General features: G+C 41.1%; 3 protein-coding genes across 12 annotated transcripts; all 3 read left to right on the top strand.

Moving 5' to 3' along the window:
* The first annotated feature begins 13,360 nt into the window (after nt 1–13,360).
* Nucleotides 13,361–76,657, top strand: PHLDB2 (pleckstrin homology like domain family B member 2). 7 transcript variants are annotated; one of them, XM_032181267.1, is made up of 20 exons: nt 13,361–13,406; nt 20,970–21,076; nt 24,359–25,707; nt 33,586–33,969; nt 36,241–36,384; nt 37,248–37,385; nt 47,774–47,902; nt 50,556–50,711; nt 51,529–51,639; nt 52,546–52,635; nt 55,074–55,217; nt 56,026–56,199; nt 56,874–57,014; nt 57,617–57,716; nt 63,559–63,766; nt 67,149–67,239; nt 67,685–67,831; nt 70,380–70,599; nt 73,919–74,004; nt 74,725–76,657. In XM_032181267.1, exons 2-20 carry the CDS (start codon nt 21,031–21,033, stop codon nt 74,863–74,865), a joined length of 3,999 nt encoding a protein of 1,332 aa, XP_032037158.1. In that variant the 5' UTR covers nt 13,361–13,406; nt 20,970–21,030; the 3' UTR covers nt 74,866–76,657. The 7 variants fall into 7 exon arrangements, with proteins under 7 accessions (XP_032037158.1, XP_032037195.1, XP_032037185.1 ...); XM_032181277.1 differs by lacking the exon at nt 13,361–13,406 and adding an exon at nt 13,941–13,998; XM_032181285.1 differs by lacking the exon at nt 13,361–13,406 and adding an exon at nt 14,126–14,178.
* Nucleotides 76,658–77,285: 628 nt separating this feature from the next.
* On the top strand, nt 77,286–84,466 carry ABHD10 (abhydrolase domain containing 10, depalmitoylase). Its single transcript, XM_032194197.1, has 5 exons — nt 77,286–77,367; nt 80,274–80,457; nt 81,074–81,185; nt 82,110–82,247; nt 82,713–84,466. Exons 1-5 carry the CDS (start codon nt 77,286–77,288, stop codon nt 83,052–83,054), a joined length of 858 nt encoding a protein of 285 aa, XP_032050088.1. The 3' UTR covers nt 83,055–84,466.
* Nucleotides 84,467–91,467: 7,001 nt separating this feature from the next.
* TAGLN3 (transgelin 3) lies at nt 91,468–103,697 on the top strand. Of its 4 annotated transcripts, XM_032192616.1 has the most exons (6): nt 91,468–91,510; nt 92,224–92,339; nt 92,765–92,946; nt 93,837–94,011; nt 98,868–98,970; nt 103,124–103,697. In XM_032192616.1, the coding sequence occupies exons 3-6, from the start codon at nt 92,767–92,769 to the stop codon at nt 103,263–103,265; spliced, it is 600 nt and encodes a 199-aa protein (XP_032048507.1). In that variant the 5' UTR covers nt 91,468–91,510; nt 92,224–92,339; nt 92,765–92,766; the 3' UTR covers nt 103,266–103,697. The 4 variants fall into 4 exon arrangements, with proteins under 4 accessions (XP_032048507.1, XP_032048497.1, XP_032048515.1 ...); XM_032192606.1 differs by lacking the exon at nt 91,468–91,510 and having other exon boundaries at nt 92,128–92,339; XM_032192624.1 differs by lacking the exons at nt 91,468–91,510; nt 92,224–92,339 and adding an exon at nt 92,360–92,415.
* Nucleotides 103,698–120,452: the final 16,755 nt, after the last annotated feature.

The following is a 120,452-nucleotide window of genomic DNA, read 5'->3' on the forward strand; positions in this document are numbered from 1 at the left end:
GTGGCATGGGTGGAGGGTTTGATAACAGGCTGTGTTAAGGTGCAGGTGGCTGAATATTGTTCATGTGGAAGAGAAACCAGAAAAAACATCAGAGCAGCACACATCAAGAAAGTCCTGACAAAAGAAATACTTGCTGCCTGACTGAATAAAAGCTTAGAGACTTTACAGGAGTCAGGCACATGGAGCTCAAAGCAAGCAAGCAAAGTGCTAGCTGCTCCAGGTACAATGGATCAAGTGTTATGGAGTTGCTCTGAAATCAAAAGGTTTTGTTTCAGAAAAATAATGGTGCCAGGCTCCATCACCTGTCCATCTGCCAGAGAGCAGTGATGCCAAGGTATTGGGCATTGCCCAGCTCAGGATGTGGCAACGCTCAGATGGATCTCCCCAGTACTGCAGTGGCAAAGAAACAGGGATCTCTTTTACTAGCTGTAGCTAGGCAAGTGAATCTGTTCTAGGGAATGTCACTGCAGATTTCAGTGCAGAAATTACAAATAAACAAACAGCAAGTTGAAGGGAAAGGCTAGGTCAGAATAAAATGAGAACCAGGCCCAGCTAGCCCACTCTAAGGAGTGGGCAAAAAGGAGTATTTACTTGCTCCAGAGCTGAATTTGGCAAAGTGAGACTTGCAGTTAGGTTTGGAGGTTTGCATTTTCACTTGATTGTGCAGTCAGTTTGACCATTGTTCAACTTTACACATCTTTCTGATTACTACAGTGTCTCACATGCTCTCTCTTGAATGAGACCTATCTTGTCACCTAAAAGAGCCCAGATTTTATGCATAGTGTATGCTTTGTTAACTAGATTTACCATGTGAATATGTTACCTGTCTGTGACAGAAAGGTTGTCCCTTACTAGCTTTATTCAAAAAAGACTTCTGGCAATCTATTTATAAACATAATATTAAGAAATTTCTAATGTTATAGGTTTGGGTTCTAACAGAGACAAAGTTAAAGAACACCTAAAACAGCACCTGTCATAGATAGTTCCTTGGGCTTTAAAGTGCCTACAGGCGCCACATAATTTCCTGTACAACCAAGTCTGACTTCTATTAAAGCGCTGTCTGAGTCTGACTTGCATTAGTCCCATGAGTGATTGCTAAGTGTTGATTTAGATTCTTCTTACACTTAGGTTGCAGAAAATGAAAAGCAAATGGGCTTAAGGCAAAACTGAAGCTATGCTGTACATCGTTTTATTGCATTCCTCTGAACCTCAGCTAGCTCTCCAGCGATGCACCAGCCAAGGTACTGGCTTTTCAGAGCTTTTTAGCATGCATTACCCAGAGTTAAACCTCTAGATTTTCTTTCAACATTTTTCAAAACGTTCTTATATGTAAGAAAGAAGTTTTTAGCTTTCAAAGTGAGAATACAATAAAAGCAATTATTTTCTTTTCCACAAAAAAAAAACAAACAGTGAACAGCATAAGATAACACAGATCATACATGAAACGAGCCTCCTGGCTCATCCAATGCAGTGCCTCACAAGCACAGAGGTAATAGCTGGTTAGACCCAAAAGGTCTACAAATCACCCATTCTGCATATACCACAAGCCACAAAATACTCCCCAATGCTCCATAAGGGCTTGCACACACATAGTACAACCCATTCAAAGCCACGAACTGGTGTGTGCCACAGTTGCGCTGCTGCAGTCACAGCAGCCAGCATCTACCATCTCCTATAATGTTCCACAAGAGGCTAGCAAAGACATCTGAGACTTTTTTTCAGCATCCTAAGTACTAAACACACTGAAGAGCTCTCAAATAAAATGCAAGCAATATATTCTGTCACACAAGGAGTAAGCAATACATCCTATCACATTCTTCGGTTAGACTTTTGCACTCTGCTTCTCTGACGTAGGTTCAAGGAAGAGGTTTCAACATTATGTGCATACCTTGCACCTGAGCATGTACACACACAAACACCTTTCCCTGTGATGTTTTGGAAATGACTTTTGGATCTTTACGGCACAATGGTGGTGTGTCTTCTGGACTCTGGAAAGCCAGAGGTAGCACCTCTGTCTTTCCTGTGCATTTTAAAACCCTGCCAGCAAGCAGCCAGGGGGCTTGGCTGCCCTCACAAGGGTCCATCCTGGAGGCTGAGTTTACTGGTCTTTTCAGTTGCTGGTGAAAGACAAAACTTCTCATCTGTGCTTGAGATTAAGCAAGTTTGGGGTTCCAACCATCTGAGCAGACACGTCTCCTGGGACTTTCAGTGCTCAGATGCACATTTTAAATCCTTACATCTATGAGCTCATTTTCCTCCCATGTTCCACTGACAGCCTTCATTTCCATTAATAATTACATGTGAATTGCCAAGAAGATTGCCCCTCGTGAAAAAAACACCTTCTGAAATTTCAGAAGCAGCTGTGTATGTTCAGTATTACTGTATCTGTGTGCTGCTGGCTGAGTCACCGTGCCCTGTTCCCTGTGCACATGCATAGACATGGAGGATTCATACTTGATTTTCTTATCCTATCAGACTAAAGCATCACATACAGTAACCTAAAAGACACATGCTACGGAGGACCCTACAGAAAGTAGGGATGCTCTCAAAATGTTTAATATTTGGTTTTAATTTTTAGTTCAGCTTAGGTCTTCAATTTATCTGAAACAGCTGCATCCTTTTTAGTTTAATACATAGAAATAGCAGCTCCGCTAGAGACCAGAAAGTTAATTCTCTAAAGCTCTTACCAAATAAAGTGGCTAAGGATAAAAAATCTTAGTACTCTTCTGGTAACAGGTAGATGAGAACTTGCTTCCCATGAAGGATAGACTTAGTCTGTTGATGTCCAAACAGATCAGCAGTGTGACATTTGTTTCTCACAGGAAAGTCCTTTCCCTGGAGTGCAGGCAGGAAATCCAAAATAAGAGGAGGTGAATACCAAATGACCACTGAGGGAAGGGGAGGATCAGAAAGAACAGTGTTCGCTTGTTGTGTAGGCTAGGGAAAGAAAAAAGTGTGTGAGAAATCAGTGTTTATTCCTACATTTTACGAAGTGCTCTGACTGCAGAATGAATCACTTCTTTGCTGTGAAGCTATAGTACAATCACCGTGCCACCTGGTGAATCCCTGATTTTCTCAAAAAGAAAATGAATTACTGCATTACTTTCCAGGGGAAATATTACACAATTCATCTTATCCAACCAATAAATGAGAGGCCCTTACGTTCACAGCACCTGTTTTTCTGACTACCGACCACTGAGAACCAGCAACTTCTGCAAAATACTTGATTTCTCTGTCAGAAATTTTGGTACAAACTCAGTGACCCAGTAGTGGGCTAGCATTAATAGCAGCACCCAAGTATTTAACACAGGGATCTTTTGCTGGATATACTTTGTCCAGGCTAACACAGCCCTGTGAAGCTGCTGTGCTCTGAATATGTGATGGCACATTACAGGTCTAACATGAGGTGGGAAAGACAGGAGCCAAGCGAGCTTTGTTGTCACCCCTCAAATCCACTGATAGCAGCTTCGATTTGGACTGTTGCCACCCCATCAGCTTCCCCCAGAGCTCAGGACTCAAATGCTGGGCAGCTGTGCCAGCAGTGGGTAAGGAGAGCTAATTGCTTCAGCACGAGGAGCAGAGGAAGAGTGATTCACCTTGTAACAAAGGGCCCTGCAAGGCTCTGCTGTGTGGAGCTACTGAGATGTTCTGTGGCAGTGAGGCTGTGAAGCGGGGGCTCTGAAAGGGACATTCCTCCCATTGCATTTGCTGACTTGAAGTTTTTGTCAGCTGGGTCTTTGGGCTTCGTGCCAGCCCAGAAAAACGAACAAAGGCCATTTCTTCAGTTGCATATGGTCAGGAAAAGAAGGAAAAGGGGAGGAAGAATAAGGGACTGTAATACTTTTAAAAGAGGAACTTTTTTTTTTTTTTTTTCAGAGAAGTAAAAATATCTCATTTATATAGCTGCTGGCTATTGTAAGCCCCAGCGTAATTCTTAAATCTATGTGAGGTAGCACAGATCACATGGCTTTAACATAGTACAAAGGCCATGGGAAGTGAGGATAGTTTTGAAACCGAACCTAAAATCCTACTGTGGTCAAAAAGGGAAAGAAAAAAAAAAAAAAAAAAAAAAAAAAAAAAAGGAAAAAGAAAAAAGAAAGGAAAGATGCAACATTAAGCCCAAGAGAGAATTGCTTGGACTGGATTTGTCCAGCAAAGGTTATTTCCACTCATTTAACATTTTTTTTTCCCTCAGTCTCCTAGGTTCTTCAGAGAGATTGTGCTCTTAAGAAAATGTTATCGGGGCTGGGTGATTTCTATGCCTTCTGATAAATAAATAAGATGCTGATGTATCCGTAGTTTTCAAAACTCACATTTCAGTTTCTCAGTCATTTCAAAGCTGTCTAACTGAGCTGCTCAGGGATTTCATGGTGCTGCTGTCCCCTGGCCACGGCACATTTGACAAAAGTTGAGCTGTTAGATACCCTTCCCTGACCAAATTCCAATACAGCTGCATCTTTGCGCTCTCTTCCTGAGCTGCTGCTGGGTGCGAGTGGCACCAGTTTAAGCATTGCCAAATTCTATTAGAGTTCTCTTAAAAAAAAAAAAGGTGAGAACAAAATTTTAATAGTGAAGTATAACTGGCTATTGTTGCTATTGTTGTCCTTTCTTTGTATAAGCTCTTATCAAGGTTTTGAAGTTCTGCCAGCTTGTTTCCATTACAAGTAAAACTTGATACCAGCTGGAATTTTTGGAGTACAGAGGGAGTGATGGCAGTGGTCCTGTTGACTTACACAAATGTACACAAAATCCTGTGGTGTTTTTTTTTGTTTGTTTGTTTTGTTTTGTTTTTTATGAATGCAGAATAAGGAAACTGGAAACAATTTTCTGCTGAGACATCTCTGCCTTTTCAGCAGCACTAGCCCCTAGGAAGCTCTGTCTTTTTAAACTTCTTTCTAATGTGGTATCCACTGCAACTTTTCTCATTCTCTCACTTCTCTTCAAGGCTTTTTTTTTTCACTCTCTCCTGCCCATCAGTACTTTGAGCTATACCTATCAAGTGTTCCAGCCCTGTGCTTATCTGCCCCGAGAGAAGCCTCCCTGCTCATATTGCGTAGCTTCTACTCAGTATTTTGGGTGTCAGATTCTTTTTTTTTTTTTTTCTTTTTTTTCTTTTTCCTGCCATCACTACCCCTGAGAGTCTTTTGAGTCTTGCAGTTTGCTTAATCCAAGCCTCAGAGGAATGAAAATGGTTATTAACACTTTCAGTGTAACGGCTGGCTGCAGCTAGTGACATAAAAACCAGCTGTCATGTTCACTCTGTTGATCTCATGCACCAATGGGCAGATAAAGCATTAGAATCAAGATAATTTGCTAAAATGGAGGAATCAGACCCTGCAGTATGGGCCCTACCTAGTAGATGTAGCACGCATGAACATGCTACAGCCCTGTTTCATCTACAAAATAGGGTTCCTTTTCAGCATGCGTACCATATTAAGCCTTCTTTGCATTAGCATCAAAAAATCTTGACTTCTGCAATATGCCATGATTCAAACCATATGGTGCGTGAGAAACAGGTGGAGCAAAGCCTGCGCAAAAAGAATGAGAGGAGGAAAAAAAACATTTCAATATAATCAGGATAAAGAACTACACTTGTGACCATTACCCTCCCAGCAATTATTATCAGAATAAATAGGTGAGCCCTTCCCAATAAAGAAATTAACAGCGAATGTGGGCTGAATACAAGGAGTTACCAACTGGCATGCTGTGCCCTTTAGGAAGGTGTTGCTAACAATTATTTGGGGGGTATTTTATATATAGCCTTGAGTTGCTACAGGATGGTTCTCTCTGACTTTCGGGGCAATTATTTCTGGTATGCTATTTTTGCTATGATTTTTCATCTCTGTTGCAGAGTTTTATTTCAATGTCCTGATGGTGTGATTCTTTAACCCCTCTTTTTAAAGGGGTTGCTGGAGCACTTCCCGTGCAAATGTTTTCTGAGGTGTTTATCAGCAAGATGGCTTCCCGCTATAGTTTCTGTGAACGCTCTTTTTAGAGATGTTAATAAAAATAAAAGGTGATTTGCAGAAGGTGTTAATGCTTTTAGCCTGACTATTGGAAGAGGGCAGTTTAATTGGGGTATTTACAACTGCAAATCCTCTTTTTATTTTTCCTTGTGCTTGATGTCTGTCTTCTTTTTATAACAAAAACAGTATGTAGTTGCATGTTCTTATGGCAGGGAAAAGCCAACGCAGCCATCCAGCTGTTAAAATCAGTGTTAGATGTGAATTTTGTATGGATTTCCCACTGCATGGCAGGAAACCAGCTTTCAGTGCTCCTTCCCCCTCCTCCCCATCTAGCCTTCTATTAGATTAATACCAGAAGCATGAAGTAACGTTGCACAGAAAGTTGTTGCTTTTAGCTCTCAGAAAACTTGGCAGCCTCTCCAGAAATGAAGGGGGGAGGGGGAACCTGAAACTTCACTCGCCAAAGAAGAGATCTGAAGCATTCAGCAAAAAAAAACATTTTTCTCTCATTAAATCTCTGAAGTTTTACAAGCCAGCTAATGACAAACTATTTAGAAGCCTAATGAGGATCAAGCATCAACCCTTTCCTCTCTGTGTTTGTTGGCTGGCTCCTTTAGCATCCCTTTTTCGTGTTACCTGATTTATGTCCTGTTAGTGAAGTGTATAGTTAAGATAGCGTGTTTCTCTTCTTGGTTGTGAAAGGTTTCTCAGATAAGTTTACAGGACAGACCTGGGAGCTTGCAACCCAAATGGCTGTTGTTCATGAGTGCTGGGATGTTGCTGCAAATGCTTCAAGGTTTTGGTAGTACAAAGAAGAATGGGAAAAACATGCAATGTGCAAACAAGGCGTTATGAAACAGAGGAGAGACCACCCCCAGCGTCCTATCTCAAATATCGCAGTGGTCGTGAAGCTACAGCACGAAATTATAATTTATTAAAACAACGTGTTAAAGATTGTCATATGTTAATTTCCTGTGATATTCTGAGATCATCAAGCGTATTTTATTGCTTCCTGTGGGCCTAATCCTACATCAGGCGGTGTGAACTTCATTGGGAGCGTGTGGGGTCATGGTTGCAGGAGCAGCACAGACCCAGGCAGAGAAGCGGGCACAGGACGGCTCCGCAAACAGGCAGCCCAGGCTGCTGGTGAGAGGTGCTGTGGGACAGGGACTTGTGCTCAGAGGTGAGGTGAGCAGTGGTAGGCAAGGATACATGCCTAAAGCAGCAGCCTTTGCACAGTGTAACTCCTGTAAAATGGCCTTTCCAAGCTTGTCAGAGTTTCCAAGTAACTGAGTGTATTTATTTTTTTGGTTTACCATCATGCCGCTGGCTGTGGTGTTGCCTCATAAAGCCTCTGGTTATAACAAGATGCTTGGTTATAGCTGTCCTGGCTGTAGGAGCTGGATTTCTACAGCAGAGATCAGTTTTAAAGATAAGTGCCGCATCAGACCCCCCAAAAATCATTGGTCCATCTTCCCCTTTCTGCCACATGAATGCATTTTCTGAATGCATTTGGCTCTGCAATGCTCTCCCCCGCTATGTTGCTAGCATTTTGTTTAAGAGGGACATGTACTGCCAGGAGATTAGATGCCTGGTTGTTGCTGGACTACTCTTCTGGTTTAGGCTGAGTTTGCATTGGGTATTACTGATTTTCCAGGATGCTTAGCTTTGGGTTTTGCATATTTTGTTTGTCTAAGCACATAAGCTTCTTTGAGTAACAGATACACGGGGAGAAAAGTTATATATTTTTTTCCACAGTGCTTTTAATTCTATCCCTATTTGGAGAAAAATCATGGAAAATTAAGGCTGAAATGTGTTTGTGTTTTATTCTGCCCCTATTAGTGCAAGAAAGCAGTAGTGATATTGTGTCATCCTTTGTGTTGCTAATGGGAGTTAATTTCACATTTGGAGGCCATCTGCCAAGAAAAACCCTCTCTACAGCCCTACTCAATGTACATATACAACTTCTCAGCAAAGACAGCTCCATGAATCAGTTGTGAGGATGTATTTTATCTAAACTTTATTAGGTGTAGCTTTTTCCTTAATGAAAGCCACTACATGAATTCTGGCCCCAATTACTCTGAAGAGAATGAAGTAAATTTTTGGCACTGGTCTTCCCTTCTAGTAGCAATGCATTCTTCTACCTCTTCTGTCTCTGTACTAATTAACTCAATTTCACCTGAAGGGGAAGAATGCTTTTGTAGAAGGAATGACCCAAATCAGTATTTATTTCAACACAGAGTTTTGTCTCTGCACAGATTAACTGTAAAATTGAAGTAGTATTTTGGGTTTTCCACTCCTTGTTTTGTTCTAGCTGAGGTTTTGTGTGTAGCCTTGGTCAACTGGCTTAAATGCTTTTAGATTTCTATTTCCCTACTAAAGAAAGTACTACCTTGCTCACATGATCCACTGTGTTAGACAAATAGATAAAAGCTTTGTGCATCCAGATTTGATAACGACAGATAAAGACCAAGCAGGAACAGCAAATTTCCCCGGCTTAGTATCACGGACAAGTCACGCAGCCCCAGACTAAGGTGTGTATAGGAGTTTATACATCAGTTTATTGTTTGCTGAAAGGGCAACCACAGGATGTAGATAGCCTTATATCCAACCACGGAGTACAAAATCAGTTGTTGCTTTATCTGTGATTGTAATCGCAAAACACTAACTATTGTATTTGCACCACACCATCTTCTGTCCATCATTTGCCTACTGATTTAATATCTCTAAGGAGCATTGAGAAGGTGCTGCCTTTAGACCATGCGTGTGAAGTGCAGTGTGTTTGCTCACAGAACTAACTGCCTACTGTGTATCAAAAATGTATTTGTGTATAGAAAAACTTCTAAAACTTAGCTGCGGTATCAGAGTTGAATAATTAAGTTATAAGTTACCCTCATTCACAGATGTGTGCTGATTCTAGCAAAGGGAAGCAATTAATCAGCTCCAAAGACAGCCATGCACAAGCTTAGGGCTGCACTCTTGCGATTTAGAGAGTCATGTCTGGCCTGTGTTAGCAAAAATCCTTTGGATTATTAAAACATGCTACTTTAAAAAGAAATAGCATGATCTTTTATTACACTAAAGGGTATAGTTTCTTAACTAAAAGCGCTTACCTTTCCAACAAATGTTTTGTCTATATCTTTAGGTCATTATGACTACTACTTGTGTGAGTAATTATGAGTTGTCACCATAAAATGTCTCTACCAGTAAATTGCACAACTCATTAACAGAGAACTAACTGCCTGAATTTCCGAGATCCTCACTTCAATGGTAGTTCTGAAACAGCCCTACTCTGAGCTGCAAAGTTAGCATGACAAGAAGAACAAACCCCACAACTGCACGGCAAATCCCAGCAATGCCTCAGCAAAGTGCGATGAAGAACAAGCCTTGCCAGCCTGGTCCTTTAAGCTCTGAATTTGGCTGCAAAAGCAGCCAGCACTTGATGATTCAGAGGAATGCAAAGCCTAACCACTTTCTTGCCTTGCAATTACAACCTAGTTAATTGTGTACAACTGTGCAAAGGAAGAGAGTGAGGAAATTCCTTTCCTGACCCTTCCAGCAATTGACTTGTGCCCTGAAGCATGAAATTTGATTACTCATGTAACTTATTTTCCTGAGGCAGTTTTTGTTGATAGCTCTTGTGTGACAATTCAAGAAAGGTTCAGGCCAAGTCACAAGAACACCACTGGCTGAACATCAGATTGCTTTATTTTTCTTATTGTTTGATATACCTCTGCATTGTGTGGTGGATTAAGAGATTTTTAGATTTCGATCTTGGATGGCAAGTGTAACTATTGGGCGTGTTCTTTTTTTCCCACTGGAATGGTACTGATAAATGCAGTCATGCTCCAGGTTGCCTTTTAATTTAGCAGAGATTCCCCATGAGCCTTAAAAATTAAGTTTCCTTCAGTACCTAGGATCCAGCCTGCTACACGATCTGAAAATGTTTTTGATAGAGTTACAGAAGAAGAATCACCACTTGATTTGAAGCTTCACCAGAAGTTCTGGTTGTGACAATCCTTATTATTTTTTGAGCTACAAGCAACTGTGTTAATACTATTCTGCAATGGCAAACAACAGCTGGGTTTCTTTACTGAGGCAGTGGTACAAAATGCTCTTGTTACATGCTGCAAAGCACTGAGTCATTACAACCTCATTTGTTGCCACATACTTGCTCAAAAAGGCTGCAATTCAATAATCCATTGGTGTATTGGTCATGCTGGTTCAAGAAATGTAGGCTTGGTCTCCAGCAGAGCAGCTCAGATTTGTGTTGGGCTGTGGTTCCTCCACTTCTTAGACATTCAGTGCAACTAAGTGTTGGATCATTTTCAGAAGGACGGGGCAGGGAAGGAAGTTGTCACCAGGATCATTTTCTTGATTGGGTTTTCACCAATAATTGCATCAGCCCACCCAAGAAGGCCACAGACTACAGATTGGGAACCTAAATGAATAGTTAAGGCAGGAAAGGGAAGAAACCAGATCAGTTTTGCCACCAAAGGGGGGAGGGAAAAAAAAAAGTGTAACTATGCCAAAAGTCATCAATGGACAGTTTAATCTCAACTGACTTTGTCAGGTTGGGTATTGTCTCTTCCTGCAGGTAACATAAAGCCTGAACCAACTCCCAGCTGTGGGCTCTGGCTCATTTGACAGAAATGCAGTCATGGCCACACCTGACGCGGATAAAATTGGTAATGCAGTGAGACCAGGTAATGGAGAGATGGTGATTGTGGATGCCTGCTCACAGGTGACTTCAGTTCTGATCCAGCTGAATAGATTTCTCCTTCCCTGTTACAGAAGCATGCCAGTGAGGTATTTTTATTACTGTTTTCAACACTCCTGATTAAAATATACTTTGTGCAAGCTTTCCAACATTTGATTTTTTACTTATACGAATTACCATGGAAACTACTAATTGGGCATGCTTGCATACTCAGGGGTGGGGGATTTTGAATGCCTCTATGATAAGCAATACAGGTGGTGTAGCAATGCAGCTGCCACAAGGATGGTTCAAGCTAGCTAGGTGGACTGTTGAACCCATCAGAGCTTCTCAGCTCACATGTAAGTTTCCATTTCTTTTTTCCTGACTTTCCTTAAGAGGTCTGTTTTTGCCTTTGTTCCAATGAGAACAGACAGTATTCAGCTCTTTAGTTTTTGGAGTTTTACTACTTTGACCATTTTTGACAGTTTCCTAAACATAAAAGGACTGAATGAATATATTTTTTTTTTTTTTTTTTTGTAAGTTGCCAGACTCTTGCTAGTTAGACATTCAAACCTATCTTATGGCTGAACCTATGGCTATTTTTTAGTTCCTCTTGTTGATTTGGAAATAAACTTTTATTCCTTCTCTTTCTCTCCTTTGATGCCAAGAAGCAGATGACATTGACTCAGGTAATGTTTTTCCATACATATATGAGGGGAAATGCATGCTTGGCCTCATCCAGCTTTGCTGACAACTCACCTAATGGATAGGAGCTAAGCACAGGAACAATTCACCTGGCATTTTTAATTTCTTTCAGAGGCATGATTTGTCTGCAAGTGCCAAGTTAGTCCTTTCTGTACTGTTAAGCTTCATTTTCCCTAGGGAGATTTCTGCAGAGTATTACTTACAGTTTTCCCACTCAAAATAACAAAAGGAAAATCCTGTGAGAGAAGGGGAGGCTGGCTGCTTTTGGCTCTGAATGCAAGCAGGGTTAAAAGTCATTCTCACTTCTTCCAGCTGTGAGCACATCCTAAACTTTGCATTCCTTACATGTACGTGGCTTGATTTGTTTAAGTGCATGGACCTCTTGTTTGTTTGGTGAGCAAAGCCCATGAGCCAACTTCGATACTAGCGATAAATGAAACTCTCGGACATCCCAGAAGAGCTCAGCCAGGTTTTGGCCTATCAGAATAACTCAGCTCAAATGCTTGTCATTTTGTATGTAAACTATGGTAGATACCAGGAGGGCCAAGTCCATTTCTTCTTTCATGTCCTCTGGGCCTGTGGGTGTTACTACATAGATTCCAGATTTTAAGGAGTGATTGCGAAGTTTATACTGTGGTAAACTAATGGTGTTAGCCAAGTAAAATATCCCCTGGAAATTGCAAGGCACAAACTGGATCCGAACTGCCCCCGAACACAAATGGTTAGCGGTTTCTGCAGTGTTTCACGTCTGTGGGGCACTGTGTGAGCTATGCTAGCTGCCCAAGCCCCTTGTACAGTAGGTGTGTGCTGCAGTCTCCACTTGCTTACTGGGAAGAAAAGGGATAAAGATAGGGGGGCAAGGTCACACTGCACGTGAACAAAATGGTTATCTGGGGTGCTCTGGCTGGCCTTTCCCACACTGTCCATCACATAGGCTTGCGTCTCCCATTGCTGGGGCTTTCCCCATGAAGCTGAGGGTGCTACATGTGCCCAGGGAGCAATGCTTGGTTGTATAGTTGACTCCCACTGGTCTCCTGAAGGATGGGTCCTCTCTCTGGGGCCCCTTTGTCTTTTTGTTTGCCCTGCTGACAGCTGCAACCCAGCGGTCAGCCTTGCAGCTTCTGTCACTTAGCAGCCTCCAGCACCTCTGCAGCCACCTGGGCCGGTGTCCCCAGCCTGTGTGACAAACACAGCAGGGGCCAGGCACGCTGCTTGGGCAAACACACCCTGCTGGGTCTGTAAGGCCACCGGCTCCTGGCAGCGCCCCTGGGCCTGGCCGTGCTCCCCAGCTGTGTCTCCCTGCTCGGGGACAGCCAGCGGGGCCAAGCACCCACGGTGATGGCCACTGCCAGCCTATGTCCTTTGCTGGGGCCCGGATGGGGGCTGCGTATATACATGCACACGCGTTTTTGGTATGTTATGCTCTTTTTTGGTGTATTTATTTTTTCAGGTAGGGGCTGGCCGCACGAAGGCAGGCTGCACTGAGCAGCCCCGGGGGGCAGCCTGACTCCGGCGCTGGGGCTGCGGGAGCCGCCTGGGCTCCCAGGTGAGCGCAGCCCCAGCCCCAGGCGAAGGAAAGCAGGGCCCTCGCCCTGCCGGCAGCCGCCCTGTTTGCTCAGCTATCTGCGGGGCAGGAAATCGCCTCGCGGCTCGCAGCTACGGCTCGCGGGGCCGGCAGCTGCCCCTCGCTGCCTCCCCGGGCGCGGGGACCAAGCAGCAGGGGACCACCCCGCTGTCCGTCTGTCCATCCCTCGCCCTCTGTCCCCCCTCGCTGCTTCCCCCTTTCTCTCCCCCACCGCCTTCCCCCCCCCCCCCCCCCCCCCCCCCATCCAGGGTCCTCTCGTCCCGCCCCGCTCCCGCGCCCCCAGCCTGCGGGGAGCGAACCATTCCTCCCGCGGGGGTGCCCCGCGGCCGAGCCCCGCCGGGGGGCGGCGCTGGCTCCGGCGCAGGGGGGGCGGCTCCGGGAGGCGGCGGCGGGGCCGGGGCTGGGGCCGGGCCGGGGCTCGCAGCGGCGGGGATGCTGGGGGGCAGCGGCGGTGAGTGCGGGACGGGGACGGGGAGAAGAGGGTTTGTGCCCCCTCGCCGGGCTGCCCTCGGAGGGAGGGGAGCCCCGCGGCCGCCGTGGGGTGCGGGGGGCTCGGCGCTTTGTCCCGCTGTCCCCCGGCGGCGAACAAAGCGGCTGCGGGGCAGCGGGACGGGGTGTGTGGGGGGGGCTCCCTTTGATCCCGTTCTCCCGGGGGGTGAGGTACCTGGCGGAGGGGATGCAGGGAGGAGGAGGAGGACGGGGTCTTTGTCCGTGCCGCTTTGTTGGCAGCAGCCGCCGTGCCCGGCCCTGCCCGCGGTCCCTCGGCTTCTCCCCACGCCTCGGAGCTGCCCTGGGTTTTATTTTTCCCGTGGCGGTGCTCGCACAGTGCCCTAAGGGATGGTCCCCCGGCACCGAGTGCTCCGCTGGTTCCCGTGCTACCCGCACCGCGCCTGCCCGGACCCCCCTCGGCATCCCCGGGCACCAGGGAGCACCTTTGGGGTGAACCCTTGGGGGTGCGCGGTCCCTCTCTCCCAGCTTTGCCGGCTCTCGCCTTTGCTGATGTGGGCTTGTTTCCTTCCCTAAATCCCGGCGGGTCCCCAGAGGTAAGGCACTAACACGGGAGAGGCGTGGTGGAGCCGGGATGGCAAACAAGGAGCACGGGCTTGCTCGCCCACAGCGGGAGGAAGCGATGCGGGAGGAACAGAAGTTATCAGAAGGTGTAGGAGCGCTTACCTGCCCTGTCAAAGGCAGGGAGAGGCCGAGCTGGGAGAGTGACAGAGGAGGTATTAACTTTTGGAGTGTTCAAACAGCAACACCTTACCCTTTGCAGAGCCGCTAATACCTTTTTACGGTTGCTTTAAGTGGTTTCTTTTCCGCGCCGGGAGTTTCTTCCCCTTCCCTTCTGCCGAGTGCCAAATGAACCCTGTTGTGTGCCCGTGTTCGCACTGAGGGAATGGAAATCTCCGACAGCAACCGGGACGGAAAGGGCAGTCACTTTTTCCAAATCAGTTTTTATCTGTGCCTATCAGATACCATTAGGGACTGGTTCTGTGAAAGTATGCAGAGATACCAGTTGTGCATTACTGGGAAGGAATAAAGAAAAGATGTGGAGTGTTTTTCTCAGCAAGAAGCAGGGGAAGGGTCAGATGGAGATTGCAGATCCCCTGCAAGGTTGGAGTTGAATGCAGAGGACAGAAAATTTTGGACGGGTCTGTCTTTTCCACTTGAAGATCCCAAGAAAAGTTGTGATAATGAAAGTGGGGGGGGAGGGGGAAGGGTGCTGATTGCTTATGAAGGAGTTAATGCCGTGTTCACCATGCTTGCGGCATGTTCTCTCCGTCTCCATTTGTTAAAACAAACCGCTAATTCTGATGTGTAGCAACTGCCAGTGTAGCACACAGTGCTTCTCCTGACACTGACTGAACAGCTGGGAGAGGATGCCCTGCTCAGGGTGCTCGGAGCAGATGCTGGCCACTCAGGTTTTGTTTGGGACCACTGGGGCACATCCAAGGAAGTCGGGAAGTTTTTCCATATAGGTGGTCCTCCACAGACCTCTGTACAGGAGTGAAATCTGCAAATGTGACCAGGCCTGTTATTTTTCCAAGTCTCATGCACGCAGGATCAGATCGTCAACGAACTATTTGTTTAACTGCTTTGGTTGTATTAAATGCTCTACCAGCATGTCTAGCACCTTGTATTTCTTGCTCGAGGGAACAAAATCCTGGGGCTCGCTGATAAATGCTGCAGGGCGCTTGTGTAGGCAGGCCGGCCCGTGGTTTGGTAGCACAAGAGCCACATTGGGCACTGTCCTGCTGATTTGGAGCCACTTAGGCTGCTGCTGCTGTGATGTGGTTTGCCAAGCACGTGTGATGTGAAACATTTAGTTTGGGGGCTTCTCAGATGCTGCCCTGAAAGCTGGAAAGAGAAGATGTGCTAAAGAGCCAGGGGGGACATTTGGAACTATGGGGTAAATGTCTAAGGAAGGAGACAAATTGAGGAGAAATGGACGGATGAAATAAGGGAGACAGAAACTGTCAGAGTAAGAGGGCACTGAAGGCGGGTGATTAACAAAGGAACTGACAAGCACAAAGTGGCAGTGAAAGAAGTCAGCACAGAGGGAAGCAGATCATGGGCAGAGGTTGCCTGGGAGAGTGGGAAAATGTAATAGGCAGATAGGAGGAAATGGTCAGGATGGCCAGGAAGATCCTTCCCATCCCCTCCCCCCCCCCCCAAAAAAAAAAAAAAAAAAAAAAAAAGATCATCTTATGAGCTGTTCTGAGTAGTTTCTCTAGCTTCTTAGATTTTCTGGGACTTACTTACCTGTTGTGTATGGCAAAGCTCTCGTTGAATGGGCTAGGGGCATCCTAAAGGCAAGTTTATTGTCAGGTGGGATGGGAAAGAAGGAACTTTTCTTTAAGGTCTTTCTGCTCCTGTATGTGCGTGAGCTGGAATTCATAATTGTTTTTCACTCAACTTTAGATCAAGAAAGTCGGCATTTACTGGGATTCAGAAATGAAAACTGAGCATATTTATGCACTTTTGCCACTACACAAAATGTTGTTTGTTTTGTTTGTTGTTAGTCTGCATGATTAGATACAAGCAATCCTAGGCCACCAACAGAGCTCTCTGTTTGTCATGTCTGTGTGAATTTTCACGTGTTGGTTTGCAAATCATGAGCATGCTCATTTTTTTTAATAAGAAAAGAGTTAATGCAAAAGTGTTAGAATAATGCTTGGGAGCTCCTTGCTGCTGGTGTGAGATGATAACTGGTGCAGGCTGGATAACAGAATAGCTACCAGAGAGGTACCAAGAGAGAAAAGAAGATGGCGGCCTGAGGCTGGCTTGTCCTCTGCCAACCCTGTTTTTCAGTCCAAAGAAAGGAGTTCATTGTTTTAACAGAAATCTCTTCTAAAACATTTCTACCTCTTGGTGGATTTTGTTTGGCAGAAAACAATGAACTCGCCTTTTAGAAAAGCAATCCTAGCCTCAGCTTAGCTCAGTGAGGTAGTCCAGATGAAACGTGGTTTGTGTGATGGCGAAATAAGGAGGAGGTAAGGATGTCTGCTAAAATAATGACATTTGAGTAAGTGGTTTAATATCTTCTACTAGCTGCCTTGGTCTGAGATGAGATTCACTGAAATGTGTACTTTAATAGTTTCAATTTCAGGTAAGAGTAGCTGTTACGGCACAGAAGTTGTAAAGCTTCACCATTTGCACTGAAATTTTCATTTGGACACGCTCAGCAGTCTATTTCCTATGTAAATGGTTTAAAATCTCTACTTGTAATCACCAAACTAGTATTTACATGGTAATGAATGTTTTCCTTCTTGATGGGTATTTAAAATTGTCAGTTTTCATGACCTGATTAAAGTAATATGTGGTTTCAGTCTACTGGAAAGAGCAATTGATTTGACATTTACAACATTTGCCATTATGAAGTAGGAGAGAATCATGCTTCTGCAGTAGGACAGAAAAATACAAATCTTGTATTTGGGTGCAATTTTTGGAATCATTGGAATAGTTATTAAAAAATATATATTTGAGGTTTACCATGGGAATAAAGCTGTGTAGGGTGTTGTCTGTTATTGCTGCATTGCCCTTTTTCTGCTCCTTCTCCAATATCCAGCACGATAATTTCTCAGAGGAAGAGATAAGTTGTAAGAGTGACTTCCTCTGCCACTCCTTTTTCCACATCGGAAACCTGCAGGCTTACAAGGAAGGGACTTTGTCAAATATGATTCACAGATATTTGACTTTTAGTGCTGGTGAACATGCCAAAGTGTGGGCTTTGGGAACTAAAGCTCCCTGTGCCCCTACCCAGACTTTGTAGTTGCCTGCACCATGAGGACTGGTGTATTGCAGGACCTATAGCATGAAAAGTGAGGGACCAAAGGTAAAGGTTTTTCAGGGCTGTGCTGGCAGGAAATTAGATGTAGCTTAAGGTCTGGTATCTTGTATTGTGGGGGAGGAGGAGGAAATGGAGGGGGTGTTTAAGTGGACTTTTAGATAACAGCTTTGCTGAGTTCCCCAGTTTTTGGCACAGATGTCCATGGTCTCTCTGAAGGATGTGCCCATTCCCTAGGCCGTAGGTATAGCATCTTGATCTATGCAGGTGTCTTGTGTAGATGTATTTCTTTGGTTTGGCAGTAGGCTTTCAGGACTTGGGGAAAGGCTGATTTACACTTGAGTATTTTTGGAGGTAGACTACAGAGCCCCGTGAGGTTTACTTTCTTATCCGTGTGAGCATAGCAGGACTCTTTCATCAACAGGGTCTGGGGAAAAAAGAAACAACCCTGCTTTAATCAGGAGCAAGTCCACTGTCCTAAGATTATGTGGGAAAAAGGAAATCTACTTCGCAATGAAGCAGCCCATTTTTGGGTACAGGTGTGCTATACCATGGGAAACTTGCATCTCCAGGCACTGAAGCTATCGGCCCTCCCTCATTCACCAAATTTTGTTTGGGTTGGAAAAGTCTAGGTTTTCCTGTCTCCAGAACACAATGGAATTTCATCTATTTTCCATGGGTGGCTGTAGGAATTTCTGAAGAGAAATGTCAGACACATGAGAGGGGACAGGAAGTGCCGGGAACTGCTTGTAATGTTGCTCGAGAAACCAAAAATGAAGAAACAATGAAGTGCAGAGAAGCCTTAAAGGGCAGATGGTCAATTTTAAGAACTTTGTTTAAAAATGACTGTTTGTTTTTGGTCAGAGGAATTCGGTATCTATTTCTGAGGCATTTCAAGGGGCTTGGTTGGTAATATAAGAGCAACAGGCATGCCATGGCAGCCTCTCCCAAAGGGAGGTGTCAGCCAAGGCTGAAGCAATGGAAGGGGAGAGAGCCCACCTGCTGAGAAAATCCTAGAATCATTAGGGTTGGAAGAGGCCTCCAAGATGATCTGGTCCAACCATCCCCCTACCACAAACGTCACCCGCTAAACCATGTCCCTAAGCACCATGTCCAACCTTTCCGTGAACACCCCCAGGGACAGTGATTCCACCACCTCCCTGGGCAACCCGTTCCAATGCCTGACTGCTCTTTCTGAGAGGAAATGTCTCCTAATTTTGACCCTAAATCTCCAGAACAAACACAGAGAAGGGCTGTACCTGTGTTTTGTGGAGCTGCAGCCCTGTCCTGCTCAGCTGAGTGGATGGGTGTTTTGGAATAAAGCGACCCTGCGTTATAATATCTTAAAACTGGAATCCTTTGTTTAACTCACAGCCTGCTTGAGTCATGAATCACTGTTTCTTCTGGTCGTTAGTAAAACAAAACTTAATTTGGCCTGGGCACCGCACAGATGAAACATGATTGGTAATGCTGTATACATTCACTTCAGATGACTTTATAAATCCCAGATGAAGTCACTTTGCTTCATTCCAGACAAGGCCGAGTGCAGCATGTGCTTGGTAACGAGACCCAGCCTCACTGGTTTCTGCACGAGGCCATGTATAGTCCTGACCTGAAAAAACACGATTACATGTGAGCAGATAAACTGTTGGGTTTGAGCTGTTCACTTGTATAACTCCCTAATACATTAATTGTCTGCAGCTTATCTTCACAGTAGAAAATTTTAGGTAGTTCTTCTCCCCAGAAATCCAATTACAGTTAGGTGATGACCTCTCTGATCTCTCATTCTCTAAGGAGAGAGACATGTAATGAGTTCTCAAACTTGAGCTGGAACCATATAAATATTTAACCTTAAAAAAAAAGACATTCTTCCCTCTGGCTATTAGCAAAACGAGGTATTCACCAAACTGAACCAAAGATTGAATCTTTACATAGAAATCCTCCCCTCTCAGCTGTTCGCTCTTCAATATTAGTCATGTTGATTAAGTGGTAGCCATCATCGTACAAGATAGAAGGGAAAGTTTTATTTTTTATATTTCAATGATCTTACCAATCATCCTAATCATAAAGCAGCAATGTTAGACATGCAAAAAAATTAGTGACTTCTTACTCTTCCTTTTAAAGTGACCATTTCTTCCTTCTTGTCATTCCACATTATCCATATTTTAATTTTTTGGTCAATGATGTAACAGAAAGCACAACTACAGAATAGTGTGAAACATTACAGGTCACGAGTTTTTTTTTTTGAAGTTGAATGTGTCCCAAGAAGCTGGGTGTTCAGCTCTTTTTTGGGGAGCACAGGGCTGGACGCTCAGTGTCTTTAGTAGTGCCTTGAATGCAAACACTCTGCCGAGACTGTACCCTAGCAGCCATTTTAATGGTATTTCTGTCCCATTGCTTGATGTTTTGTTGACAAATGAGAGTCAGGCTGGTCCTGGCTGGGAAGCGGGCTGAGAGGACAGCAGTGCTGCTTTCAGGAAACCAAAATTTGGAGAGCACTGTCAGGGCGGGGCCTACCTCTCGCTGTGCTCAGAGATGCTCAATGGAGTAGAAACCTCTCCTCAGGAGTGGGGAGTGACCTCTGCAGAGAGAAAAAGTGTTATAAAATGAGATTGGCGCAGACGTGATTTGGGCAGTAAGAGACAGGAGCTGGCTGGCATGGCAGGGGAAGGTAGCAGCAGAGTGAGAGAAAAGCCATAGGCACTGCGAGGAAGCCTCCCTCCATGGGGAGTTAGCAGTCAGCTCTTGTTTTAGGGCCGTCCTCCTGGGAGGATGATGTGAAAAGGCCTGGCATGGAGATCATGTGCAGTGGAGACCTGGAGTGTCAAGGCTGTGACCACTGAGGTTAAATAGGTGGCTCAGCTGTAGGCAGCTCGAGGCATCTGTCTCCAGTCTTCATGTTTCAATTTGTTCATCCCTAATTAAGGCACAGAGGACCTACAGATGGTCACCATTAATTTTGTCACTTGATGCAATTTTTTTTAAAGCTTTTTTGTCAACCTTTTAAAAACAAATGTGTGTGTTTAAAATACATCTTTTTAGAGCAACCCACTAAAGATCTTTTATTTGATTTTAGATTTAATTTTAGTCTTAAGTGGCTGGGATACAATGTTGGCATTTCATTTAAGCCAGGTGTCTCTTGTAACTGTATCAATTTATTTGTTTATTTTAAAAATAAACTCTAAAGGATCTCTTTGCATTCCTAGTCTGTCTCCCTTGGAGCCTCAGAAATTACATCCTGCCAAAATATTTTCTGTGTTTTGGATTGCATACCTGTTTTTACATAGGATTCATCATGATTGCAGGATGCTGGCATTGTGTGGGCTGAATTTGGGCTACAGGGCTTTCAAAAATAAAATCTTCTGCAGAAAAGTCCAACCTTCTTAACGATTTCTTAAGGAAACCACAGGAATGCAAACAGAACTCAGGAGCTGTGACTAGTAACTGCCTGCACCAAGTCAGAATCACAGATAACAGCGGATTATCAAATCAAATTATATGGGCTTTTAAACTGATAAAAACAACTCCAGTCAGGTTTTTTTTCCACAGCTTCCGTATTAAACATGGGTTGCACTTTCTGAATGTCTTTTAAGGTGTTTCTTCTTCAGTTGTGTCTGGAAATTTTACCTTAAGAAAAGTCATTTTTAGTCTGTACAGTGTACTTGAAACATGTTCTCAGAGTACATTTCTTAAAGCAATATATTTATTCTTTTGTTACTTTATTTGCAGGTCAAAATTTATCTGGTTCACTTAAATTAGCTTTGATTTAACCATCGTGTAGAAGACAAATATGATGCCAAACAGAAGTAACATCTCCTTTCAGAATGTTGGATCAGGTAATCAAAAAGAGTAACTTGAGTTTGTTTGTAAATTTACTGAGATTTTTCAGGATTTATTACTGGTTTCGGTCTTGTAATTCTGTAGATAAATCAGTGCTCTGTTCTTCTTCTGTATCTAACTCATTTCACCAGCCAAAACAGGGCCACAGCTGGACAGACACACTGCAGACAGCCAAACCTTCACCATCAGTTTAATGTCTGGCTGGACTAGATATCAGTGACCCCCAGCTAAAGAACTTAGGAAGCACAGAAACAGAAAGGAATGAGGAAAAAAATTAAAAAATAAAAAAAAAAAAAATTAAAAAAGGAGAAGAATTTCCTCCTGTGTAGCTCCAGCCAGTAAATACTTTGCTAAGCAGAGGAGCCTTGCAGTGTGCGCTGAAGGTTACCAAGTGAAAGCTCAGGCTGACCTTGGGGCAGGATGGATCCTGTACGTGCCACATGCTGGAACTCTCTGCCCCAGTTGCTGTGACTGCATGTGAAGGCAGCATCAGCCAGAATATGTAACGAATCAGGGCTTATTCATAAAGCCTCATCCCAAGCATTGCCCTAAAAATAAACAAACCAAACAAGATATGGCTTGTGGGTAGAAGTTAAGGTTCAGTTAAACGTGCTCTAGTCCAGTTGGGGTTTAACCTTATGATTGCGGCTACTGTGGTGTTGGAACTGAGAGCTTGGAGGAATTGGCGTGAGGTATCGTCAAGAAAAGTTGAATCCAAGTGGCTACATGAAGGTATTGTGACCTTTTTTACTGTACTTGTTTGGATTTAAAGTACAATGAACCCTTCATTGCTGTGGTGAACAGGCCTGAAAGTTTCCATGAGCTAACTTGTTTTTTTGCAAAAGCAGTTAGTCTTCGCAGGATTAAATGTGCCCTACTGGTGTTGCAAGGGAGTAATAAACAATTATTAATGTCCCATTAATGTGTCTGCTAAGCTATTTATATAGGAGTCAGTGGAATTTATGCAAAACCAGTTGAACTTCAGCTGTGTTGAACTAATGTTTTGGACAGTACATTTTTGATGTAAGAGTCAAGGCATATACATCATGCGCTCTGTCGGTGCTCTCGAATAGCTCTTATATCTTGTCCTTCCTTATAACACCACTAACACGACGAGAGCTTGATCTTTTTCTGATGACTTTGTCTTGACAGAGTTTTGTCGAACCTGGGTCACATTCCTCCTTTTGTGCATTTGAACTTCATGATTGCCGTTCGTCAGAACATGTGAAAGTAGTTAAAAATGTCAAGTAAAAATGTCACATTATAAGAAAGGTACTCACAGCAGTGATGGTCTGATAGGGAGTCCTGTGAGCGTATTGTTTCAAAGGCAACTGAGTTGGATCATCAATAATGAATGCATTAAAATTATAGCAAATTAAATGATCGGCAGCATAAAAAACGTTACATTCTGTTTAGTGGTAAACCTGAGGCTTGGATCTGAATCTGGAAGGCGATGTTTTCTGCTACTAGTAGAACTTGTAGTTGACACATTTTTAGCCTGGTATGCTCAAGAAGACTTTTTTTTTTTTTGGCCTTAATGCCAACTCGTTTTATCTTTTGCATATTCACTTATGCTATTAATGACAGTTACATTTGTTCTTAAACTTATGGGTTTGTTCCCTACAAATTGAGGAGAACATTTTGTTAGGCACTGAGACTCACCATAGTTTGTGTGGAGTGAGAGCTTGTATCCAGAAGATTTTGGAACAGATGGGTATTGAATGATGCCCTGGACAGTAATCCATTTTTTTTTGCCTTGTCAGCAACGAAGGTCTTAGAAACAGGGACCCACTCAAAGTATGCATTGCCACCTTCCACCAGATATTTGAACCCCAGTGAAACTGGATCATCTCAGTTCTGCACTGCAGCTGCAGTGTGGGGCAGGAATCCAGATTGTGTGTGTCTGGGTTCATATAATTGTTTGAAGTGGTACTCGGAAGAGGATTAAAGTATCACCTCAGAGGATTTTAAAAGCACTTTGCATGCTAGGATGTTAGGTTTTCGTGCAGAGTGGCAAACTGAGATTAGGTTTCTCATGAGGTGGCTTGAAATCACAAGTGGAGAGTGACTGAGCCAAGAGCAAATCCCAGGTTTGACCCATGTTCCCAGAGGCAGTGCTCAGTGGCACTGCAGGAACCGACGCTGAAGAGTGGTTGCCTTATTAGTTCAAAGCACATCCAGAGAGCTGCTGGAAATGTTTATGGTGCCATTTCTACTTCAAGGGAAAGCCTGCTTGGGGTGTGTTTGTCTCCTGCAGTGACTGATGCTGTCAGGATCTGAATTCTCTCCTCCGCTTTCTGCAAAGTGGGACTCAGCACTGTAGGCTGGAGCTTGGCATGTCAGAGAACAATAACGTTCAGCACAACAAAGGGCTTTTTGGTCTCTGTCCTTCCTCAGAATATAAGTTACCGTTCTGAACTTATGTTAGGGACCTGGAAACTGAAGCCCCTGTTAGTGTTTTTAACGGCCATGTGATTGCTGCTGTTGTTTTGAATGAAGTCATAGAGCCTAGCATTATACTACCTTGGGGCTATCTTTTAACTAAAATGCTCTTTGCAGATGTAGTTACATGACTTTCCATTTTAAGAATTCCATTTTAAGCACTGAGCTGAAACACCTTGAGAAACAGGCCTCAGTTTTGTACTTTTCCATGAAGCTCTGCATGACGATTCACAGAGTAAACAGAAGGGTAACAAACTCTTAGCGAACTTAGTAGTACATGTATTCTGGGGCTCAAATGAATTAGTTGCATGAAAGAAAAGGTGACCCAGAACAGCACCTGTATCCTGAGCCCTGGAAGAGTTGCATTCAATTCTTTTCTCTGCTGTTGGTTTTGTATCTTCTCTCTCTACCTTAGTTCCTTGTCTGTAAAACAAACAAACAAAAAACAAAAGAAAACAAAACCACAGGACAGTAATGCTTCCTTACCACATGGACATCTTAGGAGGCTCAGGCTTATAAAGACTGCGAGCCACAGAGTCCAGCAATGGATAGGACAACAAAGAGTCAAGTCTCTTCATAACTGTGTTGCTGGTTTGTAATGTGAATTTGGTGATGTCTGTCAACCATTTTTTTCTTTTCCTGTCACTCTACAATTTTAGCAGAACCAGAGATTGGAAGATTGCTTATAACCCGCTTTGTCTAATGATCTGAGACACATTTATAACAAGCGTGCTAATGATTTGAATATGTTCTTTTGAAGACCGTATGCAGGCATGTGTATGCAAGAAGCTACTTACTCGTTTGCTAAGAACTTTTTCTTCTTGTTTTCCCTACAGATTCCAGTAAGATTATGGCAGAGTATAGCCACACACAAAACCAGATGGAATTACAAAATACTAGTTTGGGAAAGGGTTCTGTGGCGAATTCCCTTGAAAATGGTCTCCAGGATATTATGGAAAACCTCAACACGAAGAAATATTCATCAAGTCTCAAATTTAAAACAAACGGGGACTATGCTGGTTCTTATTTAACCCTTTCACAACCTGTGGCAGTTAAACCCAATCTTTCCACCAGTGTTAAAAGCACACACTCTGTTACCAAAATTCAAGGAGGCAAGCTGTTCCCTTGCGAAAGTCCGTATCTTCCAGATAAAAGTTTCTCTGCAAAGCATTTGAGCTCTGTATCGGGCACATCTCCATCCCTCAGTGGGTACAGTTTAGGAAGGACAGACTTTGATATTCATGCCAACAGAGAAAATGAAAAATCTCTTGGGCACATGGATAAGTTTTACTACTCCAAGTATAGCCAGAAAAACAAATCATATGACAATGTCTACTTCCCAGGAATGCTGGACACGAAGAAGATCTCAGGCTCTCTTCTCACAATGTGGAATGGCAGCTCAGGGAGTGAGCTGATGCTTTCCCCTGTTAGCAATTCAGGGGCAGCCAGCATGCCTTCAAGCCCGAAGCAGGGCAGGAGGATGAATGTTGAAGACAGCCTAGCCCTTCATGCAAAGCCAGTTAAACACAAGGATGTGATGATGGAGACACTGGGTTCGCGACCTAGGAAATACTCTGGTGGATCTCTAAGTCATATGGGAATGTACAGCCGTTCCCTACCCAGGCTTCATAAATCAACAGAAAGCCAGCTGATGCCATTAAGTTTGCCCCCAAGAAACTCTCTGGGTAATACTAAAAGGAAAAAACTTGGAGAAAAGGATCTACCTCAGAATGCTTTAGATGCTGACAATTACCTGAATTTTTCTTCGTGCAGCTCAGGGGTTTCACCACATGCAAGTTCTGTCTCTGGGAATAATCCCTACGTTAGTTCGACTCTCAGTGTTCCTGCAAGCCCTCGAATCGCTAAAAAAATGCTTTTAGCATCTTCTTCCTCATATATTCCAGATGATTTTGATAGACTTGGACTCTCAGGAACAAGTCCCAGTAGTTCATTCTCCCCTGTGGATTTTGACAGATCGTTCTCTGTCAGAAGAAACCTCTCCACCAGTTCCATGGAATTTGATGACACCGATTTGGAAAGTTACAGACAGACGCCCAACTCACTGCAGACTTCTTTGAGAGAGCGGAAGAACAGCATCAGCTCCATTTCGGGGAGAGAGGACCTCATGGACTACCACAGGAGGCAGAGGGAGGAGCGGCTTCGGGAGCAGGAGATGGAACGCCTGGTAATTTTTTCTTCCCCTTTGAGCTTTTCGTGGCAGCTGGTGTTGGCAAAATGTCTTTTCCAGATCTAGCCATCGGGAGGGTATAGCAAAACATAAGCTGTTGCCTTTTGAAATTCAAATTTCACTGACGTCAGATGCATTGTTTATTACTGCAGTCCATGAAGCTAATGATTAAGTGGCATGCTGCTGTTACAGCTCACACGGACAGTGCTGTTCAACCATCCTAAAAAATACGTTGTTACCCACATAAATTGTGTTCGTTCATCCTGTGGGCTTTGCTAAAACGTCTGTGTGCAGCAACCCCGCAATTTGCACTGCAGGGTTCCAACACTTCTCTTTCAGCTGATGGCAGTGTTTGATGGTGAGTGGGTAAAATGAATTTGTCTCCACTGCAAGCTGCTCCGAGTCCTGTCTGCTGTGCTGTGGAGCCAGGTAGGCGTTGGGGTCGGTTCGACGGCTGTCATCAGAGTTCTCTCTTCTTGGTTGTAGTTTTACCTCCTGAGTATTTGCATTAAAATACAGGCATTTTTGTTTCTCCCTTCCCCTGAATGGAGGGTAGCAGAAGGGGACAGACCTTCTGTCTTTGTGCAGTAGCTGCAAAACTCTGTAGTCAACATAAAATCACACACCGCCTCAGCCCTGAATTATACTTGATAGTAAGGCACAACTTGTACATGTTATTGAAACAACTGTTAGGTAAAAGGAAAAAAATATCTTCAGAATAGTCAAAGAGGGAAGAAACAGTTTCATATTGAAACTCCCTGAGGTGATACTTGGTAATTCTTCAAAGTTTTCGCAGTGACTGCCTTGGCCCTGCTAACCTGCATTCATACTGTACTGATTTTGTTATCCACTTAGGCACTGACCTATGTCACTACAGGACTCTCACCTTGAGACCTTAACTTTGGATGTGTTCTTTGACTCCGGTCTTGATAGGTTTGGGCTCTTGCCCCTGTCTAGCTCGCGCACAGCCCCAGAGCCCATGGCGGAGCTTGGCGGGCCACAAAGACACGCTGTGCCCGCAGGACAGAGGGTGAGGAGACGTGGTAAGGGAGCAGGGGTTGCAGACCCCCTGAAGGTTATCCTTTCGCACACCCAAGGAAAACTACCATCAGAAGTGCTCAGGGGTTATTTCCCCCCTCTCTCCCTGCTGCTATATTGCTCCATGTTGAAATCTCCTCGCTGTTCCCAGTCGTCATGTTCTGTGTGTGCCAAGTGGCACTGACATGTTATCAGAGGGCCTTCCAGACAGCAGCGATGTAAAACTTGAGCGGTGATCAGTCATGAAAGACAACACAGGGAGTGTATTTATATTTCAAAGAGAACAGCGTTTTTTGCAGTGAGGCGCTGGAGATATGGGGCTGTTTCTGTATTCAGTAATGCTAAAAATTGTTCTCATTTTATGCATGGATGTAATGGCTACGTTTTTTTTTTTTTGCCCTTGCTATTTCTTTATTCTTGGAACAATACTTCCTTCATGTCTTGGTTCTTTAAAAAGTGAATTTGCCTTGTGTTTTTCCAAGCATGTCAGAGCTTTTGAAAAAAGCGTAATGTTTTGTGTGCATTGTACAATTTGGACATGAAGAAAGTTCATCTTCTTTTCAGGATCCTGCTCAGTATTCCTCAGTACTGTTTTTTCCTCCTTTTTGAGTATCTGGTTGAAGGGTTGCAGAGCAGGAGAGTGCCTCCTTCCAGTGGTTTGAGGGTCTGAGTAACCCCACAAATAGGTTTTCAGATTTCTGAGAGGAAGGAATATATTTGGTTGAAAAGAAAAAAAAAGCCAAGTCTCTTAATGTTCCTCCACAAAGTGCACATCAGCCTGTTGTACATTAGGGGCTGTCCCGTTTGTTTTATTTTTGTCATATTAAGTGGTTGGAGGCATGACAAGGTCCTCATGTATCTAGCCTGAGTTTCCAAAGCACACCTTTGTCTGATTTTATGGCAGGTGACACGGATGGGGATCCAGGTCTGCTCAGGCCTGTTTTGGGGAGCAGGGTGTGTGTGGGATAAATGAAATCCCACAACCACCAAATAAGTGCCTTTGGATGGCAAAACCCAAATGGTTTGCATTCTCGGAGATGGGTAAAAGTCCAGACTGAGTGTCTGGTGGGGGAATGGTGGGGAAAGCCCAGTCCTTTTAAGCATAAATATTAGACTGTAATGTTCTGTGCCTTTGAAGCAAGGCAGGCAGAAGGAAAATGTAGGACTACTCGGAGACTCCTCAGAAGGATGAGGCCACTCCTCGAGCCAGATGCCGAGCGGAGAGCAGCGCAGCTGGCACCAGCACTGCCCCTGCAGCCACCCTGCTGGCACAGGGCTGGCTTGGGCCTCATGTTTGCCAGCTGCTGCTCACCTCTGAGATTCTTGGCAAAGCTCATGTGCACATTAGAGTTTGCCCTGGTGTCTGCCCTCAGTCTCTTCTCTTTATTTTTACTCCTTTTGTTGTTGCCTTTTTTTTTTTTCCCATATAAATTATTCTGTGAGTTTTACTTGTGCTTAGTTTGCTTTTTAAGTGACAGAGGCCCCTCAGGAGGTTTGCATTTTGAGTTGCTGCTACTGTCTGCATACGAAACTAAGTGATCTGCTGTCATCGCCCAGACAAATATACATGGAATTGTAAAAAATTCTGCAAACAGTGGAAACGCTCCGTGCAGGTTTTTGGAGTGATTAAAACATCTGAGTTGTAATGTGTCCCTATGCACTAGAGAGAAGACACCTATGTACGTGCATAGCATTTGATGTTGCCCCCTCAAGTTTCCTCTCCACGCGCCTTTCACCAAAATCAGCTGAACACTGGGGCCGCCGCTCCTGCTCCTGTTCCTGCTCCTGCTCCTGCTGGCTCTGTCCGGGCTGGCCGGGTGCCACATCTCTCTGGGCGGATGTTGATCCAAGTTTTACACAAGTAGATGCAACAGTGAGCTATTGCTGAGGATTGCCTGCGAGCCTCATAAACAAGGAAAAGAGTTAACACTGGGATCTAAGAATAGGCAATGAGATTCAGTCAGCTATTGAATTTGTGTTTTTTATTTCTTGTTCAAAGAGGAAATCTTTATTCTTTTTTTCCCCTCTCTGAGATAAAAGGCAAATTGTCGTGGCTGCTGGAACTGAAAGGCGGTTGTTTTCCCCAGCCCGTGAGGAGGTCAGCAGTGGACTGGCACGGCCAGCAGAGCCAGGGAGATATTAATGCCATCTGTTTTGTTTGACACCCTCCCATATGAATAGCACCAGCCTCGGTTTTCTACTGCTGGCTTTTGGCAGTACGCTGCCTTTCCCCTAGATGGAGGCAGCTACCCAGAAACGACCTGCTCAGCATTTACATGATACCTTTCACAGCCCAGCTGCCGGTATGGATTTAAAGCATATGCTCATAAATGGAGTTTTATGGGATGCAGGAATCGTGCTGGGAGGGATTTCGGCTTGTGTGACCAATGACCTAACAAGCAGTAATAGAATTAGGAGAGCTTATTCCACAGTTGGAAGAGCATTGAATTTCATTAAGTTTATTCAATAAGTAGGAAGTAATACAGAATTACCCCGAGTCAGGAAAGCACTTTGCATTCATTCATTACAATTTAGTCAGATGCCCTCGTGTGAGGGGAAAATTAAATGGAAATATTTGGGAACTTTCAAGGTGGTACTGCTTTAAAACTGTGCTTAGTAGAGCTTATATAAATCTCCATATAGCTTGGAAAAGTCTCATATACATATTTAATAAATTTATTTTGGCACTGTCTTTTTATAGATCCTTTAAACATGAAGTGTAAATGACTTGACTTACGTCTTAGAGGAACCCCAGCCAAGCAGATAAAGGCTGGGTCAGGATACTTTTTCCCACAGCTAGTGTCGGACAGTCTCTGCAGTGTTATAGACTAGCTACTTAACAACAGTTTAGTTTAATAAATGAACAAGTGCCATATAGTAGGATAACACAAACAAACAAGTCCCCTGCAGGATATAATTAACACTGATAACTCGGTAAATTTTTACTTCAATTATTCCAGAACTTTTCTGTGGAATCTTTAATAATCCAGAGTGCGGATTTAGTGTACTTAATTTGTGCAGCTCTGTGTTTTATTATACAGAGCTATATATAGGGAGAAGGGAAGAAATAAATTTCAGTAGACCTGCTTTTAATTACAGAAGTTGAGCAGTGCTCTACAGCTCCTGTCCTCGGTGTTACTGGGGAAACGGGCTCTGCAAAAGCTCCTCCACAAGGTTCCTGCCAGGAGGCTGCCCCTGAGCTGTCTGACTTGTCTCTCCATTTCTCTTGTGCCTGTAACAGGGAGGCAAGGATCAGGTGTGTTGCTCTTTGGGGCTGTCTCTCTCCTTCTGCAGCTCTCCTCCTTACAGGTCCCTGCTGGGAAAGGCTCCCTGGGCATCCGCCGGGAAAAACGAATGTGAAACACAAGAGCTTTCTCTGAATTCGGGGCTGCTGCTGATAGCCTTGTAGCCAGAAGACTAAACATAGCAAAACAAGGACTAAACAGTAGAATAATTGAGGCTGAAGTGAGAAAGTGGCACAGGTTAGAGAGGGAAGGGGCACGACAGCAGGAGAGCTGCTCTCAGCCCCAGTTGACAGTCTGGCTTGGAAACAAGCATCTGTCTCCAAATCTGAGGCAGGTGTGCAATCAGCTCTTCCTTAAAAAAACAGGGAGGAAAGAGAAGCCTTCTTCCTGCCCCTTGCCTGCAGGGTGCCAAACATGGTGGTAAGTAAGAAGGTCTGGGGTCTTTGCTCTGTTCCTGCTGCCTTATTTCCTTGTCCTTTTTTGACTTGCTGCAGCTCAGACGTTTTGTGTTGGAGCCAGGTGTTTGTGTGCCCCTGAGGCTTTTAAAGAGCAATGGGAGCTGGGAAGGGCAGCCTCCTCTTCAGACAAAGGGAGCCGCTGAGTAGCCACAAACCTTGTTAGCTCCAGTCAGAAAGGACAGGCTGCACATGTATTTTTAATGAAATCTTGGGTTATACAGTTGCTAATGGCACTTAGCTGAAAAGCTTCCTGCTTGCCATAGCTGACTAACCCCATCCTGCCTTGATACCTAGATATGACACAACCTCCACGCATGTGTAAAATCCATACAATGTGTGACAAATCCAGGAGCCGCTGACGTAGTTGTCTTTAAATGAGTGGGAGTTATTTATCTCCGCTATTTCAGAATATTTTTCTTCACAGGGCGCCAGGGATGTGTCCTAATGTTATTATTAAGTGGTAGCAGAGGAGGGTTGTTATCCCCTTGTCCCATCCTCCTTCAGCACCTAAATTTCCAGGCATTCAGACATGGCACATACATGTAGCTTTGTCAAAGCCAGTAGTGGCAAAGCTGCCAAGGTAGCAAGAGCATGAGACCTGTGTTCCCCTTGTCACAGCAGGTAAAAGATCCAGTGAATGAACACAAAGATGTTTTAGTCTGTTAGAAAGGGCATTTTTGGGGAAGCATACCAAAAGCGGACTCAAAAGGCTTGATTCAACAGCCCTTCCTCCCAGAAGAACCAACTTTAAACCAAATTGTTTCCCTGGGAATGCCTTTTTTCTCTACCATGTTTGGTGTCACAATTAAAATCACAAAAATTATCATTCGAACTTTTCGTGTTCTCCTCCTCTTGCATTTTTCTTACAGGGGTGCATTCCTAGCTAGCTGCCTGACTTGGAAATTTACACTGGAACAGCTAAATGCAGGTGTCCTGGAGCTGGAGCGAGCTGGCTGAGATGAACCGATGAGAATAGGGTGTATAAAATAGCCACCCAGCTTCCTGTCCGTAAGCCTCTCGGTACATGTCAAAATAGAAGTGAGAGGTAGCGGCATTTCGGTCACGCGTCTGGAAGTTCAGCAGGACTTTTTTGAAGCCTGGCAGAAGTTTTCCTGTGATTGTAGAGTTTTGCATGGGACTTGGGGAAGGAAGGATCCCTCTGCAGGGCTGCTCGCAAAAGGAGAGGTTTGCGGGGAGAGCTCCTTACCTGGTGCCCAGGCTGGGATGAGCAGCAGCTGTTCCTGAAAACCGAAACCTGCTGTTCCCCGTCATTGTTGGAGGGATAAGGGGCTGGCCCGGGGTAACGCGATATATCCTGTGGCAATATATCCCTTCATATCCTAAGGCTGTGCTTCCCATCCATAACCATCAGGATCGTAGCGAGGGGCCAGGCCTGGTGCTGTCGCACCATCATCGCTGACGGTGCTCCTGGCCAGTGCTTGCACAGCACTTTAGGAATTGGGTCTCGTGGCCAAAAGGCTCACCACAAGCGAGGGCCACAGCTTCAGCGGGCTGAGGGTCTGGCAGAAATCGTAGAGAGGGAGCAGGGCTCGGCGGGGTTATAATTATGCCGGTCGTTTGGGGTTGGGGGCCGACTGCGGAATCTGCTGGGCCCACTCGGTGGAAAGTTTGAGCTTGCAGGGCTCCGTGCCTGGGGCAGCTCAGCTCTGCCACTGCCAACGCTGGGCAAGGGGCACGAAACCCACCCAACGGCAGAAGCTCTGGGTCAGGTAGGGCTTGGAGACGTGTGGGCTCGGGCTTTTTCCAAAGGATGGAGACCTAGCTTGGCGGCTAACTGCAAGCGATTCCGGGGAGCGCGTGGTGCGTACAACTGCCTGATCTTCTTGTGACTCTCCGAGAAGCCGCGTGCCTGTGAAGTGGTGTTACGTTCTCATGAGATTCCAGTGGCTTGCCGCAGGGAGAGCCCTCACTGCTCTGCTTGAGCTGTCTCGTATCACTTGCTGTGCACAGGGAGCGTTAGGACCACCAGAAGTGGCTGCTTTGCAAATGTAGCGCCAGGTAGAGCGTGGGCACTGTGTACATCTGCAGTGCTGCTTGGGGAGGGAGGCTGAGGATTTCAGTGCAGTGGCTTGCTTTCTGAATGTGGGTAAAAGAAGGGTTTCCTAGAAATAAGGAATGGGGTCATTAGTGCAGGGATTAATGCCAAGCATGAAACTTTCACGGTGGTGTTTTTTCCCTGGCAGAATTTTCAATAGACTTATGGTAAGCAATTTTTTATTTACATTACTTTTCTTCTTTAGCAAAAGGAACATGAAATAGTGTAAAAGCAGCACCTCTTAAAAATGAAAAGCTCAAACACTTTGCTCTGAAATAAAAGTTACGCGAGTCTCTGTGTACATCAAAATAAAGCAAGTGCAGCTTTCTGGTACTTTTCAGAAAGTATCGTAGAGATCTTCAAGCCTTCCAGGAATTTATGTTTATAGCAACTTGAAGTATATCAGGTCAAACTGGCACAGCTATGCAGATTGTCAAGTTCGAAATGTTAATGTGAATCTGTTTGGAGTTTGGGGGAACTGGTAAATAAAGATTCCCCCCAGTTCTGTGCGTTGGACATCGGTTGTATTTCAGATGTGATGCCTCATGTTTCTTTTCATGCTCCTAAAATGGCATGTTTCAAATCGTGGAATAATTCTCTCAAAAAAGGGGGAATCAATGTTAACGTAACAGAGAATCCAAAAAGGTCAGGAATTAATGAACTTGTGGAAAATCTGCAATATTTTGCAGCGTGACAGGCACATAGCATAAGTATGAAACAATAATAGGTGAAGTTTGCTGGACACATACATGCGAATCAGGTATGGTTACAGCAACCAGAATGTACAATATTAATCTTATTTTTCTACATTTGAAAGAGAAGCAGGTGTCTTAATTTAAATAGATAATCAGTTCTGTTAAATGCACTTTTATTTTCTTAGTTTTTTTTCCATGTTGATTCTTTGTCCTACACTGTAATTTATATGCGTAGATCTGTTTACTCTCTCTGAATGTTAAAGGCATACGTGGAATTGGATGACTTTAATCTGTCACTCTAAAAATAAGCAGCATATTTTTTAACTTCATCTTTACTTTAGCTCACACGAGAAGCTTAGTGCTGTTATCTTTCCTTGAACTAGGAACGCCAGCGGCTGGAGACGATCCTCAATTTGTGTGCGGAATACTCCAAATCTGACAGTGACCCCACTGCAACTACGACGGTTGCCGATGTTCAGAAAATTAACAAAGAACTTGAAAAGCTTCAGCTATCAGATGAGGACTCTGTGTTTGAAGACTCACAGATGAATCTGGAAACGAGGTTTAGAAACCACTTGAAATCATCTGCAAGTGATTCAGATTTCTCGGAACCAAGTAACCACAGTCGCAGCACCACGGCTTTCCTTTCCTCCCGAGGGCTGAGAGCTGATGAGCACTTCAGTGAAAACATGAAGCCTCCTCCTTTAGCTGCTCCTGGCTTCCTGAAGGATTCCACTGAATCTTCATACCTAAGTATCACACCAAAGGTAATGCTGGGTAGGAAGAAATAGTACAGCCTCAGTTAGATGGCTTGAAATCTTCCTCCTCTGGAAGCTGGTTTTCACAGCAGGGATCACAGTTGGGATGGTTTAGGCAGAGTAATTTATCTCAGAGCTCTTATAGCTTAGCACCCAGTGACTGATTGTTTCATTTCCTGTGAAAGCTGACGATACTGGAAGCATTTTTCTGAGGGATGTAGGATTCAGGGGGACTTTAGCATTTTCGAAGAAAGAATGACTTGTCTGAACAATTTAAGGCTACTTAAATAAGCAAGGTTTCAGGAGTCCTGTTTAGAGCTGTGCTGAGACAGAGGAAATAAGGTAAGTGCTACCATACTCTCCTAGACTGAGGCTTCTGTTTCCTGTAAGAGGGTATTTTCTCTTTGGGAAACCGGAATAGCTGCAGAGGAGGTGAAGAGGATTTGTTTGAGCTGATTTTGCTCTCCTGTTGACTCTCCCGGGGCTGGACCCGAGCTGCTTGTCAAATCAGCTGCTGCCTCTCATGATGCGTGCAGTTTCAGCTTGCCTCCTGGCACACGAAGGAATGAACGCAGCTCCTAGGCTTGCTATGATGCAGTTTCTTCCCTCTCTCCATCTTGCTGTTTCATTCACAAAGGGGAGTTGTCCTTCAGAAATTGAGCTAACAGTGTTCCTTCCTAGCATTCTGCTTCAGCTGGGAGAGCAGCAGCAGCTTCCAGGGTCCCTTCTGGGTCAGCGTCCAGGCTCTCTTGTGCCAGATGAGCAGTGCAGCCATTTCTGGGGAAAGGCAGTGTGCTCATGTGCTTGATAAGTATTTCCAATAATTAGAGTGAAGAGCTTAGTAAGGCCAACGGGAGACATAAAAGCAGGTTTCTGTTTAACATAGTCATGCCTTTAAAGTATTTTTTGTCTCTCCCCTTTTACATGCCTTACATGAATTGTATTTCATTTCCGCTTAACTTCTATACATAGCTTAGTCAATGGAAGTGTGTATGTTTAAAAGAATAGAGAAGCATGATAGAAATACATTTAATCTTATACAGGGGTATCTCTCTGGAAATCTGTCATCCACATTTGAAGTTACGTTAAACAGAAACATAGCATTAAAGTTTTACTTGGTCTTACCAGGTCTTTCCATGTTTGAAAGGTAGTGAAACATTTCATTTACAAGTTCCTGTGGTCTTGCATTTCTTTCCCATTTGTTTCTTTCTTCCTACAAGTCAGAGGCTATTTTAAATCCTTATTAGGAGGTTGAAATTGAAGATGTTATGTCAGCATTATCCGAGCAGGATACCGGACAAAAAGAGGCTTTCCTGCTAGGATTACTGCTGCTAATCAAGGAATGCCATTCCTTCATTGTAAAGGGTGCCCTGCTAAGTCCTGAGCAAAGCAGTAAAAGAGCAACTGTGTTAATGGTACACAGCTCATTGTTTTAAAGTACTGAGATCAGATTTGTCCACGATAATTTGGCCGTGCCTGCTCTCAGAATAGCCATTCAGTAGCTGACCTGAGCCTCTTTAGAGCAAAGCTGTGTGGTCCAGTGGTTAATGCAAAGCCCTGAACACAGCCCGCTTCTAATTCAGGCTGGAGACAATGAGCGAGCAGCCTTACAAAAGTAATTTGATCACGAGCCCCTGGGGTCAGGTGAACATGAAGAATACTTTGGAAACTCAATACTCTTTGATCTAGCCTTTGCTGCTCTAATGAGATCACTGATATTTTTCTTAATAATGTTTTTTAATTCTTGGCACAGTTATCTAGTAAGTTAATGGCAATGAAAAGAGCCATGTTAAAGGGTACTGACTCCTGATGGCTAAGCATAGGACTGAGTTTCATCCCTGTTTCACAGAAGCTGCCTCTTTTGATGGTTGGCTACAGAAATGTCCTATTTTACATCCTGGCTTTTATTACATGAACAGCCACCATCTACATAAAAAGTATCATCATCTATCTCTTTTAAGAGATAAATCAGATTTTTACAAGCTAAATAGCACAGCATGTAAAGAGTTCTCAAATGTTAAATATTAGTAATACATATAGCATGAATAGTATTTTCTGCTCAGTACAGTATTTACTTCCAGAGCTTGGATGTAAAGTGTCATGTTTATTTCTCTTCTACGCCTTCTAAATATAGAGGTAGCAATATAGTAGATAGGAAATAACTAACAGGTTCAAAACCAGCAACACAGTTGTTGTCTAAAATGACTACAATATGAAAGAGGGAAGGAAACACAGTGTTCAACTTCTTTCTGATAAACCTCTTCTAATGTGCAACTGCAGATACCAGAATGCACGAGTGATGAGCAAAGAGGGCAGGAGCTCACTCGTCTGGAGGAGGAGCGCATAGTAATACTAAATAACTTGGAAGAACTTGAACAGAAGATCAAAGATTTAAATGACCAGATGGATGAATCCTCGAGAGAGGTATGAGACATGTTTTGGTTTTAAATGTCTTGCTTCTTAGGTATGCCCACATACCACAGATAGGATTGGTAAGTACACATACACGTACATAGTCTTTGTATTCTGTGCTTCTTCACCAGAGTAAGGCACAATCACAGACATGGTAGTCTCCTACTGTGAAGGTTGTTTTTCTCTAGCAGGGGAATGATTGTCATGCTCAGATTAGCCTTTCCCAGCTGTAACCATTATACTCCTAAGTGGAATTAGAACAATCTTGCTTGCTGAATGGTCACTCAATTGATCTAAATACCTTGTGTCACTTGGGTGTTTTATAGTGGTATCTCATGTGACCCTTTAAAGAGAAAGGAAGTGAGATAACTTCCTATTAAACCTCCTTGTCTTTATGGTGGCAAGGTTATGTGGCAGTCTCTTGACTTCTGGAATCTCACAGTTACAGACTAAGCTGGTCAGGCATTTGGGTTGTGCTTATTCCAATTATCAGCAACAGGAAAGAAACAGCTGTTCGAAAAGGGTTTCCTACAGAGCCTGGGCACAGATACTTGGTATAGTATCATAACAGGAGGAAGCACAGAGGAGAAGAGTTAGAAAACAAACAAACAAAAAAAAAACTTCAAAAAAGAATCTTCAAGCTAAAGTTGGTTTGGACTTTATTTTGCAATATTTTATGTTGCAGTTTTACTTTTTCTCAGTTTTGTGATCTCTTTTTAACTTTGTTGGGAGTAAAACTGTTTTCTTTTTCTCCTTTTAAAAATATTTCTCTGTTGTAAATGATCAACAACTCACTCCCCTTCCCCCAGAAAATAATGTGTATCAAGATTTCTTCTTAGTTTGGACAGCTTCTGAAAAATGTTTTGTATTCCTAGTTGGATATGGAATGTGCCCTTTTGGATGGGGAACAGAAATCTGAAACAACAGAGCTTCTGAAAGAGAAGGAAATATTGGATCATCTAAACAGAAAAATAGCTGAGCTGGAGAGAAATGTTATTGGTGAAAAGACAAAGGTAATGAAGTTATCTTAGCTGACTGTGTGCTCTGTTCCTCTTAATCTTCAGTATGCATTTATGTTATTAACATATTGATGGAGGTTGTTTTATAAAGTAGAGTCTCTAAGTAAATGTTTTTGATAATTATGGAAGAAAGAAATAGTCTTGTTTTCTGAGAGATACTTGACAAGCAAAATGAAGTATGCTTAAGTGAAAAGACCTGACCTACTGTGAAGGTATTTTTGATTGATAAATAATCCATATAGGGCTTGGACTTGGTTTATCTTTTGTTTGAAAGAACAATATTAACTGCCCAGGGAGATTGTGGAGTCTCCTTCTCTGGAGATTTTCAAGGCCCATCTGGATGCCTACCTGGGCAGCCTGCTCTAAAGAACCTGCTTTGTTAGTGGGATTGGACACAATGAGCTTTTGAGGTCCCTTCCAACCCCTTCAATTCTGTGATTCTGTGAACTGACCTGTACTTCAGCCTTCCATTGGAGGTTACATATTTTTATTTTATTTTTTAATTAATCCTTTCTCAGCAATGGAGCAGTAAGAAAAAAGGCCACCGTTTCAGAAGATGGCTTTAACTAATATTATACAGATTGATGCATAAGACATCTGTAAAATATATTGTTTTAAAGAAAGTATATGGGTTTATATGGTTTGTCAACTAACAGTTTTACTACTGTAGAATATGGGAATGTAGAACTGGGATTAAGTGAAAGGAATTATGTAGTTCTCCTATACAGTCACGTACTTAATTGCTCTCAAATATGCAGATATATTTGCAAAATAGCACCACAGTACGAGTTAAGCACAGAAAGAGAAGTGGCCTGTGAGATGAACCTGTCCCCCTCAAACCAGAGAGGGTTTGTTTCCTCCAGCACGCTCTCTGCTGGTGATCCAGGCCAGCAGTTCCTTTCTTCACAGGGGATTTACCACAGCCAATAATATCTCAAGGTCAGGATTTTAATTTTATTTATTTATTTATTTATTTTTCAGGACTACAAGCCAGTAATGTTTCCTTTTTAAATTTCATCCTCTACCTCATAATTTAAGCCTGTCACTTATGGAAGTACTCTAGCTAGTCTCTCCCCCTTTTTTAAGCTTTCCAGAAATATCTGAAACTCTCCATTATTTGCTCTTGTTTAGACAAGCTGCACGTTTTTAGCTCTCTTACTCTTCCTGTTTAACTCAAGCCTTACAGCTTGCATTGTTTTATCCTGAGTTTGTTGTCTTCAATTCACATCTGTCTTGTCATGAGCCTGAACGCTGTTTTGCAGCTGCACTCATGAAAGCTCTGTGTGAGGAGGAGAAAGGTGCTCCCACCTCTTTGCTCTGCAAATTGACAGTACACATCCAATTTAAGCTTAAACTTTCACGGACTTTCCTGCCTGCACCTTTCCTTGTTTGCATGTAGTCTGCAGTTCTTCAGCATTCAGTGATGCCTGTGGTCACGCTTTAAACTGTCTGTATGCTTCATACTTGCTTTTTATTGTGAAGAAGAATTTAAAGTTGCTAACAGCAGGTGGGGTGGTGAAAGCATATATAGCAGCATCCTTTTGCACAGTAAGTTTTTTTTGATCTCGGTGGTAACAAATACCACATCCAGAAATTCAGGAGATCTTTTGTATTTGTTCTCTAATAGACTTTAAGTTCAACAAAAGTCATGGAAATTATTCTAAATCCTATAGACTGTGTACATTTCCATGCAATCACGTGCTGGAGCAGATAACATGTTTGCACTGCTGTGTAACAATCTGAAGATTAAAATGTCTAGTTTAAATTTTTAATTGAACTAAAACATGGGAAGCAGCCTAGAAAAAGCACTTGGGTTATTTAAAAGAAATATATATAGAGGGAGAGAATTTACAAAGTATGATGCACGCCACTGGTCAGATCAGCTAATATATTTTAGTAGTCTTTTCTCCTGTGTTTTTTAAAAACAAAACCAAAAACAAACAGATGCAAGTGTTTGCATTAGACTTAGAGCCATGGCTCAGTTAATGCTCTAAGTATCTTTGTAAAAATAAACTAGCCTTATGAGAGTACAGGCTTTGTTCTGGAACACATCTGAATGTGTTACATAAAAGTGAAAACTTAAAAACAAGAAAGTCTTATATAAAGTACCTTAAAGTGACAGCTGAAATGTAATGGAGAAACAGTGTCAGCCAGCAAAACAGATGGCACTCATCATGTCACTCAACAAAAATCCTGGCTAACTTTAGACAGCATTGTTTTTTAAAAGTTTGCTTTCTGTGTCTGTATGTTGAAGGTTGCAGCCCCTGCAGATCTGATCCAAGACGGGAAAAATCTTGTTTGTTAGCAGTGCAGGACCGAACTCTTCCAGGGAAGTAGTGCTCAGGCAGAAGTGAAGTGTTGGAACTTTTTGCTGAAATAATTTGAAACTTATGAACTCCTTAACAGAATTAAGGCTCAGTTTCAGGCTGGTAGTTGCCATCCTTCTGGTATTACTTCTGCATTGTTTTTTGGAAGATCAAGTGCTCCAGTGTGTCCAGTGGTCATAGTTTCTTCTAGTTGCCTGAATATTTCACCCCACATAATACCAGTGGTTTAAGTGCATGGTTTATCCTGGAAAGAAGTTGTAGTGTCCATCCACTTGGATGGACGCTTTTGTTAGGGTAAGGGAATGGCATCTGAATATGCTGCATGGTTCCTTCTTGAGGTGAAATAAATAGTTGATTTCGTTCACGAAGCGATGCTGTGGCATTAGCGCTGTGCATGATGGATGGCACTTGTCTCTGGAGTGACTTGAGTATCTCCTGGAATTTGCCACGGATCTCAGCACCTGTTTGACAGGAAACCCTTGCTTGCTTGTATTTCATCCTTATTGATGCACCTGTTTGAAAAACTTGTGAAATTCTTAAAAAGAGAGATCATAAAATACAAAGTAGGTGCTGGGCCATGTTAGGTACTTGAAGTAGACTGCGGTTGGTATCTTTTGTATTAACTTTCTACCCGAGTCTGTGCCTATTTTTATGCTTTGTTCACAAGTCATTTACATGAGAACACAAAATTTTGACAATCTTTGCACTTAAAGTCATAGTTCAAAAAGAAGTGTGATAACAGGGACAGTGCTTTCAAGGCAAGAGCATCAGTTGGAAAATGTACTTGAAGACAGAAGGCAAAGAGACTTTGGATTTTAGTTCCTGGCTGTGCCACTAAACTCTTTGCTGTGGTACAATGTCTTTGTGTCCCAACATCTATGCGAATGTGTTTGTATATTATATGCATTTTCATCTTACTCAAGGCCTGTGTTCAGCCTTGCCTGAATGCATGGTGTATGGTGATGAAGAATGGATGAGTCGGTGAGGAAGATGATGTAGTGCACTCCCTGTGGTGAGTTCAGAGCCTTGCCCTTGCTTTTGTGAGTGTGCCACCATACGTTTAAGGAACAAAGCAATTAGCGTCTTTTTACTTAGGTTTTGGAAAAGAAGAACTATGAGCAGTTGCCATTTTGCAAAGAAGACAACAGAGCCTTTCAGTACCAGTACAGGGTTTAGTGTAATTCTGGCTACGGTGTGTTTGTGCCAGATGCAGGTGCTGGTGGGACTCGCTTGTCCTGGCTGGGATAGCTGCTCCCAGTGCTGGGGAACACGATCGCTGTTAGGCAAGGCCTGTGCTCTCTGCTGTCTGTTGTTCCAGTGGTGCTGGAAATTGTGTTAGTGTATGCAGGGAGATGTGGCTTTGCCTCACTTTTCTTTTTCTTTCTGTATTTCTTTTTAAACTGCCCAGTACAATGTATTTGGCATTATCCACAGACGATGATCAACTGTGTGTCTGAATAGCAGCATTTAGACTATTAATTGCAGGCTGCAGATAGCCAGGAACAATCCTGGTAAGTTAGTAGTAACACAATTTCCCGCATGTACCTTGAAGCTCTCCGGGAAGGAGATTTGCTACAGATATTGACAAAACTTCTTTGAGTTCTGCCTGCTTTGGAGAGAATGGAGCTCGTCAATCCTCAGAAACAAATAAACAGATGAGCCTTTCAGCCTTCCATCCCGACCCAGCATCTTGTGATGTCATGCCACTGTACTGCAGGGGTACCATAATGATGCTGTGGTTCCTGGATTAAATAGCATGGTGGGGCTGAGGTGCTGTTCCCAGTCACAACTTCCTCATGTCGGCTCTTCTCATGTTGACTCTTTGCTCATGAGACTTTGTTCAGAATTGACGTTTGTCTATAAGGAAGTCAGAGAAAATTGAGTTTATATAACTTGACGTTACCCAGTATTGCAAAGTACTTTTTTTTTTTTTTTTTTTTTTCTCCATACAGCACTTTCTTAGTCTGAATAGTTTTAAAACAATTCAGCAAAGTCTAGCTAAAAGTCTAGCATATATGGAGAAGATTACTTATTGATTTGCTGTGCCTGATGTCTCAAAGCTGGAAAATAACACAGCAGTCAGAAGGAATGGATTAATGAATAAAGAGGGATAGCTGAAAATGATTAATGAATACAGCAGAAGTGCTGTGGGAGGTAATCATAGTTAACCGGCAGTTTTGGCAGAGAGTTTCAAACAATTATCTAGGTTTAGACTGTGTTTTAGGAGAGGGAGGTTATTCCTCTTCTTCCGGAGGACCTTTGCCTTATGTCATGGTGGAGATGGATTCTCTGGAACACTTCTATCACACTGGGTTTTCCTTTCCCTTTCCAAGGGCAAAAATCAGGAGCAGTCAGCAGTGGATAACTCATCTTTGTTTGTAATACATTAAATTTTGTCTGCATGCTTTTGTGGAAATATTTTTCAGTCATAAGCAAATTGTCCCAGAAATGCCAAAAGCGTTAGAAACTCATCCTCTTTGCCAAACTACATGTAGTACTGCGAAGACATGCATGAATGAAACCAGGAGAAAAAACAGCTGTCTGATAAACCATATGAGGGGATTTACCAGCAATGAAAGTTAAAGATTCTGGTGATCTGTCGTGAATCCTTTCTCTTTTGGATTCAGAATTCTTGCTGTTGTCTTTTATCCTGATGAATCTGACAAATTTATGAACCATAGCATAGCATTTTAAATCCTTCCTGGTCAGATTCTGGTTCAGCTGGATGTAAGCAAGCTTCTGAAGTGGATGAGTTACCTTGCCTATAACGTTATTGATTATTAATAATATTACACCAATAGCATTATGATTATTGATGTTCTTAAACTGAGATATATAAGATTAAATATTCTGAAGAATATTCAGGCATCCTCTGGGTATTCACATAAAAATATCCTGTAGAGGAGACACTAATGAGGAAGAAGATAGTGACAAAGAATCTAGGAGAGAAATCTGATTTGCCAAGTTCCTTTTAAAATCAGTCATGAGGATATTCTCTTGTAATTACCTATGTGTATATACAGGATTTTAATTTTCTCAATTCATTTTTTTTTCTTCTGGTTTGGATGATTATTTCCTCCTCATCTATGGTTATAAAGGAGCAATGCTCTAAAATCAGAGGTTTTATTTTACGTCCCCATCTCTTCAATAAGACAACACATTGCAACAGTCAGAGGATGAGCTTAGAAATTCAGAAAAAGCCTTGAATTGTCTTAAGATCAAGTTCACGTGTGCTACTGTTGTGACTGTTGATTTCAAGCAGAGGCATGCCTTGCTCTGATGTAAAATGCTTTTAAACACTAGCTTTGTACTTGCTGTGGAACGAAACCATTGAGATCTCTCATACAGACTCCATCAGTGTTACGATGTATGTAATAAATTAGTTACTCATTGTACAGTAAAAAGAACTATTGTGAAATAACCTTCTTCCATCATATTATGCTCCTTTTTATATGCCTGGCATACATTTTTTGTTCCTTTTAAAGGCTTCTTTCACAATGCTCATGGGGGTTTATTGACAAATAGCCGAGTCATGACAATTTTTATACATCTTTTCTGAAAGAGACCAAAGAATGCAGGAAAGAATAGTCTAAAAATAGAGGAGCACGTGTGCAGGTTGTGTACAGGAGGATCTGTTTCATTTCAACAGTATTTTTTTTAATCAGAGATGTGTGTGGTCTGATTTTTATCAGCCATAGCATTGGAAATGATTTCAATTTGCAGTACATAAAGAGTTGGTAGACCTCAAATTTAACACTTTCCCCAAACACACAGTTTGTCCCTTTCAGGGAGTAACCACTGAAGAGAAGATAAGGTTTCCAAGCCTGCTTTCTGTTAGGGAGTGGACTATTTTCTTACAAATCCATGGCAATAGTTAGACCGGTTTTATCAGTGAGTTGATAAGGTCAAATTTTCTTGGTCTTCTGCTGCTTCTTCTCCAAAATGTTTTATTGAATTGACAAACCTTGTATCATGATACTGCTTCAATTGGAAAGGAATTATTTCTGTATTCTTTCTTCCTCCACTTGTAGCATTTGTGGTGCTTCTCTTTGCTGTAGGTTTTGGGAAAATAGGGAGGAATGTTCTTCTGGAGTGTATAAGAACAAAGTTTGGCTAGAGGTGAAAACATGAGGATGATATGAAGAAGCTTTTCAGAACAAAGAGCTGCATATGTTTCTCCTTACTTCTGAGAAAGCTCTGAGACTAGCTTTTTCCAATCTGAGAGACAGCATACATGCGTGAAGCTTGGGGTGGGTTGTGAGACCTTGCTACCTTAAAACGAGATGAGTTGGAGGTGAGTTGGACCGAGGAAGATTTTGGACTACTTCAGGCTGGAACATTTTATAGTAGAACAGCCTGCTGGGTGTAAAGGCATTTCTTTGCAGTTTCTGTTCCTCTCAGAAAATAATACGTACCATGTTTTTGTTTGTTTGTTTGTTTTGAAGGTTGTAGAATGAGCCCTATTCACCCAGCCATACAATCTATTTTGAAGTGAGTTAGTAAAAGTGTTGGGTTTCTTGCTTTGTTTTTACACTTTAATCTGGATTTTGGAGAAATTTTCTCAGCTCCTCAGACATCTGCTCTGTCTGATTTCTGCAGAGCCTACCAGCTCAGGTGAGAGGGTTGGTTCAGAAGGCACATGGGCATGCAGACACATGCTGCTCTACAATTTTAGCCTGCCTGCAGTAGCAGAATGGGATGTGTGACAGATTGTGAGACTCCATTGCAGAAGGAGCTGGGGTTTTAAGTAGCGGTGTTTGATCAGACATAGGGCATCCTTAACCACAGGCAATAGCACTGAAGCGATTTGTCTCTTTCCGTTCTTTTGCTTCCATTTTTGTAGTGGCTATGATTGTCTTTAAGTGCTTTCATCCCATCTCCTCTGTGTCTTCGTTATCTATGAGATGATGATATATGTACTGGATATATGTTCTTTGCTCTCTCTTTATTTTCCCCTAAAATCAGTTCTACCAGATCTAAAGGTTGAATTCCTGTTGTGGCCCATGTTAATCACTTAGGGTCTGTGTTCATATCGTGGGAGCTCTGTTGACATCCTGTCTTTGCTTTTGGGGGATCATAGCATTATACCTCACTTCTTTCTGCTGCTGTCCTTCATGGTATCCGGGTATCCCTCAAAACTGATCCAGGCTGTGCCCCAGCATCACAAAAACACCTTCCAGTCCTGCTATCTGTCCTGGCTGACCCCAAGTTCATGTAACCTGCATCTCCAGACAGCACATATTGCAGGCTAAGACTAGGTGTTGTGCTTTACTGAGCTCTACTTCCCTTCTGTGGAAGCAGGGCCTCAAGAATTCTCTGGAAAAGAATGCTCTGGAGTGGACACTGGGAGGCAGTTATCTGTAGTAAAACCTTTGAGAGCTTGAACCCAGGTGGTTAAGGTGAGGATGTGCTGGTGGAGCACATGGGCTCTCCTCATGTTGTGCCCCTCCTGTTGAGCAAACAGCATGCACTGCCAGCCCTGGGCCTGCAGCTGGGCCCTGCACCTACCTTAAACGCTTAAACACTGCTTCCCTTCTGACAGAGCTCACCTGGATCCATTTATAGAAGAGATTCTTTAAAAAATATATATATTAATCTGATCATTAATTTCTTTATCAAATTATTGTTGTGAATTAAATGAGCTTTACCAAGGCAAAATGAGAGATGTTGGTGATCTGAACTCCACAGCTGCAAAACGTATAATGCCTCTCGCTGCTGAAAGTGATATTTCCTGTAAGACTGCACGTTTCGAGGGAGCCAGTTTGTTGCGATGTAAGTACTTCCTACGCTATAAATAGGACAGATGAGTATCGCTTTCAATCTCAAAGGAATACATTCCTAGTTTCTTGAGGGAAGTAATAGTATCTCTGGCATGGTTCTCAGCGAGTTTTATTCTGGCTGATGATGTCTCTTCACACTCAAGGGTTGACTTGCTTGTTAATGAATGAGTGTTTTTGTTGCAGCACATTGGCATTTGGGGAGTTATTAATAGCTTCAGAGGAACGATACTGTAACTAAGGTCACAGTGGTCCTTGGGGCTTTTGGTTTGTTTCTGTCTTCCCCTTTACGCCTGCCTAGCAATGTGGCAGACTGTAGGCTGAACATTAAATGAACAGGAGAGTTTGTGAGGAGGGGAACTACTGATTTATTCATAATTCCCTTCTGTGCTGGCAGTAAGGATGATTCAGCAAATGGAGTTCCTTGGGGACAGAGGTCTAGAGGTGGCATCCCAAGAGTTGCATGCTTCTCCCTCGCTGTGCAGCTTGCATGTGTGTCATCCTCTGTATTTCTGAGCCCTGCTGCTGCTGCAAGAAGCTAGCACAGGAAGGACAGGTAATTGAATATGCTGGCTTAGTTGCTCACTTTTACAGGCTTAAGAACAAAACCCAACCAACTGTTGTGTTCAGCATTCTGTTTATCTAATTATATGGGCTGAGAAGGTGCACATGTAAATGAAAACAGCAGAGTTGGGAATTTAGATCACATTGGGACTGACTGTGAATGTTTCCTGCTGTTGTTGTTTTTTTAAATACTGGGAAAAGGAAATCCCATATACCAACCCCACTCAGATTTAGAGATCTAACTATAAAGCAGGAAGCTAATGTAAGTTTGTTATTGTGTCTCCACCATGCATACAAGTTTGAGAACCTTGTCAGGAACAGCAAAGAGAAGATTTTGGGAAAAGACCATCCCACAGTTTGAAATGGCAAGTTCTGCAGGTTAAAATAATTTTATTTTCTGTGGCATATGCCATAAGGGTGCTGCTAGGCTGTTTGTATAGCACCTGTTGAGCCATGCATTTGACTTTAGTGGTTGGGACTGGGAAGAGGACTAATGAGTAAGTGCCGTGGCAGAATTCAACTTTCTTGGAGCATCCAGAAGACAAAGCTGGAATATTTGGGCTGGCACTGAACTTCAGATTATTGAGGAGAGTTAGAGACCATCTGAGAAGAGATGCCTAACTACAGAACAAAACAAAACAACAACAACAACAAACAGATAAAAGGAGCTGTACAGTGTGACTCTAGGGCAGGTAGTAGGAAGTGAGGCTCCAGAGACTTATTCGATCCCTTCAGTTTTTATGGCATATCAGGCATGCTAGTTTTTCAGGTTATTAATTGCTCAGTTGAGGGAAATGCATTTGCTGTGTTGGCCAGTGCACATGCAAGTAAAAGGTACTGAAAGAATTCTCTGTACGCTGGTGTACTGGTACCCAAATTTGGGTCCACCAACAAATAGTAGTCTACAAGGCAGCGTTAAGTGATCTGCAGCCAGTCTTCAGAGCAATGCTGCACACAAAACAAGTGGTGTTTTATTAAAGCTTTAAAAGATAAAGGCTTTTGTTGGTGATAAGCAGTGCTTTGAGTGGTGGTGCTGTAGTGGAATGAGAAGAAAGCTGAGCTAGTTACAAGAGAATGAGGAGTCTCTTGTAGAGCATCCCCTTTGACCCCAGAGAGCAGTTTACAGTTCCTGTATCCTGAAGCCAATGAATCTATTTGTTAAATCATTTCATGTTTCTGCTGCAACAGGATTTCCTGGACTAGTTATCAAATCACAAATCTCTGTCTCATTCTGTGTTTTCATCGCTTGCTAAGGGTACTTATCTGTCTAGAAGCACATAAGCATTTACTTCATTCTCCTGAGAAAATCCGTTTTCCCCTCACTGCCAGACTACAGTCACTTTCCATCCATTTTGCTTTCTAAAAAACACTGTTTTCTCTCTCCTTCATCAGTTACCTGACTAACATGGATACCATTTCCACGTTTTTTCTCATTAGGTGAGACACGCATGTAAGCGGTGGGCATTAAAGGCATCATCCAGACAAGGGAACAAAGCACAGTGACAAGGGAGAGAATTAATTACCCTACTAAAATGATTAATGTTTTATTTTGTTTATTTTGCAATCCCATCATTGCATTTCAACTAACAAGTGGTTTCTGTCTGTGACCTATGTGCTTCAACTGTTCATTAAGTTTTTGCCTCACACTGTCATAGTCACTAACACCTGCTTGAGTTTGAAGGTAATTCTGTTTATTTTCTGGTTCATGCTTCAGGAAAAATTAAAACTTGATGCTGAGAGGGAAAAACTAGAGAGGCTTCAGGAGCTTTACTCCGAGCAGAAGACGCAGCTTGATAATTGCCCTGAGTCCATGAGGGAACAATTACAGCAGCAGCTGAAGAGGGTCAGTAGCAAGTTTCAAGATTGCATTAACTTTTTTTTTTGTTGATTTTAGAGTTAAGTGTAACATATTCTGCTTGAAGTATCCAACAAAGTGCCTGAACATATTTTGAAACTTAGAATTGTCATGAGGGTTTCCTTCTGGTGGAATGCTTGTAATAAATATTTTGCATAGTGGTAGAGAAGTAGAGCCCAAATGGGTGGATTAGAAATCATTTTGCGTTGAATGTTTTTAAAGCTACTTAACCTTAATTAGCACCTTATGCCTCTTGGATTGCATGAAGGCTGTTGGAAGTGTGATGTCTAGATGGACAGTAGTGCATTACTCTTCTAATCTTTGCTCGTGCAGATAATATTGAGTTTTGGTTAGTGGGATCAGCTGTTTTAGCACTTGACCCCCATTATTTTTTAATCCTGTTTGATGTGCTCTTTCTTTGCAATGTTCTAAATTGCTGTCTCTGTGAGGTCATGGATAACATCTTTTCTTCAGCACAAAATAACTTGTAGCATGAACTGTGTTATGAATATTTAATTTTGAAGATGATATCACTTACTTTAACCACTTCATTTTTCCTACATTTTCAAGAGTTGGACATCTGTGTTTTTGTTTATTTTTCAATCTTTGCATAAAGTCTAATTGCAATTTGATTTCATTATGTATTATTTGTAACCAAAAAGCTACACTATTGTCAGTTCAAGTACGTCTGTTGTCTGTGGAAGATTTTAGTATCAATTAATTTTATGTCAGCTATGCAGCATATAGAGCTGACTTCGATAGGGGGGAAATCATTTTCAAAGCTTCAATATTGAAAGCACCAGATGACAGGTGAAAGAGAAACTTTTTTTTTTCCTGGCTTGAGACTTTTTATATCAGTAATAAGATTTTTAATCTTTCATTTTATAGGAAATAGTCTTAATACTTATTTGTTAATATATAATAATTAGATTACATTTTATTTGTAGAATTCTGTTTTGTTTTTCAAGAAGCAAAAAGTGAAGAAGTCCAACTTTGGAAATAACAATGTTAAATTATTCTGTAGTAACTAACTGAGTTATTTGGTGTTTTTGTAGACATTTAAGTTTTTTTTTTAAGTTACCAAAAAAAAAAAAGGCAATAATATCCCAAAAGTATTGAAAGGAAAGAAGCCTTTCCTGTGCAGTCATGTACTTGAAGGTATTAATGCACGACAAATTACAAACTTGTTGCTGTGGGGTAGTAGTAAATCCTTTTTCATTATTGACTACCAAGAAGCTTCTAGAATTCTATTTGGTTAAATATTTACATGTATATTTTTTCATTTCAAGCTGACTTAATAACAGTCTTGGATTTGAAAATGGGACAAATGTGGGTGTACCATTAAATGTACGTTTGGTTCTATTGCATGTTATTCCAGGCCAGTTGGACTGAGAGTTTACTGTGGCTGCTGTGGCTGGAGTAGTAGAAGTTGCCACTAAGATAGTGCACAGTACCTCTTAAATGGATATAAAGTGTGAGAAAAGTTATGGCTTTATCATAAGCATGCTATTCAAAATAGGAAAATATTATTCTTCCCTGAAACTCAGCCTTGTGTAGGATTAAATAGCTTTGTTTGAAGTAGATTATGTCGTGCTACTTTACTGCCAACATGGTAGGTGTGAAGGTGGTGAACTCCCTTATTGCTTCAGCTCTGAGACTTCACTTGCTTGGTGCTTTGTGCCCAGGTTGCGAGCAGTGAATTTTCCTGCAGCATCTGACTGCAATGTGGGTCTGGAGTCTGGGCTGGGATGGCAGTGGGCAGGTGGTATTGTTTGCACGGACTGTTGACTGATGGCTGCTCTCCAGTGCCTGTAGCGAGCACACGTTTCCTGTTGGGCAGGGAAACCACTTCATTCAAAGTCTGGTGACATCTGAGGGCTTGTAGAAGGTATACCTACTGACTAACATCTCTGTGTGGATGAGTAGTGTCCTTCATTGTGTATTTGCACAGGGAACCATTCTTCGTCCCAATCCGGAGGTCGCTGTGCAGCCCCTGGCTGCACATCTGGCATGGCTGGGCAGCATTGCGCAGGGGATGGTGGTGTGCAGAGGACACGCAACTCCACGCATCCTTCCTCTTATTTGGCTGCATGGCTGATGTTATAAACAGCACTATGTCTCGGGCTAGACTTGAAGAAATTAAGTGCTCCTTCATTTGAGTGTGTGTTCCCACAAGTAGTTCGTTCAGCGTGTGGTTCTCTAGTGTTACCGGAATTATAATTTTTATACTTTTTTGGTTGGTGAGCAGGTGCCATTCCAGTTCAGCATGTAGCAGCCTCACCAATTCGATTTGCGCTCAGGTTGAGTCATAACCAGGCTACAGCATGGTACCGATCTGTCTAGCCAGGATGTGCTCGGTGCTTCAGAGGCTCCTGCCTGCTCTGAACACTGAAAAGCAACTCCCTTACAATGCAGAGGGTGTCTTTATCAGCAGGGGAGATGCTAGGAGTGATAACATCAAATAGCCGTTAGCCTTATTTGCTCTCTTATGACACTACATAATTAAAAGCATTGAGCTTCTAAACATGTTGCATGAGGTACATAAGCACCATTTTAGACTGATTATTTTTTGTGTGTGTTTATAAGTATCTCTACTCTGGTTCAGTAAATTCAAGATCCTTTTATTCTTTTTTTGCTTAAGGATGCTGATCTATTGGACATAGAAAGCAAACACTTTGAGGATTTGGAATTTCAGCAGCTTGAACATGAAAGCAGATTAGATGAAGAGAAAGAAAATCTGACACAACAGCTCCTGCGTGAAGTAGCTGAATATCAGCGTAGCATTGTCAGTAGAAAGGTAAAAGCAGTAACACTCAATACGTTTGATCTTTGTTGCTGAGCATAAAGGAGATGAAATAGATCTACGACCTGCCTGCCCATCTGCATGAAATTACGCAAAATTTTTCCTTTTGAAAAAGCTTTTGCAGCAGATTGAAGATGCTAGCCCAATAACATTGCAAACACATCAAATTTTGCGTTTCTGTGAAAGCGAACAAATGAATAAAATTAACGTATGCATATTTGTATATGAGAATTAAACCATTAAATTTGCTACAGAAAGTACTGAAGCATTTTTCCTTCATTAAGCAAGGAGATTCATATGCCGTGGTCAAAACTACAGTTATTATATGCTGATGATTGAAGTTAAATGATTTTGTTAAAGTAATAATAGAATGTCAAATTAAGAAAACCATCTTAATCTTTAAAATCAGTTGTAATGGTTCTATTTGAAACAATTAAATAGTATTTTTTTCAGAGATTAGGAATTGCATCTCTGAACTACCATTTTCAGTGTATGGGTGTTAGTCACCACATTATCCAAGAATATATGCAACTGTTCTTTTGTTTTGTCTGTTGAAGAAATTCTTTTCTTCAGAATAAAGAATAATTTTCTTCAGAAAAGAATTTAGACAGAAAAACTGTCTAGATCTTGTTTAATTATTTTCTTCAGAGCAGTAAGGTGTCATGTAAAAACTTCTTTTCCTACTGTTTAACTCTTATGAATGAGTGAGGTCTCATGAATAGGATCCTTGCTACTTATTGTCTTGTGCTTTGAAAATAAAATATGTAAAAGGAGATTTATTGTTTGTTTTTCTTTTTTTTTCCCCTATTAGGAAAAGATTTCTGCTCTCAAAAAACAAGCTAATCATATTGTCCAACAAGCACAAAGAGAACAAGATCATTTTGTAAAAGAGAAAAATAACCTAATAATGATGCTGCAAAGGGTAAGTTTTTATTGTCTTTCAGATGTTTTTAATGCATATTAAAAGAGCATTTCATAAAATAAAAAAAAATGTAGAACATGAGAAAAGCATCAATTTTGCAGAAGCTAGTGAGTCGGTATTAAAGTGGATAGACATCTTTTCTATCCTATAAACTTTAAAAAACAAACAAACAAAAAAGCCCTGTTGTAATTAATCATTCCTAACAGAAAATATTAGTGGCATTTTTTGGTAGAGAGGTTTTGAGGCATTACCTCTTCAAAGGATTTAAACAGTTGGGTGCTAAGCTAGTTGAAGCCTGTGCTTCCTAGTGGTACTGAACTTCCGGAGCACCACTGAGGACATGAAAGCTAAAAGTCTACTTGTTCCTTGATGTAGGTTCCTAAAATAAAGTGGAAGACCCAGTAAACAAAACCTGGCACATACTCTTAAGATCCTGAGATGTAATACTTGCAGAGAACACAGCAAAGAATTTCTGAAACTGGGCACAAGGAGTTATGATTTTTGACTTGTAATAGCTTGTACTAGACCAGAAGATGAACTATTTATATCAGTTAATATCTGGTTAATAAGAAGCTGGTGTGAACCTTTCATGTCTAGTTTGTTTTGTTGTTAACCATGAGGAAAATCAACTTCAGTTCATTAAGACGAATCAGCATTTTCAGAATGCTGGAGGAGGACGTATTTGTTTGGCTGTGGTTATTCAATATTCAACAAAATCTTTCACTAGGTTTTTGTTCTGTATCTCCATTTTTTGTTTGTTTCTGCTGTAATGAATGAAGTTGGAGCTCAGCTTTGTAGCTTCTGGCCTTCAATCCCAGCATGTTTCTTTATGCTTTTGAGAAAATGGCTAGCATTTATTTTTACTACATTGCTGTTGGCATTTAATGTAAACTTTGTTATTAACAGGAAAAAGAGAATCTCTGTAATCTGGAAAAGAAATATTCCATGCTTTCCGGAGGAAAGGGATTTCCTGTAAGTCCCAGTAGTCTAAAAGAGGTAAATAGGTTTCTTGCTTTTTACTTAACCATAAGTATCTTTTAATAACTCTTCATACAAAAGCACTTTAGTTTTTAGTCAAGTCCTATTCATGCATTTTTTTGGAGATGATGAAATGACTTAGTAAAGCTATTCATAAAAGTCTAAATGCATGGCAGAACAAAAATAGCTGCTCTGACATTTTCCCAGATGTGACTGGTATCACTTTAAACTCTTGCCCTGGAAAAACAATTATTTTTAAGTGTGGGTGTGTGGAGTATCTAATTTTCTCAAATAGACAATTAAACCTCATTGAAATGAAGAAAAATGAGGTCCAGGAATAACTCTGTTCAAGTACTAACGTGTTTTAGTCATCTTTTAGAACCGAAGATTTTACAAAGAGTCCTTTTCACCACACCCACTCTTTATTTTAAGGCTCTGCAGAAATGCATAAGTGTATGTTTTGATCTTTTAAAAAAAACATCAGATTAAAGACCTGAAGCTATTGTGGTTGTAAGAAACCTATTGAGATCTTTACATAATTATTGTGAATAGTTAGAATAAAGGTGCCAAATATTTTTGCTGAAAATTTGAGTTAGTTTGTGTAATACCTGTTGAGGCTCAGAGTTTACCTGCCCCTGTCGAGACTTCATAGTTTGGAGGATGCTTCGTTAAGCCTCTCGCTCAAGATCTGTGAACAAGGTCAGTGTAACGTAAGCCATAGCCTATTACAAAGATTCAGTCAGCACATAAATTATTAAGTTCCCATGTTTATCCTCTTGCTTTGACTTGTTATGTGCAATTTGCAGATTCGTTGTAGTCACAGTAGGAGAAGCAGAAAAACTAGTGTTTCAAATAGGCAGACGGGTGTCCATTAGCTTCTGCTTAAGAGGTCTGACTGAATTGAAGCCCTGAACGTGGTCTGCCCCATCTAATGATGTAGGTGTCACGATGGGCAGTTGGGCTCTTGAAGTCTAAAGCAACCATGCATCCTACCAGCACCTGGGAAATGTGATCTTGCTTATTTGTCCTTGAAGCTCCTGGTGAACCAGGATGATCTGCAGAACATGTCAGTGGGGTTGAGCATCCTTCCTCACTGCGAGTCATGTTGCAGATGCTTGCACTTGCAGTGTCCTAGGTTGCACTGTGATCTGAATATCTCATCTCCCACCAGGACATTTGGCAAGTCCAAGCCTCGTTTTTGTTCTTCTATGATGAATCTGATTGTTTTCTCTAGAAAGTGGCACTATCTCTGATTTTATCTTCATATCCACATAATGGTTTGTTTAATAACAGATTTTCAAAATGCAACTACATTAAGTGAACCTGACACTTTTTTTTTTTTTTTTGAGGTGGATTATCAAGCAGTGTCATTCAGTTCACTGCAGTGAAATTAATTAGGACTTACTGTAAGGTAAATGAGAGAAGGAACTGCAGAATGCTTATCCCAATACTTAAATAAGAAAGGAAAAAATCAATGCTATTTAAAAGTTCAGCATTGACAAGATGAATTGTATCTCTAGTCTGACTTGAAACAGTTTCTGTAATTTAATATAATAAGGCCTGAACTAACACACTGTGAAATCATTTGCTATTATTTTTGTTGTTGTTTTGTTGTTTTTGTTTGTTGTGTTTTGTTTTGTTTTGTTTTTTAACCACAGTGGGAATTCCCATTGGGGTTGGGAGTTTGAACTGAGTATTCTTTCATATAGTGGTGAAAGTGCTTTTATCATCTATAAAAATTAACGCAATATTGCATTCATAGACTTGCCAAGTTTTGGTGACCAATATACTGGTGCTACAATATGGCTAAGCAGGGTTTACATTTATTCACAGTGGATTGTATTTTACTGTAATATGGCCATGTTTTTAGCGGGAAACCTGAGTAGTTTACCCAGCTTCCTTCTCATTTAATAGTTCATCAAATGGTACCTGAATTGAGATTTATCTCCTATTTCTAGAGTGCAGTATTCAATGTATGATAGCTAATTTGCCAGAATGATAAAATACATTCAAAACTATGCTGATAGATAACAGGATTTGTATTTTTGCTAAAATACATTGCTAAATTTATGCATTTTTGAAAAGAATAATTATGTGAATTGTCATACTTACTGACATGTCAACATGCTGGTATATTTGCTTTTCCAGGAAAGGGCTGTATAACAATTTCTGAGGGGTATTTACATCTTATTGAAATCTCCTGGTCACTTAATGTACGTTTGCCTTTTGATCGCATAAATGTGTTTGGAATTAAATGAAGAACAGTTTTCAGAATCCAAATATTCAACATTTGAAAAGCCTGATGACAATTTTGCTTTATTTATGATGAAATATTTCAATGGTAACAAATATCTGGCTGTATCGCTCGAAACTAACTTTCATCATACTAGATACATTAATACTCTTGCACGTCTTTTCGCTTTTGCTCCTTTTAACTTCTGAATTCCTCCTTTTAGGGCTATATCAGTGTAAGTGAAATTAGTGAGCTGTATGGCAATTCCACGAATATATCCCCTTCCACTCAGCCCCCCACAGATGCTGACGCAGTTTCCACTGAGCCTTCCACGGCTGTGCTGACGAGCCAGCCACAAAATAAAGAGGTTTGTTTGGGAGACACTTCCCTTTGTTTGCATTGTTCTTTCATGGCTGATTTTTATTTATTCATTTATTTATTTTGTCATTCAACATGTAACAAATTGTCCCAAAGGCAAACTCTCATCTGCCAGTTACCAAGTCAGATAATGGTTTAATAGTAAAGTTGAAGAAACAGTCAAGTTGAAGTTGTGTAGGTGGGACTTCAGAGGCCAAAAAACCTGAATCATTATGACCCAAGCAGCAATAAGTGACAATCTTTGCCTGTCAAATGCTATAATGTAATGCACCTGTGGAGAAACGGTCTGTGGACACATCTAATTACTCATTCAGAGGTGCTTAGGTGTTGGTTTTGTATGTTCTATAACTTTTTCTTCCTGTGAGATGATAGAAGCAATATATCTTGAATGTCTGGGGGAGAGGGGTAGCTTCTAATTATGTTAGCTATTCCACAGAGTCTGTCCAGTCTGTCTCTAGTTTACTCTTCCTTTTTCTCATTCTTTGTAATGTTTTTGAATTTGTAATGACCATAACAAATTTATAATAAATCCACTTCTAAAAGAATGGAATAATCTTATAAATGTAAACACACCTACTACCTTTGTGTGGCAAGAAGGCAGCAACTAGTTTTAAATTTGGCATTTCTGTGCTGCTTCTTGTAGTTAGATATGACTTAAGAGTTCCAATACAACAAATTTCCTTTCCTGCTAAATGCTCCAACAAACACAGTGCTAAAACTTCAGCTTGTATGTGCCATATCTTTTGAGCAATTCCAAAAAGAAAACTTTGTGTGTAATTTCTCTTTTTTCTATAAAGCTAAGATCACCTCTCTGTTCTGGATTTGTATTTCCTCACTCTCTTTCTCCTCGCTCTATTGCTCAACTTCCATCAGTCCATTGGCCTGCGGTCATGGCTACTCATGTAGATCCTATTCCTTTATCTGATACACCTCCTCCTCTGCCAGCTAAGAAACACCGCAGGCAACAACAGGTAACAGACTCAAAGCTGATAACTTGGGATTTATTTGTTGTTATGGTGGCCATGAAGTTGATTTACATGCAGAGTTTTTAGAGTAACATGGTAGATCATATTGCTGAGTGTTATACTTAAAAGCACTGCTCATTGAAAAATAAACATAATGTATTATAGAATGATAATGAACAAAAATTCTCCTGATATGAGTAATTCAGAGGCAAATGTTAATATTTAGAAGTCACTATAACTGTCAGAAGACTTGCAGAAATAAAGTTCAAGTGGCTTCATTTGAAATCCTCAATTATTTTTTCCTATGCATTTGAACAATGCCTCTCAAAACCTGTACTGTTTTGTCACCAATTCATTAGAATAACTTGTAAATGCATGTTTTTTTCTCTTTTAATTGAATTCCATTTGTACACTAGACTTCAATTTTAAGAAAAGTAATTTAGGTACAGGGACACATACACAGAAAGTATACATGGTTGTGATGCATTTTCTTAACATGCTTTTTATTATGATATTTATAGAAATCCTATGTAATACTGTGAAGCAGGAGGTACTATAAGATTTTTTTTCTATCCAATGAAGTACCCAGACTATTGCCTTCACTATATTCCGTATAGAGCATTGCTGAGCAAGTAGGTCAATTCTTTTTGTCAAAACCGTTTAACAAATTCCATTTGAAGCATTTCAGAAATCTGGAAGAGCGAAAGAAGCAGCACAGGGAATGCATGTACATGAGTGATACTTTGCCTCGCAAGAAAACAGCGCCGACTGTATCACCACACTTCAACAGCGCTACTCTTGGACGAAGCGTTACATCTAAAGTGCGTAGTGGCATGCTATTAATGGCCTTCAGATTTTTATATAAAACTATATTTTGTTTAGGGATAAGGTTACCTGCTACTCTATTGTAGAATTATGTAATCCCTCTAATTCGTAACTGACGTTGATTTTGAAAGAAATTCATGTTTATTAACATGTAGGAAGATAGGTGAAACCTCCCATCCTTCCAGCCTTTATATTGGCCTCTGGAAACATGGTGCTGTAATAGTAATCACACATTTATGATTGGTACATTTCAAGAATTATATTTCTAGGTTAGTTTAACTTGATTCTAGAGACTCAAAAGACTGTTTTCCTTTCTACCTAAGGCCTCTAGATGATAAGGACAAGGTTGTGTATAAAGTGACAGTATTCCTTATTTGTGACAATATTCCTTATTTGTGACGTGGTATATCAACAAACAAGAAATACTACTTTGCAAATGTTTTCATTTAATAGAGACTCCACACAACTGAAATACCTAGGGCTGATTGATGTGACAATGATATTAATGACAAATCAAGTTATTTTACCATTAATTGCTAATACGAAAAAGGAGTCTTAAAAGTATAGTTTTAAACAAATATTTGCAACTTCCCTACAGGGACATTTACCATTAGGACAGAGCAACAGCTGTGGCAGTGTGCTTCCTCACTGCTTGGCAACCATGACCAAAGAGTCAGAATCAAGAAGGATGCACAAAGGTAAGACCTTTTTTATTTGATTAATTTCTATTAAAAGTCAACATTTGTTCTTTCTGAAAATAAATCTGAAACTGGTGTTGCTATAGTCTACAGGGCTGTCAAATAAAAATTTCCTCTTTGGTGAAGAAAAACAAGCTCTAAATGCAATTTGCAGGTATAGGTAAAATAAGATATTAAGATTTTGGCATAGGCGTGCATGTAGTGTTTAAGTAAATGGTTTTCAAATATACCTCAGTAAACACTAAAAGTACATTGAAAAATACACATTGGGTTAACTGGGTAACCTGAGTGATTTTGAAGCAAGATAAAGATATTACATGTTTCACCCCCACCATGCACCCCCCCCCAAATCTTTTCATGGTACAATCTCAAAATACTTTTTTCAGAGGCATATATTTTTGCTTGGACCAAGTAATTCCCCAGACGTGCATTTAATATCATGACTTAGAACTGCAGTGTTGTAACCTGTCTTAAATATTTTAAATATTTGGGCTACAACATAGGAAAGAAGAGATGTTTCATGTTGAGTAAATAGGTGCACTCTTGGAATAGGAACACAATGGTTCTGGATGCAAAAGTTACTTGATCTTTGAAACATGATCTCATAAACTATGAGATTCCGTGTCTGCTGTTCATCTGCCTAAAGTGATGCACTTAATTTCTGCTTTAACAAAATCATTTGTTCGTTACTGTCCCATCTTCAAAAGGAATTGCTCCTCAGTGCCATCTGTCAGTTTCTTTTCTTTCAGGTATCTGCATCATCACAAAAGTTAGTGCAAGAGGACCCTATATAGCATTGACTAAGCTTGAGCTGAGACAGGATACATCCTTTTCTTATAGGACTTGTCAGAGATAGCAGGTATTAAAAGTCAAAAAGCATGACTGAAGTCATCCAGGATGACTAAATGCATTGATGGAAGGAACTTTGTTAGAAGGGTTCATGACTTACTATATTTGCTTCCTAGAACTGATCCGGTTGTGATGTGTTCTTTTTGTTCTTTATTTGTGCAGCAGGCCTTCCACAGACCTACTGTATTGTGTCTAACTTAGCTTGACATTTTTCAGATGCGGTACAAAAGGAGCTTCTTACTCAGTATGGAAAGCTTCTTTGATGTAATGCATTTCCATGGGTGGAATAGCCAGCAAGTACATTGAGACTCATCATTATGCTGTTGTGCAGGAAGCACTTTCAGCTTGAAAATCAGTAAGGGCAGCCAGGCTAAATTGTGATGGCAAGAGACTGTGTGTTAAAATGGAACCGTTTCTATAATATGATTGCAGAAGAGTATGTGTGACCTAAAACATAATTCTGAAGTGTTAACAAATCTAATACAGGCAAGTTTTTTTAAAAGGGTCAATTTATTTTTATGTTCTGTTTGTCACCAAGTAACTAAGAAAATTCTAAGAATATAGGCAATTTTTTTTTTTTGCCTGACATACTAGGAGATGATTATTCCTTATATGATCCAACAGTCTGAATGGAAATAGTAAGTTATGAGGAGTGCCTTAGGGGATTAATTTGTACTAGAAAAGAGACTGGTCCTAGACAGCCTGTTCTGACACATCAGCTTTGTGTAAGGGAAATAACGTTGCTGACAGAAGCTTTATTTGAATTCCCACAGAGTTTACACAGAGAGACAGTCAAAACATGAAGGATACTGGAATACAAGGACTGTTTGTGGTTTGACTGTCTCCAAGAAATTAACAAAGGGCTTATCCCCTTTGTGCTCAACAGTAGAGGGCCATGAATTTACTTGTGTCAGAGGAACTCGAAGAGTGTAACTGCTTTCTCTTGTTAAAGCACTGTGGTTCTGGGCTGGGGAGAGCTCCTTAGTTTCAGTGGCACATAACAAAAGTCTCTACACCGCTCTTTCTGCGGGTACGGGCATCCCATTATAGTGCAGATCTCAGAATAAGACGGATGTCATTGTCAGGCAGCTAGTCATGTCCTCATCCCTTCAGAGCACAGGCCGCAACGCGGTCATGGAGACTGCTGGACAAAGAGGATGATGCGCTCCTGAAGCAGTGGTAGGGACTCAGCACATTCCTCAGGGCTTAAAAGTGTTGAGTCGACTTCTAGGCCAGACATTTTTGCTGTGTTTGTATAAATCTGAAGAAAGAGTCTTCAGCAGTTCTTGGAGGAACTGGTCACCCAGCTAGTTTAGAAGTGTTATGTGGGAATTACTAAATTAATAATGGTTCAAGTTTTCTCTGATTTGCTTTCTCCATTTTTTCCCATTTCTGTCCAGGAAGCTAAATGTAAAAGTCTGAGAGAGAAAAATCAGCATTAAAAATGAAGTCAGGAAACGAAGAACAGCCACTCGAGTTCAAACATGGATTTCTTTGTGCAGGAACTTGAAATGTCTATGAATAAGTTTTAGACCAAATCCAGTAGAGACCCAGCAGGAAACACTTTGATAAATTTTCCTTGAAATAAATGAATAGTGGCTGTCAGTAATCATTGCTTGAGTTAAGTGTTCTGTCAGTTGTTCTTAAGAGGAGACATCTTTAATATAAATATTAATGGAAAAAGTATTTCTTAGCAGCCATTCAAGAGGTGCTTTTGAAGAACTGTACTTACAGATTCAGCTCCTGTGGAGAAGCCTTTCTAAGCGAACTAAGGAAAAAAAAAATAGAATGCAAAAAAAAATGTTGTTTGATGCAATCTAGATACCAGTCTCTGCACAGGTGGAAACGGGCTCAAGAAGTTCCCGTGGGTACCTGTGTAAGGAGAGATAGGAGGGGGGCCTTGTGCTAGCCCCCACAAGGTAGGGGATGGCTAGCTGTGAGCTGCAGCAGCATAGGACTAGCCACAATTCTGGGAACAGTACTGTTGAGACAGATGTTAAGTACCAGCAAGATGATTAATCATATGCTTCTTAAGCTGTACTGAAAAACAGAGTACTAAGGGCAACATATATATGTGAAGACAATGTGCGAAGCTTTTCAAAGTGGTTTGCTTTTCTTTTTCCTTTTACTCCCTTATAAAACTCAGGAAAAGCTAGAAAAGGTATGAAAACATCTCTATACCTGGCTGTGCCTGTCATTTTTTGGCAAAAGTACTGATTTCATCAGCACTGTCAAGTAATTTCTGAAATCTCAGATTTAAAAAAAAAAATAAATAAAATTGTAAAATAATGATAGTACTTCAAAAAGTCTTGTTCCTCCTGTCAAACTGTCACAACAAAACTTCTGGTTAATGCTAATAACTGCAGAGCTGCAGCTTTGTGCAGGCCTATTTTTTTTGCTTCTTTGCTCATAGCCAAACAAGTAGAGCAGAAAATTTGGAAGTCTTTGCAGATCTGTGGGTGACAATGACAAGGTAGACATGGGCTTCCTAGTTTGGCATGTTTTCATACAAAAAAAAATATATTTTGACACGTTAATTTCAACATTCAAGGAGAAAAAAAAAAAAAAGTAATAATGGAAATTAAAGAATATGTTATACCAAGACTCTTTTTTTTTTTTATGAAGTACTGCTTATTGATGTGCTTGACAGTGCTGCTTTTAATAACAGCTTTTCTCCTATAACTTTGACCTCTCTATAATTTTGTGGTGATATATTTGTTTTTTTTTGTGGGGGGGATTCTGTTACAACTCCTTTGGATTTTTTGGATGCTGTGGCTTTACGGATATTGTAATATTTTGCTGAACAGTCTGTCTATTAACAGTTGAGTTTATTTTACTAAGGAGAATACAAACCGATGCAATGGGAAACATTTTAGGTCCTGTATTAGCTTAGACTTGTGTTGTTTGCTTGTGGGAAACTTTTAGTGGATCTTACAAGGAGTTGAATCTTTTATAATTGCATGTGCTGTGAATAGGTACCTGAGCAGTTAATAATACTTTAACAAATCAATTTTCCCTGTGTGATGTGTGAATTGGGAATGGAAATGTGTTGCTTGAGAGGCATCTTCATGTTGGTATACAGCTGATCCTGAGCTGTGAACTGCCTGTTGCTTAAGGCACAAGGAGCAAATGAGAGCATCACATTATGCTTTGCTTCTGCGAGTGCACATAATTTTGCAACCAAACTGCTGTAGTGTATATATATAGAGAGAGACATGCCTTTCAGTGTTTAGTTACATTTGCATGATTGCATAAATATAACTGCCAAATGTTTTACCTAAAAATGGGTTCTTTATCTTCATTAAAAAGTTGAGGTTTTTTGGATTTGGACTTTTGGAAAGTATTCGTAAAGCTTCGTATATTTCGTATATATTCGTATATTCCTCTGTACCTTTCAGATGGGTTTATTTTTCAGTCAAGTGCAAGATATGAAACTAACATTTCTGAGTAGCCCAGCTTTTGCAAAGGGCTCCATAGAAAAACATTCATGTAAATGCAGTTTCTTTCAGTAATTTATTTTTTCTCTTTTTCCATAATGAATAATTGAAAACCATTTTGCAGGAGCAATTAGTCATTCCAAAGGTTCGAGTATGAAAGGTAATTGTGTATCTACAATAACGGCAGCATTTGCCATAATAAAGGGAAGAAAACAGACTGCACATGTAAATCAGTAACATCTGTGTTGTGTGATGCTATTATCTGTAAATGCTGAAGTGCATCTGTATCCTTTTTGTCTCCTGTACTAATCAGAGCAATTGAACTTTCATTGAAATGTAGCGTTCTTTCAAGTGGCAAGTACGATTCTATTAGTTCCTTGGAAACCAGCATTAATTGTCTACAAAGAAGTCTTTGTATTGTGCAGAGGAAAGTGAAATGGGGAGGGGAGAGGAAACAATTTATCTGCCTTGGAGATGCTTGGAGGGCTTGATCCTTAATAATACGCTCTAATTATGCAGCCTTAGTCATGCTTTTCATACACCTTTTGGAGAATAGTATAGCCTTTCTAAGGTAGAGCTGCATTAGTTGACTCCCTGAAATGAAATTCACCTAACTGACATATCCAAGAAAACAGCAGACAGTAGCCATGTAAGTGCAGGTAGAGAATAAGGCAGGAGAATATTCCCACTTCTAGTGAGTTTTCCTAACAACAGTGTCTTGATGGTGTCTAGTCAAAATATTGTGTGAGCTTAGTATGTTTGTCAATACTTTTCCCATGCTTCCGTATTAACTTAAATATCTGGTTTCCTGTCTGAAAGGGAGATTTTCGTTTAGCGTAACAGTCGCTTTAGTCTCCAACTTTGCCACCAGCTCACATTTTGGGTCAGGATTGTGCAGAGAGTATTATAAACTTGACTGAGCACCAAAGCTGTGAGGAAGCATTACTTCTTGCATGGACTCAAGGAAAGGACAAGCAATGAAGCTGCATTCATAATCAGACTAAAAAACAGACAAACTTAAAATGTGTTGTAAAAGCTTCAGCAATTAAAATGCCAACAGTCTCTTATTCTCTTCTCTACATCAAGCAAGCTCAGCCTGCGCTTTACTGCAACCCAAAGTTCCTCAAACACACAAAAAATAATCCATGTTCAGTAAAAACAACCAAATAAGTACTTAAGATCTTTGATAATCAAGAGTATCGTTTTGTTTAAAAATAATAATAATGAAAAATCAGTCGTTATTCTCTTAGATCCCTGAATTCAGCTGTATTGCTTTGGCGAATAGGTCTAATTTGTGTGTTGAGTTTTCTTAATACAAGTACAATAATCTATGTGAAAAGGCAGTTATACTAATCTGCATATATTTGTGTCCGTCATAGATAAAACAGGTATTTAAAGATGTTCAGCTATGATTCATTTATTAAATTAATTTTCTAGTACTGTGGTCACAGAGCAGTTAAGTCTGAGCTGGTAATCAAAATGCTCTTGCTGTTAACACATCATGCTCAAGTCACAGAATTTCTACGTAACACAGATGTTTCCTCTATACTCTGTAGGGTATAACCATCAACGTATGTGTGAAAACCAAAGGCAGAAATCTCCTGAATTCTACAGCAGAACAGCATCCGAATCTAATGTGTATTTGAATAGCTTCCATTACCCAGATCGTAGCTACAAGGACCATGCCTTTGATACATTAAGCTTGGACAGTTCGGACAGTATGGAGACAAGCATATCAGCATGTTCACCAGATAACATTTCCAGGTAAATAACCTTTATTTCTGATGCTGTAATGGTTGTAGGGTTATAACAACAAAGGGAATGTGTGAATGTTGACGCTATGGTAATGTGAATGCTGCTAACTGGTTAAGAAAATGTAAGATTGTTAGATAGGTGTAATACCTGGTATTTTGTGTAGCCCTTCATCATCAAGTTTGACTATCATCTCATCTGTTTAAATAAAGATGGAAAATAAAAATATGGAGAAGCTAAATGGTATGTTGAAAGCCACATAGAAATCAATGTCAGTCCCGAACTGAAATTCTGATGCTCTTTTCAGACTGGCATAATTCCTGAGCTTCCTTTCCTAGTTGTTACAGGTTTCCTGTGATAGGAAATATCTCTTGAGATACCTGCGTGTGATGAAGTACATTCGTTCTGTATATCCAGCATGTTAACTTGCTAGATACTTAATGCTTACGCTTAATGCTGAAATAATGCTGATACTTAATGCCGAAATGCTTGGGAGTCCTCTGGCAATCCTTTTTGCTCTTTCGCCTCCCATTTCTGGGTCAGTAGAAATGAAGAGATGATTCTGAAAGGCTTAGAGCCCTCAGCTGCTTTTCTTCTCTTCAGAGACTGTCAGCTCAGAAACTGCAATTAAAAAAAACATCAGTGACCTGTTTAAAAAAAAAAAAAAAAGAAAGAAAGAAAGAAAAAAAAAAAAAAACAAAAAACAACAAAAAAAAAACAAGTCCAGCTAAGTCTGAAAATCGTGTGAAAACAATTTTCTTCTGACAGTCTGGTTTTAATAATGGTACTTTCACTTCTGTGCATAGTCTTGCCCCAGTAGGTTCACAAGCATCATCAGAGGCTGATAATTAAATACAACGTGATTAAGGGATTAAGAACCTCTTGTTAAATGCAAGGACAGCTTTTCTGGGTAGCATGTTGTGTTTTATTCAACATCTGTTTCCTGTAACAGGTTACCAGCCCTCTAATTTCCTCCTGTAGCGTTCATCACAATGTCAATGTCAAGGATTTTAGAAAATACTAGTGGCGTTGGTATGGGACTGTCTGTTTTTTGTGGTTGTTGTCTGTTTGTTAGCTTAATTGTAAAACATTAGGACTCAGGTTCTGAGTAGTTTTGTTTTAGATACATAGCTAGTTTCTGATAGCTGGACTATCTCATCAGTTAACTCATCTCTGCAGTGCTAAACAAATCAAGGATGAAAGAATTGAACTAAGCCGAAGTATTAACTGGTTTTATATGGGAAAACCTACTGCAGTTAACCAAATTCCAGGTTGCTCAAATGACTTAAGTATGGCCCTGTTGCTTTTATGGAAGTTCTTTGACCCAGATTTTCTAGTCACATCGACTAAACATACTTTGGCCAAACTTAGGCTTAGATATCTAAGTCAGTGGCCTTTTTTTTTTTTTTTTTTTTTCCAGAGACAAGTTTTTTTTACAACTTATATTTCAGATGGATTATACTTTCTCTGCAAGCATGGGTTAAGGGAGGTATTTTGTATTGTACTGTATCCTCTCACGATGCACATCCTCAGTATCAGACAGAGAAATGTCTTCTGAAGACTTCATACTTGTGACAATGCTCCTGGTCTTACAGACCACCTGAGGCATATTCAGAAAGCTAAATTTGTCAGTCTGTCATGTTTGTGTTTTTGTTTTTTTCCCCTTGCCCAGGACACACGCTTGAACTTCCATTCTGCAACAGTCCCTTCGCAGCTGGTCTGTGTGCTATTGAGTAGCAGGAATAAACCTGCCACCTAACACCTACTTCCACTTGGGTGATCAGTTAGTATTTTCAGGATAATCCTAGGTCAAGTTTCTCTCTGCCCTGAACACTTGGATCCGTTCAATTTCCTCATAATGTCTAGTGGCATCAGTAATGGTAATACAGTGTTAAATGTTTTGCCTGATTATCATAAGATGAAAAATAAAGTAGAGAGGCATGAAAATGCCTCAGTTGAAATGGCTGTTAAATTGACATGAAACAAAGAAACTGTATTTAAAGAAAGAAACATGGTGTTGCTTGTTGGCTGCCTATCAGGCACTAGATAGTGAGTGCCCTTTGCAAGAGAAAGAATGCAATTTGGCTGAGCTTTTCAATATTAACTGGAGTGTTAGCAGAGTATCTTAAGAGAATACTTCCTCTCCCAGTTAGGTATCTCGTTATGGGAGCTAGGGGTGAGATGGTAGCACCTTCTCAGAACATACAAAGAGTGACCTCCGTATGATGGAACGAGTATCTGCCAAGGCATGTGGAAGTGTACTCAACAGATTAAAATTCTGACAGATCATATGAAGCAGAAAATCACCGCTTCATTATGGGCTTGTCTGGATTAGAAATTACAAGAGTGTTGTCAAATCCTTAAAGATTAAGATGCCTATGCTAGAAGCAAAACATCACTGTGAAGGGCAAAGGGCAGAAAAGATGTTCTCCACACCAAGTACCTATCATGCTTTGAGGCAAATATAAGTTTGCTTAAAGGAACAGTTGATTCTTACATTAAGTTGGGATATAGCAGTGGGTACAGTAAATATCTAAAAAGAGATATTTTTTTTTTTTTTGAGAAATCTCCCCTCAGATGAGGCCAGAAACACAGTAGGTCTGTTTAGCGTGCTGTAAACTTGTTTATCAACTACATGTTAAGATCCCTTTGCTCTGTCCCCCGCCATGAGAATGAGATCCTTATCACTGCAGAGTGTTTGCGTCTAAGATGCAGAAATGACACCACCTCAGATAGCTAGCTGAAAGTGAAGAAGTGTCATCTGAGTACCCTTCTATTGCAAAATAGAGCCAAAAAGACAGGCAATGGTGTGACAGCTGCGTTGTGGTGGGCCAGGATCTATCACTCTTTGTCATTACTTGTTTCCTTGGCTTGCCAGTTATGTTAACCAGTAGGCATTATTTGACGCTGCTCTGTGACTGAATGTGAATGTTTTTTACAGATACTTCTTAATAATCCTTACAACCTCCATCTAAATCCTGCTTAAATCCTCCATCTAAACAGATAGTTCATGGCCAGAAAGGCCTAAATGGTATATTTAGATGACTACTTATGCTACCTCTCACAATCAGTGGTGTGTTCTGCTAGGACATGGTAACTGCCTCCATATTCTGTTATCTGAGAGATGATGATGGATCATAGGGGACTGACAAGATGCATTTTTAGGTACCTGAGTCTGATTTTTTTCACGACTCTGCATGGGGAATATAAGCATTCAGTGTATCATGTATTTTGTGTCGTTTTTATGACATGAGGCTACTGCACCGAATTGGATCGGAACAGTATCAACTCAACTCTTAAACTGTCAAATGTTGGACTATAAAATATGGCTTTAAATACCAAGTATTCTTTTAAGTAACTGTTTCATTGTTTTTTGTTTGTTTGTTTTGTACAGCGCTAGCACTTCAAATGTTGCAAGAATAGAAGAGATGGAGAGACTTCTGAAACAAGCACATGCTGAAAAGACTAGGCTGCTTGAGTCCAGGGTAAAACATAATTTTATGAGTAAAAATAAGAGTGGGCATATAAGTTAGGTAATACCCTCCTAAATGCAATATTGGACCCTAAATAGTTGACATCTAATTGAGACTTAAGACTTTGCCTCTCCGTCTAGAGGTTCAGTCTGGTTTCACTCTCATGGTGTATCTTGGAGCCCATGTGTGGTGACTGCTATTTCAGTGGGTGAGTTGAGGGCAAAATCCCATCAGAAGCTAATCAGCATTGCTCCTACAACTGCTGTGAGAGTTACTTATGAAGAACCTTCATTTCTAGAGTGGTAGTATTTACCAATCTGAATTGAATTCTCAGTCCACTGTGCTGGATATATATTTCTGCCTGCCAAAGAGGCAAAAAGAGATTTAGTCCTAGCTAGAAATTACGCATCAACTATAGTTTCACACATAATTGCCCTTCATGTGCTGTGGTATTTAGGAACGGGAGATGGAAGCTAAAAAACGTGCTCTGGAAGAAGAGAAACGCCGCAGAGAGCAACTGGAAAAAAGATTGGAAGAAGAAACTAGCCAGAGGCAAAAACTAATTGAAAAGGAGGTCAAGATACGTGAGAAACAAAGAGCACAGGTGAGATGCATTGGCATGAAATGATTTTTGATGCTAGACTCCTTATTGATAGAGGAAGCAAGTCTACTTCTGCAAATGATAAACAGAGCTATTTCCAGTTAAAGGGATGGATTTAGTATTTCTGAGGTGTAACTGTGTCACCAAAAGCATGTTTGGGTTCTGAGAAACTTAGATGTGTGGGTGTTTATTTAGATCTAAATAATAGCCTAGGTCTGTTCAGCATTTTATACCTGAAGTATAAATGTTAATCCTTTAAGGTTTGTTACTGAGCAGGGGCAGAGCAGGTTGGTTTGTTTTAGTTTCGTTTTTTTTTTTGCCTGAACAATATAAATTTGTGAGATTGTTAAAAACAGTGTTGTTTCTTCTTTCTTCTAATACATACAGTATTTTGGAATGTGAATATTCACTTCCCAAATATTTGACTGGAAAAAAAAAAAAAAACGACCAACAGATTAAAAAAAAAATAATTTTAATCTCCGTATCTACTCTGGAGAGGAAACAATATTTTCTCTGTTGTTACTGGGACTGTGCAACATGGGAAACATTATTTAGTTAAATAACTAACGTTATTTAGATTAGATTAGGACATCATCTCTGACATCGTCTTTGTTTTCTGTTAGGATGTATCTTGAGCTTTCTTCAAGTTTAGAGGTCTTACCTACTTGTTTATTCCACTACAACTAATGAGATCTACATGGTACAGCAAATAGACTAGGCAGTCATTTTATTGTTAGTATGGTAAGACAGTAAGTTGGTATAGTAAGACTTCCATCTTAGTTATACGTGTATGAATGCAGAAGATTCCATATTGCATTTGATATATACATGCATTTATCTGTGCTACTTTTGCTAAATCTTTTTATTCATTACTATTATATATATATTATTGGCCTTTTTTAATGGATAACACTAGGGCAACCTCAGTGGAACTTTAGGCTGTTTCTCCCTAAGCATATTTATTTCTTTGTTTTCATAATAAAGTGAAAAAAAAAAAAAGTTAAATGGTATGTGTACTTCAATTGAATACCTTCTTTGTGTCTATGAAATTTTAATGACAACTCAAGTATGGCATAAACAACAATGCCATGCTTATGTGAAATTGGAGTGTGGATGTGTTGTAACAAAATGCCCTATCGGTTACTGCTAGTTGGCAGACTTAGCAGAGGCTGAAGACTGAATTGGCAGGAAGACAAAACATATCTTTCAGAAAGAACGACAATTTTTTTTATTAACTTTTTTCTTTCCTTTGTATTGCTAGACCCAATTTCAAGACTTGTTTTATTTTTTTCTCCAGTACTTCCTGACACTAAGAAATGTCAGCTAGACGAAGGAACTCCATCTTTGCACTTGCCAAACCTAGTTCCAGCTTGTATCATACAGGACTGCATAATTTTAGAAGGGTGTTAAGAGCTGTTGCAGGCAACATAGCTCCCATTGCACGAAGAGATTCTTGAGAATGCAATGAGAGAAAGTCCCTTAGATTTGTGACTCACAGTGGTATTTAAAAGGCTAACTTTAGGCATGGTGCAGGGGCAGATTAGATTCTCCAGGTTCTCTGAAGTCAGTGTACAGAGAGACAGGGAAAAAAAAGAAATGGAGGAAGGAAATACTCCTTTCACAGGTCATTCAGAGCCACCTAAATTAGACTTGTTCTGAATAGCACTGTGTTGTAGCTTCTGTCAGCACTGAGTGCAGCAGGAGCTTTGGGGGAACATGTTTTCTACATTTAAAATGAGGTTTTGTGCCTAGATCCCTTCAGGCATAGGAAATAGGCATGCTCCCTTTAGCTGGCAGAGGTCCTACATCACTCCTACTTGTTCTCCCAACTTATCCTATTTGGCTTGATGCAGACTTAGTCCTGAACTGGGATCAAGATTGAGGCACTGTTTCCTGTGCTGCTCAGCTGTCTCTTGCAGAGGGATGTGCTTCAGCTCTCTGTGCTGCATTGCTGATTGTGAATCAGATACCATGTTTAATTAGTTAGTTCATAAGTAATTCCACTTCATTTACCACAACCTTTGTAAAACAAAATAAGGGTTACAGTTCACTCGTTCTACCTAATTTTTGGATAATAGCATGACTTTTTTATTTTTATTTTTCATTAATATATATGTAACAATAAAATTATTAGAGTTAGATATGCATAGTTTATATCTAGCCCGGAAAAGTAAACGGTTTGCTGAACATCACACCATAGAAGTTCTTACACTTCATCTAAAGCAGCAACACTGTTTTCACATTCAATTCATGTTTCAGTTCTATAACAACTTGTCTGTGCTGTGGCCCCTGTTTTTCCAGCTCATCAACTGATGATTTCAAGAAGATCCCGTGCTCTAATTTCAGTTCTATCAAGGTGCATAAACTTTGTAAAAGTAATTTTTAAGGATCTTTAATACAAAGAAAACAATAGCTGCAGCAAAACTTGTTTATTTTTGTTACCATCATTTTAGAATCTACGGGCTGTTTGCAATTATGACCTCGTAGCAGAAGCAGTGAAAGAGAAGTTAAGATTTATGTTAAAATAATGATCTCATTTTCTTTCTTACAGGCCCGTCCCTTGACTCGCTATTTGCCCATTAGAAAGGAAGACTTTGATCTGCGAAGTCACATTGAAACAGCTGGTCACAACATAGAGACCTGTTACCATGTCTCCCTCACAGAGAAGACCTGCCGAGGCTTTCTGATTAAGATGGGAGGGAAAATTAAGACATGGAAAAAACGATGGTTTGTTTTTGACAGAAACAAGAGAACTTTTACATACTATGCAGGTAGGTTGCAGGATCACTGTTAGGCTATATCTGTCCCTCTTATTTTCCTGTGAACTTGGTTGAGTTATGAAGATGTAGTGAGTCCCAAGTGAAGCTTACAGTTCTATTTTATTTAGTATTTTACATATACCCTTGGGATCGATGCAGTCTCTTCCCTACTGTTTAATCCTAATGTCAGAAAGGACACAGCAGTGCATAACAGATGAAGGGAGATGTGGACAAGGAAAAGGAAAGGAAACGTTTCTAGTACATAGAATAATGGGTCCGCCTAATTTATTTTTAAATATGATATACTTCAATCAGTGACAGAACAATTTCTTGTACCCGTCATAAAAGAGTAAAATTTATGATACTTATCATAAACATTAAATGGAATGCTTCTGGAGTCCTATCACTTGATGTACTGAGAAGTGTTTCAGAATATTTAATACAGAGAAGTAGACTTCTGCATTTGACATATTCTGAGAGTCTAAGAAATTTCATAATGGACAACATGTAATACTCAAAAGAGTTTTCTGTAGACAACAGTGTGTTATAATATGATATCTGGAGCCATTACAACCAATACGTTGTTATCTCAGGTCAAAACCAGAAATTAGGAATTTAAGAATTTCTATGTCTAGATAGCTGTGCAAACCTATACATAGTTTGACTCTCAAGTTTCAGAGGAAGCCAGAAAAATGATTTTGCATTGTGAATTTTTGTTGTTAGGAAAGGCCAGGCAAGGGCAATATGAGGTGGTAATTGCTAAGAAGCAGAAAACATCCAGTACCAAAAAGCTCAAACTGTTCCCTTTCTTTTTATGACATAACTGCTTTCCAGAAAGTCGTGAGGAACTTAAAATTGATGGTGGGCATTGCTCAGTCCATCCTTTTAGAATACATTATTTGAGTTCATTACATATCAAATGGCTATTTCTTACTAGTTTGCAAAAATACTGTGAAGAATGTGAGAAGCAAACATTCTTTTTTACTTTGTTCTTAACATCTGGTTTATTGGTTAGCGAGGCCTGTAACATACAGTAGTGTCCCCATCTGGTACTGATTTTTTATTTCTTTTTAAAGTAGTTGTGTTGCTAGTTAACAGTTTTGGTTTTGAGTGCAGTACAACTGCCATAATGCATTTTAATTACCAAAGAAAACTTTTCATAATGTCTCAAGGACTACAGCCAAAAAACAGTTTCATGAGAATTCTGTAAGACCTGAGCAAAAATGCAGCTGCCTGCATGAGTAAGGATCTGTCCAGATCTCTAAATATATAGTAACTTCCAAAATAAAGTCTGGTACTCTATGTTCAGAAAAAAAATAAACTCTAAGATGAATATACTGGTACATTGCTTTAGTTCTGCAAATCTACTAAACTGAAGAACTTATCCTAAAATCTGAAAATATTGTACACAGACAGTATACTTTGCTGTATAGTATTGTATTTGGCTCTGTATAGCGTGTGCTGTAATGTAGTAATCTTATACCTCTACTGGTCCCCTATGGGCTGGCAGGGAGATTCCCAACACAACATCATTTTGTCTATGGGATTTCTTTTTGCCATCATCTGACACATTGGAAACTGACTGCCTCTACTGATAGGATGTAAGCTGAGGTCATAAGAATTGAAAACAGCAGCAGAATCTCTCATGAGACTAAGATGTTCTGTTTGTCAAACATGTCTGTTTAGATGACTATTGTTGAGGTGATACTAACTTAGGGTCAAAGGTATTATATTCCCCAAATACAAGAGTACTGGAAGAAGTTTGCCCTTCAGTATCACATGCAGTTCTCATTTTCTGTAACATCCCCTGGGATTATTTAACATTGCAGGAAAGCAGTAGGATATTTGAGATGCTTATCTGTCTTTGTTCTTTTCTCTTGTGAAATGTTACAGTTGAGTGCTAAGTTTATGGTCTGTATTCTCCTTGCCCCAGTGAATCACTAGCTGATGCTGGGTCAGAAGGTAAGCACGTTGTGCTCTATTGGCCCATATGCTATGGACTGTTCTCTGTCATGCATTAAGGCACCAATTATATGTAAAGCTAGACTTCAAATTCTTTTTTAATTCAGCCTCCTTTCTAGATACAACACACTGTCATACTTTGTCTGTCTTTCCTGATTGGGCCTGCATAAAAAAAAAAAAAAGAATACCAAATGAGAGGTCATGTGCAGGCCATATGGAAAATCAACCTTCTTAAACTTTTTCTTTTTAGAATGTCCTAATAAGAGCTAAAGATGATTTGAAACTTTTGTTGGATTCTTAGGCTGGAACTTCATATATGAGATCTCTTGCAAGTAGATACCTAAAGTAGTTCAGAATTGACACCCCGCATATGCCCACTTCTTTCCATTTCCTTTCAAGGGAGGTTGTCAGCTGTGTCAAATGTGTAGATATCTGAACTAAAGTGAGAACATTCCCAGCCTTTATTTCAGCTTTGCTGCAGTGGGATGTTGGTGCCACAAACACAATTCTCCTGGGTACAAGCTACTGCTTATGAATAGCCTCTCTCAAGTAACTGTCCGTTCAGTCATTATTATCTCTGGCACTTCTTCTCTGCAGCGGGTCTTTGCTTTGGAAGGGCCCCTTTGGTAAAAGGGGCAAACGATGGATAATTAATTTGGCTTTTACCTTAGGTGTCACAGAGTAGGAAAATGTTCACAATTACAATGCTGAAGCTGGTGTACAGGAACTCTGACCTCTTGTAAACTTTTTCATGCCTCAGAGCTCACAGAAACTTGCCCATGACCTGGTAACCTTGTATTTGAATACTAAGTGTTAGCTTAAGACTATGGGAGATAATTATGAACAGGAGGAAGCATTTGTAAATAAGTATAAGCACAAATGATATTCTAATGTAAAGCTTTTGCTGTCAAACTGTATTTCAAAATTATTTTTCATAATTTTCTTTGAAGGAAAACTGGGTCTTAAGCTGCTAGCTATGTTGTGGTACTTTAGCAATATCTGAAGTCTGGCTGGTTTTCATGTAATTGGAAGATTGGGTTTATCTCGGAGACATCTCTTCCCCCTGTTAGCTAATGCTGGACAAAAGGTTTAAATGCTTCAGTGAGGGACTGACTTAAAAACACATGAGAAAATTACAAAAGCCTTATTTCCTTGGAAACAAGTCAGAGAAGAAGGCAAATTAAAGTAGGAAATACATCTCTTTTAACTCAACCATCCAACTGAAAATTTCTGGGGAGATTTCACAAGCAGAAGTGTTAATCTAGTAACTTAATCTGCTGAATATATATAGAAATGCAAATTAGCCTTTTGCTTCTTCAAGTGCTGTTCATTTCAGTTTTAAAATGTAACTTTCCCTTTTACATTTCAGACAAACATGAAACTAAATTAAAAGGTGTAATTTATTTTCAAGCTATTGAAGAAGTCTATTATGATCATCTAAAGAATGCATATAAGGTAAATTTTTTTTAACTAAATATTATATGGCAGTACCCGAAGTATGCTAGCTGCTATAAAGTTAAAGGGAGAGCTAACGTTATTTAAAAACAAACAAAACAAAAACAGGATGGAAGAAAAGGAAGATGAAGCCAGAGTAGCCATTAGCACTGTTATTTTACACTGATGAAAGCAGAGATGGTCCCCCATGGCATTTGCTGTGAGGACTGCCTTACTCCACAGGCAAGATCACTGACATCAGTGGCTTTGGTAAATCGAGAGATGGCTGTATGCATCTGTCATAAGGAGGGAGTTAGCTGCTACTTGCAGCTGATGGCAGCCCCTGTCCCACATATAATGGAGATGACCTGAATATGTCCTTGGCACGTGGACTTGTCCTTGGCACATGGACTTGTGAAAGCTGGACATAATACCTGCTCAAGGGGAGTTAATTGTTTGGGCATGAAGCAACAATCTGGAGGCAATGGTTGTGTAATAATCTCCTGAAAATATGTCATTAAAAGTGTTGATTCTGGATACAAATACTTCAAATGCATCTCTGTCCCCAGTGCTGCAATGTTGGATGCAGTGCTTCCAAATTTCGCATTTTTATCTTTCTCCCTAACCCTAAATAACATTCTGAATCTCCCTGTAAGTAATGATATTCCTGGCTCTAATAAATAGCTCTGATTTTTCATTTTTTTGATATCCTGCTTTATGCTTCTTTTTGCTTTATTTTAGAGTCCCAACCCACTACTCACTTTCAGTGTTAAGACACATGACCGGATATACTATATGGTTGCTCCTACGCCAGAAGCCATGAGGATATGGATGGATGTTATTGTTACAGGCGCAGAAGGCTACACCCACTTCATGTTATAACAAAATGGGGCAATAGGGCATACTGCAATAACAGAACATATGAAGTTAGCCATATGTAGTAAAATCTGAAAAGCTGCATAAAATACCAGTGAATATTCTGATATATCCTCCTTATGATGTGCACCCAAAACCTGAGAATGAGAGTTTTATAAATGCATTGAAAGGGGGACTTGTTACTTACTTTAATTGATCTGTATAGAAGCAAAAGAGCTGAAGCTGTTGAGAAAATCATAGGGCTCCAAAATGAATAATCAGGCAACTTAAATTACAACATCTTGATTCAATTATCATTTTGTACAAATTCTCTTATGCAGAGAACGTCTACATAAAGTTTACAAATATGTGTGTTCTCATCAGTATGCAAAAATCCTAGTAATGGAACAAAAAAGTGTAATAGCATATATTTTAATATGCAGCATTTGACATTTATAGATGATTAGGTAACTTTTTAAAACTTTTAGTCAAGTATTTTATAAAAGTATAAATAAAAAGCAGCCCTAAGGTACACACAACTCTTGCCTTAGTAGCTAAGTATTACAACAGAGCCAAAGAGTTATATGACTCCCTTACTGTAATGTTTCAAAGTGTTAGTTGTACTTAACGTTCTGTAAGGAGACAGTGCCAAAACTCTTCATGATTTTTGAAGTAATTAAATTTTACAATATTCTGTGTGTTTAATCACACAGAGACACCAACTGTGTGTTTCAAGTCTGTATTTATGGAGCTCAACAAAAAAGAGAAGGACAGCTTTATAAAGATGGGATTTATCCACAAGGCTATGAAATGGAAACGTGTATTAATTTTGTCAGCGGGAGGACTTTTTTTTTTTTTTTAATCCTCCACGTCAAATAGAATGAGCTGATTCTGGATCCTGCAGCAATTTCCTTTTATGTAGTCAGGTCCCATCTAATGTGGTTCAAATCTTACTTGGTGCCAAGTAAATGCTCTACTGAAACCTCGCAAACTTTGGTCCCCATGAAGCCAGCATCAAAGTATCTACGTATCTAAATTCTTTGAAGCCAAGTTTTCAGCCTAGGAGACTTTTTAAAAACATATCTGTGCAGAATAATGCTGCCAGATAGAATCTGACAAATTGCTAAGAGTTTACACTAAGCAGTGTACGAATAAAAACCGTGAATATATTAAGTAGCAGGGGTTTATGGACTCCTAAAACAATGAAAATATTGAGGGTATGGTGGTCTCCTGTTTTAGAATCAAGAATCTCATCTGAGTCCTTCAGTAATATCGCAAAACCTCAATTATTTAATTGAACTGAACTTCAAGAACATCTCTTATGCTCTGACTTTAAAGAGGTTTTTTTCAGTAATCAAAACTTGTGCCATGTGGCTTGTGTAATAATAAAAAAAAAAAAGCCCATCCGACTCTTTTCTTGATGGAAAGTTAATGGCTTTTGATGGAGCAAATTAAACACTGTAAGCAGAAGAGAAGTATGCTGGCAACATATTTTTGTTATCCTATTTAAACCCTGTATCTGTAACGAATGGAATGAATTCTTCTTTGTGGCTTACACAGGTGATATGGTTACTTTAGCATGCCGTGTCAGTTTTGACTTGAATCACGAAAGAAAGAAGGAAGGGTTGCTGCAAGGTAATTGGTATCATCTGTGCAGATCACAGCTTGTAATCTAATGATTTAAAACACTATCAGAAATGAACTGCTTTGTTTTATATAATATTTTTTTCCCTGATGTATCTTGATTTTAATTCTAAGTATGGTTATAAAGGTTTTCTAATCATGATTTTTGTATCCTGCATGATGCGATGAAGGCATTTCAATAAACGTTTTTAAAAATACACTTGTTTTAAACAGTCACTCAATTCTTCACGGTGGTGTGTTTCTGCTTGTCTTGTGTAAGCTTGTACAAGAAATTTTGTGCTTTAAAAATCTACATGTTCCACGTATGTCCCCACAGAAGAGCCATGGAACATAAAACTCCTAGGTGGCAGTGAAGTTACCAGTGTGGTGTACACATATGTATTACATGCATACATACTTGCGTAACACTTTCCCCATTTTTTTGATCCTTCCAAGAACGTATCACCAGCCCTGGCTGTCGCATTTATTTAGATACTACGAGGCAAGAATTGCTCAGGGGCCTCCCTCTTCACCTAATATTTGTCTCGGGCGTGACTCGAGGGCAGGAGCCACCACCCCCCCATGGCAGCCCGGCGCGTTTTGCCTCCTCCCCTGCCCGGGGGCCCGATCCTTCTCTAGGATGGGCAGCTGCTACCCGAGCCCACCCAGTGTCGGCGCAGGAGAGCCGGGGGCCTCGCACCGCCCTGCCCAGCCGTGCCTCCGTGCCGGGCGGCCCCATTCCGCCCCGCCGAGGCTGCCAGGAGCCGCGGGCCCCTCACGCAGCCGCCATTTGCTGCCCGCCGCCGCATGCGCGCTCCTGCGCCATGGCGGCCATGGGCGCGGCGCGGGGGCTGCGGGGGGCCGGCGGCTGGTGGCAGCCGCTGCGGGCGGCCCCGGGGCTCGCTGGTAAGGCAACAGCCCCCGGGCAGCCCCGCTGGCCGAGGCCCCGGGCGGGCAGGGAGGCGGGAGGGCCGGGGGCTGCCTCGTCGTGGCGGCGCGGGGGGTGCGCCGAGGGACGGGCGAGCGCTGCCTCCCCCGAGATGGGGAGCAAGTGGGGCAAAGCGCGCTGGGGGCAGCCGGCAGCCCCTGCCCCGCGGAGCTGCCGCCACCCGCTGCTGCTCCGGCCCTGCCTGGAGCCTGCCCCAGCGTTTGGGGGGATTTACTGGGCTTTGATGTGTGGCTGTGCTGTCAGTCGTGGTTTGTGCGGGGCGTTACTCAATTAAAACTGCAGGGATTTTGGAAGGAAGAGGGTTTTGTAGCATCAGGCAAGCGTCCTGTGCCCTCCTCCAGCGGACTTCTGCTGTCCGTACATGGCTTTTGGTACTAGATACCACCACGCACCCTCCACAAGTGCTCCCCTGCTCTTCCCGAGGTCTTTCACTGAAATCAGGAGGAGAAATTACTGGATATATAACTGAAATTACTTCATTTATTGATGGCTTCGACTCTAAAGAGTGCGGCCCCAGTGAAGTAGCTCTCTCCAGTGGGCTGGTTGAGAAGGTTGCTGTAGGTTTTTGGATTATTTGCATTAGCATTACTGCCGATGCACTTAGAGTAATTTGCCAAGTGCAGGAGACTAGTTCACGAGATAGTTTGGACAGCAGCTGTGTTTGTAGCTCGGTTTAAACCCTGCCCATTGTCAATTTGAGGACACCTCCAGAGTGCTGCAGGATGCAGGCCTGTTGTACCTAATCACTTTCAAGATGGTTATCAAGGCTTAAGGGAGAGAGCAATACTCCTAACCCTTTTTTTCTATCAAATGTAGCAATTCTGGGTGTACCTCTTACTGACAGGTGAAGAAGTGACTGATGTACTTACAGAAACACATGCAAACCAGAGATGGTAGGGTGAATGCATCTAAATAAATATACTTCAATTGTGGTGTTTATTCCCCTTCATAATAATCGGTGTGTTGGTAGAATAAAGAACTGTCCCATCTTTTCATTAGAGATTTAGTGGTTTTAATCTCTAGTTCAAATGGGATAACTTCTGTTAGAGTAGAACACCAAACGCTCTCTGTATTCCGTGTCTTTTCTGCACGTACCTTTACTCATGCATGTGCAAAGGAGAAAAAAAAAAAAAAACAACAAAACAACAACAGCTTGAAAATAATCTCTTTGATAGTGAGAGAAAGCAGCAGAACAGTGAAGTGGTGTGATGCTGCCAAGGCCTGTTTTTGCAGTGTTTCACCCAGTGGTTATACCACCAGGAAGGCCTGTTGTACTGTGCAGACTCTGTACCCCACTGCTGATTAGCAGCGTTCAAGAGCCAGGCCTCTTCTAACCTAAGAATTAAGAGTGTCAAAGTCTTACCAGAAGTCTAGACCAAGCTTTCAGTTTAAGAAATTAATCTTGCTGAGTGGGATAATAGAGTGGATTAATTCCTCTTAACACCTCTCTGTAAACCACTTACCTTCACCCACAGTAGAGATACAACTTACTGCTAAGATTAGACTAAATACTATAGCAGTCACTGAGATTCAGCATCCTGTTCTTTTGGTAGTGTTTCCTTTGTTAATCTCTTTTCCTTGGTGGAAACTATATTTTTGGATGGTTATTAATGTGAATAACAGCCCAACCTAGTGTTTTCTTTCCAAATATGTCTGGTTTGTTATCTTGAACCAAAACAAAGCAATTTTAAGTTCCCAGTACACCGATGAGAAAAATGCTTATTATTATGGGTCTAATAATATGTCACAGGTCACTTTGACAGAAGTTGAACTAAATGATCTTGCATTTTATTAAATATTTCCAAAATATTAGGTTCTCAAAGTGGTATTTCATTCTGGATAACTGTAGAACAATCTGAATACTGGTATAATTTATTCCCTCCAGCAAGAATGAACAAATCCACATGACGGGATATCTGTGCCTCTTTAGGAGATATTTAAGAAAATCATAGATCTATAGTCGTCCACCCTTTTTCCTTATGGGGTGTGTTTGTATTATTCTGTATTTACATACATTTAAATACATTACATACATTAAAACATACTTTTTTTTTTAACTGTCTGTGTTTCTTGTCTAAGGAAAAGACTGCTGTTTAGATGGCAGTGTTAAGTAACTTGACTTGGAGCTTATCACCCTGTTTATTTTCAGTGTTACTAGCAATAATCTTTTAGCTTTGGCAGAAATGACTGTGGATAGTATGATGAGAAAGGTTGCATATTATTTGGTTCTGAACTAAGCTAATGGTTTTTTTATGTTCTTCACCTTGGAAAAGGTAAAATCAGAAGCTTCTTTCCAAATTCCCACTTTGGGATTTCCCCGCTGTATGGCTCCTTCATAGGTCTAGTGGGTCTGGGGTTTTGATGCAGTTGAAGTTTTGACCTGCAATTTCAATTTTAATGAAAATTTGACATCTTGTACTTGGAAACTTACCATCACACACAGTCCCTTGGGTACAAAATTAATCTTTTTGAAATTTGCTCTTGAAAAACAACAACAAAAAAAAAAAAGGAAAAAAAAAAAAGTTTAAGTGGATGAGAAAGCTGTGATTTCACGTGAGATGAGGAAATATTCAAGATGGGACAAATGAAGTAAAGCAAATCTTAGCATTTGTCTTCTGTCGGCCTCTTTGCTAATTGCTGAGTGGACTCCTTGCATGGTTGGCTTTAGTACTGAGCAACCTCAAGTCATTAAGTTATAGTCATTGAAAAGTGTAGGAGGCACTTTTATTTTTCTTTCCTCTTGAGCCTAAGCATCTTAATTTCACATGATATGTACGCAGTTCCTGAATTCTAATTTTATAATATGTTAGCATTTCTGTCAGCGTTATCTTGACAATTATACTAAAATAAATGTTTTTATTAGTTTGCAGGCAGAGGTCATCAGTCAGCTTTTTGACTCGACCAGATCGACCAAATCTAGCTTATCATAGACTAAAAGGCAGGAATCCAGGGGTTATTTTCCTTCCAGGCTTTAATTCCAATATGAACGGTCAGAAAGCAACTGCCCTTGAGGATTTCTGCAGCTCTCTAGGTCATGCCTTCGTCAGGTACATTAAAGTGTTGTTCTTGAGGAAATGAAACAACTGTCATAGGTTGGGAGAGGGGGGGTTAACAAAGACATGTAGACTTTGGTGTTTGGGTTGGAATGCCAACCCCAAATGGAATGGAACCCCAAATTCTTTCTTTCTAAACTATAAAGCATGCTTATTAATTACCAAATATTACTAAGCTGTCCAGTGCCTTGAGTGGCTGTAGAGGAACACAGATGTGCTTGCTGATACTCTGCTTAGATAGATTAGGTTGCATGCTAAGCTTCATAAGTCTTGCCAATTTGATACAGCATTGGGAAGAGATTTTATACTTCATAATTGAAGTATGGTGCTTTTTGGCTTACAGAGAACTTAACCAAATTCATAGTCTGGGAAATATCCTGGTAAATTTGGATATTGTTACATGAAATGTTCTCCTCGTTGCATAGGTGTATCTAAACCTCTTTTCATGTGGTTTCTGGTGATATTTAGTGATATTCAGGACCAAGAAGGAAAATAGTCAATGCAGCATGTTGTCCTCTGTGTAATTTTTATTAAACAATACTGTTCAGTTTTAGCCTCTGTGTTGCTGTAGGCAGTACTACGACTTTCATTTTGATGCTTACTTTTTCAGATTTGATTATACAGGATGTGGAAGTTCAGATGGTAACTTTGAGGAGTGTACAATTGGAAAATGGAAAAAAGATGTTCTGTCTATACTGGATGAACTTACAGATGGACCACAGGTTATATATATATATTTTTAAATATAAAATATTTTAGTACCTTGAGATAGAATGTTGTATAATCAAAAATAGGCTATAGTAGATCCAGGGAAGAGTAGCATCTCTTTAACAGCTTCCAGCTGGTCACTTTCAAGCTGATCCATGTTCATCGGGCCTCTTTTGCAAACAGGTTGATGACAGCATTGTGGGAAGGTGGGTTGGCAGGACCTCACGGAGGCTGGGTGTTGAAGCGGGGCTGTCACTGGCAGTGGGTTACGTCAGTCCTGGCTTTATCCCAAGAGGTTTGGGAAGGGTTTGTGGCGAAGATTCCAACTAACAGGCAGCAAGGATCCGTTCCTGTGCTGCGCAGCTCTCCTCGTGGAAAAGCCTGGCTTTGTCCCAGTGCTGATGTATTAACTGAAGGATTTACAGGACTGTTAAAAGTTAAGATACTCTATGTGATAAAATACCTTAAAATATCAGCAAACGCAGCATTTGTCTTCTTCAGTTATTTCAGAAATGATTGTGAGAAACCTAACAACCTGGGAAAACCTGTTATTATGTTTAAAAGCATTTTGTTCATAAATTGCTTCTGTTGACTTCTGTCACTGCACTGAACCTTTATGATGTGCCTTTATTTTAAGAAAGCACCTAAGTATGCTTGTGATACTGAATTGTTTCAACTCTCATTTCGTTTACAGTGTTTCAGTCTCAGAGAGCAATAACCAGCCATGTCAAACAAAAAGAATAGTAAAATTCCAGATTCTGTGGTGCTTACTCAGGCAAAATTTCCACTGGAGGTGACAGCAGTTCTGCCTGGGTAAGGACAGCAGGATTATACCCAAAGGTTTAAGTAGTTAAACAAGATGAAAACTGATGTTTTGTAAAAGGGGGATAAAGAAGGCTTTTTCCTATAAAATAACATCTTATTTTTTCTCTCTTAAGATTCTGGTGGGCTCCAGCCTAGGTGGATGGCTGATGCTTCATGCTGCAATAGCACGCCCAAATAAAGTAGCTGCTCTAGTTGGAGTAGCCGTAGCAGCAGACCATCTTGTAACAACCTTTAAGAGGCTTCCCATTGAGGTAAAGCTGATGGTTGTATTTTGTGCAATCTAAAAATCGGTCAAACATTTAAGAAATTCTGTTGTTCAAGCTGTACACTTATTGCAGTATTCCAGTATTTTGTGTTTGTACTGGAGGTAAGTTGTAAATTTACATTAATTGAAGTGTCTGCAAAATACAGGGATTCTAGTATGGAGCTGGTGTGAATACTACCTAGCATGTGATTATGTTACCGGGGTATATAAGGCATGAAGTCAGATCCGTGTTGTTCCACAGTCTGTTAGATTTCAGTGTTAGAATATCTTTATTTGTTTTAAAATGGGTTTGAATCCTCTTCAGCTTACATTCAGTGAGATGAATAGGTTTGTGCTTTCAAGGAGGAAGGTTTAAGTGAGTTTAGAACAGAAATAAATTGAGGAACTCTGAAAGCTCTTGACGTGTTTTGTATACTTCTCTCTTTTTTTTTTTTATTTTTTATTTTTGTAGGCACAAAAAGAAATAGAAGAAAAAGGTGAATGGAAGTTTCCAACAAAGTATAATGAGGAAGGATATTACTCTGTGACATATGACTTCATTCAGGAAGCAGAAAATCACTGTTTGTTGAATAGTCCCATTCCTGTAATGTGTCCTGTCCGGCTCATTCACGGCATGAAGGATAGTGATGTCCCCTGGCAGATCTCTATGCAAGTCGCTGATCGCATCCTGAGCAAAGACGTGGATGTCATCCTCCGCAAAACTGGCCAGCATCGAATGAGCGAGAAGGATGATACCAAACTTCTTGTGAATACTGTTGATGATTTAATTGACAAGTTGTCGACACTAGTATAAGCTGCAGAGTAGCATAAAGACACAAACTCTACACCTGACTCTTTTCCATAAGTAGCAAAAAACCCTGTTCGTAACGAGATGATGCTAGGGCTGTGACAATCACAGTAGGAACTGAGCTTTACCTGCTGTTTGCTTACCTCTGTTTTGTAAATACAGGTGTTTTATTAATGCTGCTTTTGCACAGATAGTCCAAAGTGTGAGGAAGTGCTGCTGTTGGGTTCAGAACCTCTACTTTACCACTTGAACCTTTTTTCACAGATTTCTTACCCTTTTATACTGAAATGCTCATTCATTTTTTGTTGCTACTGGTCTGTACAATACAGCTTCGGTTTCCCATGTCTGATACCTTTTCACTACTGTCCTTTTGCTGTAGGTTTCTTGTGTTTTGTCTGAAACCATCTGTGTGAGGCAAAACACAAGTGTTTGCTAAAGCTATCGTTAGTAGAAATAGCAAACATGAAGCATAGCAAACAGATTTCCAATAAATTATTATACTGTTCTTAAATAGTGTTAAAATTGTAAAAAGGCACGCCCTGATTGTGGTTTTGGGGTACTATATAAGGAATAAATTTATTTTGGATTACTTTAGAGTTTGGATTACTTTACAGTGCATAGACAGGAATCCCATAGTTAGTGTTTTAAGAGTCTAAGAAAACACAGGGCCTCAAAGTACAGGTAGAACTCAAATATGCTCATCAGCAGTGTTTATGTCCTCTTCTGCAGGATTTTTGTAATACTTAATTTGTGGGACTAATGCTAAAGGAATAATATGTTCTTTTGGTGTAAAGTCAAGTGAAATTGGATCACTATAATAAGTCATTTACTCCTTCAGTAACTTCTCAAAAGTGGGGTGTACAGGACCATAGGTTGTCACTGCCTCTTTCCTGTGACCTCTGAGGACTGAAGTTATTAGGAACAGTGTATACCTGAGTTGAAAGCTTGAGGAGCACAGTTGCAAGCCTGAGCATCTTGCAGCTGAAACTTGATAGTTGGATAACTCCTTTAACATAAATCACTTTGGATTAAATAGTATACAGATAGAATTGCAAATGTGATGATTAGCTGTTTTTGTCCAAAAGTACGGTGTCATTCATACCTTAGAAAGAGAGTAAGGAGCTTACATAGATGAGAAATTGGAATTTGTTCAGGCTGGCTTTTAGGTGAAACATCAGTCAAAAGTATTTAGTAGTTTCTGGCTTTGCTATTTTAAGTAGGAAGTGACAGCAATATTGCTACTTTATAAGGCTATGGCTCCCACAGACAAGGTATTTCTACAGGGTTTGTATTTTTCAATGTTATTATTGGCAGCAGAAGTACACTGCATTTGATGGGGTACTAAAAAAAAAAACCACCACCTGAATTTCAGATGACTTCCTATGACTTCCTATTTAGGCTTCAACACCGAAAAAAAACCAAGAAGCTGTGATGTCACTAATGATAATAATAATTCCAATGTAACAATTCCCTAACTTAGGTTATCTAGCTCAGGTTGCTTGACTGAGGAATTATAACATTCCATGAAAATTTGTTTCCAAGTATTTCTGAGAGGACTAGACCTTTTTTCTGCCTGTATGTATATACAGTTCACAACTTTCTTAAACTTTGAAGCTTTAAAACCTCTTGAAGACATCCTTCAAAAATGATTAAATAATTAAATAAAATAACTTAAGCAAATTGCTCAGCAGCTTCCATTCCTGAAGATTGAGTTATATTTATATGTAGTCATTCGACTGTTGCTTATAATAAAATCTGAAAAGTAAATTTTTGTAAGTTTTAAAGACACAGGTAAATCAGAATTAGTTTATTCCAAAATTTTCTGTTCCTAGCTTTCCTATGACATTTTTTAAAATTAATTTCTCTCACATCTCTTGGATGGTTTTGTCTCTAGGTATTAAGAAGTTGAAAAAAGTGGGATGCAGTAATTCAGGAATAAATGCTATCAAGTAAGGCCTAAAGTTACCAGTTGTGATAGATGTATTTTTGTTCACATTTACTTTAAAAAAAAAACTTAGTAAATGAAAAGTTACTTTTTTTTTTTTTTTTAAATTGGTAAAGTTATCTGTAGTAGTTCAGACAGAGAAAGGTCTTTGTATGTCTGCATAATTTGGCACTATGTAACTTTCTTGGAATAATTGCATTGTAATCTTTCAAAGCTTCACTTTAGCATTTATTAAATAATTCATATTTCATGGGTGAGGCCTTTCTGTTGGCAGTGCCTTGGAGTAAGATAGCTGAAAATGAAGTGGAGTAGTTGTGTGAGGGGTTTGGAGCTGTAGTGATTTTTTTTTTTCTTTTTGTTGTTTTTGTTCTGCTGTAACAGCATTTAGGTTGGGAAAAGCAGCCTAAATTGACACAATTGTTGAGGATACAAAACTAAAGCTCAAACCTCTGATTCTGTGATTCTTACCAAAGCTTAATCATAGGTGGTTTGGTTTGGTTTGGTTGTGCTAGTTATATTGTAGATCTTTGTTTTCCTTACTTCTCCACTTTCTAAATGGAGATGAGTGATAACATTTACATGACAGTTACAGCCAAATTTTGTTACATATAGCATAAATGCAAAGGCTGATTATACTTTCTTAATGACGACAGTATTTGAGGTGGTATATTGAGATTCAGTGAGTGATCGTGCCCTTCTTTGTGCTCAGTACTTAATACATTCAATATCTGATCCAAATGCTGGCGGTTTCCAGTGTGAACATGAGGAAAATGGCTGTGCCTACAATGAGAAGTTCCCCTAGAACTACTAGGCAAATTGACAGGAAGAAATATGTCTGTGTAAGGCCTACCTTGAAGCCACCTCTTCATATTTACAAAGTATTGGTACCTGAGTTGCAAGCACAGCATTTTCCTCATGTTCATGCTGGGTACTGCCAGCATTTTGGTCACTGCCAACTTGTGCTCAAATGCCTGTAAGAATAGATAGATGATAACCAGTGTGCTCCAACACGTTCTCTGTTTCTGTGCTGATGTTGCCAAAGCTGTTCTGCTAATTGCAATAACAGAATGGCTGAAGAAAACTGGTGTTATGGCACAGCTGTCCTGCTTTAGCACTCCTGAAACCACAAGGTTTCACATCCTACTTGTGACCAGCTCTTGACCTATCAGGAAGTCTTAACAGTCTTGGGTAAAGTAATATTCACAGGTTAGAGTGTTGTTCTGATCTTGTGTGGTACCATGTTTGTCTCCCAAGTTACTGCCTGAGGCATCTCCTTCATTTTTGTCATTAGATGCCTGCATAGTGAATTCTTTTCAATGTTAGTCATGTTTAAGAATAAGTATGTCTCTCTTTTGTGGAAACACTGTATTAAATTTGGGTGTTATATATTTGGAAAGTTTTGCATAGTGCAAATTATTAGGAGACTTTGAAATGAATTATGTTCTGGGTTTATTGGTTGTGTTTTTAATGGACATCTGATTTTCTGCCACATACAAAGGGTATTTTATGAATATGTAACATGTATTTCCTCGGCAATAATCTGCGTTTGCACAGAATGACTAGAGTCCAAATTTTCCAATATAAGCAATTCTACCTTGTGGTGCTTGGGGGTGTGGTTTTCTCTGCGTACCTTAATCTATAGTTCTTAATCATTTTCATGAATGCGCTAAGCTTAAGTTCTTAGCACTTTCATGGTCTTGCACTTTTGGTAAGTCTGAAAATGACTTCTGGGCTCACCTGTCACTGAGTGTCGTAGGGACATGTTGGGACTGACACTCTCACGGCATGTGGAAGCTCTAGACACTAACTGAGCAGCTCACCTGCTTCTGTTGTTGGTTTTGATCAAACAATACTAGTTGAGTAAGCACCTGGAGGTATTTTTCTTACATGCAAAGCTCAAACTCCTGCCATGGAGTTAATTATAGTCATTCAAGTTTCATGAGTAAATAACCAGTCCTTTGCAGTTAGGCACAGAAGCTTGGTTACCCTATAATACCAAAGATGCAAATGATATATTTAATTAAAAAAAAAAAAAAAAAAGCAGTATCAGCTGACTTCAACTGTCCCTGGACTTTAGCCCTTAGCACCGTTTTTTGTTTTTTTTCAGATCTGTTGCAAAATCTGTGAAACTACTTGAAAGTTGTCAAACAAAGTTTTATTTTGCCTTCTAAAGGGAAGAAAATAGGCGTTCTTTTGCATGTATTTGGAATCAAACTGCAATAGACCGGTATGCATTGAAAGAGTCTATAAAGCTTATTAAACTAATTTCCTAATAAGCAAGTGCTCTTGGTCTCTATACGTTGAGCTGTGCTAATGCAACTTACGTTGCATGTATATTTGTCTTATCATGTATTTGGCTTGTTCTGTCTTACTTCATTTCTTTTTGTAGTGCAACACAGCTTTTTTTTTTCTTTTTTTTCTTTTATTTTTCTGTTATGTGTGTGAATTAAATGGTAACGTGTTCTGTGTAGTTTCAGTTGAGGCAGTTTATCTTCTCTTGCATCAACCCTGAATATCAACAAAGCGATGCTCACAAAAAATCCTAGCTGGGTAGGCCTCGGAGGAACTGCCTCCTGCTGTTTCATTTTTATGTTAATTTTGATTACATGCTTTCTCCTGGACACAATTACTCAATGGAGCGAAGAGATTTATGGTACCCTGCTTTTCTTAGCAAATAAAAATGTGCTAGAAAGAAACTTTCAACTAGCGATGTCTGCAGCTGCTCAAACATTTTCAGTGCTCTAGTCAGACTGCAATACCCTGTTAAAAGGTTTTCTGAACCAGTGCAAGAGTGGAAGAAAGAAAAGCCATAAGAATAGTAGGATTTGAACTTGATTTTTAAGTGTTAGTTGTGCTGTTAGAAAGAGGCACCCTTAAGAATTATATATAAAAAAAAATAATAAGGTTAAAGCTATGTGTTTAAAGATAACGGTGTCCCTGTAAAGAAAAGAGGATTGTGTGTTTGAACTGTCTCTAAGATAAGCAGTCTCTGCTTTGGGCTGATCTACACATTTGGTCAGATGTGTAAGTATGTAGAATTTCACTAAAGCTTGGTGAAAATTCAACAGCTGTAATGGACATGTACACAAATGCTAAAAATCAGAGTGTGATCTCCTTGTTCTGCCTTTGTTCTCAAGCCCAGCTCCGACAGCTAAGGTGGAGGGAACTCGCTATTCTGCCTGACAGCAGGCAGGTTGCCACCTACATTGCTTTAATGCCACTGCATTTGCTGGGGGAAGAGATTAATGGCTGGAAAGAGACGGAGATGAAGGACAAAAATATACTGCTCTCAGATTTACTGCTCCTAGGGCAGTTCCTATAGCACAGGTTTACTTTGCTGCTGTAGGACCTCATCTCTTCACAGTATGTTTGCCTACAACAAGAATGTTAGTTATAGCCTTGGACGTGTTAGGCATAAATCTAAATTACAGGACCTATTACACTGTAGTTGCAGACTCGACCTTGTATTTCTCTTCAAAGCCCTGCATATGTATATTATATGGTCCAGTGCTTCTACCTCATTAAAGAGAAACAGGAGAAATGCAGCAATCCTAGCTTGTGATCTGCTCACGGGGTTGTGAGGAAAAGGCACATTCGCAGCCTGCTGCAGTGTCTTGTGTTTGGCAAGGAGATCTGGCCAGCTCGGCATTTATATTTGGAATGAAAAGCAAATGACAGCTGCTGAAACTTCCAGTCACTTGGTTCTGAAACTAAACTACAGATTTAAAATGTTTTTGGGCTGGCACTTAAAAGGTTGTGCTCTTTTGGGGCCTTCTGACCTGCCCAAAGTTGTCCACTCTCCTCCCACGGGGCAACGTGAGAAGGTCACTGCTGCCCGTCTGGGTGGAAGCAGGTGCCGGTGCCTGTGGCAAAGGTATGCTGAGCAGCAGCATGCCTGGAGGTGGGAGCAATGTGAATGGCCTGCCTGGACTGTGGTCCTGGGAGAGCAACTCCTGAAGGACACAGGCTGTCCGGGGTCAGCTGGGCCTCAGGAGAGTCCTCTCCTTTGCTTCTGTTCGGAGTAGGGCTTGCCTGGCAGAAGGCATGCCAGAACGTGCTAGTCTTTGGATACCAATTCTAGGAGACCCTGAAATCTCCAAGAATAAGAATAGAGCATGTTTTCAGGGGATTTCTTCTGTGTGTGTATGGCAATGTGTAATTTTTCAAACTAAGGTAGTTGTCAGAAGGTACTGGTTTTGCTGGGGGAAGATAAAAAGGTGATACAATGAACTGGGCTGATTTTCTTTCAAGGAGTATGTCAATCCACTCAAAGACTTAAAAGAGACAATTTGCCTCCTAGGTCACCTAAAGCATTGAAAATGTTGGCAACTGCATCCGCAGGAGCTGGTTGCCAGTGGTGAGTGGCAACCACTTCTGGTCATGGCAGCCTGAGGAGCTGCCTTGTATTGCAGATTGAGGCATTGAAGCATTCTGTCTGTCTCACAAATAGGAAGGTCCTTTTTCAAACTGTGCTTTGGACTTGCCTTCAGAGCTGTCAAAGAAGGTCTTTTGCAGATGAAAGCAAAGATACTTGCTGAAGTTAGCCAGCATGTTTTGTCTTTGAGGCTCTCTAGATTTTGGATTTCAAATGAATGGGAAAGTTCAATTTGTTTTATTTTTTATTATAATTTTTGAAAGTCATAGTGTCCCCACAATTCTGATATTTCTGCCACCCAGTTTGCACAGTTAAAAAGATAGTGATATTCTAATAGCTTCTTTTTGTCCTCCAGTCTCACTCTTCTGTCTAACATCTCCAAGTATCTTCTGCCAAAGCAAGGCCATGAATGAAACCAGGAGTCTCCAGAGCACTTCTCTGTCCTTGCAGCTCTCTGAAAAGGCCCTGCTTTTGCACTGAGTTCATATTGATTCTTATCGTCATTTGTGGAGGAATTTTTATTTTCGTTGTTTACTCATCAAAGCCTGTATGAGCTGGAACATTACTTAGAATTTGTGCTTTTTTTTTTTTTTTTGCCTTTTTTTTTTTGGTGACTGCTAATTAACATTAAATAGTTCAGGCGTGGGAACACATCCTTGTACAAACTGAATGAAAATAAACAAGATCATTGATTTCTAATTTGCAGTTGTATTATAGGGCCTACTAGTTAGCCAGCTTTTAATCTCTTTAATGTGTCACGTTGCTTCAGAATCAGTTGAGTTCCCTAATCAACATATCAGGCAGTAACCAAATGCGATACACTGAAGAGCTTTTAGTAAATTGTGTCAACCCCATCTCTTTGAAAACCAAACTCAGTCCATTGTTTTTCCCAGGGTTGATGACACAATAACGGGCTTATGATTTGATTACTTATACTTTGAAAATATTGGTATGGGGCTGGCGTTTCTCCAACCCTCTGCAGCTTTCCTGGTTTTCAAAGCCTTATTAAAAATTGATATTGATGGCCAAGATGGCTTTTCAGCTGCCACGGTACGGAACAATCCCTCGAGAACAGGTTGCATAGCCAACATCTGTGCAGGGGGAGACCTTTGCTCTGCAGCTTAGGAGAGTTAAATTACCAACCCCTGCCCCCAAATCAGAAAGGGGGGCTGAGGCTTATGCAAAGGGGCATGGCTTTCGAGAAATCTCTTTGCTAGTGAGCAATGAGCACCCTGATGTGACCAGAAACAGACGAGCCATCTTGGTAGCTCCCTTTTAAATAGAAGAATGCAAAAAGATTTGAAATTACAAAATGTAATTTCTCGTTCTTTGTGGGATGGCCAAAGAACACTAGGCCCTTAACCATTGCTTGAGGGGGAAGGCCAGCAAATTCATGTGTTCTTGTTTACTGTTGCAGCTGCGGTTTGTTCCTTCTCCCATCTTCAGGCCTGGTTTGCCCTCTTGGTCTCTGTGCATTTGCTGAGCTTCCAGCAGCGTGTGCTCTGGGACAGAAAGCACTCAAGTAATGGCCTCATCACGTAACATGCTCTGAGTTATGTAATCAAGTGCTTCACAGGGGCTTAAAACTACCGGTGCAGAGAGGAGAAAGCACTAAATGAAATGCCTGTGGAAGACAACAATGAATTAGGACATCTATTAAATATTTCATCTCTTGAGTGTTCTCAAGCCCAGAAGCATCTCAAGCAGTATAAATCTGAGAATTCATGGTCTTAAAATGAAGAAGTAATGGCCGAGGAGACCATTATGAGGTAGATATACAAGGAGCTGTACCTCTTTCCTCTTCTTACTTTTTTAAAGGCAACAGCAGGCATTTTGTTGGCAAAGCTGACTGTGAATCCACCTTGGGTTTATTGATCTCCTTTCATATCCAGCTGAACAAGATTCATTTGCCAAATGGGAGCTATTTCGTAGCTGGGCTGATGTGGATGAAAGACATTTGACAGCCTGGTGCAACTCAGAGAGGAGCAAAGTGATTTTGTTTAATAAAGAATAAATCTGCATAAATGGGACCTGAAAAGAAGTCTCTTGTCTTAACCCTTTCCTTCCTTCCCCTCCCGGCACTTCAGTGGTACAACCAAAACTTAAACATCCCTACATGGGCAGAGCTCCCTCGCTATCACTGTAAGTATGCTGACTCATATCAGCAGAAAGTATGAACCTTGTGCTTTGCAGAACGTTTGCTATTTTTTAGTGATTCTCCTTTGGTTTTAATGGTTTAACTTGTTTTGTTGGGATGCTATTTAATAGCCTAAAAAGTGATAGAGTGATGGTAATATTCTGCTGCAAGCTTTCTCTTCCTTGACTTTCAATCCTATTAGCCCCTTATTGAAACTTTTTATGAGTACTTGAGCAGGGAAGAAGAGAAATTATTTTTCATATGCTAAGCTTGTTAGCATCATGATGCAGAACAGGGAGAAAAAGGGCTTGCTTTTGCTTTGTGATTAAAAATCCATGAGATGCGTACAAATTTATGTTGCCTTTGTTTAACAGAGCATCTGGTGAAGTCCCTTTGTTTGTACTGCTAACTATCAGGCACTTGGATGCTCGATGTAGTTTGGGTTGATATAGACTAGGTGGAGTAAAACAGAGTCTGAACGGCACAGGGCTGAGAAAACACGCCTGAGAGCAGGCTGCAGATGGGCGAGATAAACAGGCTCCCCTGGCTGTGACTGAGTAGGCAGGCCTCTTTAATGGCTCTTAGCAACGCCCCTGCTCTGACCCTCCTCATATGTGAGGGAAATCAAATCAATACACCCGTCTTCAAACCACGATGCTGCAGCAGCAGCAGAGCATTGTGGCAGCCTTCATCTCTTAAATTCGTCGTCGCCTTTCAGCTTGCCAATCTCTGGATATCCATCCCTGCATCGCTGCTGAAGACGAACCTGACTGCATCTCTGAAAGGATTCCTCGGGCTCCCATGTATAACCTCCTCCTTATTGGCAAGCATTAGGTAGGCAATTTTCAAGTGCTTCTGGATTTGCAGGCAGCTTTTAACATTGATCTGAGAACACTATTGTACTCTCTCTGTAATCAGAACAGAACTCTCTCTAAAACCTTCCCTGCTTTAAATTTTCCTTTTCATCCTCTGTGTTTGTGGTTGGGTTAGGGGAGTGTATTTCTGTTTTCTCTTTTATTTGTTTTTTAATGTTGTGGCTGATGTGTGCTTTTGGAAAAGGATATTCCCCCCCTGGTCCCTCCCCTGTTCTGCAGAACAGCTATAAGCGGTGCCATACAATTACCTTCAGTGTTGATGAACAACTGTTTGACTGCCTATAGGGCAGGCTGTTCACTCTTTTATACTTTAATTTTCCGGTGCCTTCTCCAAAGCTGCAGACCAGGATCTTGCCCACTAACTAAGTTCTGCTTTGGTTCCAGAGATGGCTAACAGAGGACCAAGCTATGGCTTAAGCCGAGAAGTTCAAGAAAAGATTGAACAGAAATATGACCCGGAATTAGAGTCCAGGCTGGTGAACTGGATTATTGTACAGTGTGGAGAACAGATAGAGCACCCTCCTCCTGGAAGGCAGCATTTTCAGACCTGGTTGATGGATGGGACGGTAAGTGTTCTGTCTAATTCTGCATCTCTGTGACTTTATGTGCACAGTAAATTTGTATTTATTATCATGTGTCCTTATTTTCTGTGTTCATCTTGGCTAAATTGGTTTGTGCTCATGGACAGTGCAGAAATGTGTACCTTAGCATCTGAGTGATGTCCTTTTGGCTGGGAATCTTAATCTAAGAAAATAATTATTCCACCAGTGTACTGGGATTAGTACAGTGCTTATGACTCCTGTGAGTCATGCACATTATATATGAGTATGACTCATTCCTTCAGCGCCTTTTCTCATGCAGTTAAATGAGATCTGTTTTTAAAATTAGATGTACAATTTTGTCTTCAAGAAATCATCATTGTCAACATAAAAAATTGAATAGATGTAGAAAATCTGATGGACTGGTTTATGTCATAACTGTTTTCTTGTTTGGGAATCGTTCTGTAGCTAAAACATCGTATTCTGTTGGTTTACTGAACAACAGGCAGATGCTGCTGTTTGCAGTGGGCTGTAGGAATACGCTAATCATTGAACCTCTGCCAAAGTGACTGTAACAGTATTTCAATTGACATTGCTTATTTTTTTGGCTCAGGCATGTGGTTTCTTCTCAGCCATTATATAACCTATACCAGTTATATACCAGTGATTGCTTTGTTGTCTCTAGCAGATTAGGATTTATTTGGTCAGGCTATTGCCATCAGTTAACAAAAGCTCTAATGCGTTTCTAATATACTTTGATTATTACCAAGTCTCTTCTTTGTTTTTTAATCAAAGAAATTATGTCCCTGATAGAAACCGGCCAGGTCAAAAGCATTTTGCAGCATCGTTTCATGTGCAGAAATTACCTTCTACTTTGGTGACTTCTTTCTACTTCTGTTTCTGTGTTTCTCTCTCAGCTGTTATGCAAGTTAATAAACAGTTTACATCCAAAGGGAAATGAGCCCATTGCAAAGATCTCTGAATCAAAAATGGCTTTCAAGCAGATGGAACAAATTTCCCAGTTCTTAAAAGCTGCTGAAATCTACGGAGTAAGAACAACAGATATTTTCCAGACGGTGGATTTGTGGGAAGGTAAAAATAATAAACTGGAAGCCAGTTTGCAATCTTCATTTTACTTTGCTTTGATGTGTTGTAATGGTGCATTTTGTCTAAGGCATATTCTCTAATGTAATTATCTTTTGTTTCTGTTTGCCTTATCTCATTACTGTGTTCTTCCGGTGGTGCATTATCTCCTCTGAGAGATTTATATTACCCTGAGGGCATAATGGAGCTTTTCCAAGCTCATGTGTTATCCAAAAGCCCATCATTCTGACAGAAATCTGCAGACCTAATAAAACAAATGCTCTCTGTGCTAATTATTTCCAAGTAAATAACTTCTAATAGCAACTATGGAAAACCCTTATTTTGTGACGACAAGCTTTTATTGCAGTTTTCAAATTATAAGCAAAGCTCAAATTAGAGCTATAAAATGCATTGCCAGGAGCAGATATGTCTCTATAGAGCTAATGAGGGCTCATCTATGACTAGTGAGAAGCAGAAACCACTGGTAACATCATGTTAGCTGAGCATCTCTCTGCAACAGTACAATCTTTCTAGAAAGGTCACTATGGCAACAGCAAAAAAATCCAGAGTGCCCCTGTAGCTTTGCAGTAAACCAGGTGAAGGCTCTCTCCATCCCATTCATGAAGTGGACACTGTGCATTCCAGTTGCAGGAGAGCTGAGTCACTTCTGTGGTGATGCACCCCTTCCTGGTGCTTCATCAAAATACGCGCTGTATCCTGCATCTCTCTGGGTGAGGTGATGCAAAATGCTTCATGTAAGGACTCAAAGCAAAGACAGCAGCAGGGCAGAGAAAGGCAGGTGTGTGGAGAAGTGAAATGGGGAAATCTTCCAAGAGACTGAAATGGTGAAAGGAGGAGAACAATCTATGGAGAAAGGTGGAGAAGGCTGGTCAGTATAGTTAATGCAGGAACGAACGTGGAGCGAAGAGTGGGTTATGTTTCCACAGGCTGATGTGGAAAGGATCACTCTTCTGAAGGACAGCTTGAGGCACAAAGGATGAGGGAGCTCTGTGCAGATGAGTTACAGGGGAGGAAGGATGTGCTGACAGCTGGCATTGCTGGGATCTGTGATGTTCTCAGGGTACTGGATTTACTTGACAGGTCCCACCTTGGACACAAGGGCTGGATTGTTTTTTCCAGGTCAGTGTTTTGTGTTTCTTGCAATCCACCTTTAAATTAAAGGATTTTTACTTCCCTGGGGTAACATCCTCCTCCCCAGCCTGGCAGGCTGTTGAAAGAGAAGCTCCATCTATCTTGTGAGGGATGATAACAGCTTATTTCAGGTGTTTTCCTTTGCTGTCATCTGCATCTTGTAATGGCTTTGCACGATGAAAGTGAAAGAACAGTATGCAGATCTTTATGATAAAAAGCACTTCCTTTTAAGAGAAAAAGCTCCTCAAGGTGGTAGCTCTCTCTTCATTTTCTTGCTTTCACTCATCACCTTTCTTCAGCAGATGTAAGGGAATAAACCGGTAACTTCCAGATGTCAGAAAATCAAAACACAACTCAGGACTCAGGAGTGAGACATACAGGACTTTTCTCCAATGTTGTTTTAGGACTTCCCAAAACTAATATGCGTCTCCTCACTTCCCCATTCTCTTTCTATTCCTCCTGCTGCTTATTCCTGTGCTGAGATGAAACAGCATGTCTCTCCAGGATTGAGTCTGTGTGAGCTTCTTGTGTCTAACCATAGCTCTGACCTCTAGCATCTGTGCTGCCTCGGGGCTGGAGCAGCTGAACCTGGCTGCATTAGCTAGACAGAGAGGACAGTATCTTTTTCACTGTTTCATAATTACAGTACCCCTACATTTCATAAAATATTTCCAGACCACAACCTGTTTAGAAAGAGAGGGGACATCAGTGTATGTTTATAGGGAAAGCAAATTACGTGTGTCTGACAAAACAGTTTCTCTCTGGCACTGATTGTTTTCTGAGAGCTTTTGCTTTGAGATTCTTAATAATGATTAATGAAAATGTTTTAGTATGCAGTCTGCTGTTGTTTTTTTCAAACTCACTCGGTCCATCTGTTGTATTTTCCTTTATTTCTGTGGCTTCTTGGTCCAAGTGAGCTGTCACCTCTTTTGGTCCTTTCTTAAATGTACTGGGCTGAGCAGCTTTCCCTAATCCATGCCCAAGAGAAGGATGTTCACTGTTTTTTACAGATACTTCCCAGGTATGTTTCCAGATAGGTAAGAGGCAGATGTGTCTCTGGATGCACAAAGCAGCATTTTGGGGATACAGAGCAGTTCTCCCTCTGTGGGTCCAGGCCTTCCCCTTTGTGGGCCTGGAGAGGAAGGCCTTCAGGCCAGGTTTCCCCCAGAGAGAGAGGGCACCCAAAGAAAGAAGTGACCAGAGGCCCCCTCCTTCTCCTGTATGAGGCTGTGCCATTCAGAGCACACCATGAAGGACGGGATGGTGAATGTCACAAGATGACAGAGATGCGGGGTCGTTCCTCTCCCACAGCATCTGTCACACGCATCGCGGGGGCCCCACGAAGTGGGGCCTCAGCCGCTGCTTTGTTTCATCACGTGGCGCCGGGCTCCTTCCTGGGCCCTTCTTCCCCTGCCGCGTCTCCCCCTCGCCGCTGACAGATAAAGCAGAGCGTGGAGCGTGGGGGAGGCTGCCAGATGGCTCTGCCGGGCTGATCATGATGTTTTGCTACCCATCTTTTGTTTCTCTCTCTCTTTTTTTTTTTTTTTTTTCTGTCTGTGTGTGTGTTCGCCATCATTATTCAGCTCATTCACTTTCAAATCCTTTTCCTACATCCTTTTTCATCCCAGTCAGTTACGATGCTCCTCATTACACGGGAGGCATCCCGAGGACGTTATGTGTGGCATCTGTTACAGCATATGGTACATTCCCTGCTTCGGGCAGCTCTGAGTCCCCACCTCGCGCTGCTCCACGTGTGCCTGCGTACGTGCGAGATGTCGGGCTCTCCCGTGGCCCTCCCTTAAGCAGGAACCCCATCTGACACAGCCTGCCTTAACAAGCACAGCAAAGCAAGGACTCTGCTCAGCTGACAATTTGTTTTCTGCACACATGGTCCCCTGTGGAGAGGATTCCTGTAAACTTAATAGGCTGTATGGCAGTCGCAGTAGGAAGCTGCTAGACATTTTCAGCTTTAGGGTGCATCTGTCACCTGAGCCAGTGCTATGCACATTTAGGTTGGTGTGAAACAGAGCCCTGAGATTAATCTGCCCACAACTGGGGCTATGTGTACCATAAACACACAGTCGCTTTCCTGTGCGCTTCAGCTGGTCTATGATGTTTTTCATTAATATCCATCCACTGGAGGTATTCCCGAAGTCTGTTGTCATAGTCATGTCTCGAGTATCACGTGGTTTGGGTGTTTTTGTGAGTAACTCATTTCCTTATGTGAAGAACTTGCACTCAACATCAGATCCATTAACTAGAAAAGTGATTTCAGGAAAGAGGAAGAACTGAAAAAGAAAGGAAGGGAGGGAAGTCGTGGAAACAGTTCGGGAGGCATTTCAGAAGAAGGGAGATGCGAAAGATGTATGAGACAAGTTCCAATAACTTACCAACCCTCACCACTGGATAGACATAAGTCAACTCCTAGTGAAGCTGAGTTGTTCATTTTTGCTAGAAAGTTTTCCAAAAGTTACCTTGTTTGGGCTGAGTAATGAGTTAGAGTCTGCCTGTTTTTATTTGCTGTTTTACATTCTCTGCCCTTTTCTCAACAAGTGGCAAAATGGAGGGGAAGAAACAAGAAAATAGGAAAAATCTTAATTTTTTTTAAAAAATCACTTTTTAAAAAAGTGATTCCTTTTTGGAGGAATCAACAGAAGATATTGATGCAAAATGAGAATTTATTATCTTTATTTTGGAAGGAGGGACAGGAGGAGTGGATACAATTTTTTTTAAATAAAAAAAAAAAATGTTGGCAGTGGGAATAGCAACCCCTTTTGAAAATACATTTCAAGGAGCCATCTTGGAAACCTGGTGAATTTTAGGGTATGTGGAAAGCATTCATCTAAGCAAATGATATGCAAAGTCACCCCTGCCCACTATAGATGGGAAATTATCCCCCAAGAAGCTTTTCTCTCTCCACTGTTTGTTGGGGGAACCCGAACAACTAGTGGAGACCAGATACGGAAATTTTATTTGGCTAAAGATGGAATGAGCCCTGATTTGTCAAAATGAGGAATGAAGTGAGATAAGGCAAGGTGGGAGAATGTGGAAGGACAGTGAAAGTCAGGACTGGATGGCAGGAACTGAAGGTATGAAAGTGCAGAGCATCAACTTTTGGCAGCCTGTGAAAGGAAGCCAGTAGGGAGGATTTGGGATTTGATTTGAAGAGCAATTTGGGAAGGGCTGATCCTAGTTATCTGCACGGGACCTCTCGAGGACTGCCAGGAATTCTGTCAGCACAGGGACAGTCTGAAATTGCTGGTGGCTAGATAGTGGGATTGGTTTACAGGTGGAGAAGCTGAGGCACAGCACAGTTACTTGCCACATAGCTCTCCTTCAGCCACATTTTACTGAGTGTATTTTCATTCCCTATATGCCAAAATGACCACTTCTAAAGACAAAATTTCTGCCAATGCAATTATCTAGAAGGACTTAAAACAGCATGGGGGAAGGCATTAAAATAGCCTGGAAGTCTGGCAATGCCTGAATAGTTAAGTTTTGCTCTAGCATGGTCCCTCTGACTTTTAATAAGCTCTTGCATGTCAGCACCTCCATTTGAGCAAGTCTAAAATAGCATTTATAATGCTGTTAATGTAGTTGTTCAGGGGAGCCAAGGGAAATAGTTAATACATTGGAGGAAATTGTTTGTCCGTGTGCCAAGCTATTTGTTGTGCAAAGATTTCTTATATTGTTTTCACTGTTTGGCTTTCCAGGGAAGGATATGGCAGCAGTGCAGAGAACCTTAATGGCCCTAGGCAGTTTGGCGGTCACCAAGGATGACGGATGCTACAAAGGGGACCCATCCTGGTTTCACAGGTAACACCCAGAGCTGTCTTCCATGGGAAGATGGTAATGCTCTCTATCTTTAGACTTTGAAGAAATTTACTGGGGAAGGAAAGGAAGAATCTTTCCAACATTTCCTTATAATGCAGAGATTTTCTCTCTGGACTCTAGATGAGGAAAACAAATACCCAACCAGGCAGCAGCATTTTCTGCCTTTCACTGGTTCCCAGCTTATTGACATCACTATTAGGACGATGCCTAACTATACCTCCTCAGTCTGAAGTTATGCTAGGGCTGCTGGGGAGGAACTTCATGGGAGCAGTGCAGTGCATCCATGCTGCTGCCTTTTCTCAGATAGCCCTCTTCATCCCACCTTACATGTCTCTCCTGCCCTGGGACTGTTAAGGCACTTTTGGTACCAGGACTATGGAGCTCCTTGCCTATGGCTCCAGCTCTGGGTTCCTCCTGGAGGCAGCCTTTTATATCAAGGCTGCTAGGAGGCTGTGTTGGCATGGATGTGTGCGTGCACACATGGGGACCCTCCTGGAACTGCACACAGGGAGAAGTGCAGCATCCCACCCTAGGGATATCTGCAGCACATCCATCTTGCTGTGCAAGGTGCCAACATTGATCGCTGAAGAGGCAAAATTTTCTTATCCCCTGACATTATCCCTGTCTCTTAGTCCTTGGAAGGAGATCAATAAAACTTGGGAAATTCAGCAACCAGTTTCGATGACATTCATCTGTTTAGCAGCTTCAGCTAATCCTCTATATCCATTTATGAAGAAAAGAGAATTAAAGTGGCAGCAGCTGTGCAGATGTGTGTGTCCTAAGAGTAGCTGGCAGGAAAGGTGACATTTTGCCCCACATCAGATAACATAAAGCCTCAGGAAGAGAAGGCTGTCTTATATGTCAGCAAACCCCCACATGGAGAGACATGCTGAGAACATGACCCTTTACCTAGCAAACAGAAGACAAGGAGCCTCTTTCCATTTTTTTCTTTTTTTTTTTTTTTTTTTTTTTCAAACTGAAATTGATTTCCTTCCCTGGTTACTTTTAATCTTGTGGAGTAGCGCTTATCTGGGAAGAATTCCCTGTCTTGGCTAAGATGTTTATTTGCTCTAAAGCGCCATTTATTTTGGCTGAGAAGGCTGAGAAGAAGGACAGGAAGAAAAGGAAATCCTCCCACAGTTAGTCCTCCTGCCCCACGGGCATGGTATTGAAATGAGATTCCTCCATCCAAGAGTATTTCTAATACTGAAATGACTGAAGCATATTAGCAAAAAAAGTGCTGCCTCCTGGTCATTGTTTTCTTTGAATTTTCTAATGTCTAGGTGAGGATCAGCAAAAACAAAGCAAACTTTGCTTTGTTTGTCTAGAAGCTTGAGCAGGTTTAATTGAGGCTAAAGGAAACTTGAATTTTAGGTGAACAAGTGAAAACTCCTATACATTCTTCATATGAAATTAGTTTAAATTTACGTAATACAGTCCACAAAGAGATTTGTATTTACTGAATATAATTGGTTTTAAAATTCAAATCCAGTTACAAGCTTTAATATAAACCAGACGTGAAATCACTATGACCCAGACAGGCTTATTTGTTTTATGTAACTACAACAAAGTCCTACATGGAAAAATTAATTTTAATCTGGGCTCTTAATTGTGGGTGGGAACAGTTTTCATTGGCGTAATTGGAGACACGATCACCTCCCTCCTCCCCTAGCTGTCTGTCCTGCCTGTGCTGTATGGATAACCAACACATATGTACTGCAGTCCCTGAAAGACTATTCTGTAGCCACTGTCTTCAGGAAAACTGGTGTTATTTCTATAAGGAAATAACATATGGCAGGTCAGGAGCTGTTTTCTGAGTAGCTTAACCACCCCTTCAGGCAGACCAAGGCCCTCACTGCCACCCAGTGTTAGTCTTAAGTCAGGGCTGTCAGGCTGATCCTTAATCACCTTAAATTGAATTGAAAGATGTCGAGATGAAGTGGAATAAGAGTATCCACATGTGGATCTGCAGTGACCAAGATACCCCCACACTTGGGCTAAGCTTTTAACTTTCCATTGCCAGTGTCTCTCATGCCTGCTTCCGTCGGGCCTGGTTGTCCTTTCCTTGTGTGTCCTGGTGAGCTGTTTAGTGGGTTGGCAGCCTCGAGTGCTGATGCAAAGCTGGCACAAAAAGTTAACAAGGCTGTGTGGTGGTATCGTGTGCTCACATGGTGGTAAGGGTGACAGCAGAGAGACCAAGCACAGCTTGTAGTAGTGTGAGGCTTTGAGGGGAGTAGGCTTGCCCTCACCTGCATTTCTACAGTGTCATTTAAGGCCATTTATATTAACCTAAAAGCAAATCTTAAGTACACATTGTTATCTGTAATGTCATAGTAGACTAAGGGCGGTGCTTATGATCATAAAAATAACGCTAGATGATACAAACTGTACATATAGTCAACTTTTATTAGCCTATCCAGACTTCCTTTTGGTTCTCTTTCTCTCTCTGATGTCTTCCTTGCAATTCTCATTTCCTGATCATAGATAGTTACATATCAACTTTCTGTGAAATTATTCCTTGGCACAGCTGAAAAGTCTGTGGGGAAAAAAAAAAAAAAAAAGTGTTCCTGGGATTTTAATTAAATAAAGGCAGACACAGTGAACCTGAGATTGAGTTAAGTCATAGGAATAGTTCCAAAAACATCCTCTCTCAGAGGTTCTGGCAGTGGTTCACTGCCCATGTAAGGATTCTGGAGAAGACATTTAGCAGCAGGGAGACAGGGTGGCTTTCTGAGGCGCCTCAAGTCCTGCATGCTTCCCTCCAGAGTGGCATGCTTTCTGGGAAGAGCTCTGGGCCTGAGATCCTGCGGTGGGCCTCTATAAACCCTCATATTAGTCTGTGCATTAGCATCAGAGATGCAATGAAGAACAACAACCAGTTGGCCGGTTGTCTGAGGCTGTTCCTTAACTTTCTGATTTGCTTTCATGAACATGGGTTCCTCTCCTGCGATGTCCTGAACACCCTGAGCCCAGCACAGAGCTTAAGTGCTCTGCTGGACTCAAGCCATGGCGCTCAGCACAGTACTGGACAGACCCCCACGGAGGATGGCGTTGATGGCTTGCAATCACAGCAGGCACCTAATCTAGCATTCCCATCTAGTGGTGGGGTGGGGAGAGGAGGAGAATTGCAATGCGATGCTGTATTGCGGCGTAAGGTGATCCCAGGACAAACAGTCACAGCAAGCAGTCAGATTGTACCTGTCTGGGAGCTGACTGAGAGCCTCCCTCCCTTTGGGCCTCTGCTGCAGCAACAGACCGACCCTTCTCTTGTCCAAGTGGCTTGTTTTCCCCACCTTGCTTAAAAGAAAGATTAATAGCGTACAAACTTTTGTGTTTAACAGAGACTTGACAGCCACTTCTGTCCCCAGAGCTATTTTGAGGGAAAAGAGTCTCCTTTTAAGGGCCAACAAATGTTCATTGATCTAAAAGGCTTTTGAGACCACTAGGACCAAACAAAAGTGGTCAGTGCGTTTTGACGGAAGATAAAGGACTTGCATACAGTTAAGACACAGGTGCAAAGGCCAAAGTCTTTGGAAGAGAGAGATCTGGAAAAGGCAACAGGATAATTTTTCTGTCCTGCAGGCAACCATCATCCACTCTTGTGAAAATGAGCAAGTCATTTTTCTGCCCCATTGTTTCTCTGGGTACATCCAGCTCACATTCATTTCACTGAAGTGAATTATGCCAATGATGTATCCTGTTGCTCTGGATGGATATCAAACTGTATTACTGCACAGATAAGTATCTCAGTGATCAGATCCCACAGACAACAGCTTTTAAGAGCAAGAGGGCGGAACACAAACTTAAGCCTATTATGAGTGTTTTATACAGCATTACATAAATATTTTACCTGTCACAGCTGCTGGGGAAGCTATAACCCTGGGGGTCTTGAGTAAAAGGAACAGTGAAATTCTGAGGTAGTGTGGGTTTGACTAGAGTATTGCTTCTAACTGCAAGAAAGCAATTAGCGCAGCCAGTATTGTCCACCCTGTGGGATGGTACAAATGAAGTATTGCGTTACAAGGGGAACATCTGTTAACACAAGCCAATTTCAGATTGCTTTTCACAATCATTTGGGCATCTGCAGAATGACTGCATGTGTGTGTGTGTTGCTTTTTTGTGTGCATCTGGACAGGAAAGCACAGCAGAATCGACGAGGATTTTCAGAAGAGCAGCTTCGTCAGGGACAGAACGTAATAGGCCTTCAGATGGGCAGCAACAAAGGAGCCTCACAGTCGGGTATGACAGGCTATGGCATGCCAAGGCAGATTATCTAAAAGCACCTGTGTCTGTAGAGCAAACACTCCTTCTGCAGCATGGTCTGTTTAACAGAAAAACAAAAAAGAAAAAAAAAAAAAAAGAAAAAGAAAAAAAAAAGCTCATTAGTTCTCTTTCTGCCTGGTTTTTCATAGTTAGCCCTCTCTAAGGTTTGGGGTATTTTTGGTTTGGTTTGTTTTATTTGCAGCTGCAAGAGTTCATCTAGGAACCTGGGTTTTCGTGGTGTTGTGTGTCAGTTCACAGCACGTGCGCACTGCTGCCTCCTACTTTTCACTTCTGAACTATGCAAAGACAATTATTCTGTATTAATTTATTTGCAAAGTGTTATCTTCCATGTTTGTCTCACACCACTCTTGTATCTCAACCAGTAACCTCGTTCTTCAATTCAGTGATGATATTGTTTGACCTAAGAATAAAGACATTAAAACACATCTCAGACTCGTTCTTTAAAGGATGTAAAAGCAATGCAAACCAACCAGCACGTGGTATGGTGCTGAGAAGTTAATTGTTTTGATTGCTCAATGTGTCTTGCCTCTAATCAAATGCCTTCTCTGCATGAGTCCATGCTATAGGTTTACAATCTGTTATCTGTTCAATTTGGTGTTTATCTAAAGGCACACCCACTAGGTTTTCCTAAAAATGCTCACAAAAAAAAGATATTTCACCTGTTGAGTCTGAAACATATACTCCTACCCAATTCAGCTTGGATTTACCTTCACCTAGAGTGATGGGTTGACTCCAGCCAGCAGCCAAACGCACTGAGACCTCTTTCCCACAAGATGGGGAGAAAATAAAAGGCAAGAAAACTGGTGGATCAAGCTAACTTTTTCTTCCCCTATTAAACTGATTCTAAGTGTGAAAGCAAAGCAAAATAAGAATTTTATTCACTACTTCCCATCAGCAGGCAGCTATTTAGCCACTTCCTTGAAAGTTGGCCCTCAGAACATGTGATGGTTATTCGGAAAGACAGACATCCCCACTTCCTCCTCTTTTTCACTGAGCTTTTGTTGCTGAGCACAGCACCTTATGATTCAGAAAATCCCCGTGGCCAAGTTGGGTCTGTTGTCCCACATGTGTCCCATCCCAACTACTTGTCCATCCCCAGTTGTGGGAGTAGGATAAGAAAAAGAGAAAGAGGCACTTGTACTTGACATTGTACAAGCACTGTTTAACAACAGCCAAAGTACAGGTGTGTTATCAACACTGTTTTAGTCACCAATCCCAAACATACCACCATAAGGGCTGCTGTGAAGATCGTCAACTCCATCCCAGCCAGAACTGGTTCAGCCAGCAACAGATGAGTCTTCATGAATGCAACGCAATCCTCAGTGAGTTCTTCACTATGAAAGGAAACTCTGTCGGAGGTGAGAGCAGGTTTTACTTTGTGATAATTGATGTTGTATCAAACAAAATGTTGCAAACTAAGGAGTGTTTGAAACACAAAGGGAGAAACAGAAGAGATGTGCCAGAAGGCTTCAGACTTTAAAGTCATTTGTAGTTCAAATTCAAAGAATTTTTTAAGCACACCTGTTGCAAATTTGGCTGGTTGTTCATTTTGGGACAGTTTGCTGGAGAACCAGTAAGGACTGCTTGCTGGCATGGTCATCTGGCCACAGGAGCTCACCAGAGCAGTTCACCTGCTCACTAGTGCAGGTTGTCTTGCAGATACCTGACACATATACTCGGGGGACACAATATTTTGTCTGTAGTTTTCTTTTCCTATTGATAACTATCTCTGTCAGCTTCAAAGCCCTTGCAAAGTCCTATCACTTCTTCCCTCCAGGCAAGTAGGAAAAGAAATGTGATAATCAAACTTTGTGGGATTTTTTATTCATAACAGAATTCCAAGAAGGCCTAAAGGCGTGATATCTGGAAAGGTAACAAATGAACGGATATTTGTTCTGACTGCAATCTGCCTGCCTGTGTGCATACATAGCGGTGACTTCCGTCCATTTGTCATTGCCTTAGGTCTGAACCTAGTGGCACACAGTGTTATCTAGTCGTCCACTAAGCAGTCCTGGAGCTGATGACACACAGATTGACATGACTTCAGAAGTTTCTACCAGCACATAAACTGAAGACGTCATTCTCCTATCTCAGATTAAGCTCCAGTCTCCCTGTCAGGAGCATGGGATTAATACCTACCCACTTAATGCAAGCTTTGCTGATGCACTATGGAGCATAGAAAGTGAGAAGTGATGTAAAGGTCACATCATGTGCTTGGGGCCGACCTAAGCTGTAGCAGCTGCTTATGAAAAGGTCCTGCCCACACTTGTACCTCCTCTTAAACTTGCTAGGGCATCTCGACTTTTCTACTGTGCTCTTATCAAGCACATTTTTGTATATTTGCTACCAGCTTAGGGCTACTTTTCTGTTACTGAGGTGAATTAGCTCAGTACAGGAGCAGATGGCCACCTGAGATGATGTATCTGGGGCTAGGAGCTCACCCTGCAGCTGTGGCGGGAGGTTAGCTCAGCACAAAGAATTACATGTAAGTTCTCCCTGTATACTACTTTAGGTGTAATGTGAATAGAATTACAATTTTCTTACTGAAAGCAAATAAAGTGATTAAGAAAAAACAAAATTCACTGAACTTCTCTAGGCTGACAAGACAACCTCACCTTGGAGAGCACACACATGAAAAGCAGCCATCTTCCCCTCACAGAAACTAGAAAGTTACAGCTGTGACAGACAAAACGGCTGTATTGTCATCAGATGGATGCAAGGAGCCAGAAGATGTGCTGTGTGGGTAAGAGAGGCTCACAGCCTGACCTCTGCTTCACACCATCCCTACGGGGAACACAACCTGCAGAGGCCATCTTTGAACTTGCCAACCTGGATCCCTCCCCTCCATTTGGCTAGTGAATTGTCATCCTGTATGTCCTTGTCTCTGGAAACACCATTTTAAGTGTCCCATGCCAATTGCATTCACAATGGAATGCCACTGGCTTTGTGCCTTCCTGACGCTGCACTATGGCATCCCTGGTTGCCCCTTCTCTGTAAGATTTTCTCCCTGAGCTCACAGCCAGCAGAGGGGACAGGGCCAAATGCAGCTCCCAAACACCTCAACACAGCAGGCACACCTCTTGGCAGAGCAGCAGACCATTTATCCCAGTGCTCTTCCTCTGCCAGTGGCAAAAACAGAGGCTATTTAAAGAGATCACTGGAGCGTGGCTGCTTTCTCTAGTTCCTGTCCTTCTAGTCCCTCTAGTTCCTGTCCTAGTTCCTGCAGTTGTTGCAATAAGGCATGGCCCAGCAAAAGAAAGACCATGCACCAATGAAATGTCCTGTCATCAAAGCTGTGTTCCCTAATCAAATCTGCTTTCATTAGGTTTGGCATTCTTATGGCCTCACTGAGGTTATAGAAAACATTGTATGCTTGCACAGTGAAACGACTACACTTTTAATACCCCATATAAGCAACAAGAGCTAGGGCTCCAGGAAAGAAAATCTGCAAGCTGTGGCTGCACACGCAGGACCTGCTTAGTGTGGGAACAACACTATCGAGTGATATCTGGAATCTGGCCTTTCCCCCAGCTCTCAACAACTGCTTTCAACACCTAAAACAGTCAAACTAATCTGGCTATCTAGCTGTTAATATCTGGCAGGAGTTGCTCCAAAGGTTAACCTTATCTTTCATGTTCCCATATGATGATACAGAAATACTAACATTATTATTAATTAAATATTAACATGCGCTGGCTTACTTATATCCCCCAAGTTTATGAACATCTTAAGCTAAGAGGTAAATTAACATAGTTCAAGGCTAGTTTAGTAACAAAGATGACAGGAAACATTACGGCTTTTCTTATATTAACAATGAACCACTGTAAGCTTGCTTCTATCGCATCAAAAACACTTAGGCGGGTCTCCCACAAGCCTAATTAGTCTCTATGACAACCTTCTGCATTATTCTCACTAAAAGCCTGCATATGCATTAGCAATACATTCATGTTGTCAGTGGTAGAGATGCACTCAAGAAATGTCAAACACTGCACATGCACTGGTTGTAATTATGCTCATGTTCAGCAATTCATAAATCACAGAGAATGGAAATCTCTGAGACGGCAAGGTATGGGGTGGGGGGCTGAAATGTGAGTGAAACCTGAACTTGGTTTCACAAAGGGAGGAAAAGAAAAGCAAGAGCTTTGAGCATGTACTAAAGGGAGCAGTGTGACGGTGTGTCTGGGGGTGTGATTCTAGCTCTGTTAAGATAAGCCGAGCAGCATCTCACTTCAGGCTGCGGACTCAATTTAATAGAAAGTATGAGCAAAGGTACATCCTCTCACATACTGCCTACAACCCTTTGTGAAGCCTGGCTGTAGCTGGAACAACTACCTACGTTAAAAGAAACACAAACTATTTTTGTGAGCAAGTGCTTTAAATGTCATCCCCCCCAACAGCAGGCTGGACCAGAAACACCTGAAGCATTGCTGCTTCAGGCATTTGTCTACCTTCATGAAGGTTTCATGACTGTGACCTCATTAAGGACAATTGCTCAGTAATTTCTTTATAATGTTAAGGTGGCATCTAATGGCCTCCTGAAAGGGTGCTCCACAGGCGTGTGAGTGAGGAAGAGCCACACAACTGAGTGTGGAATCCAAGTTTATCCTCATTTAGAATGAGAGCAGAAAGAAAATACAACAAATAAAGTCAATATTAAGTTCAGTAGGCTCAATTAAGCTAGAGCTTGAGGACTATTAGGCTAACACAATGTGGCACATTTTAAATTAGAAACCAATGAGGGTGAACGGCATGAAGAGACTTTGCTCTTCAGTAAACCTGCCTGTGGCATTGCTTTGCAGCATGCCTGTCCTGAACAGCACCCCCGTGCTCTGTGAGGAGAACCAGCTGCTGTCCTCATCAGGGATTCACACTCTGGCCACCACCAGTCCAGGTGAAGGCTGCTTATCTTCCTGACTGCTGAGGCCAAAACAGAGGCACCAGGAAGGAAAGGCGAGGGCTCAGTGCATCAGTTTCATTTCCATGGCTGTAATTGATCGTGTTTGGCTCCAGCTGCACTGTCTGAACTAGCTGCCTGGGCCACTCTTACATGAAAGCACTTAATGGTGACAGTCTGAGCAGCTCAGGCACTAACAGGATTGGTGGTACGTGAGTATATCCTAACAGAAATGAGTGTTATGTGTGCTGAGAAGGGCAGTGAGCAACCTGAGTGATGAAAGCAGTTCAGCCACTTGCACTGAGCCTACCCTGTGGCTGCCATGGTGTTTCCTGAGGTAGGCAGTGAGGGTCTCTGGGTGGGCATGGAAATCCCCAAACCCCCATCCCCAAACACACAGGGAGAGGAACTGGCAATCCTGTTGGCACTTATCTCTGGAAATCTGTATGTTTTTGACAGGAAACCTGTCCTTTGCCTCAGTGGGTTTTGCTGCTCTGCAGAAAAGGCCAGTTACACGGGCACAAGGACAGCACAGCATATTACTAAGGAAAAAAAAGGACAGCAACTAGCTCTCCCTGCTCAAACAAGTACATTTAACTACTTAAACTTCACTGAGATTGTTCCTCCCACTCAAATTTCCCAAATAAAAACACCACAGCTCTGTGACTAAGCCCGAGCAATAGAAATTCATGAGGTAAAATGGGAGGAAAATATTAACTATTACAGTGGGGGAAAATCACAGCCTCGGATGGGAGATAATTCTTCTGCTCTCATCCTGCAGTGCTCATGTGACAGCTGAGCGCATGATGCTGTGACATTCAAGTGAAGATATAATGCTGTTTCTCGGATACAGAAATAAATTTATCTGCAGTCCCGTTGGATTTATAAAGGAAATTAGAGTGGTGACCTTTCTCCCTAATGAAATTTGTATGAAATGGCTCACTTTGCTAGAAATGTTACTCGGTTATTCGGCATGACTAAATCCCGTGCCCCAGTGGGTTGGTGCCCTGCAGCCCAGGTGGCGGGGCCGAAGCACATGCCCAGGCTCAGGAGCGATGCTCAGCATCGTAGGTGAGGGCCCTTCTCTGCCCTGGCCCGAGGAGGCAACTCTGGACGAGGGGTGCAGGCATGGCCAGGTACCTGGATGCAGCCTGTCAGAGACAGAAAACTGGGCATCTCCAAACCCAATTTTAATAAAGGGTATGTGTTGTTGTCTTGTCAATAAAGATGCCAGGTGCATGAGAGCTTTTGTGTTTGCACAATCATCTAAATATTTTGTTTCTCTCTCTCTCTCTCTCTCTTTTTTTTTTTTTTTTTTATTTTTTTTTTATGAAGGCACAGAAAGAGAGAAGGAAAAACGTGTGCAGTAAGTGTTGATAGGAACAGGTTTTGCATTAGCACTATTATGAGTCAACATTTCGTGCCGAGTATCTTTGTATTAGCTCCCACACATAACATAGATAAAAGGTAGCTCTGCCACTTCCAGTTCCTTATGACACATATCCCCGTAGATGTGATCAGTTCTTAAAGACGCTCACGAGCCTCACCCCATGGATGTGCCTTAACACCAAAGGGCTGCTGAGCATCTGACCGGTCTTTGTGGGTTCAGCCTTTGGTGTAAGGGGACAAGAACACTTCTCCATCTTTTGGGGAAATGTCACATCCACACAGATCTGGCATTAAAGCGCTTGGATACTAGTTCAGCCTCTGTTTTGAGACAAATAGAAAATCAGTATTTCAGGTAGAGCCTTGGAAAGCATAAGAGGGATGTCAAAGGATGTCTGTGTGCTAGGAGTGAGTGTCATTTCCTGATAACCTCTGGAGAGACCTTTTCCCCTGAACTGCCACAACAGAACAGATAAATCAAACAGTATGCTACCATTGTGGTGGTAGTGTTAAATCAAAGCAGCATGTCTTGTATTCCCACCTGCCTCAGATGAGTATTTGGGAAGATTGGCTACAGCTGGGCCCCCACATTGGTAGCAGCTGGAGAAGGTTTTGCTGGTGAAAAGTCAGAGTTTAAAAAAATCTGTAGTTGGATAAAGTTGCTTGCTAGATCATAAGAAGAAAATGCAGTGAAAAGTTTAGGACTCAACTTAAGAAAGATAAGGTAAGGTAAGGGACATTTAGGCTCTTGTGTATCTCCTGAAGTATATTTCTTTTTCCTATAGTGTAAAGACAGTTTTCCTTGTGTGGCAGAGCATGAGCAGGAGCTGCTGGGAATGCAGCAAAGCAACTGTTAATCCTCCTTGGCTGTTTGTTATTAAGTGCATTTTATTGCTGGATGTTGATGGAATAGCTATTAACCAGCAGCAGTATGGCTGCTGCTGAAAATGGAGTAAGTAGGAGTGAGGCTGTGTGCAGGCATCTGTCTCCTGAGTTTGTCTGGTTCTTGGGGGAGCTGCTGGTGGCAGAGGACAGCTGGTCTCTGGGCTAAGGCTCGTACCAGGGTGTGCTGACTGCTACCACCAAGGTCAGTCGAGTAATTTTTAAGGAACAGATTTGTGGTTCCTAAGTCACAGGAATTATTTTTCAGGCTCTTATGTGTTCAGTCTAGGTCCCTATCATTTGTTTCAAAGGGATCTATTTGTTTTTTTTTTTAATGCAACTAAGCAGTGTTTTTGCTTGCAACTGAATTCCTAGTGTGCATTTTGGAAGTGATTTGTGTAGCTCTGGAGGTCTTACTTGAAAACGGAAGTTATTTTCTGTGTAAAACAAAAATTATTTTCTGGCTGTGAAATACGTAGTTATTTTCATCTTTCCCCCAGACCTGTTACTATAGTTTGAGCTGTCTTGTGAGGTTCCAAGTACAATGAAAACAGAGTTGTGTTTTTTTTTTTTTTTTTTTTTTTTTTTTTTTTTTTGATATTAATAAGTCAACTTATTGCTATGCCCTTTCTGCAAACAAAGAGAAGTAATATATGAAGGTGATTGTTGGGGTATTTTTCTGTGTTTTCTGGATACCCCCACATGTTACTGGTTGATTAGAGGTCAGTGGGGGTGGGGGGGGGGGGGAAGTAATGCATTTGTAGTAAGTAGCTATTTTTCTTTTTATACTACTCTTTTTTCCTAAAACAACAACACTAATGTTGACAATAAGATTTAGCAGCATCTGTGTACTGTAAAATGAAGCCGTGAATGATTAAACCAGTTCTGTGTTTGGTTTTTATGAAGTGGGAATTGTGAAATAAAAGCAAGCCGTAGGACTGCAGTGTCACTGGAGCAGGCTGCATATGTGAACCTCACGTTAGCAGAAAATGTTCTGTATTTAAAATGTCTGCCTCTGTGTAACACGATAAGTCCCTCAAGAACTGCCTTCTGCAGTTGCTCTGTGAATTGCACTCCCACCAGAGTCAAGTACATCCAGCCAAATTGGATTACTACAAGGAGATAAATGGGTCCAGGGAGCACTTAATTGGAAGAATGATGATGTTTGTGTCCTTCAACAGAGTGCAAACACTGTCCTCTAGAAAACTGGGAGGTACGGAGGAAGGAGTTTTCAGTTTTTAATGTTTTCTGCTTTCTTTAACTGGCTGTGATGGGATGAATCACAAACCTTAGGGTTCATCTAGAATCAGTTTTTAGTTTCGAGGACAGTCTTGGCAAATGTTAACTACTTCACAGTAATTTTAAAATAAAAGCAGTGATTTGTTCTTGTATTTTAGGATGACTGCCTTAAAATGATATTGGTAGCTTCATCTGTACTTTAAGATTCACAGTTAGAGCAATCTGAGAACCATTAGCATGCTTTAAGCTTAAAAACCTTTCCTTGCAGTGCTATTTTTGGAGTCTCAGAATCTGAAAATGGAGGATGGGAACAGCTGGATTTCTTTGCTTGAAGTGACAAAGTGAGCTGTGAGCCCTGAGAAACATTGTGGACAGCAGAGCATGGACAGAATTGAACCACAGTGGTTGTGAATCCCATGTATGAGGGGTGACACATGCAACACTCCTTAATGGGTGAATAAAACCAAGGTGTTATTTTGATTGCTAGACTCCTTTTAGATTTGAAAAGGGTAAGGGGGAGAATGGTCTGACAGGAAAGAAAAACCTAGAAGCAAACACTTCATACCTGCTATTGAAATGCCTGTTTTATAAGCATTGAGGCTTTTTTGGGAAGGAAAAAAAAAAAAAAAAAAAAAAAACACCACCCAAAAATATCAAGTTAGAAAGTAAATTAATTAGAAGAACAGATGGATTTAAATTTACCTTTCCAATGAGGAGGCTTGAAAGAGACTTTGAAACACAGGGAAAGATGGGCAGAGGAAAACATGTTTCAGGGGAAATAAGACTAGAGTGGAGAGGATTGCTAGGAGGGAGAACCAGATGTCTTTTATGAAAAAGGAGGATCCCCACCTTCGTGAGGAGGAGATGAATGACCTCTGCAGATGGAAACATAAAACATTCAGATTTAACGTCTTCAATACCACTCCTGTCATTGCAACTCATCAAGGATCTTGAATTTGATTTGTCCCTTTGGCCAACACTTGTATATTTCCAGTTAATATTGTGGATTTAAACCTATGTTTAGCAAGTGAGGGTGAAGGTTCTGTCATCTTGGCTGGCAATGAGGGAGGGCGGATCTTGGTGTGCATTAGTGGGAAGCTGCTCATAGCAGAGACCGGTAATGTACCTTGGTTGAAGAGAACTGGCACTCATTTGTTTACTTGGCTGTCTAAAAATAAGACTGAATGCACAGCAAAATTAATGTGCTCTTTCCAGAGCCTCACCTCTGCACAGGAAAAGCTGCTCTACTGTATGAGCTGTCCCCATGTCTGGTGGGAGCTACTGATGTGAAGAAACAGCGGACAGCAAAAGCCCATCAGAGCCTCTTCATTCTGAGATTTACTCATGAATGAATATCTATCAATCAAAAGGAAACCAGAACCACCAAAAGAACAGTGTGGGGTTGTGTTTTTATCTTCCCTGAAACCGTTTTGCTCTTTGAGGTGAGGAAAATGAACTCCAAAAATAGCTCTCTGTAGAATATTACTTATGAGCTGGGTGCTTGTAACTACACTTTGTCCTTTGAGATAAAGGTTGTGGTTATTGCTTAGTGTTTTACAGAATGAATAATGTTTTCTCCTTTGGGATTCTTTAAAAATGCAAGTCACTTCTAAGATGCACTGTGGTGTCTGGCAATCATTTAAAATCTTCAGGAGGAGAAAATAAATGTATTATCAACAATTTTTGAAGCAAAAAAAAAACTTCATTTTTTCCAACCATCTTAAAATGTAGGAATTGCTATACATAGCTTCCCCAACCTCACCCAAGAAACACAGGGAAACTGGAGTCTAAATATTTTCTTCTTAAAACACATGGATATGGAGCTTTTGTGGATATGAAGGGAAGCATGAGATGTGATCAGTCTGGGACAAATTGAGAAATATGGTCTCTTGAACATAAAACGAACAAAACAATTACTACATAAGCGTATGAGTGTAGTGGGGCCCTTACAGCTGCCTCCTGGTGATGGTTCTGCAGGAGGGACACTGACAGCCCTGCATGTTACTTCTTACTGACAAGACTGAGAGACAAGGTGCCATTAGGCTGTGCCAGGTCCCAAGTTATGCAAGGATGGGTCCAGGCTGTCCATGTAAAAGCATAGGCACTCCTTGCCTTACTTGGGTTGTTATGTGGCCATGGCAGTAAAAGCTGTTAGGAGGATGGTGCTCTCAGTGTCTCAGATGATCCTATTTTTTTCTGCCTTTCTTTTGACTTCATAAAACACCGTGAGGAATCCATCTTGCCTGTTAAAATAGATACCCTACAAATTTGGACAGACAAAAAGTAGGAAGATGACTAGTCAACCTGGAAGTGTGTATAGGATGCTCCCTGTGTCTGGAGACCAAATCATGGAAGCTCAAATCTGTTTGGTAGCAAGTCAGAAACATCAGAGTCTTCTTGGGTTTGTGTATTGTAGTACACAAAGGATTCAGCATGGGGACCTTTTCTTTTTGGACAGCAAAAAACACTGAAATTTTGCTGGAAGGCAAATGGAGTTTGTGACCAGCTAGACACTGTGCTCATACACACATGATTTATGTCTGTTTCATGTTTAACCTTTTGATCCTGAAGTACTGATCCTTAAATCTCAGATGGCTCCCTCAGTTTGGCAAACTGCTGATTAGACTTGTTTCCCTAATGGTCTTCAGTAGCTTCACTTTACCTTTTGTGATGTATCAGCTCTAATACTGAGAGGGCTGAACCTCAGGCTGTCCATCTGAAGAAAGGTGGAATATGGAGTAAGGATTGCTTCTGAAAAGGAAATATGCTGTTTTAACTTGTGGTAGACCTTCTGTCTACAGAGCTGTCTCAAGCAGTGTTGCTGAGATATTGTGTTACACAGCTCCATCAATCAACAGTGCTGGAGGAAGGCACACAGCTATCTTGAGTTGAGGCTGTATGGAGGCCCAAGGCTTTCTTGCTTGTAACTTCCACACAGCAGGCACAAAAGATAAAAATAAAACAAAAAGCCCAGAGCTGTAATTCAAAACATGGTATCAGTTTTTAGTCAGGAATGTGATGGCATCTCAAACAGAGTCCACAGGGCTGTAGCTCTCCCTTGTGCAAACAACTCTTCAGTTCTTGCAACTTTGTCATTCAGCCATGAGTACATAAGGACACTGTCACAGGTAGGTCATGACCAAATCTGATGTTTTGAATCTCTTCTGCTGTAAGCAACGTACCAACGGCCTTTTCTGTAATCTAGAACCTAGAAGTGGACAGAGTAGAAACAAATACAGCTTATAGGGATCACAGTAACAAGTTTGGTATTTAGACTTGCATTTTTGTTTGTATTAGCCCAGATCCTCTTAATTTCTGCCTGTTATCACGCTGCACTCGGCCAAGCTGGTGAGTTTAAGAGTCCTTAATGAAGATTACTACCCCTGCAGCTCAAAGCTGTTGTCTGCAAGTACCCAAAGATGTCAAGGTTGGGACTGATTTAGCTAGAACATCAGGAGCATCTCTGGGGATAAAACAAGTTTGAACCTAGAATGTGTGATTTAGTGAATTGGAGTCAGTGCAATTCTTGGTTAGGTACAAATCAAACACTAAAACCATCTTTGCTTAAACTTTTCCTAGCCAAATTGATGACCAACTTCCTGGTGTCCCTCCCTGTTAATTGAAGGACTGAAAAACACACTTAACCTCAGTAGGTCTTTTTGATAAGTAACAACAATTACCAAACCTCTGGTGGATGAGATGACATCAGCAGTGTTGGTGACCCCCATGTCACTCCTAGGGGGCTGTAAGTTGAGCTGCCCCATAATCCCAGAATGAGGGAGTTGAAACCGAGTGAAATGGCTTGTTTAAAACTTGGAAGAGAAAATCTATTTAATAGCAGGTTAATTTGCGTTAGTTGCTTTAAAACCAAAACAGCTTAAAATAGCAAGTGCTTGCTGTAGGCTGTAATTGTCTGGATAATAAGTGTCACAAGACACTGGGACCAGATAGAGTGGGGAGAAAAGGTGGTGTAGGTAACCTGAATGCCATGCTGAAGTCTTTTAGGTGGAAAAAATGAGGTCAGAAAAAGTCCTCCCCCTCATCTTGTTCCTTCCTTCTATTTGTAATATAATCAGATAAATAGTAACGAGGTAAAAGGCCAAGACTGAAAGCAAGGGGCTTGGGCATATTTCTGAAAGACAGAGGAAGATGAGGAGTTAAACTTCCCATGCTGTGTTTTTCTTCTGGGTCATTGAAGATATTTCCTGCCTAATTGCAAGGAAAACCCAACCGTGGAAAGGCACAGCAGCAGGTTATATGGCAATTTAATGGTGAACTTGATTTGTGGTTAATGGGTAACTAGGCTGGCAGAAGCATTGTGGAGGCTCTGGGCCTAGTGCTCACTGGGGGAGATGCTGCAGTCTTAGATATGTAAGCGATGCATCTTTCAGTCTCTTACACTAAATGGTGACCTGTTTGCAGCTGGGCATGCATTAAGACAACTGACTGCTACCTATAAAAGTCTGGAAAGAGTGATACTTACCTTCCGTGTGGCACATAGGTTTTGAGGATGGTAGTTTGACTTCACCAGTCAAATTCTCCTCAGTCCTGGCCTATACAAGAACATGGGATTGAGTACTTGGACGGATGGGAGCTTGCACATCAGCACATACCATCACCTTGAAGCTACAGATGTTGCTTGTGCTTGGCTGAAGTGCTGGCACAGCTTGACTTCTGTAGAGGGTGCTATCATTGGCTTCAGTTCTAGGTGAACCAGGTTAACCTCAGTATTGTAGAAATCCCGTGGCTTTATTTTATTTTATTTTTTGTTAGAGGGACAACATATCTAGTAGAATGATTTATGTATTCTGCATCAACGTTCCTTGTCTTGCTCCCTGCCACACTTAGCTGTTTAGTCTCACGCAAGTGAAAGAGAAATTGAGAGTAAAATTAGCTGGTGGCCACAGGAAGAGGCGAGTGGTGCAAGACCATTAACTGACGGGATAGCATGGCTTGTCAGTTCTTAAAATGCCACAGACTGATAAATGGATGCTGTGGCTGAAAGATATGCTCACTTAGCCTTTTTGCTTTAATTGAAATTGATGGAGATAGAAATAACTAAGCTGTTCTCAGTCTGCACAGGCGAGGCAAAATAGCTCTATTAGTGCTCAGGGAAGACGATATGCAAGGCAGTCAGCTGCTTCCTTTCAGATTATATGCTATGTCAGTGGCAGTTATGTATTGTGTCTGGATCTTTGAAGAGAGTTCAATTGCTTCTGATTTCAAAGATGATTTTATCTGTTGGAGACTATTTTTGTTACATCAGAGGCCTCTAGTGCATAAGTGCTATGTCTTGTGTTGGTAAAAATTAGAAATTAAGGAAGAGTTCAAGGAGAACAAAAATATCTATGAGCATCATAATTTGAATGTACATGTCTGGATGGCCAAAATGTTACAAGTAAGCAGCATGGTTTTCATTTAGTGAAGGAGGTTCAAAGATGATGCTAAAACATACATGTAAGTTAGTAGATGACTATTAATTGCTTAATATCTAGTAAGCAATTGTCATCCACTTCTGTACTTCTGTAAAAGCTTAATTTGCTCACAACTTAAACTTCCCAGAATATTTGAGGGAGAGTTCTTCTGTGCATGTTTCCCCCTCCTCTGAGGGAAGAGATGTATCCAAAATGTTAATGATTCACCTGTGTGCGTACAGATCTTTGGAGAGTACAAATACCATACTAGTTATTATCAGGACATGTTTATCGAAAGCATAGGTATTCTTTAGGTTCAAGCCTAGCTGAATTTGTGATTCAACTTCAGCTATTTAAAAGGACAGTCAAACTGTGTTTTTTTTTTTTTTTTTTTTTTTTTTTTTTTTCTCTCTTGGAGGTGATCTTGGCTGTAATTTGAAGAAATTATTCAGAGGACAAAATGTGCAATTTTACAGTATTAGTCCGTGTCAGCTCTGGTGAAAATGGATTCAAGAAGCTTTATGACTGCCTTCTCAAGTGTTACCATAAATCATTTAAACTGTTCTTTAATCTTTGCAGATATATTAAGACTTGTGTTTTGCATGTGTTTTGATTAAACAAAACTTGTTACAAGTGATATGCAAGAGAATTCTTGTAGGTACCAAAACCAAGTTTTAGTAGAACTAACTTTGCTTTGTCTATGGATTCTTCTTCCTTCTGTGTTTTTTGTGGTGTTTGTTAACAGGGGAGATCCTGAAATAAGGGCAAATTGTGCCAGTTTTTATGCCTGGCGTGGGGGGAGTGGGTATGCTGAGGTTTGTAGCTCTCTAGATCAACCTAATAAGTTAGTGGGCTGATATTTGCAAGTTGCATCTAGGATCCTATCAGTTAAAGAAGGAAGAGAGATAGGTTCTGAACTGATCATGGTCAGAAAGAAAAGATTTCTGTTATAAAGAGGATTTTGTAGAAAATTGTTCAAATCTTAGAAAAGAGGCTTTTTTTTTTTTTATCTGTAGTCAAAGGTGATGTTATGATTCATCTTCTGTCTTGAATACTTTCCTTTCATTTTTGATTATAGTCTACGTCTGGAAAATAAGGTTGGTTTTATGTGCCTAACTTTTAGGCAGCCTGAAGTAAGTAAGCTGTTTCTATCTCTCATCTAGCGTATCACTAGGTTTGTGCAGTACAACTTGATTTTTTATTTTTTCCAGGAAGCTGAATTGCTGGTATCTTGTCTTTCTCCATATTATCTCTGTAACAGAGGTAAGCAGCTCAGCTGTGGCTTGAGGCTGTTGAGTACATCTTCTGCAGTCTTTCCATTAATCTGAGACCCAGTGGGGTGGGGTAGGGGGATAGGAGGGAGGTGTCACAGATAAGGTGATCTGGCTTCCCCTGGCTTTGTGAGGGTCTTGGAGAGAGGGGAAGCAAAGTTAGGCTGTCAAACCAATGTGCAGGAGAAAGCCACAGCCCTGAGAGACAGTGATGTGAGTAAAACCAAGTGTCACAGTCAGTGTGTCAATAAATGGAGAAGTCCGTGATTTGTGACAGTGGTTTTTGTAGTAGCTGGAAGAAGAAGATGGAGCTGGTCTGAGAGCCATGGCAAGGGCATGAAAATAGATTGTTCTGAAACTAATTGATGTACATATCATGTTGACTCAGGTCAGAAAGAGTTAACATGCATGTTTTGATACATGTTACTTGCAGGAGATGAAATAAAACTGCTTAAAACCAGTTGATGCACGCATAGTGACGGCTCAGAGCCAATGGCTACTTCTGGTAGCCATTGTGAAAGCCAATTGTACTTTCACTATGTGAAAGTACACTTCTCCACAGAGCTCAGAAATGGAGTAATTGTCTCATTAACCTTTCACACTGACCTGGAATCTGGGGTGCCCCTCAAGGAAACCTGAAAGTAGAGCTATCATTTGTGTTGTGATAAGATGTATTCTTCTTGTTAAACCTTATGAATTTCTTATATAGGTAACATGCATTTAATGGCTAATGAAACTGAAAAAGCAGCAATACTGTTTCATAAAACAATTTTATTTCTCATGTGTTCTCTGTCTTGTATTTGCTAACCTCTGTTACTTGGAAATAGAATGCACTTATCTTGGGGGAGGGAACCCTCAAACCCTGCTTTTGCTTTTTAAAAAGAGAGAAGGGTAAAGAAAATACCATGCAACACAACAATGATTTGGGTTAGTCTTGGCTTGCAGGTGGATTACTACCCAGCCACTTGCTCACTCCCCTCCTCATCTGGAAGTGGAGAGAAACAGGAAGAATAGGAAAGAGGAGAAACTTTGTGGGTTGAGATGAAGACAATTAAATCATTTTCAGGCAAAACAGATTCTACTTGAGGAAAAGTGATTTATGTTGTTGAGAATTCAAAACACAGCTATGAATTTGGGTAGTGGGAAACAAAAACAAACTTGGAAACACCTTCCCCTCACCCCCCTTCCTAGGTTCATCTTCATTCATGACATACCTACTTGTTACTTCCCCCACAGCCCTGAGCAGTTTAGTGGGGATGGGGGTTAGTTTACCTCTGCCACTCCTTCCTTTTCCAATGTAGGCTCTGCACAGGCCACAGTCCTTCAGGAAAATCCATCTGCATAGTCACCTCTGTGGGTTTTGTCATGGATATATGCTCCAGCCCCTGGAGTATCTCTTTATCCTCTTCTGACCTTGTTTTTCCCTCGATTGTTTCTTGTTCCTTTTGTTTCTTTGTCTTCTCTTCATTAGTTGTTTTTGCCCTTTCTTAAATACGTTTTCCAACATGTTTACACACCAAGCCACTGGCTTGGCTGATGGGCTTGGTGCCACCAGCCTGGCTGATGGGCTCAGCTGTGTCCCATGTGGTTGTGTTGGAGCCAGCTGGCACTGGCTTTATTCAGCATGGTTGCAGTGCTTGTGTGTTTTTCTTGTTTTTTTTTTTTTTTTTTTTTTTTTTTTTTATAAACCACCTCGGCAGCTCCCTACAGCCAACAACCTGCCTCTTACACCCAATACAAACATTCAGTTAGATGGGGTTAGGGATAAATTCTATTTTCTCCTTCATTTATTTCATAGAGCTGGCTCAGATACAGCTGAGGTATGTGAAAGGTGCATTATGATGTTATTTACCTCACTGAAGGAAGGGGAATAACTTTCACCTCAGTTTGTCTTTGTCATCTGGATAAAATAGCATCTAATTTTCTTACCATATTTAAAGCATACATCTAGCACTATAACTTTTGATCAATTTTTATTGCTAACTTAATAACAACATCACAGTTATTCTTATATTTTTGGGGGGAAAAATATTTGAAGTTACTTCACATGAGGCAAAGTGAAATCTGGAGAGGATATTTGTGCTTCTCCAGAGT

Source organism: Aythya fuligula, chromosome 1 (assembly GCF_009819795.1).
Source record: "Aythya fuligula isolate bAytFul2 chromosome 1, bAytFul2.pri, whole genome shotgun sequence".
Classification (NCBI taxonomy): Eukaryota; Metazoa; Chordata; class Aves; order Anseriformes; family Anatidae; genus Aythya; species Aythya fuligula.

Coding starts and splice junctions, on each gene's coding strand:
- PHLDB2 (XM_032181267.1), top strand. CDS start 21,031: ATGATGCCAAACAGAAGTAACATCTCCTTTCAGAATGTTGGATCAG. Junction 21,077..24,358: donor CTTTCAGAATGTTGGATCAG/GTAATCAAAAAG, acceptor TTTTCCCTACAG/ATTCCAGTAAGATTATGGCA. Junction 55,218..56,025: donor GCCAGCCACAAAATAAAGAG/GTTTGTTTGGGA, acceptor TTTTCTATAAAG/CTAAGATCACCTCTCTGTTC.
- TAGLN3 (XM_032192616.1), top strand. CDS start 92,767: ATGGCTAACAGAGGACCAAGCTATGGCTTAAGCCGAGAAGTTCAAGAA. Junction 92,947..93,836: donor CCTGGTTGATGGATGGGACG/GTAAGTGTTCTG, acceptor TTTCTCTCTCAG/CTGTTATGCAAGTTAATAAA. Junction 98,971..103,123: donor GACCCATCCTGGTTTCACAG/GTAACACCCAGA, acceptor GCATCTGGACAG/GAAAGCACAGCAGAATCGAC.
- ABHD10 (XM_032194197.1), top strand. CDS start 77,286: ATGGCGGCCATGGGCGCGGCGCGGGGGCTGCGGGGGGCCGGCGGCTGG. Junction 80,458..81,073: donor CTAGGTCATGCCTTCGTCAG/GTACATTAAAGT, acceptor TTACTTTTTCAG/ATTTGATTATACAGGATGTG. Junction 82,248..82,712: donor TTAAGAGGCTTCCCATTGAG/GTAAAGCTGATG, acceptor TTATTTTTGTAG/GCACAAAAAGAAATAGAAGA.